At 39.2% G+C, this 144,179-nt stretch overlaps 1 protein-coding gene across 3 annotated transcripts; it reads right to left on the minus strand.

The window, feature by feature from the left end:
- Positions 1-745: 745 nt before the first annotated feature.
- SLC2A9 (solute carrier family 2 member 9) lies at positions 746-109,345 on the minus strand. Of its 3 annotated transcripts, none has more exons than XM_074822130.1 (12): positions 109,245-109,345; positions 105,435-105,533; positions 97,193-97,353; positions 90,337-90,461; positions 88,771-88,916; positions 71,022-71,154; positions 61,937-62,124; positions 56,347-56,457; positions 46,062-46,163; positions 43,667-43,742; positions 23,863-23,990; positions 746-4,202 (listed from the first exon to the last, which is right to left on the minus strand). In XM_074822130.1, the coding sequence occupies exons 1-12, from the start codon at positions 109,323-109,325 to the stop codon at positions 3,945-3,947; spliced, it is 1,608 nt and encodes a 535-aa protein (XP_074678231.1). In that variant the 5' UTR covers positions 109,326-109,345; the 3' UTR covers positions 746-3,944. The 3 variants fall into 3 exon arrangements, with proteins under 3 accessions (XP_074678231.1, XP_074678233.1, XP_074678232.1); XM_074822131.1 differs by lacking the exon at positions 746-4,202 and adding an exon at positions 10,280-10,378; XM_074822132.1 differs by lacking the exon at positions 23,863-23,990 and having other exon boundaries at positions 3,974-4,202.
- Between the last annotated feature and the right edge of the window lie 34,834 nt (positions 109,346-144,179).

The raw sequence follows: 144,179 nt of genomic DNA on the forward strand, positions 1-144,179 counted from the left end.
ATGGGAGTCCTAAGAATCTATATGGTGATTTCTGTAAGGAAGAGCACATAAAAATAGCCAAAGGGAAGAAAGCAAATTTCAAAGGAGTTGTTTTTGGTGTGGGGATTTGGGTTTTTTTTGTTTGGGTTTTTTTTCATTTTACTCTGAAGATGAAAATTGTCCCATATGGCTGAACTACTCACATCTTCCCCCACTAGAAAACAGATCCTTGTGGAGTGAAAATTCTTCAGAACCTGAAGTACGACATTCAGTTTTTTTATACATATTTCAGATCTTTGGTTTTGCATATCTTTGTAGCAGAAATAGTCATCTGACTGAATTTCTCATCCAAAAGTAAAGCTATAGCAATTCAAAGTCATCCATTGCAAATGACAACTTTCTGCAAAAAAGCCTCTCCAGATTCAACAATTCTTATACACAGTAATTACTACTACTAGTCAGTTTTAATCATTCGCCTCTCGCTGATGTCTGTGTTTTTATTTCTAAAGCCCAATATAAACATATGAAAGTATGAAGTGTGGACTCTGACTTGAGAAGCTAAATGTAAAGAATAACCCCCAAAATATACAGTTTCAGGAATTATTTTCTTCCCCATAACTCCCAAATACCCAGCTGTAGAGTCCACAATGGCTGGGGTCATCCAGGTGTAGGACTGCACAGTCTTGTACCGGGACACAGAAAAACCCAGGGAATTGTACAATGAAACTTGCACAGCTGTAGAGATTCAGATTTATCCAGAACAAAATCTACATCATTTTAGTTTAATTCCAAAGGTTCATTTTGCAATCACTGTGCATGGACATAGTTGATCACACATGTGTAACCCACTTGCGGTACTCGTACAAACGCCATCTCACAATACCTCATCCCAATGTGACAGACAGGAAAAGAGAACATGACACCACACAACACTCACTGACAAACACATGGGCTGTAGACAATTTGATACATTCAACAAGAAAAACCAAATGATAAATTGCTGACATTTTCCATTTTGTCCTCTCATTGCTGGAGAAGCTATAGCAGCATAACAATGGAAAAAAACATTATGGAACAACTTGAAGAACAACACAAAACTCTAATTAGGGTCCGAGATGAAAAAGTTAATGCAGTACTGGCACACCTGAAGTGTCCTCAGAAACTTACACAACCCAAGGCAGAGGCGGCTGCAGCCACCTTCCCTGGCCAGTGAGCAAAACACCTGCACACATACACATCTGGAGACTGGAATTGCTTTTAACCTGTACCATGGGCTGCAGCAAACCGCTGGCGAGACATGCAACCACCGTCCCACGGCGTACTCGTCTGTAGCAGCTTTCTTTGCAGCCGCACAGCAAACGCCTCTTTGGAGTGTGTCTATCTCAGGTAGGGCAAGAGACGGGCAAACGGGGTTGCAGAAGAGAAAACACAACCCCCTGAGCTGTGACAGGAAATTCTATCGAGCCATCTCTTTCCCAACACATTCAGAGCTGGGCTCCAAATGCAACTGTAAGCAACTGTAAGATGATTTTATCTCATTGATGTATCAGGCCAACATGGTATTTTGTTGAAGTTATCAAGTGGCAACAATTATCAACAAGTAATGCCTGTAATGTACATTAATGAACACCACAAAGTGCTGAATTCTCCTAATTCTAATAATAGCAATAATAATAATGGTTTCCAATCTTGCCACCTTGACTCAAATCAGATCACATCATACCATGCTACTAGCCCTAACTAAAAGTAAGGTAATTCTCAATATGAATGAGAGGGTCTGAATTTGCCAGTCTCGGCTTATGGGCGGAAGAGAAGAATTTCTTCCTGAAGTTGTCTGGAGGGGTGGCATTCAAACACATTTTTTACACAGCCATTCACTTAGCAAGCCTCATGTAACACATGGAACAGGCAACTAGAGCCACTGAAAGATGACATGTTCATTTGTTATATATATAATTTTACAAGTGGTTATTAGAAAACATTTTTCTTCAGCTTTCTCCATTGTATTTGATTAACTTCTACCTATGATTATCAGTTAATATAAACCTGATTCACTCTGTTTCTTAACAGTAGCACCAATATCATAAATCTGATTTTTCATTCTTAATTCCCTTGCTCATATATATTTTCATTTTCTTACTTGCTGCTGTACCTCTATCCCAGTAAAAGAGCATAAATTCTGGCATAAAGGCTCAGATCAATTTTTTTTCTATTACCCAGTACTGAAATTGCCCTATTAGGTCAGCTTACAATGTATGCAGTAAATATGCCACATATAAATAAATCACAGTATAAAACCATACACATAATTTAGTAGTAATAGCTGAACATTAGGATCTCTGATTTTAATTTACAGTGTAGAACAAAACAATAAACAGCTTATCACTGGGGGAAATCTGAAAAAAAAAATACTGGAAAACAATTCTCCATTGTGAATATATATATGAATATAAATATTTATATTTCTATATTTGTAATATATCTATTCATATATGTATGTGTGTGTGTATATATATATATCAATATATATACATTTTTTTTTTCCAAAATGCTCCAAACGTATGAACTTCTCGATTAGTAAATATAACTTGTGGAAGAAGCTGGCTCTACCTACATGCTGCACGTGCTTCTTGTGCCTTACTCCTGAGAGCAGCTCTAAGACTTACTGACTTTTCATATAAAACAGCTAACTAATTTTAAAAGTGCTTATTACCCCCTCAGCATCCAGGTACCTAGAAGAATCAAGAAAAACTATTATCAAAATTATAAACTCAAAAGATGATGTTCATAAAAAAAAAATCCCCTGTGGTAGGGAATGGATCACCTAACCACCGACAGCCTGATGAGTCTTTCTATCATGAATTATGCAGACTCTGAGGAAAGTTTTGCAAAGGATTAAATAGCTTAGAAACTTATTAATGTGAACTAGGCCTGGATCCTCAATCTAATGCCCAAATGAAAATCAGTGTTTAAATAAGAAATAGGTACCCAGATTAATTTGGAAAGATCTGAGTGTTAAGAAATGACATTTATTGGGTCCGGGGAAATTTTGGCTCCTAAGACTTGTTTTAAAAGGAACTTGTAAATAAAAGCAAAAAAACAGTCAAAAAACCCCAGCCCTTGGAACATTTGATGTTTGATTTTTTTTTTTAATGCTACACCCTACAACGTACCATCAGAGTTCTCTCACTTCACCATGAGGTTTAGTTTTCTTTTCATAATAAAGCTTCTATAGCTATTCTCAAAAAATAACATTTAAAAAAAAAATATATCCACAGAAATGCAGTGCCAGCAAACCCAGACACTAGGGGCAACTCTATTACTAGTTGATCAGGATTTGCAAGAGAGACAAGGAAACCCATCAGGACTGGGAGCTCCCCATTTGTGGGAAGGTGGGAGATGTTCAGGCAAAACAACTGAAAGTCAAAACAGCTAGAAAAGGAATGGGAGGTCAGGGGAGTGTCACGAGTCTTCTTTCAAGTCTTCAGTTCTCATGTGCAACTTGAATGATGTACTGGGAGCCAGCAGCACTTCAGATTCGCTTGCATCAATTCTTAGCAGACTCCTACTGGGATCTCTTCCCTTTTCCCTGCCTCCTCCTCCCTGGTGACTTCACACACACCTCCTTGGGAGCACACAGGGTGCTCAGCGAGCTGCTGCTCACAACCCCACTGCCACTTTACTTCTCCGAGTCTGTATTCCCCACCCCACTCACCACAGCACCGATTTCATGGGTGCCCAAGAAAACTCTGGCTCCTACTTATTTAATCAACTGCCACTACTCACACCTCTCATTTCCTCAACCACCACCCTAGCTGCTAATGAGTTTACCCATACTCACTTAAAACATATTCGGGGGAAAGCAGTTCATGCTGTCACATAAAAAATACAAGTTGTGCACTGCTATAAGCATACTGAATGAAAAGGGCACGTTCTCCCCCATCCTCTGAAACAGCATCCTGGGTTTACACAATCCCTTTTTTGGTTTCCCCATTGTTCACTGAAGATGTGAAGGTTGATTCTTGTTCTGCACTCGATTTCCTCTCTCCTGGATAGTGGTTCATTTCTTGCATTTCCAAAGACACTTTATTCCTTTTGGCGAATGCCTGGCTGATCTCATGAAATGTCTTATTTTTTGTTTCAGGCAGGACAAAAAACAGGTAGGCAGCTCCTGCAAAGCAGATGGCAGCAAACACTAGGAAGCAGTAGGTCTGTAAACCACCCTGCAAATAGAAAACAAAGGAGATGGTCATTACGAAAGAGACAAAATTCAGAATAAAAGCAACATCAGGAATGGTTTGAAAGAAAAAATGGGTGGTATGGAGCAATTTTTAACAAAGAACAGTAAGTGCTGGCATTCATTGCAAGTCAGAGTGCTTAGAAGTTCATAAAAATGCATGAATCATTAGTTCTTCCAACACTGCCTGTGGCCCATCAATGAAAAAGCAGGTTCCTGGCAGAGGCATGTAGATCTGCAATCTGGGTGACACCAGGAGACACCAGACTGAGCTCAGGCACCGCGGGTGCGAGGGGAGCAGGCGGCAGCAGGGCTCCTGCTACACGCATGGCTTGACCGAGCCTTCTGCTGCTGCAGCACTTCTGGAAATGAGGCAGATGTTTCACCGTGCTGTTCTGCATACTGTCTCGCAATTCCTAGGTACAAAAAATGAGGCATGCTTTTGCAATACTGTGCACCTGTACACAACACATGGGAAACCTGCCATAGCCAGTGGCATCTGCATCACAGTAGGGACAAGCTTTGAGATTTGCAAAATAAAAAAGGAAAAAGCCCCAAATGGCAGACATTTGTATAATTTCTAAGGTTACGGGAGCTTACAGCAGGAAAAAAATCCATAAAATACAGTTCTTCCATGCTAGAAACTAGTGTAAGAATTAACTGAAAACAAACTACAGGCCATATTTGAATGTTTTGTATTTTACTTCACGGCAAAAAAAAGAATAGGGACACAAATAAGTTAATTTATAAACTGATTATAAAGGGTCTAACCAACTAGTAGGAGTTACACTTCATTGAAACAAAGTATTTCTTGCCTGGTGATTATTAGATCCTTTAATAGCTTTCAGTTATGTTTCAACAGTACAGTTTTGAAAAGCATTTGATAATTACAATATTTCCATCTGCATTTTGTTCAACTTGAAAGAGATTTGGTATTGTGGCTCCAGTTAAGCCACCGCTGGCCTTTGAGGAAACCTCTCTTCCTCCTCTATTGATTTACCTCACTCTGTGTCCTGAAACCAAATGTCCAATGAACCTATATTTTTGACTTGTTTTTATTAACAAGGCTGAATTCAACCAAAAGGGGTATCCTCCAGCTCCGAAAATAAGGCAGCCTTTCTGTGGTGCCTTGTGGGAGGTCATGAACAGTGAATACGAGGGGAGCTGGACCCTTCACACATCACCTGAGGTGTTGCAAGGTAGAGGTTACCCCCGGGGAAATCACTCAGGATGGAGGAAGCAGATGTGGCATGTTTATGATTGCCATTAAAGGTATGTACCTGAAACATTTAGGACATAGTGAGATAATGATGTAACCCTGACTTTCCACATTTTTCTAATATACTCCCATCATCGTTAGTTAATACCAGTCCTACACAGTAGGCTGGTTAAGCTCCCTGTTTTGGGGGCTCAGGGTTTGCGCAATTCGTAGGACTATTTTTATGTTTCACTTGCTCAGTATACATCATATACGGCATGGAAGAAGAACATGAATTGGTGTGTAAAACAATAAAGAAAATAAGGAAAAACCCTTTTCTGCAGCTGCTTTTTAATACCATGGCTGATTGCCAGCCTGCCTAGTCACAAAGTTTTCCGTGAATAATTCATTACTTAGTTCAGCCCTTCAACTCCTATCTGTAACAGGAAAAGCTGGAAAGTGTATGCTCTGATATTGACTGTGGACTCTTGAGATCATCAATGCTTTTTTTGTTAAATCCTAGAAGCACGAACTCCTGAGCAACCTGACAATCAGAAGCCAAAGAGCATGGGTGATGGTGGGGGGAAATATTCTGGCATGGGAACAGATACAACTTTCAAGCTTTTACAGAGGCAGAAGCAAATGAATTTAGTAGACAGGAAAAAATAACTTCACAGTGCCTCATAAATCATCCTGTCATGTTAAGAATTTAAATTTTGCATCTGGATCTTCTGCATTTGAAATTGTTGTTCAGCTGAATGTTAGAGCTTCAATCTGGAATCATGTTTTTCCCTTTTTAAATTCTTCCTTGAACTAGATCTCCGTGATGAAGAGGAACCATTAATGCCTACTACGAATAAGCCCAGCAATCAGATGCCACAAGTTACCTACATCTCTTGGTGGTGCAGCCACAACTTTGTCCCACCTTTCTTATTCCCATTTATTTCTTTGCTGTCCATGATCTAAATTAGCATTTATCTTCTTCTTTGATTCATGTTTCCTTAAACCTTTTCTAACTGAACAAACACTCTCATGAGTGTTTTATTTGCAATTATTTTAAATAATGTATTTACATTTATTGGTAATAAACCTGCTCTCCTTAATTCTTGCAGATCCCTTTAGAAGTAGCCCCCAAGGATCTCCAAATGAAGTTCCACAGAAAATAAGCTAAAAATTAAATTTTGTTATAAATCCTACAAATGGGATTGTGGGAAGAGACCAAGACATTGCACTCCTTGTGTTCAGAAGGATTAGCACAATGGAGCCCTAATTCCTGGACAGGAACACTGCAGGGTGATCACAAAATGCCCTTTTGTTACTTGCTAATATTTCCTTAAAGCTGGTTATTATTTTACACACAGAGGAAAGACAAACACTCATATTCATAAGCCTTTTGTAAATCATTCAGAGTTCAACTCATATCATCCAAACCTGCATTCGGCACAGAAGAACGTCATGTGTGAATTAAATTACTCATTATACGCATGAAACCTTCTACCTGCACTGCACGCTGATAAAGGATGTAGGACAGAAGTACAGGATAAAGTGGAAGGAAAAATGTTAAATCCTGAATCCTAACTCAATAGAAACCCTTAGTGGGACACAGGTGGGATACAGCTCAGCCTAGATGTTTAATTCATTTTTATCTGTTTCTGATATATTCTGAATTGCCTGGCACCGGAGAAAAAATTAACAGATTGGCCACAGCATATCTGATGTGCCCATCAAGGGATGAGAAGGTAGGATAATGTGCTGGGAAAAGGGTAAATGCTGAGTTATTGAATGATAGCTACTACAGAAAAGGTACTGATAGACAAGATCTGAGAGGAAAATGGATCTGTGTCTTTGTTCCATGAAATTACTTTCTCTGATTTAGATTATATTATATTATACCCATGAAGCCTGTATCTCTCATTTACTCTTTGACATCTGTAGTCTCCAAATCCATAGTCTCTCTTTGTTTTACGCCTTCCAACTTGCTAGAGACAAGACATATATACAGACTGTGCAGTTGCCACTCCAGAACTAAAATCCCAGAGTTTTGCTTATCTTGGGCTGGAGTGAGAGTGAAAAACAGGAAGAACTTCAACTAAGTCTTTGTTGGCAAAGCACAGATACTCTGCAACACTGTGTATTTGGCCCAACAGACATGGTCTCAAGATCCTTTACTGACATGTACATTCTCAATGATATGAGAATAATGACAATATATATGATAAAATTTGAAAAGGTAAATATTTTTTTACACTTTGTGACATTATTTCACTAACTACATAGGATAGAAGCCTCAGTTTTCAAAAACTGAATACCTGTATCCACCCGAAGAGTAGTTCGACTCAATAAAAAAATACCATATCCAAACAGCTGAAGGGGAGGGTTAAAAGAGGAAGGGAAGGGCAGGGGAAGAAGCAAAAGCAGGTCAATTCTGAATGGAAATTCTAACTAAACACAGAATAAATTCAAGGGAAGTAAGTATGTGGTTTCTGTTACTTCTCAGCTTTCCCATGTAAGGATGGGTTACTTCTTACACTCAACTCCCAGCAGCTGCAGCATCAACTCTGGCCATGCAGGAGGCACTGAGCCAGCCCCATCCATATACCCCTGCCACATCCACTCAGGCAAGTCTCTTCAGACTGCCTGCATGTATTGCTCAGGTTCAGAACAAGCTGCCACCTTCACAAAGGTGCTTCTCCTCCTCCAACACCAGACAGGCTTGCCAGACCTAGGAACACATTTCTTTAGCAATATCTGAAGCCAGGCTTTTACATCCAAAGTTAGAAACCAAAAGATTAGAAGGAAGACAGAACAAAGCACTACATTAGTCCATGCTTTGTAGATGTTTTCCCCTGCATGAACATCCAAAGTTCAAAGTCACCCAAGGTTTCAGGTGGTTTCCTAAATAACAGCTCTATCTCTAGGTAAGAGCTTTGTGCTTCACAGCTGTTTTTCCCTGCATGAACATCCAAGGTTCAAACTTGCCCAAAGTTTCAGGTGGTTTCTTAACTAACAACGGCTCTATCTCTTGAAAGGCTCATAGATATTTGTTCAGAGCTAAGGTCAGATACACAGGTGAAGATCCTTGAAAGGCCAGGCTTTCTGTGAGTTATTGAAGGTCACCTGCCCTCCCAGGTGCACAGGGAAGGGCAAGAGAACAGCAGACACACTGATGCAATCTCCCAAGGAAAGCACCTTGTATACCTACAGCCTGCTCCCAGTTAGTCAGCAGGCTAATAAAACCTCTCCAAAGGAGGATTTACATTGGATTTTTCAAGGGTGGTGAGGGCTATTGCTATACAGGATACTTAAAAGTTAAGTATAAACTTTTAAACGCATCACCTTCTATTTTCATACCAGCTTTCTAAGGAGGCTATTTAAAACACAGCATTTCTGAAAATGTCCTGGCAGCTGAATATTGAATTACTCATTTTTATCTTTTTTTTAATCACTTTTCTGCAGCTGGTCAAGGCTCTGTATTTGTCAAAAAAAGGAAAACCAGGAAACGATTCACCTAAGACATGCATGCAATTACCACAAAAAAGAATCAAAGAACTCAGGCAATTCCCCCAAATGAGATCCCAGGCATGGCAAGCAATCAAACCTGACTTTGAGGATGAGATATAGCTCCATAAACGAGCTGTATGAGTAAGCAGATGCAGCCCAGACATATTTTCTTAAGTAAAGAGGTTAACAAACATATTCCCAGCTTGTGTAGGGCTGCTATATACATTAGGCAGAATGCACAGGCATTTCCTTCCCCTCCCTTTAAAGAAAATGGTAAAAAATACTTAATTTTTACCACTATGAACAGACTTGAAGTGCCCAGAATGAATAAGCAAAAAAGCTCATGTTTTCAAGCTAAAAAGTAAGCTGAAACAAATAAAAAAACTGGCATTGAAATGGTAATATTTCTGGTTTTGATTAAAAAAAAATTAACAATTTGCCACTTCTAAAGTTTGCTAGCTGAGAACAGTCTTCCTGCTAATAGCTTACATGCTGTGAACACTGTAGTCTGGAAAAATATAAAAGTAGTTGAGTAGAACATCATCATGTGCTATTTAATGATGGTTGCTTACTGCCTTAACTCATTCCGTAGCAAAGGTTAAATTTTAAGCCAGACTGTGATACTGAAAACAGGGGAACAGATATTCTAGGGCAGATATAGCAAAATAAGTGAGCAAATGAACAACTTCTGAATCAGGTTTAGCAAGATTAACAAATTATTATTTTTTAAAAAGAACTTTCAGCTCTTCCCAGCAAATGCCAAAATGTGATTCTAAATTCTCAACTTGCAATGTCACAGCCCCTTAGCACTGGTAATGGGTGCTTGCATTTGGAAGTTGCCATGAAGATTAGAGTCATGAGATGGGGGTCAAACTGGATTTTTAAGTGATGAGGTCAAATGATAATGGTTAGATGTCTTACTAAAATGATCAGCAGCAAAACAGTTATTCATGTAGACATTTGAGTTTACTTACTTTGCTTCACATTAATATAACCCACTGAAACAAATGGATGAGTTTGTGTCCTTTACCCCTTGACCTTCTTCAGTTTCAGAGATAATTTAAGATTCTGCTGAAGGTGCAGGACAGTGAAGAAGGACAGAGCACTAAAATATAATGTATAAAAAATATTTCTAAGAAAAAATAGTGACATTTTCAGACATGAACTGCAATTTCAACCTGAACACTCACACATTCACTACCTCCTCATAACAAACTTAACAGATCCTTGCATTTTATATTTGGAGTAGGTTGCTTTGAATTAAGAGCATTTTTTCTCATATCTAACCTTCTGATAGCTTATATTGCATTTTCTCACCTTTTGAGGGGAACTTTAGCCATTTCCCTTAATACAGGTGGACTGTAGTTACTTTAAACATCAGATGAATTTGCAAAAGCTTAAAATAGCTTGGCTGAAGGAATCTATAGGCTTCTGTGCACATCTTTGTTAGTGAAATTCTTGTACTGCATAATAGAAAAGGTCAAGGGGTATTATTACACAGTAATCTCGCTGGGTAAATGAATCTTGATGCATGAGAAGGAAAATCTAAAGTGTAAAAATAAGGAAGAAACAGAGCAGAAGTGCAAGAGAGCCTCCAGTAACAAGTATAATGACTCAGATTATTACTTCACAGGCAGAAATAAATCCGTTTCTGAAAGGGGGAAAATAAACACACAGATCTTTGCATCGTACTAGTAAGCAATATGAACTAAGGCTACAAGCCTTGTAGCACCTGTATCCTATGTGATACTGAGTTCCCTCTGGATCACAGATCCAAGCAGGTCATTTTTCAAGACACTTTAGTCTAAAAATAAAAGAAAATCAAAGTTTACCCAATTTCTAGCTAGTGACGATTTGTACTTCACTTCTTTCAGATGCCTTCTACCCTAGCCTAAGTAAAAAGCTCATATGAAGAAGACATGAAAATTCAGAGTACTGTCTTGGAGTTCCTCACTTAAAAACCCAGCTAGTAAAAACACTCACACTTTGAGTGACGTGATGTCCAACCAGCTATTTGTTCTCCTCTCCTGTCATCTCACCATCTGCCTACCAAAACACCAGCTCTGACCTACTACACCAGGGCGCAAGAATTAGACCTCCACCCACCATCTCAGAAACTGGACACAATCTGACTATGACAGGCTGCAGCGAGCTGCACATCTACAGCTTTGTCCTAATTTTATTGCCCTTGTTGATGCAAACATCAGCGCTCAATGCCAAGGATTTCTTCACTGAAAAAGTGTTTTGAGCCACAGCTACAGAGGATATAGGCAGCTCTTCATAATAAATACTTAAAACTGATCTTTTGTCACACACTATTTACTGTATAATCTTCTTCCTATCTTTCTTTGCTCATGCTCTTACACTGTTCATTCTTTTAATTTTCTGAGAATGAAGATATTAATAGGACTTTTTAATTATTTTAAAGCTTTTCCTAATGTTCACTACGGCTCAGAATATGCTATCACCTTGTTGGCTGAACCTTCCTGTGAAAACACACCGTTATGGGAGGGACACTGATGGGGAGCGACAGGACAGCCCTAAAACTTTCCATCAATTTCTCAGAGATTATTGAAGCCTGCCCCAGATCTAGTGACTTGTTAGTCCATCATAAAACCCACATAATTTTCCATTGCCAGTGAACCGGACAGGAATTACAGAGGTCATTTCTGTCAGTCACTTGGTTCCCCAGCCTGAAGAGCCAGGCACCTATCTAAAACTTAAGCTTTTTATGCAAGTCTTCACTGAGGTCTGAGTATTCATCTCTGGAACCTACAACACAATATATATCTGCTTTATCAACACGCCCCAATTTCCAATTACAGGGAAACAATGCAAAAAACCACATGATGGAGGATAGATATAACTATTATTACTTTGTAAAATAAAGCTGTTTTTTTATAAGTGGGCAAAACATGCAAACTGCAAAGAGACATTTATTAGTCCCTGCAAAAGTGAGATAGTCTACGTTATTGCTCTGCCAGAGAGCTGCAAAACATCTTGCAGTTTATTACTATTATTGCCTCAGTCTTGCTGCAAAAATGCTGTAAGAGAATGATGTCTTTGTATCCCATTCTGGGATAACACAAGTTTCTCCTGTGGGAGAAAAGAGGGGAAAAATTCCTGCAGTCCTCAGGGGCTGTATGTAGGCTTGCCGAGATGAAAAAGAGGTTCCTCATAAACGAACCTCATTTAAGTCATTTCTTTTTCCTAGGAAACCATAGCAGCAATTCAGTTCTTTGTCATTTCGATAGGGAACACATAATTTTCTAGTACAACCGTGCAGACAGATTTGAAGACCTCCATCGATCACTTCCCCAGCACTTCTACTGATTTCAAAACTCTCTTTCCTTGCTGCACACGTGTAGCCCCACAGAGTCAAAGGCAAAAGTCAAACCCCAGCTGGGAGTAAAATGAGCTTTCCACTTAGTGGTCCTGTAATCGTAACCGGGTGTTGCTCTGTGATCCCTGATTATTGGAAACATTTGTATTAGGAAGAAAGCAGAAGATGAGTTGTTCTGGAAAATTACTGATGGGATAGAGAGGGAACCAGAGGAGCAGTAAAGATGCAGTTGGTCTCTGCAGGGCAGAAAGGTGAAAAGGAGAGCTCTGGGTGGTCAGTTTTGGTTGCAGAGATGGAGCAACCAGGCAGAGGTATCCCCCCAATAAAGCACTCATCAGACTGAAGGCCAGTTGAATGAGGATGGCACAGGGTCTAGCAAAGAAGGGTACAAAACAGAAGCAAACATAAGCTTTGCCAGCCGCTACCACCATAACCCAGGGAGAGGGAGGATATGCATGGCGCAATGGGGTGAACAACAGGCAAAGGTAACACAAGAGATGTTTACAGAACCAAGTATGAAACCCCAAGAATATTCATGAAGGATAAAAATGACTTATTTCCTTATTTCCTCTCTGGCTAACATCTGCTTCCAGTGTTACTGGGAAAGGAAAGCATGTTATTCCACAATGTAGTTTAGTGTATCCATGCTAAAATTCCCATTTCAATAAAATACATAGCAATTTAAGTATTTCTTGAATATGCACGGAAAATATACCATGACTTTGACACCAAAAAACCCCTGCACAGTCTTCTAGAAAGAGAAAGTATTATGACAGAAAACTTCTGGAGAAATCTGCTATGTTGTCCTACAGTATAATACTAATTTATCATGTAGTCTTTAAGTGCCTTATAACAACCTAATGGAACAAACTGAAACATGAAATAAGAATGCATCAGCATGTAATGAAAATAACGTCATAAAATTAATTGCTTATTACTAATGCTTAGTAATTCTTTGTATTTACACAATGCATTACAAAAAATAAACAGCACCTTTTTCTAAATAACATGTAATTTAAGGCCCTGCTACACCATCGGATTACAGAAGTCTGTCCCTGCAAACTTACTGTTACTGAAGGGCAACAGCTTAACACATGCCTATTCTATGGCACCAGAGGGTTTCAAGCCTTTTAGATTGTGCTTTTTTGCTGCTGTTTGTTGTCCCCTCTGTCTGCTTCAGCTCATTGCACCTATTTCCACATATATTTACACTCTGATTTCTGATTTACCAAGTGTCCCTGTTCCCCACTCTAACACCTCCTCAGCATACCAATTTCTACCAGCTATCACTCACTCTTTAAAACAGATTTTTGAACTGCAAGCTCCAGCAAAATCAGGCACGGCCTCAGATTTTGTTTTCAGCAACATAAAACAGAATATCTAAAGAGGTGGTGCCAAACAATATCCACAAATAACAATTTTGAGTTTGGCTAAATTAATAAGGGTGTGCCTGTATCCATTTGTGTATGTACACATTTACAAGATTTGGGGTTTGTTCATCTGAGTGCTTTGGAAATAGTTTCTGTTTATACATGTGCCTGTGAGAAAGAGAAAGCAGAAGGCTTATGGACAAGCAAGCTTATTTGTTTTCTATGTTCTTTAGCCATTCATTATTCTTCTGTTTGAGAAGTTCTTCATTAAATCAAGGACTGGAATAAATATCCTGTGGGATGATGAACTCCTCATGGTTTGTGAGTGACTTAGAGGAACTTCCCTGCCTGAAATACATTCACATGAACTCCTCAGCCAACAATTAAAAATTTATCAAGCCCGCCAGTCTGTTTTATTCAACAGAAGATTAAACAAACAAAAATTTGCAAGAAATAAAGTATCTGATGGCTGAAGGATGAAATTTGTTAAATTTAAAACAGAAATAGATGCAATTTTGAATGCATCAATACCTTATTGAGAAATATGAAATCCACTGGAAACATTCAGTGGTAACTGAGTCCTGTACACGTGAGACACACTCTTATGCAATTAGGAAATACTAATGCAGAAGTAAGTAATATTTGATGGCTTGTACCTTAAACCAGACAAGAATATATAGGTTCCTCTGGACATATTTGTTGTGTTTTTCTTTTTTTGTAATGAGTCACTACTGCCAGAGGGAAAATGATCTGTTTCTGCTCATTATCCATAAAAGAAGAATATATTAAATAGTAATAAGCTTACAGAAGGATGACTAATATAACCTTGAAGGCCTTCAGGTTAGAGATTCCTCAAATTTCCATGAATGCTTGATTCTTGCAAGGTTTTCTTCACAAGGTTTTCTCTGATATGTTAGAGAAGTTTAACACGTTCTAATCCTTTTAAACTGAATAAAATAGTGATCTTTTCTCCCTCCTCAATTGTTCACAGTAAGCCTTTCCTTTCTCAAATCTTTTCTCCAGATGGAATATTTTTAGGTTTGCTTTCTTTCACTCCAAGTTCATTGCAATTTTTGTTGTTCTTCCTCTTAATCTTTCTGCATTTTTCAAGATAATTTACCCCAAAGCATCATTACAGTATTCCCACTATGCTGTCACCATTTCCAAGGAGAGGAGTAATTGCAGTTGTCTTCTACTATTTTTTGGAGTTTGGATTCTCCTGCCATCACAACCTGCAACAGCCCTCTTGCAGCGACACTGATGTATCACAGTAACAAAAGTAAAAAAGCTTAAAAGATCCTTAAAGGAGCCACATGCTGTGTGTACACTTAATGAGAGACACTTCCTGCTCTGAAGGCTTTAAAATGTCAATGAACTCATAGAAAACCAGGAGCACAGATGCCACCCCGTCTATTCCCATTACTAAGGCAGCCTCAGTTCTTGAAAAACATCTGTCTGCCTGTCTTTTATAGATTTCCAGTAATGGACAAGCTACAATTTCTCCACACATCATTACACAGCTACACTATCCTCATGATTAAAAGGTTTCTTAATATCCTTCTTGATGCAGTTATCTGAAAATATAACATGCATTCTCTCTGCTTCATCACCATTCTTGCTGGTGAAATCAGTGAACAGAAACAGGCCTGGACTCAAGATAAATAAAGAACAGGGAAGCAACTGCAAGTGGGTCTGGCATGCCTGGAAACTTTCTAAACTAAACTGTCTATCAAAGCATCTCCCTACTACAGCTGTTATCTGAACTAAATCTTTACAATGCTATTAGTGCAGAGGACCTTGTGCTGGACTGCATTAAATGTGAACTTCACATTCACTGTAGTAATCAATAACAGAATCAATTAATTCCAACGGAGTTTGATAAAAAAGGTTTTATTATGCTTCATGAGGGTTGCAGAAGCATGAAGAGCAAGGCTCTGCTCCTATCTAACAGGCAGCAAAAGCCACCTGGAATGGGGACACATGCAGCTGAGGAGGTGGAGTCTCTGACTGCTATCATGGTGCAGACAGTAATAAAACAGCATCCCCTTTTTAAAAATACATACTAACAGTCTCTTACGTGTTTTATTCCTTCTGTATAACCACAACTAAAAGGAGTATCCCACCACCACTGCCACCACCTGACTTTCTGAATGTGTGGTCTCATCTACCATTGAGTACTTTGTGCTTGTCTTTCAGATTAAGGCATGGTATCAGCATCTAGCAGCTCTGCTCTTGGTTAGGTTAATAAAATTCCTAAGGACATACACTACTGATCAGTAAACACTACTACCAGTGAAGCTGGGTCCAAGTACCCTGATGAAAGTGAAACACAGCTTCCAGATGAGCAGGGATGCAAATCTAAATTGCACACATTTCAAGACTCTTCTGTGAGAAGAGGTTTAGGTGCAAATGCAAGCCCAGTCTGTTTTGGGGTGTGGGTAAGCAGGGAGAGAAAAAGCATCATCGCTGGAGATTGGTAATGCTAATATAGAAAGGGAAATACAGGCACTAATATTGTTCCTAATGTGTCCATATTTAGTAATCAAGCAGCTCTGTGCAGGAAAATAGCTTTGCATGTTTTCCAGACTAAAACACCCTTCCCACTGACAGTGATGAAGATGCTCTTAACTGACTTTGACCTTAAAGAATACTTCTTGTGTCTACTATTCCAGCATGCATGCTTTCATAGCGTGGAGTCACTGTCCAGGAAAGAAAGTTAAGATTTGATATCTGTCAGGCTCTACGTGTTGGAACAATAGTCAGCAAACTTCAGCCACATAATCTATTACCTTGGGAAAAACAGAAGCCACATAAACACTGCTATAATTAGTCTAATTTTAAAAGGCCTGCAAGTGAAAGTCTAGATTAAAACCGCACATTGCTAGGAAGAAAGCCCACAGAGCACAAAGAAGAGACCTTCAAAATTCTCCTTTATGCTGCTTATGAACAAGTACGGTTTTGCTCCCCACATAAAAACCTCATTTCTTTTTTTAAATCTCTTTGTGAATTCTAGTAAAAGACTAATTGATGTCATGTATTAAGCTTCTTAGCAACCTGGAGGGTTTATAAAATACCTACAATGTAATTATTGAAAAGAATGCTTCGGTCTAACCACACAAATGAATGTATTACACATATTGAAATACCTGGAATTCCTCAGTAAAACTTACATATTCACAAAAATAACAACAAATTAAAAATATGTATGTTCTTTCCTTAGCACTTCCATTGGCTATAATAAATTATGGAATGACGTACTAATTATTCTGCTAGTGCTATCCATCCTAGTCAGCTGATTTAACCTGAAAATCTGACATCTTCAGGTTTGTTATCCTGAGCTGTGATTTAGTTACATATAGTTGTTAAGATTAGAACAGAGACAGAACTGAGGCATTTAAAGAGGAAACGCTTTGTGATGAGGAAGACCTTCATGTAAAGTATGTCTTGGTGAAGATGGCTTCCTGCTCCCCTAGCTGGGGACAGTGCTAGTTTTAGCCCCAGCATGAAAAGGTCTTCACAATGGCTACTCCTACAGGAAATAACTAGCATCATCGACACTCGTGCTCTCATCAAAATGGCATTAGTATTTTTCTCAGGAAGAAACTAAAGAAACTGGTTGCTTCCCACTGATTTCTGCTGACCATTAATATCACTGATCCATAATGCATAAGGTAGGAAGCGTCCCAGTGTGGATCTGTGTATTGGAAAGAACCATTTGGCTGCTGCTTTCTTATTCTGAAACATGAGAGAGCTTGCAATGCAAAAGTCTCTACTTCACTGTTACAAATATTTTGCACTCTGATATGCACACAAAGTTCACAAAATTCACATTATACAAGAACTTAAAATGGTCCTATTTTGATTTTGTTTTTCTTCTATACATCTAACTGTACAATCTCCCTTTTCTCTCAAGATGATCAGCGATTTTGAGAGAAAAGGGAGATTGTACAGTTAGATGTATATATGTCCCATAGACTCTCATAGAGTCATTTGCCCACAGACCCTGATTAATTTTCTAAATATAGTTTCACAGAGGAAGAGTAGAACAGATTCACCTGTTAACATTTATTAAGACAGAGTGAAACATTTGTCATGATTTACCCTATAAAATACACTGATGAGTAGCAGGAAGTCTCAATTGCTTTTCCAACTTTTTAGCATGTTTTATTCCAACTCAGGCTTGACAGTGAATAATATTCAATTTTTAAAACTGAGATTAAAACTGTTCTCAGAAAACAGCCAAATTCTGGTCACATTTTAGCTACCATCGGTTTTGATTACTGAGTCCTCTGAATTTAAACACAAACTAACATAGAAGTACCAAATCTTGGAGGCTTTTAAGACACAACCGGACAAGGTCCTAAGAAACTTGGTCTGATCTCACAGCTGATGCTCTCTGAGCAGGAGGCTGGACTAGAGACCCCATGGGGTCCCTTCCGGTAGGAATGATTCCATAATTAAATCCACAATTGCCTAAAACTTTCAATCCAAAGACTTTTTTGGTTTGTTATGTCTGCTCACTTGAGACATAAAATAGTATCCCCATTCCCAATGGATGAGGTGAATAAATGATGAAATGGTTTGTGTGGATGACTACAGATGCTCACTCTCAACACGCTTTCTGAACACACAAAAAAAAGGTAAATTGATTACTCATAGGTTTGCACACTGAGCATAAACTCTTTTCAACTATCAGCAAACACTTAAGTCTGTTTTATGATACTCTATTTGCTCCAGGTTTACAGCTAGCTTAGCATTTACTTAGAAGGAAACCACAAAAAGAACCTGTCTTATAGTCCCAGAACCTAAACCCTTAGGAAACAGAACTTACACTAGCAACACATGGAGAAGGTGACTAATCCTCTGAGCTTGCCATGTCACATTCATATGTTGAAATACTCTGTCTATATCATAAAGCAAACAGAAGTCATTTCCATCAATGCATACTATTTTAAAACAAGTACGTGAATTTTATCAGTGGGGACAACACCTAACACTTCTTCTCAAGAAGACAGACAACAAACTGTCTACAAGCGAATTTCAAACCACATTCATGCTCCCACTGCAAGCTCAACTGTGACACAACTTATGTGCCACATAAAGATTATGCTTGGGTGATCAGTACACAAGATGTCCATGATGGAAATACTTATTTTATATCTCAAGAAACTGCATTATTTGGAGGTCTCAGGAGAACTGCTAGCCTTTGGAAGACTTGATTTAATCTCTTTTTCATTTTCTAAAATAATTTAATATATTAGTCATATTTTCAAAGACTGATATGTAACGAACATATCAAAAAGACCAGTTGTGTTTTTATATGCCTTCTCAGCGAGAAAGTGCTTTAAAACATTTTTCAGAGGATATTAGTCACAAAAGGAATAATGGATGGTTTGTAACACTGCGCATCAAAACTGCAATATAGGGCTGAAGTACGAATCAATATGATTTATTATGATTGTGAGACAAGCCCTGCTGCTGCCTTGAATTATCTACAGCAACTGAATCATCACAAAAAGCAAACAAGGGAGAAAGATCTGGTGTTTGAGGGAGTTCAGCTGAGTTGGGTCTCCACCCAGCCAGCTATTGAATGCTTTCTGTGAGATGCTGAACCTGGAGCATTTCTGCTGAGATTTCAGCAACATTGCTGAAAATCAGATAAATTTTGTAATTTGGATTAAGAACTTACAGGAGTCTATCTTTAAAACTTTTGGCCATATAGTGTGTATAGTGTGGCATTTAGTGTAGTAATTTCATTTATGTGGAGGAACACACTACAAAACCATGCATTTTTTTTCTTTTCTCTTTTTTTTTTGCTTTTTAAATTTGAATCATTTATGTAAACTTTTTAATAAAAGAAAAGGTTTATAAATCTTTTAGGAAAGTGAAAAAATTAGACACGAACAAGCAAAATGCTATTATTTCCACCTCTACATATTGAAACAATGAAAAATGTAACAAACAACAGAAAACAGACATGATTTGAACAGCCAGTATTGGATATTTTAGGTTCAGATCTTTCAAAGGCAGATGAATGCACATTGATAGCTTTACGAATGCAAGCTGCCTTTAAATCAAATGCCGGAATTAAGCATTTGCATAAGGCTCTCTAAGAACAAGGACACAACATACCTGTTTAGATATGACAATATATTCAATAAGCTTTTCATCAGCTCAGACAAATTTTGAACCTTTCTAAATGGCAAACTCATTTTGGTTAGCTCACAAAAATTTAAGATTCAAATCCAATCACAGCGCATCAAGACTATAATCAAGTGCATCAAGAGTATATAATAAAAAGGGAAAATGAAAAGTGTTAAAATTGTGATTATTTCAGATAAAGCATTTTAATTCCTTCCACGTCACACAAGCACTATTGTGACTTCCCCAAATGGGTAAATTACTTCTTTACTATGACATGGTTGATTCAATGGCTCCATTCTGAAGAGAAGCTCCCAGCACCACTGCTCACAGGGTGTGAAGCAGAAGGTTGCTTATGGACTGCTATGATCTTCTGACATGCAAGTGCCAGGCAAAAGCATGAGATACGCAAGTTAGAGGAGAGGGCAGAGGGCTGAAGTGTTTACTCAACTACTCCAAACGCTCATGAATGGGTATTTCGAGGGAATGAAAATTTGGAGATTTGGCACCCAAATAACAGAGCATTGCAACCTTGCTTTAGCACCTGTAGAAGCACTGAAATTCTTTGAAAGGAGGGGTCACCAAATCTTGATGCTCTGGTCTATCAGCTTATTAAAGCTGTTTTTGTCTCTTAACATCTCCTTGTTCAGAAAAGCCTCATGCCTTCATTCTCAAGTGACAGCAATGGGAAAGAGACACTGTTGAGCTTCACTCAAGGTGACATGTTTGATATTTCATAAGCTCAAGCTCTATGTTAAACACAAGTCTGAAATGTCTTCATACCTAAAACAAGATCTTTTATAATTTCTCTGTATGTTGCAAGATCACATGCAATAATACTTTTTCAATTACTCTGTTTTGCACTAAAAAAAGATTTTTTAAAATGTACATTTTTTTGACACGTACAATCAGACACGTCCTAGGAATCACACAACATGAAATGTACTTGTGAATTCAATATAGTATCGGTTGCCATTTTAACCTCAGTTCCGATCCTTCACACAAATGAATTTCTCAAATAGGCAGTGATGAGGGCTGGAACAGTAGCCATATTTAAATTTTGTTTTAATGTGTCAAAGCTTGATTTGTATACTAGCTTTTCAATCTCATCCATACATTTTAATGTATGACTCAAGCCTGTGTTTTATTCTATTATATGTATCTACAGATGGTTGAGGGGAAAAAATATAGGCATTCAAACTAGTTAATTGGTGACATTTGGAGAACTAACTACTGTTGATTTTTTGAGTACCTCTAAAGTTAACATATTTGTTTCCCAAACATTTGGGATAATTTTGTAGAAGCAAACCAATGATCAAAAAGTGGCCTCTGTTTCTCAAGCTATCAGGTTAGCGTTTAGATACACAGAAGGGATTAGGCATTCGTTCTGTGAAGGCATTTTAAAGATTTTTTTCCCGTTTTAGACTTATAAAAATGAGCTGAGAAGAGGCTATTACCTTTCTGTAAAGGAACAGGTGACTCACAAACTGAATTTTGAGAATAAGGTTGACTGAAATATGAAAGAAGTGAAAGTTAGGGAAAGAGGAGATGTTATAGTTTGATCTTGTGAAAAAGCTTTAAAAATCAAAGTCTGAGTAACATTGCTTTCATCTCTAGGTGCAAACTCTAAGACTTTTCTCTTTATTACTTTTTAAAGAAGAGAAAACCAAAAGTCCTGCGAGGTGGAAATATAATTTACCTTCATTGAAAATAAACTGGTAATTTTGTAATCACACAATGGGAAATTTTTATGACACAAAATTATAAATGCCCCAAGGCTACAGCAAACTTCATATGGATGCATACTAAATCACTCAAAAAGCTTTAATATGCATACAAAAAGTTAGAGAACGTAGTTTGACTTCTTGTTTGAATTAACTGAGGACCTTTTTAAACAGTTCAACCAGGTGATCTGTCAGGTAGGACAAGAAGAGGAGAGCCCTGAGTTGCATGAATTCAGATCCGACAGACAGCCAGAGCTCAGGTAACTCCTCAGTTTTGTGCAGGAGGCAGACACTGCAATTTTTGAGAAACATGATTATTCCTTAAATGTCTTTGGATAATTTAAAAATGTAACAAATAAAAGTATTCTGATTTTACACCCCTACATTTGAGACCTTGTTCCCTGCCACCTGCCCAGCTGCCACAGAGGAAGGTGGTGGGTCTGCTACTGCCTGGCCAGCCGGGGTGGAAGGCAATGTGTAACACTGCTTAAACAGTCAGTGCCCATCTTCTTGGAGAAACAGCTATTAAATCCCACAGAAGCATCTGCTTGCTGTATGAACTCATGGCTGCCTCCTGGACCATACTGATGCTGATGACTAAGGTTAGGTTTTCAAAAACACAAGGGAATTGGCTAATTCTTTCCATCATTCAGTAGATGTTCTAATGACCTCAGTGGAAAAAGAATTATGTGTCTACCTGCTTTTGAAAATCTCACCTTAAATGTCTAAGCTGGCAAGTCCTTCATCGTGAAACTGGTGAAAAACACACATTAATTTCAGTAAGCATTAAAACAAGCTCTTAAGACTTATAGCTCTGAGCAGTCTAATTGAAGTTAATATTAGTAGAAGTGCAGAGTTTGGAAGGATGACAGCCTTTGACTTTTGAAGGTGATCCAAGCAATCAAAATGACTAGAGATTTTTTTCCTTTTAGAAGAATTTTAAATTAAGTGTCAAACTCAAATCAAGGGTCAGACTTTATAAGGCTTTCAAGTTCTCCCATAAACTATCTCATACAGGTAATTTTTAACAGTACTACTTAGTAAAAGCAGTTCTACTTGTCAAATGAAAATGAATATACGAAGTCTTACAATATGATATAATTTTACAGTATCTGCAAATACTGTTATGCATATGGTATTGCAGTATCATATAATTTTAAGTTGTAAGAAGGCACAAACAGCAGTAACACCTCCTTGCCTGTTATTCAAATCTCTTACTCTGCAATGATTTGAAGAATAATCCAAAAATCTCTCTCCTGGGTGTTAGAACCCGCAAGCAGCCTGGAGGGCTTGCTCCCCCCGTGCCCTTCCCCTGTTCCTAGTATCTTCCTCTGTGCATTTTAAAAAAAACAATTAGGACTTCTTTATTTTGTCGTGTAGTTGTAAGCCTGATTCTTAAAGAGTTTGGACATGGTCAGCCAGGGGACTGATCAGCTGTCCTTCAGCTCCTGAGACAGAGAATCAGCTCCTGTGTGAGCTCCAGAGACTGCAGACGGTCCCTGGGAGAGGTTCATGGTCAGGAAAAGGACCTCAGTGTGGCTTTGAATGAGAAGCTGCTTGAAGCCTCTTTGCCATACAACAACAGATCAACAGTGATGAAGTGTTCTTAGGAATCAGAGAGGAAAAATGCTGTTCTATGTTGAACTTTGAATTTTATTTTTAAATTTTTTTAAATAACAATTTTTTTTTTAAGAAAATAAACTTATGTCGTTAAAATAAAACCACCAGTTATCAGAGAGCTCTTGATGAAACTGGCCTCTGTCCTCCATGCGACTACTTCAGTCAAGCAAACAAAGCAATCCACTAACAGCAAAGCTTATGGGAGCCTAGGGAAGGCTGGGACAGGAACAAATTCATCCATGCAGTAACTAGGCTGCAGCAAGAAGTAACCAGCTGAAGATGATAAAAGCCTGACAGGAGGGACCAAAAAAAAGAGAGCCATGAAGCCAAGCTTAGATGAAGGAGCACAGAGCACCTATCCCCTAATGAGACTAGTAAAGATTCTCAAAGAAAAGGGTATGCAGAAGATGGGTAGCCTGAAGGCTGAAAAAAGGCAGTGACAATCACCATCATGACTGTGAACTCCAGACACAGCCATCAGACTGTGGCTAAAGCACTCCCATGGGGAATTTGCCATATAGGGTTGTCCATGATTACAGTAATTTCTCTCCTGCAGCACAATTTTTGCCGAGACATTCAAACAAGGAGACATGTGGGTAGTACAATTGAACTGTATCACAAACACGGTGGTAATTTCATCTACTTCAATAAAAAGACATTTATTATTACCTGAAATTTTTATTCAAACATCATATGTCACACTATACCAACTATATCATAGTATATCAATTATCAAGAATGTTCCGTACCTGAATGAAAGGGAAGAGCAGTCCAACTGCAAAGTTGGAGAGCCAGTTGACTGTCCCAGCTATCATGAATGCGGCCGGCCTCTGTGACTGCTGGAAAAACTCTCCAGTGAGGACAAATGGAATCCCACCTGAAACGGGGTCCAACAAGTCAGTGGTTTTAGTAAACTTCCTCTGTCAACAGCTGTTTCACTTACAAAGATGAGCATGCTTTGTGTTGCACACTCAGCGACTAGCACTGCTCTACAGCTCTCTGCTCAGGTGTATGCAGGGGCTTCTGAGCCAGTAAAACATGATTTGTCAAAATTATACTTTAGAAAAATGACACATCTCTCTTTCATGCCACTGCACCTCCTGTTTTACATCCTTTCAGTGATGGCAAGCAGGTAACAGAGCACTGAAACAGTTTCCGGAGTACCACATGATGAACCACTTATTAAAAATAGGAATGTTTCTACAAATGCTTGAAATTCTGAAAATTCAGAAATACTCCAAAATACTTTTAGACCTTAACAGTTGGAAAGATGGCTCCAAAGAGGTTAAACAGTATTTTTTAATAAATATTGTCCACTTTATTTCAGCAATAAAAAAGGCAAAACATTTGCTTCTCTATGAGCACACTTTTCATTGATGCTTATTTAATACACTCCCTTACTAGATATACTGCTGGCACTTCTGGCAAGGTCTATTTCTCCCATCAGCCAAGGACTGTGACCTCCGTAATAACAAGCTCAGTTAAATACCACATTTGTCACCCATGTTTCCTTCCACTTAGGCAGTGGACTATTTTGTACAGCACTGGCATACTGCTGGCCTGACAATAACCCCCAGGGAATAGCTGTCTAGTAGCTGAAAGTCTCAATTTATGATCTTCATTCCAATAGGATATTTCAATATAAATATTTCTATTTTTATAGAATAAAACATGGATTGCATTTGCTGATTGGTTACATATTTCAGTTAATGTTGCACATTAGACATGCATCTACTTGCAGAATTATTTCATCAGTTTGGAGAACTGTAAACCTAGTAACATCAGTCAGGTGCTACCAATTTCTACCTCTAAGTCTTCATGTGTGCCAGTATTATCTGCCTCACCACTTAGCTTTGTAGGCAAGATCCATGTACACACATACTATGTAAGCCCTTTCTCTATTTTAAGCATTTTAACAAGTTAGTGTGAACAATCAAAAATACACTAATAGGCACACTTCCTTTCAAAAACCTCTATAACAATCCTGACTTCCAAAAGATGTATCAATTAATATAAAAACACCACCAAAGACTTATCCATCCACCAGATCTTCTCCTTGTATGTCTCTGCTTGATCTATGTGCTTATCTTTTGCACTACCCTTACTCTTGGGCAGTTGTGAGCACATCTTCAAGTGCTTTATAGCGATGCACTGTCATGTAGCCCTTTGTATTCAACAGCACCAGAAGCTGTCCTATGCGTGGTATGAGATAGGAACTTGTAAACATGTAATAGGACATAGAGATGACACATGGCATCAGATATTCCTCCATTCCAGATCTTTCAAATGAAGAGACCATGAATGTGTGCATAAAAGAAAGGCAATGTGATGCAGCAAACAGCTATATACATTAGTAGGCATCACTCTCCATCACCAGCTAATGTGACTTTGTAAGAACATATCTACAGTGGTAGCAAAGGCTTCAACTGAACTTTCGGTCCCAAAGACTGCCAGTATAAATTACACCAAAAAAAGTATAGAGCAAATAAACTTATTTACTCCTACTTTATACAGGAAACTGAGATATGGAGAGTTTAGGCCATCCAACTGCAGCTTAGTGTTTTTCTACAAGCCATATGTAGTATCTGAATTCTGTGACTGAAAAAGTGACCTCTCCCAATAGCACTTTGAACACTTAGAATAAGCAGCTGATCATGCATAACTTAAGGAAATTTGAGCAACATGTGGTCTTTCAATCCTTGGTGGCTTCCAGTGCCTATTGTTTCATACACTTGGGATTTGGATTCAATCCTAAAATATAGCAGGCAAAAGAAAAATCACATCTGTTCTGTCAGCATCTGTTTTAGGTCTCAAATGCCATGCGAGGCAGTGGTTTGCCAGAGCACTTGCCCATTGAAGAGAGGAACTGAAGGACTGGAAACACAGAAATCATCTAAGATGATTTATTTATGATCATTTATTCTGTCATGCCTTTGCTGTAGGACAATCTACAGAGGTGTTGCTGTTCTTGTCAGTATAATACAAAATGCTGTTTGAGACCCATTTGGGAAAATACACATTGTACAAGAGAGGAAAAAAAGCCAGAGGCAAAAAAAAGAAAAAAAAAAAAGTACAAAAGGACAGAAACACATCAGAAAGCATAAATGTTATGGAAATAAAAATGCACAGACACTATCCTGGAAAAAGGTTCCTTGAAATTCAAATGTAATTTCTAGATACATGTTAATTATCACTAAAATTTATTATTAGTCACACTTGCCAAAAAAAGCTCTTAATTAATCAATTAATCTAGTGATCATAAAAATAGTATTTTGTGAAGTCTAAAAAAAAAAAAAGAAATTAGCAGCTCCTCTGAGCTTTCAAATGTTCTGTAGAGGAATGGGGAAGGTGGTACAGACAGACCTCTAGACTTTCTTGTAGCATAGACAAGCATCTCTATAGCATCACAAAACAGAAAAAGTCAGTTTCCGTAGAGGGATGACTTAAAAATTATATGGAGGAATCAAGGAACCTGAAAAGCAATAGGTGAGTTATGCGAAAGACAGACCAGGTCTAGAAACATGAGAAACCAAATGAAGCCAGGTCACTGCTGTATATCACTGTATGTGTGGAAGAGCAAAGTCTCGACCTTCCTAGGTTGCCTACCAATAGCGATACCACTGTAAAGAACACACTTACACAACTGAGTGAAGTGAAAAAGAAATCTGGACAAGCCAAAGGAAAAACATAAAGCCTTAAGACACAAACAGTGAAGGCACCTGACATCAGCTGAACCTATAGCCCGAGGAGTGCACCCTCAGACATTTTAAGATGTCAGAGGTGTGCTCAAGGACCCCTTCTTTCCTGGAACTTGGTTTCTTTGAGATAGAAATCTGGGTGCATGGGGTTGAAGGAAGCTGTCGCATTCCTTGACTAGGTCTGTTGGATCTGGGCTGCAGAGATCAGATCACAATATTATGGCATCTCACCGACCATTCCTTTCAGAGTCAGTCTCCTTGCAAGGTCCTATGATCACTAGGTCAGATGGGTCCATACTGGCCTGCATTCAAACATGGATGTTTGGAAACCACAGCCAAAAGCAACCCAACCAAACCACTGTATTTTTTGAAACAGTCTTTAAACATTTTGTCATGGGTTTTGCAACTTTAATATGTGTTTGAATGTGGGTGAAATCATTTCACCAAAAAACTAGCTGATGTTCTTTCTCATGGGGGATGAACCTGGCATTAGCATTTCCCCTGGAAGGCTTCCCACACAATTTTCAGTGAAACAGCTTTATTTCAGCTCTGATCATAAAAACAAAAACATATATTAGGATTTCCTGTAGCAGTTTTTCAGCAAGGTAACTTCTGAACATGAATTTAAAGAGGTAATGCGTTGACTACAATAATTATAGTGATTTATTTCTAATACTTTGTTCTTTTCAGCATTGCAGTAAACATAACGCAAGAAGCTCTTCACATACTGCAGTGCCATTAAAGAAAGACTGTTATAGCTGTTAGCATGCTACACCTATTGGAAACTACAGATCATTTATTGCAGGACTTGTGTATCAATGGGCTGTGTAATGAAACTAGACCACGTGACACAATTAGACATGCAATACTACTTCTACATCTGTGTATTTTATTAATTTCCCTCTGTAATTAATCCAGTTACACTTAGAATCACTGTCATCTGCTGGTAAACATCCAGAATCTCAACCCAATAGTCTTTTATGCATGAAACTGGAATACTAGAACAGAAATAAAATTCTTGGTATACATGCTATAGATTTTCAAATATATATTTAAATTTGCACAAGTATTAACGTGTTTTCTTATGAAAAATGAAGTACACATATTTACTGTTTTGTTCAGTGAGCAGCTACAAATAAATACTGCTTAGCAGAAGTTACTCAGTTCAGTACAAAAATCTGAATACAGAAACATGAAAAAGGAAGGAAGGCCTTATTCTATTTTATCTAGTACTTAACTGGGAGTTGAAGTCATGGCTATATATATGATTTATGAAATGAGACTGTTAAAAGAATAAATGTCTAATACAAATCAGAGAGATATATTACATTGGCAAGTTGCCTCTAAAGGCAATGGAAACTTTGTGCCCTAAGAAGTCACTCCCTGAGCCCGCAGCTCATCTTTCTATACACACTCAAGACAAAACTCTGTGTGTTCAGGCAGAGGCTCCATGGCCAGCCGTAGGGTTGCCAGCCCCACCAGGGAGACCACTGGTGGCCACGCAGCCTAGGGGCCTCCTGCACAACTCAGAACTCCAAATTCTGCCCATACAGGAGGAAGTCTGGAAATCCTGAGAGCCCTGATTAGGGCAAGAGTTCCCAGACTTTCCAACTCCATGCTTCAAGAGAAGGAGTCTTCAAAGTGAGATGTTTTGAGAAAACAGACAAGTACTTTGGAACAACGTTCTGTTTTTGGAAAAAAAAAAAGTCTGTGCAGCTCTAGACAAGATCAAGTAAAACAGCTTTAGACTTCAAGGCAAGGCACGTAGAGAAGACTGATATACCTAATAGGGTTGGGAGATAAAGTACCGTCTCAATGAAAGGCTTCAATATTTGCAATTCAAGGGGCAAAGACAACTCTAGAGGGAAGATGTGGGAGAGAAGCAATGGAAGATCATGAAAGAAAACTGTTGGAAAAACAACTCAATATTCTTCATTGAGAGAGCAAAAGGCTTTTAGTTTCTACCCAGACCTACACTATATTAAAAAAACCCAAACCAAACAAAAAACCCCAACCAACCAACACCTCCCCCCAAAATAACCACCAAACCCCATGGGAAAATATACTGCAGGACTACTTCCAGTGAGGGATGCAATGCAACTACTGAGTTTCTTTCATCTCTATGGGTCTACAGATAGAATAAGAATTTTGCAAAATACATATCTCAGTCTTTAAAGAGGTGTTCTGTAACCTGTCAGGTTATTTGAACCTGTACATCATATTTGATAGAATAATACCCCACCAAACATTACATAGTCAGGTATGATGGCTGTATTGCCCAGATAATCCCGTTGAGAGAACTGGGAGCAGAACATGATAGGGGTCTACTGAGTCACAGCTTCAGGCTACAGACTGCTGTCTGTTTCCAGCTCTTCTCCATAGGAGAATGGCTGATCTCATCCACCACAGATTAAGCAAAAACAGGCACTTTGCTTGTATAAAATAGCACAGTTCATTAACCACATTAATTTGTACCATTTTAAAGGCATGGAATTTTCCGCCTTAGATTAAAGGCCACTTGAATAAGGAACATTAAAAGCCAAGTCAGTTTATGGCAAACCAAAAGTACAAACTAACACCAAATCAGAAAACATAAATAATACAAAACCTGGCAAAACCCAATAATATAATTAGCACCTATAGCTATTAACAGGCTAGTTTTTAGTACAGTATTGTGTAGAAAGGTTTTCTGCCCTGATTAGCTGGCCTTTGGTTTAGCACCCACAAAATCTCTCACTCCAACGGCATACAGAAAGCCAGTTCTAGAGGTATTCTAAAATTTGTTGGTGCAAGGTAACCCATATCATTCAGGGTAAATAAACAAACTCAGCAATGGTGCAGAACAAAAATACTGACATACTCTGTTGTAACATCATTAGTTAAAATTCTAATTCTTAGTTCTCAGGTAATTTACACTAACATGGTTGACAAACAACAACAAGGCTGTTAGCTAATGAGGAAACCACACAGTATTCTTTCTACATCCATTTAGGCAACTATTTCTAAAGCAGATATTCCATATAAATTTATAATGCAAAAGATGTAAGAATACCCTTATCTGAACCACCCGATAATTTCTTCTTCAGTGAAATTCTCCCCCTCTTGAATAATAATTAGTGCATTTTCCTACAATTTTTAGTTCCATAAGGCAGTGCTCTCAAGCAGAGTTTCATGAGCAGTTGTTTACTAATTTTTCTCTGAAAATTTGTTTAATGAATGCAAAATACTTACTACATAACTGATGAACCCCAATAATTTCAGTACTTTTAAGATACCGTGCTTTACACAAGTTATAATAACTCCTTTTAAATACAGCTGTTTCCTTGAAGCCTGAATAGTATCTTCACTCTTTAACAGCTTTTCCTTTTTTGCTTTTTTTATTGTAATAGAAACCAGCAGTCCAGACATAGGCCATTCAGCCAACTGCTGTACAAATCCAATGCATCTTTTTTTCTGATGTTTTGGTAACACTTTCAATCTGGTGGGGTACTTTGTGATTATTTTTTTTTGCTACTGTTGTTGTTCGATTTTTTTTTGTGTGTTGGCTTTTGTGCTGGGTTTGTGTGGTGGGTTTCTGGTAGCAGGAGAGGGGGCTACAGTGGTGGCTCCCTGTGAGACGCTTCTCAAAAGCTCCCCCAGCTCCAAGTCAGACCCATCTCTGGCTGAGGCTGGGCCCATTAGCAATGGTGGCTGTGCCTCTGTGATAACATATTTAAGAAGGGGAATCTGAGAGGGGGTGGACGACTTGTGAGGAGGAGTTACAGGGACACCTATGTGAACACCGAGGTCACTGGAAGGAGGAGGAAAGGGGAGGTGTGCCCGAGCAGAGAGAGCCCCCCCTGTATCCCATGGTGAGATGGCAGGGCCGCCCTCCCTGTCACCCATGGAGGTGACCAGAGGAGCAGAGATGTGCCTGTGGCCTGTGGAGGACCCCTGGGACCTTCAGCCCCTGCTGTTGTAGTTTGGCACTGGGGGGACTGCAACATGAGGGAGTGACCCAAGCCAGAGCATCTTGAGAAGAATGCATCCTGTGGGGAGGACTCATGATGGAAAGTTTGTGGAAGACTGACTCCCCTGAGAGGGATGCCACGTGGAGTAGGGGAGTGCTTCCGCCTCTCTTGGAAGAAGAAACAGCAAACTGACTGCACGCCCCATCCCCTGCGCCGCTGGCGTTGAGGAGGTAGAGATATCGGTAACAAAACTGAGCCTGGGAAGAAGGGAGAGGTGGGGGGAGGTGTTTTTTAAGATATGGTAACGATTCTCACTGTCCCATTCTGACTATTAAGTGTTGTTGTTTAGTGTTTTGAATTGATGTCCTTTTTCTTCCCCTAACGACCCTGTCTTTTGCCTGTGACCATAACGGATGAGCCACCCCTCCTGTCCTTATCTTGATTCCTGAGCCTTTTGATTCATTTTTCTCCTTCCCAGTGCTGGGGGGGAAGGGGTGAGCGAACAGCTTGGTGGCATTCAGTTGCCCTCTGGGCTCAAACCATGACAGCCTGGGTTTTTTTTGTTTGGTTTTTTTTTTTGTTTGTTTGTTTGTTTGTTTTGGTTTTTTTTTATGTAAAACCTGAATATCAATATTGAATCTCTATTGTAGTACTTAGCAATATTTCTTTTTGCTTCACCATTATAATTCTGCATAACTACTAAAGAATAAAATACTATTAAAAAATACACTCAACTTTTAACTACATGCAAATATTCTTTTAAACATTTCTGCTATATTTTCAAACTCACTTTATCATATCAGAACCCTAATTACAGCCTGACTTTCTGTTCTTCTATTTGAATGTGAAGAAAAAATTTCTTTACTGAGCTGTGACTAAGAGTCTTTATGATATAATTAATTTTATAATTTTTCTCACTAACAATGATGATCAGAGACTGATTAACATCACTTCTGTTAATATTACATTACTGAAAACAATGATCTCGATGATGAGAGTGTTTTTACTTTAATAAAAGAACAGAAGTGTCCCTTACATTTTCATCCACTATACAGATGGCAATATCATGGAAATACCTGAATTAAAGACTCGCAACTGTGTTCAGTCCTAGGTAAATGAAATATTCATATAGTCACATGACTATGACTGGACTGAAAACAGAAAAAAACCCAACCTCTATCTAGTCTAGGCTTATTATTTCTACAATAATCTACTGAAAGAAATATAAAGTCACCAGACATGATTTCCCTGTCGGGAATTCAGGTTGACAGCCCATTAGCACAAAATGCTGCTGGTTGTAAACCTATGCAAGCTAAAATAGTCTTGAAAACTCAGTGTGGCATGTCAGGCTTTCCTCATGAAATATCTTAACAAACAAGTTAATCATAGTAGCAGTGCACAATTATGTCATTGTATAGCTGCATTCATCCTGAAGGACCCCAAGAGTAAAAATAGTGGACCAAATTTTCAGAGAAGCTGGGACAGAAGAGTCTCTCCCTGTCCTCCTCCTCCTGTTTAAGATGGGTAACAGACCATGTCTTCACTGTTTATGATTTCTGGTAACTGTTGAAGTCTTTAGGACACAGGGCCTCAAATGCCAGTAATTAAAGAATTTGGCTGCAGCTCCAGGATGGTAGACAGGGTATGGAGAACAGTAGACGCAGAACTAATGAATGCAGGACAAGAAAAAATTTTATTTTCCTTACTGTGGCAGATAACCAAAATAGATATAGCAAATAGCAGTATCTGATTGCTACCAAACAGAAAGGAAAATTAAGAGAGAATCAGAAGATGCCCTTTGACTAGAAGTACCAGCTTGAAGAAAGACAGTAATAGCGTTGCTGCAATGAAAGATATAAACCTTCTTGCTGATGAAATCCAGAATTAAGTCGCCAAAACCAGAACTGTTACCAAAAAAGTGAAGTTTCTGGAGTAGGACAGATAACAGCTGGAGATTGAAAGGAAACAACTGCTTACTTGGTCAAATTGACACCATCAGACTACCCTTGTTCATGCAATTGTTTTTCTCGCCTATTTTTTTCCATTGAAAGTCTCTTACTGCTGTTTATTTAGCTTTCTATGTAGTAGGCTATCAAGAAACACTGTCTAGACCCTAGAGCAACTTTCATTGCAACATAAAACTAGTAAACATTTGCATTTAAATGCTATCCGTGGAGCTTAACCAAAAATAGATGAGATGAACTTAGAACTTTGCTGTGTATTGTGCCAGGGCACAAGGAAAATAAAATATTTTTATTGTCTTACATTCATTAGTGCTACATCTACTGTTCTATATATTTGTTTGCACTTTTGTAAGTATAAATATTTTATACCAATTCACAGAAGAAACAGTATATTTTTCTACTAGGCTTTCTATATCCAGTCCCCATTAATCTGAACAATGTACTTAAGTCACACAGCTTTTGAATAAATCAATTTTTCACAGTTACATGAAGCTCTAAAACACATGGGTGCATTTTTCTAGCGGTACATCAGTACATTTCTTAAGTGTTGGAGTTGCGAGCCATCAGCAAGTAATTAATAATCCTTCAGGAAAACATTCGAGTTCAGGTAAGAGGAGTGCTCTCAAGTGTCAAAGCTTTTGAAAGCTTCAATTAAGATAATTTGTAAAATCTGTTGTTAAAGGGATAAAATTCGCAAGTTTTCCTGCTGCTAAGAACTCTATGTGTCATCTCCAGCAATGCTGTTATTCAACAGATACAGTTACCTTTCAAATACTAGGGGTTCATTTTTTCTTTAGAACTTCCACTAATTATAAAGAATTGGTATCACTTCTGTAACGGAACTGTTAAAAAGCTACATGTTTACTCTATGCTGCTCTTCAAAGACAGAAGCATTCAAATAAAACATAAAACAGGTATTAATCACAAAGTATATGTTGAATGACACTGTATTTAATATATTAAAGGGGCATGTTATCTTTCTCCCCCCCCCAAAATTCAATGAAGATGCAGCCAGATTGAAAGCAATTCTAGTTTTATTTCTTAACAGTTCAAAGCCTCAGGTTGTTCACTGAAAGGCAACCAAAAGAGAAATTCTCATGTGGAGCCCTTAAACTTCCCAGCCTTTCATCTCCTTGACTTAGTAGAAGTAGTTGCAAATACTCCTCCCTCCAAGTGTAGGCAGGAGCTTTTTCCGTTGCTAGAGAAAACCAGAAAAGGAAAGGTAAATCCGATCTCCTGCCGCTGTGCTTCACAGCCCACATAAATTAAAGCAATGGCATTAATATGGCAGCCCGTGATGGCTGGCAGCTTAAAATGCCAACCCTAAGGCTACTTGTGTGGGATGGGTGGCCGTCTGCAGCAATGGAGTGGCACAACAGGGCAGGGGATGGGGCTAGAGATCCCTCAGCAAATCATCCACTGAGACTGGTCCCTACTGCATAATAATTATATATCTCTGGGTTATTATGAGTTCCTGAACTGAATTCTAACTCACATTTGGAATATTTAACTTCTTTCAGTGCAGCACATTTTAAATCTACTGTTGTGCCCACAAAAGCCTTACAACTATCAAACCAAACCTCTTCTTAAACAGGCAGGAAAACTAAAGGTTATTTCTGCACTAATACTCTCTGTATCTGATGCAGGAACTATTTGACATTACCAAAGGAGGCTTATCTGCTGAAAAGATTGTAATGGCTTCTAATTTACAGAATAAAAGTTGTTTTGAAAATTAACCTCAACTTTCAAATCTACCACTTTTTAATTGAACATACAGCAACACGGGTTTATTCATTTCTTTTTAACATCATACACTTTTCTAGTACAAAGAGAAGTTTTATCCCACTCAAGCAAGCTCCAAACTCTTTCTCAAAGTGGACTAAAAGAATACCTGTGGGAAGTCACGAGCATTAGAAATTCTTACATCCCACTCTAAGTGGAGAAGCTAAACCAACATCACACAAAGCTTCTGTAAATGCCTATTTCAGGCAATAATACTGATGCTGCCTTTCATTTCAGTACTTTTATGTCTACATGTGTGCTATCACACCTTTGTTTGTGCTTCACATCCAAGACAAGATTTTTTTTTTTTCTCTTCCTGGATGGCATTTCAGACTGAACAAACCTCATGACTTTCAAAGTGACCCTTTTATCACAACTGCTCTGCTGTCAATACAGCTGCACATTGGCATTCAGAGTAAGAGCACAGACTGATTTAAACTTTAAATACCAAAATATCTTTGATACACCTCAGGGCACAGCAATGATTTCCTCTGATCTTTCCCTTGTTTACTTCATAATGTCAATTTAACAAATGCTGAATATACCATTATCATGTTTCTACTATATCCGTATTCAGCTGTGCTAGGAGACTTCACTCACATTCCGTAAATCATGACAAGTATTATAAAACTCAATTATAAGACAAAACTCTCAGAGACAAAAAGCGAAACATTTTTCTGAAATGGTCTGGTTTGTCGATGTTCCTTAGCTGTGTCTGAAAATGGAATTGCTATAAAAAGCAACAGTCAAAAAAACGAAGATCTCACTACCACAAATTCCATTAGAGTGCAAATTTTACTGATTTCCCTTTTCTGTGATAAGAGCGTGACTGGAAACATACCACTGATCTGATTTTGGCATCTTTATGCGTACTGAATAGGAACTGAGTAGAAACTGAAGCAAAATCCCACAGATTCATGTTTGAGCCTATTCACACTAAACTCAGACTTACACAAACTCCACTGAAGTCAGCAGGACTTCTGAAGGGAAGTGCTATTCATCCACAGAAATACCTACAGGATTTAGGACTGGAATAACTACTTCTAAGACGTTACACAGCGTAAGATTATAAAGTCAAGATGCCCTGAAGCCACTGTGTAAGGATTAACCAAACTCCTGCTTTTTTCTCAGTATAGCACCACTGATTTAAAAATAGCAGCTATTGATGTAAATTAAGTCAGGGGCTGCATGCTCTATGTAATGACCAGCTAGAAAAACCCCTCTGAGAACATGCTCATCTTCACAGACATGGGCTTTTTGACAAATAGAAGCAAAGAAAGACTTTACTCAGAGGATCAAGCATCTTAAGTGAGATGGAACCCAGGATCAGATTGGATCATCTGGTTCAAATCCAATCTTCAGCTGTTTCAGGCAGTATTTAATTTATAAAACACATTTGTTTAGTTTCTCCTTTCACTGTTTCCACTGAGAAGCTGATACAGAACTCAGCTCCTCTAGTGGCTATGAGTTTTCTTCCAATTTCTATTCTAAATTTATTCATGGCTAGCTAGCACTTAAGTTTGGGTTTTTGTTATTTTCTGCAGCAACATTTGCCTTCAGTTTATTCTCCCTTCTCAGTGTTATTTTCCCATGTATTTAGAAACAGAAATCATATTCTCAGTCTTTGATAGTCACTATAAAGTTATTCTGTACCTTTTCATATAAAAATCTATTTTCTTCACCTTCAGAGTAGCCCTTCTTTGCAGCCTTCCTGTGCTAACTGCTGCATGAGCAGTTTTGTGCTCCAACATTCAGCTCTACAGTCATCATAACAAAAATGATGACATGACACACGACAACACAATGAATATTTTTCACATTACCATACAGAGAGACAATGCATGACAGCATGATGCATTAGGTCTCTAAGAAAATGTGTAAAAGAATATGCATAGAGTGTTAATATAAAACAATCTTTCATATTACTTAGATAAAATATAAACAACTATGGAGAAGTCTTTCCATGTGATACTTCCAGATATCATTCATATATTCTCCCTTAGCTAACTGGCATTTTCAGATATCCTTAAATACTCACCCCGTTCCTGAGTTTCTAAGCCCCTGTTTCTCTCCAATTACATGCAGCTATACATGTCCTATTACTAGAAATAGGGAAAATGTGAAAGAGGAAGTGAGATTTCAATGAAATCACTAATCTCAAACTTGAAGTGCCACCAAAATAACACAAATGTCCAGCACAAAGATGGCTTGAGTTAACATGATCAGGCAATGGATATAAAAGCAACTCCTCAGATTTCTGGAACTTCCCCTAGTGTTACTGATTGTTGTAATAAAAGCTGACTTTTTTCCTTCCAGAGGACTCCAAAGAACTCCTGGGGAATATCTGATGGAAGAAGGAACGTTACTGCATGCCTGCCTGTGCAAACGTGTGGCTGACCTCCCTCCCAGCTACAGTGGTTGAAGGGCAACACACTTTGTGCTACACAAACACCTTCTACAGATCTTACTGCAACAACAGGGTCTCGGGTTATTTGTATTTATTCCCAATGGTAAAGTAAGTCCAGTGCTCCCTTTAATTTGAAAGAGACAATACTTTTTCAGTTTCTGAAGGAAGATGATAAAGGAAGGATTACTTCAAAGCCGGGTATATAATTAAAACAGGCCACCTCCTCACACTCTTTCATTTAAAGACAGGCATCATACCTAACCTCCCCCACCAGGGTTTCCTTTCCCTTCTCTACAGTATTGCCTTCTCCATTTATCAAGACTGGATAGAAGGTGTTACACTTAAACGGAATATTCTTTTAAGGAAGAAATATCAATAAATCTCTTCATACAAAGATAATGCATGGAAATGTGCTTTATGCCAAGTTTCCAAAGTTCTCAAGGTCTGGCTGATTTTTGTCACACTTATTTCTATTGGAAGGTTTATCTGGAAGTCCATGCCAACATTGCTGTAATCCCCAATTAATCAGTTGATTGTTCTTTTTCCTCACATGTTCCACCATCTGGGGTGAACCTCTTGACACATGGCAGAAAAGCCATTCTCTGGTTCAGAGAATGAACATTTAATTGTTTTATACAAATTGGAAAAGCATCAAAAACAAAGACTGCAAGCCCCTCATCCCAAAATACATGACAGACTCCCTGACAGGTGGGGTCACATCCCTGCAGGCAAATAAGGAAACTGGATTGCACACTTTCTGGGTCTTTGTTTTTGTTGTTGTTTTTCTGCTTTGTTCTGGTTTTTTTTTTAAACTAGTTGGCTGGTAGATAAAAGGGGCCAATCTCCAGCAGGTTTATAAAATGTATCTCAAATCACCCAATGCACACATATACATATAAATATTTTTCAATTCACTCAGCGAAATCAAAAATCATTTGTTTGCATGGCAACTGTTGCAAAGGTACAATGGGTGAACTGGGAATTCAAGTAAACAGATAAAAATAAGCAGAACCTACACTTTTTCTGTTTAAGTCAGATTTTAGTGTGGTTTTCCAGAAAGAGACATTGATTCTGCAAGCACAGTTCAACATGCCAGTGGTCAGTGTCCACAGAGAGGCAGCCACAAAGGTTTAATTGCAAAGTGGGGATAACTGCTTTTAGTTTTTCCTTCTTCCTTAAATAATATCTAAGACAAAGTTAAAGAAGGAAGACATTTCCCATGGGAATGCCCATCTATCACTATGCAAATTTCCAAGGAGCTGGACACTATTTAGGCATTCAGTAAAGGCATTCCAAATCAATGCATTTGCTCATGATGCCTAACCTGAACAGCACAAATGCTTTGTTGAGATACTGAAAATGTTCTTTTACTATTTTTCTTTTATTTGCTTTCTCTAATGATTTTGGTTTTTTGCTTGTTGTCTCCTTAGCAGTCAGAACCAATCCCCTCAGTCCTTTCTATTTACTCTTTGCCGGATGACAATTCTTCAGTTGAAACGTATCCTACATTTATTTCAGGTCAAATGTGTGACCAAGAAAAACATTTCCATGAAGCTTCTTCATTTTTCTTGAAGTGAAAACTGTGAAATTATTTACTAACATGTTCCCATAATCAAAAGTAACATTGGAAAGCAGTATGTTTCTCTGCAACCAAATACCTTCACTTGTGTATAAATAACCAAACAGGCGCAATGAAGCAACTGTCTGGAACAGCATGGCTCCCTAATCTGTAAAACAGTAAGCAATTTTTGAAGGGTATTTTTTTCAGATCATAGACTGACTATATTGAACATAAGGGTCCCTTGAATTTTTAGCAAGTGAAAGCTTTCTGCTGTTTGTCTTTTGATAAAAATGATGAAGTACCAAATCACATGGATGCCTGAACGTACCTGTTGTTAGCATTACTGTTTCAGTCCCTAGCCATATGCCTAAAAACATCTGCAAGCTGAAAAGCCAAGTTCAGAAAAATGAAACAAATAAAAAAACCCCACAGTTTATAGTAACAGCTGATCCTAGCTGTAAAGGAGCAGATGGGACTCATCCATATGCTATCAGAAAGTGGGAGACCACACAACATCTAAGCTATCAGCAAAGTATCAGATGTTCTAACAAGACAGAAAATACTTTATTTTTTAAAGGCAATTTTATGCTCTAGATGGTTACAGCAATATTTTTATAAGCTCAATTCCTCTTGTTATTTACTATTTTCAGATGGGATAATTCTTCCAAGTACCAGTAACTCAATGAACATAAAACTGAAGTCATCCTAGATTAAAATCTCTATCTATAGAATCATTAAAACCATGTGGGATTTACTCTGATGAATGCTGAAATGCTCTAAATAACTACAGGAGGAATTAAGTAAGATACTGAGTGTTAGCAATACCATGGCAATAGTACCTGTTTAACCAATACAAACAAATGACACTCACAACTTCTACAAAAGGCTAAAAACCTTAAAAATCTGCAACTTAATAATAAAGAATATGCATTCATTTTCCTGGGGAAAAACCTTGTTACTGACCAGAAAGGTGGGAAAGTTATGCCTAAACTACAGTCCTGTCTGATTAAACTACCAGAGTGCTACAAAGAATACTAGATAATGAAGTGTGAAATTTTCCTCCTGACGGGGTGTCAAAATATCACCAAGAAGGCAGCAATAAGAAATAGCCATTCAGTCTGAAAAAATCTGGCGTGTTAGCGTAAAAGTCTGTAAGATCACAAGAAACTTGAAGAGGGAGGAAGGAGATCAGCTGTTCCATTTCTTCCAAGGCAAGACTTAAAGGGCATCACACAGAGCACAAACAAAGGATGTGTTTATGAGAGGTGGTAGATGTAGTTTTCTTTGACAGGGGATGCTAACATTTTGCACAGCTTCAGACGGAGAATGAGCAAATCCATGGAAGACTACAAAAATCTTAAGAAACTATGCCTCAGGAAGACTCTAACCTGAAAAAAAAGGTGTACTGGTTCTGCAAAAGTGTCTCACCTGCTTGCCCTGTTTGTACTTTTCTCTAGACACTCTCTTACAGCCACTGCACTGGAGGCATGTTCAAAAATATGTTCTTTCCTACTTACTTGCTCTTGGTAAAACTCTAACATTAGTAGGAAATGAAAGATAAGGTTGCTTTTCAGCAGTGACTTTCCCATTAAAAGAAATTATCTTTTTGTGTACCATGATACTCCACTGGCATCGCACACTTCCCTGAGAAAAAAATTAGTTCTTTAGTATATGTATGATACATATATATGTATATGCTGAATCTGTCACATATAAGGTATCTTACTGCAACCGTCACAGTACATTTCTGAACAAAACAAAGCCAACTTTAAATCCATTGATAATTGCTCGTGAGAAGTACTTGCCCTATCTAGGAAGATCCAGAAATACTGAGTTTCCACTGGACTACAGAGTTTCAAAACAAAGGAGCAGAAGTACAAACTACGCAATACTGATCTTTGTGTAGTAGTTAAGGACTCAAAATCCTTGGTGGCCTGATCGATTGTCTATAAGCAAAAAGCTTTTCCTTTTCTTTTGCAAAAAGCAAAAAGTCAGTCTGCATCTTTCCTGTTTCAACATATGCCTTTTGTCTCTCTTCCACCACGCAGCACCAACAGGAGCCTGGCTCTGTCACTGCAACACCCTCCTCATAGGTACTGGGGCTGCTCTTAGGTGCAGCAAAGCTGTCTCTTCTCCAGGCTGAACAAGTCCAGCTCACCCAGCCCCTTCTCACAGGGCAACTGTGACTTGGTGGCTCTCCAATGGACTTGCCCCAGCTTACTGAAGTCTCTTCTGTACTGGGGGGCAGGGACGAAACTTGACACAGTATTTGCAGTCAAATGTTGAAGTTGTCCCTTGATACAAAAATCAGTGGATGCAAAGTGAATGTCTCACTTTTTGGCAAGATTTTATTCATAAAAAATATATATGCTCTCTTCTCATTTATCCATTTTAAAACATGGCTAATAATGGAAGTTGCTCTCATATTCTGAAAGAGAACTGCTCCCAGCTAAGAGGTAGCAAAGTAGTTCAGATCTCCTAAGCCCCACTAAACAGAACAGAGAAGTTTAATGAGGTCAGATTTATCTTCAGTGAAAGTCAGCTAAAATATTGCTATTGATTATAGAGGAATCACAGTGTGATTCTTCGCAATTTCTTCTCAACAGCTGAGTGTCAATTACCAAATTTTCATAAAAAGCAAGCCAATGTTCAATGCTACTGAGATATTCCCACTATTGCCAGGTATTCAAAATGTTTGAACATACACAGTAAAGTTAGAGAAGCCAACTAGGTAGCTACTGGTACAGTATTAATGTTCTTTGGCTTTAAAAGCAATGAGCACAGCAAAAAATGCAAAAGATTTAATTTTTAAAAAATTCTGTAGAAAGCAAGTAAGTAATATCAAACAAAAACTGTTGGTCTTGCATGTATCTGCAGACACTTTGCTCCAAAGTACAATGGAAAATCCTGAATAGAATCAGTACAGGGAAAGAAGCTAAATGAAGAAAACCAGAATTCATTCTGAAGAATGGTGAGGTGAAGGAGAAATGTAGAGGGTTAATCTTAATATGCTGAAAATATAACATGTAAGAACATGTTGATCTGCAAGTTCTAAAAATTGGTGAAACATGTCTGTAATATGGAAAAAACTGCAATGTGTTTCGGCAGAGTTTGTTCGGAAAAACAAAGGTAGATGTTGCAAGTAGCTGCATGTGAACTGTTTGAGCTACTTAAAACACCAGAAAGGAAGTTCTCAAGAGGTTTCAAGTCAACATTTGACTTTCCTTAGGTATAAAAATGCAAGAGCAGTTCCATTCCACAGAATTCTTCTTTCAAAAAAATAATCTCAGTCTAAGAAACATACATCAGCAATACTAGGGACTTAGCTGAACCCGAGATTTGTCCTTACAGAAGGATAAAGGGATTGCAAGATATTTTGCAGTATTTGCCTTGCAAAAAGAGCTGGAGGTGAGGAAGAACAGTCTTCACAGGCCACCTACGTTAGGTGCATTAACGACCCTAGTCAAGCCTGTTTGACTTGTCTGTCTTCCAGCCAGCTACTATAAGCAAAGGAATATGCACAGAGATTAGTGACAAACTATCTTCTCAGAAGCAAGGGGAAAAGGAGTATTTTGGTTTTCTCTTCACTTTCCTCTAAACCAGTATAACTTTTCTTCAGCTTTTCCAAAAGAGGATCCACAGAATAACAGCAAGGTTTCATTAGAATCACATGAAACATCAGCAACTCTTTCTTTCCCCAAATAAACCACAATCAATTAATTAGATCACTTCAGTGGTGAAGATGTACAAACAGCTGATTAATGTTTAATGTCAAACTCTTTATAAAGAAAAGGAAGCAATAAATGGGACATGAAAAAAACCGAGAACTCAGGGGAACAGAAGTCTTACTTTCAGGTTTACAGTGAACAACTGTGAAAAAATTCCTAAAAAGCAGCTGATTTTTCCCCTTTTTGTGGAGAAGAGTTTGTAAGAGAATCGTTGAAAATTTAAACACTGTTTTGACATCTTATTCTGTACGTGAATTGAATTTGGATTAAAATCCTCTTTATCTATCTGCAAATCATTTTTGTTAACATTTTGTTATTTGATAACTGCAGGATCCAATTCTGATCAAGTATCTGAAGGCTAGAGCAATACTGTTTAGAGAAATACTATACTCAGGCAAGTACTTGCATATTATGCATATCTATTAAAATGCATTTCCCAAACATATGATGCAATTAGAATCACAGAATAAATTAGGCTGGAAGGGACTTCTGGAATTCAGCCTCTGGACAAAGGAAGGCCAGTTGCTCGTGAACCTGTCCAGCTGTTTTGAGTAGCTCCAATGATGGACATTTCATGGCCTCTATGAGCAACGTCTTCCAGCGCTTAACCACTTTCAGTATAAAATTTTTTCCCTTCTATCCAGTCAGAATCGCACTTGCTGAGACTTGACCGTTGCTCTTGTCTTTTCATTCTACACTTCTGAGAAAGGTCTGTCTTTATTACTTGTTGTATGTTAAACATGTTCTTTGCTACAATGAGATACGAAAATTACAACCTGTGAACACTGGGTTGTCTATAAAGTTGTATCCATATCTAAGTAATCAAAACTAGGCTGGGAAAATAGCTCTGGTAAACTTTTACAACCTACAAAAACAGCTACCTGAAAGCAGCAGATCTGAAATGTCTACAATCAGTAGAAAACTGCCAGCAAGAAGCAGCTCCACCATCAGGGCATCTACTTTTTCCATCATCTTCCCAAAAAGAGTATGTGTAAACCCTCTTGCACAATGCTTCTCTATCTTTGGAAAGGAAGAGAGGAAAGGAACCATAACTGTCCCCTTCCTCCCCCTCCACCAGTGTCCCATTTGCATCCTCCCAGCATTGAACTGCTAACACAAGCATTGGTAAATAAACACAGCTTCCAGTCTGAGTGTTTTTTATAGATTTACAAAATCATAGCAATCCTACAATAATAGCCAACATTTTAATTTGGTACTGATTGCAATTGAGGCACTAATTCTCAATTATGCTGACATCTAAGTGGGAATGCATATGTACATGGATTTTTATCAAAAATATTGCTATCACTTTGTGTTGCTGTCACATTTTATTGTCTTAGACTACTTGTGGTCTTCAGATAAGGGTAAAGCGAAGTTCCCTACAAGTGATTTGTTAACATACTGGGAGTGCAAAAATGCCTGTGCTTTGATGTACACAGAAATGTGAAAAAGTATAGACATACCTGGTCCAATGCAGAACGATGCAATGATTGCAAGGATGCAAAATATACTGAGGTAAGGAAGCCAATGCACTGTTTTCTGGGTAGATAAAAGACATTCACATTAAGTATATTGCACATATCACCAATATCAAAAAAATCACAGATAATAGTGTTTTCCACAAATCTTTATCTATTTCAGAATTCAGTCTAGGATTACTTTAAAAAAATCACAGTATTTCTGTAGAACCTTACTACATGATTTGTGTTAAAGGTCTTGGTCTCTGTGGAATCCCTTTAGAGAAACACTAGACAAGCTCTTGCACCACAGAAGTCACAACTCTGATCTTGTGCTAAAGTTCAAGCAAACCTAGGAAAGACTTTTTCTTTCTGTTGAACAAATTCAGCACTTCCATCCTCTTCAGGTATTTTAGTCATGTTTAAAAAGAGCAACTATGATGGCCCATAGAGCTTCAACGTTCACCAGTTAAAGGCTGGACTGAAGTCTAGACACAACAGCCTGCCTTTCTGTAGGACAGTTGTATCTGAAACTTAGCAAAGCATGTGAAAGCCATAGTCCAGGGATTTTTAGCCATAATCTGATATTGCAGACAAGGAGGGCCATGTGTGCAGACAGGTACAGGGGAAAAGAGAACAAACAATAAATAGTTCTGTAAGGGAACTGTAAATGGAATTGCCTATCTTCCTCAGAAGGCACTCTTTTTTCTACTTCTAAGTAGATTTTTCTTTATTCAGACCTCTAAATGACAGGAACTTGAAATACAATGAACGAATTCTACTGAGTTTTCAGGATGCTGTTTCTTAATCATGTATGTGAATGTTTGATAACAATACTAGTAGATGGGAAAAACCCATGGAATCCCATGCTTTTCTCTCTTCATCAGTGGTTTTGTTTTCCATAAGCAAAGTGTGAATGACATTTTTATTAGAATTTTACTATTTTTGCGAAGTTGGTTAAGATATGTGTAACTGTAGTATCACAAAATATCACCTTGAGTGGCACTGTAAAAATATACTTGCTAAAACAGGTAATTATTTATTTCAGTGTTAAATAAAGACCCCAATTTTCCAATGCTTTTTCTCTTCCAGTCTGGGTTATTCCTTTAATTATGTGGAAAACATGGTCTCCCACACATTAACATTAGCCAACAGACTTGTAGATCTATCAAAATTACACATTATGGAGTCCTTATCTGAACGCAGATCCAAGGTCTCTAAAAGCTCTGAGAGAGAGAAGGTGCAAATATGGAGTAGATACAAATCCTCTGACATCAAGCCTATTTGTACCCTGGTCGTTTGTTCAATGCAATACCTAATCTCTAGTATGTAACTGATTGAGACACTTCTGAAAGGAAGTAGAACTGAAAGGCACTCAAATTTCTGAGATTTACAATTGCTGAAGGTTCTCATGCATCAAGGTGAGTTTTAGAAGATTTGGAAGAGAATTTTTCACTTAGGATACAAAACTTGCAGTAACATCTCTCTTCTGGAGAGCTGTCTTACAGCTGTCATGATGGATATGTGAAGTAAAGCTTTATCGTGCTGTACATACAGGTAAGTCAAATAAAAATTTACAGTGGTGTTGGCATGTATCTGCTAGTCCAGATGACTTACTGACACTTCAACCAAGAAACTAAGATTTGAAAGTCAGATTAACAGCTAGACACAGGAATCAATGACACCAGGAAAACAACCTGGTGAAAGACCAGTCAAACCCATGCCATTTCAGATGTCTGTTTTACTTCTCAAACAGCCTCAGGAACAGAAAGAAACTGCATCATTATGTAAATGGAAGCTAAACAAGGGAAAATGACCCAGGGTCAGTATTTAGAGTGGTTTAATAATTCTCCTCTGACCATCTGAAATAGCTGGGGAACTGACTGCTAATGACATCTGAGAACGTAAGTGCAAACGTTCTGCAAAGGCTCTTTGTATTTTCACTAAAAATATCAGAAATGTAACTTGAAAGAAACAGCAAACATGGAAACTTTTCACTACTGGGAAAAAAGAATAAGGATGACATATAAAGTACGAAATAAATCTCAGAAAGACTTCATTACAAACAAAGATAAAAGCACGGAATATGGGTAAACTATTTACCCAACTATGGGTAAAATTGTCCTCATAATAGTTCATGATATGTGTGAATCTTTGAGTTAAGGAGACTGAATGTAACAAAGCCCCTATGGCTTTTTAATGCAAAAGCTGCTATGGCTAACCATAGTACTTTGAAACCAACAGATTCATAAATAAGCAAAAGACAGACCTTTGAATCCTTACGCCAAACTGATTAAAAGGATTGACTTATGTAGGAATGCTGAGGCAAACCGGTATCAAGCATCTGGTGCTTAAAACAGGCAAAAGAGAGAGTAAAAATACATAGTGACCACAGTGTTACCTGCAAAGTCAGAGAGACGGTAAGTACCGCGAAGAAGACAACCATCAACCCAAAACCTCCGATGAGAAGAGGCCTGCGTCCAAGCCGTTCAATAACTAAGCCCTGGAAAACAAAAAGAGGCATTTGACTTTCTTGATAAAGCACTGAAGAACTCAGACCACGTAACATGTTCTAGTAAATACGAAGATCACAAACAAAACCATGAGAGTTGATTTTATACTCTTTATCAGCTATGACATGTTCATAATCGCATAACTGCGTTCACAATTATGCTTACACAATTTAACCTCTTTGAAAAAAACAAGTCGGCATAGCATCCTTATTTGAGACCGCTGAAAAAAACTAGGAAACCATCAAAGCAGTACTTGGTATTAGTTTTATGCCTGGAATTCCTACTACAGAACAAATATGACCATATAGTTAGGAAAAATGTGCAACTAGTAAATTCAAGTTTAATACCGTTAGTGTGGTAGATTTCAAAGTTATTACTACAAGTGCAACAATTTATTAATAAAACAAGTGCTGTGCATTAGCTATGTAAAAATAATTAATATGATGATAACTATGTGACGTTTGATTTTCTTTCAGGGCATAAATAATTATACGTTCATTGAATGGTTTAAAAATTTGCACCAAATTCCTATAATAATGTTCTTAGAATATGTAATTTTTAAATATCAAAATGTTGAAACAAATGACAGTCCCTTGCTTTTGCATTTTGACTGCTTAATTTCAACATCTCTCTGAATTTAAGCTGAAAAGGCTTAAAATTTAAGATTAAAAGCTTTCTATCATAGATTTAATTTCTACTATTCTAAAATTTATTTTTAATTTATTTTTTCTCCAAACACAATATAAAGATTTAGTCATAATTTCGGATAGTTAATGTAATTTGAATATCCAGCTAAAAGAAATCCACCCAGCAAAAAGCTTTGCTCAGACAAGTGATTGTAACAGATACTTGTGCACTCATGCACATTTTGAATTTATATTTAACACCGGAAGATAAATCAACTTTGTTAAAAGCAAACACAAAATCTGAATACTTGTCTGCTAAAGAGCATAATGAAGAATTTCTTGAAAAGCTGTAACACGAAACTGTCTTTGCTAGTCTGACTCATTAAAATAGGCAAACATATTTTAGGTCATAACAGCTGATGTACAATTCTTACTGATAACTACTATAATTACTAATTACAGTTGGCTTTCCTGTGAGAAGGATAAAACAATTTTACGAAGCCCGAAATAAGTTAAACTCAGAATCACACAACTGTTTGCCAAGTCATTATTTACTGGAGACTTTAATTCCTCTTCCACACATCCTTTGAGCAAAAGATAAAATGAGCAACTAAATGCTCCCTTAATTCTGGGAGATGATGCACAGCGTTCTGCTGTCAGCACCTAGAAGAAATGTGTTAAAGGCAAGTACAAAGTCACCCAGGGAAGACACACCTTGTGTGGCAAGTGCTTCTCCTGCAGCGTTGGGTTCACCATCAGATTTTAGGACAGGCTTCAAAACACGCCAGCCTGGACTTCTACACCAGAGGTGCGCACAGTGACGCTGCAGAAATGGAAAGCAACTCTGGAGAGAGCTTTAGCACTCTCTATTTCTTTAAATGAGGAAATATACTAATTTTGACAGTTTCTACAGCTTCCATAATAGAATTTATTTCAGAGTCATGTTTAAAATAGACCTGCACTGATGTTATTAACATCATTGTGTTCACAGGGGCCAAATGTTCCAAAACTGAAAATGCAGGTCAAAACCTCTACAAGATGCCAAATATTTTCCACTATGATTAATGAATTCATCTTGCAAACACATGTGGCCACACATACATTTAGCTGAGACATTTTTTATGGTTCCAAGGGATGAAAAGTTATCTGATGGGTCTGTAAGAAGACTAAGACTTCTGCAATAGATGCTGCACGTGTAATTTCACATACCAGGGAACTTCCCTTATTTTTTTCAATTCTGGATTGGTGATCATGATTAAACAAATCTTGGTATTACACCAGCTGTGGATTTTGTAATTAAAATGGGGTAAAGGATGAATGTTTCTCTTAGAGGGGAAAAAGGTTCATAGATGCCTCTCATACAGAGCACAACATGGGAAAAAAGTGATAGATTGGTTTTGGTTGTAAAGCTCAAAGTAAAGCAAATCCCAGTAAGGGAGGATAGTTTGGACTAAGTCCTCTGAAAAAAACATGTGTATGCACTTGTGCCTACATACACTGAGAATAAGTAGTGTGGGCATATTTGGGCAAATCTAGGTGAGTTGGTGAGGCACTCACAGTTGAAACTGAGACCTGCCAAGCACAGATACAGCAGATCTGCAGGTTCCATATTGTTTTTACAGAAGAGGATAGTAGTTTCTATATATTTAAATTCTTTTTTACTCAGAGACAATTCAAGAAGAAATAAAACAAATCCATGTGCAGTCATTCTTCTCCCTGAGCTGATGCCATGCTTCCCAAGCATTCATCATTGCTATTTATTTAATACAGTAGCAATGCAGAACTAGAATGCTTCAGCTTCTGGGCACTCTCTGCAGTTTCTGCTCCAAAAAATTTATAATTACAATTCTTGGTGACATTTCTTGTGATTTATGGAATGGACCAATTTCATTCACTGGAAAAAATAAGCAGGAATTTTGTTCTTATTCACAGGGACACTATGATGTACCAGAATTGCTGGGAATCCTATAATCATTTCCAAAGTTGATACGAAGTTAAGTACGCTGACAATACTAATAAATCTAGGAAATACAGACATGAAAGGCTTCTCAACTAGACATGATTAAGTTGCACAATTATGAGGGGAGAAATCTCTACTTCCATTTTAAAGCTAAGGACACCTCTAATTTGTTCAAATGCATGACCTACCTCCTGGATCACGAGTTCCAACCCAACAAAACAGATGTGCTTATGGCACAAATTCAAACAAGGCACACCAGTCTCTGCTGAAATGAGACACTACACAGAACCAAGCTCACGAAAAGCCAAATGCAACAGTCAAAACCATGCTCCCTCCCTACCTGGTTATAAATTACAAAGCTGTAATCTTGCGAAAGGCAGCATGTGTGTTTGCAAAGATATGGGTCTGTGGCTTTGCTGGTCAGAAGGCAATGCAGAAGCATCCCAGGGCCCACTGGCAGATCAAAGTTGTTCAACTGTGAGCCAATCCACAACACAAAACCCTCTCAGGAGGCACCATCTTTCACCAAAGCCAGAAAGGTTTTCTGAATCATTTAAGTGCACAGACGCTTCAACAGCAAGTCCATCAAGATGTTTAGGTCTACAGTATTTCTAAGTAAAATCTGATTTATTTTTGAGGATTTCTTAAGAAAACCCATGACACTACATCAGTACCTCTAATTTGCCTGCTGAATTGTTTGTTACCCCTTCCTTGATGGAAAAAAAAAAGCGCTCAGATATTTGCTGAAACTTCAGAGTTTACTTGAAAAGAAAGGTCTAATGTCTTCTAAAACAGCAAGTATCCTTGGTTTTGAGGTTATAAACAGACAACAACTTCATTTTTAGTTATGACTATACAAATCCAAAACTTGTTAACTTGCAAAACCCACTATGATGCTTATGACTCATAAGAAGTAAAAGATGATTCACCAGTTTTCAAGTATTTAGTTCTGAATGCTCCAGTTGTTATGTGCTGGTAACTGTTACCTATTGAAGACCTGTAACTATTCAAAATATACTATATGGTAGAGTAAATGAAGTAACAAGAAATCCAGTATATGCTCAAGCACAGGCAAAAAAAAGAATCTTACAACTGTTTTCTGTGATAGCACAGAGTTATTTGCCAAATTGTGTAGGCTGATACTTGTTTATGTGTGATCATAAACATGCATTTGCAGAAGACTATACCCAGTCATGGTAATTAACACAGCTGAAATTACTGAAAATGTGTAAAAAAATATTGTAACCAAAGTCCTCTCAACACAAACGTTTGGTGATAATAAGGCAACTAATATGCAAACTAAGTTAACAGTTCACACAACTTACTTTTGTCTGGCAGGAAACGCGAATAAAGTTAAAAAAACAAATGTCAATCTTTTCACTTGAGTCAGCTGCAGATACCGGGGCTGACATAATGAAAGCAGAGCGCATTAAAAAAGATCAGACAAGCTTCTCTGGATAAAACGAATGTGTAAGCAAGTTCCACAGCCCAAATGGGAGGTCACAGAATACTATTCCCTACTCATTTCCTGATCCTAAATTATACTAAGAAAAACTCACTAGATTTTCTTGATGTCTCAGCTCTCTAAAGAAGTTTGATCTACACGCTGACATCAAGAGTAGCCACACTTTTTTTTCTCATGTATTTTGGATATAGGTCTGAGTAAGTCTGTATGTCTAGATTCAGACTTAATGTGACAAGCTAACTCTGTGTTATTTCCATTTTAAATAGCAGAATTAAAATGGGTAATCACATTTATATCACTGTCAAGTCTATTTATGACACAATGTGTAGTATCTTGCATCCAGGAAAAGGAGAAGAACAGAAGACTGATGGTTATAAATTGTTTTTTAAATTTGTATTTTTATGTATATCCATTTGTCTACTGTATGAATTATACAGCTGTATAACAGCTATAAAACAAAGAAATGGGTTATTTTATTTAAGTATCTAAACTGGAATTTAGAGGCCTAGCATCAATTTTGACCATATAAGCACAAGCCTTAAATAAATCTGTGCCTACCCTGGTGCTCTCAACAGTTTGCCTGTATGTATGTTAATGCCATGACAGGGTAAGATCCTACACATTTTCTGTAGGTACCAGGCTAGGGATAACTATCAGCAAAAGGTGGAATTAATTGCTACATTTCTAAGCTCAGTCTGAACTATTTTTCAGTAAAGCATCCTTAAACAGCTTCACTTGGCAGTGAAATTTTCCATTCACTGGACCAGCATGACCAAGATGTAGCCCATGGAGGGATTCACTCTAGCCAACTGCTTTGCCTCAGCAGTGCCTGGGAACAGCCCTTAGGGCAGCACAAAAAACCCCCATTACCTTATTCCTATTATGTCGCTTCAGTAAACTGTAGGTATTTTTGAAGCAAAGCTCCTGCTGTTGATGATTTATTTGTTAAAAGCATTAAGTTTTGTCTTGTGTCAGGTTCATGGTATAAAAGCTAGACTAGATCTTGACCTTGATCTATGACAGATTATTGTGGCTGGTGCTTTATTTTCTAATGATGGTATTTGAATGCCCTGATGCAGATCATTTTCAATAGATTAGGAAAAAAATTACTCAAAACGTTTTTTTTTTTAATACACAACAGCAGGAGATACATCTTTACAACCTTCAATGTTTGAAAATATCCTGCAGAAGGATTTATACTACATAAATGCAGTCTTTAACCTACTACACCTTGGGTCTTAGGAGTGGTGTTGTAAGGTGGACCTTCATAAGGAGACTTTTTCTCCCAGAAGGCACGGTAGCTTTAACACAAGAAATCTTTGTCTATCCAAAAGCCTAAGTGTAATACAATGATGAAGAAGGAATAATGTCATTGCCTAAGTGATTCCATTGACCACTTGTGGATTAATGTAGCATGCATTAACACAGTCACATGTGAGATTCACCCTGCAGTGAAAATGTGCCCACGTGCACTCTGGCCATCGACAAATGACAGCACTGGTCAATCTGCTTGATTTGGTCAGTATCTCTTTTCTACTGCTGATTTTTCTGATTACCTTTTGTCCAACACAGTGACTTTTGAGCTTCTCCCTTTGGAGAGTCTGAATGACATAGCTGATTACAGAAGGCTCTTTGTTAACTCTCCCATATTATAAATGGGTATTTTTATGATTAACTGACCCAGGACAAACCAGCACAGAATCACACTTGATATTTCTTTGTATGACAGTGAAGTGTTGATAGCTACTCTCTAAGAATAGTTTTGCAGTCAGCTGAGCATTCACACTGTTATAATTTCATCCAGCCCACACCTACTGTATCTTATATTCTCTAATCTCAACATGACGGACTTTTTCATACAGTATGTATGAAAAACTGTGAAATTCACTGCTTTAGGATGCTGTGGGTTCTAAAAACATACAAAAGTGGAAAAGTAACTAGACAAATTTAAGGAAAAGTTTCTATCCAGGCTGTTACAGGCCTAGATATTACCTTCTAATTCCGGTACTTCTTGAGCAACAGTTTGTCAGGGTGAAGGGAGCAAAAGGGAAAAATGCCACATTTGCCCCAATCTTGCACTCTCCTCTACTTACAGCCTACTGGGGATTACAGGTAGGTGAAGATTGACTCTGACCTAGTGTGAACAGTGTCACATGGGACTGCATTAAAAGTCTTCCTAAAAATCAGATTATAGCAAAACTCTCTAAGAACCCTCAAGATTAAAGCATTTGTCACCCCATTTTTCCCATTGCTATGTCTGGCTGTCACTGGAACGTATTTCTTCCTGTTCTGACCCCAATGGAGCCACAGAGTTTCAATGGAGATATCTTGCATTACCCTTTGGATACCATGGAGGAAAAGCGTTAGGGATGAGAACACCTACTGAAGTGTCTGGAGTACCCTTGTTTTAAGATGTGTCATGCTCTAAGCAGGGAATCCCTTCTTGTATGTTAAGATCGATTAACGTTAAAAGAAACACAAAACAAATCTAAGAGCCCTTTCTCATGACACCCCAAAGCAGAATAACATCATCTTCACCTAAGAAAGCTGGCTTCCTTGACTTCTGTGTGATACTGCAATGGATTTCCTATATTCTTTTATGGTCTACTACTGAATTATACTTTAACTCATTCCAGGCTTTGCACGGCTTGTCTCTGTCACAGGCTTTGGAAGGCATATTAGTAACACCTTGATGCATCACCTTGTGGGAAATGCTTAAGGCATAATCTTCTCAATATAGTCATAGCTAGTATCTTTCTGTGAACATTATATAAAGACCAAATGTGGTACCACAGATGGCAAAACTGGATGTGGGATGCTTAATCTGAATAACATTCCCTTTTATTCTGTGCTGATTTCATGGAGGAGGGGAGGAATCTTTTCACACGTTTACTTCTGTCTCCCTTTCAATTCAGCCTGTTGCCTTGTCAAAGAAAGGTACCAGCAAATTGTTCTTTCTGCCCACTAAGAGTAAGACAACTAAATTAAATAAACCTCAATTACTAAAAATTACAAAATGCCACAGTAACCAATCCTACTAAAGAACAACTAAATTTGTGGAGTCCCCTTACTGCAGAATTTAAAGAACAGACTTCTAATAAACACTTATTTGCCAGGGAATTATTTAGGTATTCCATCCTGCTTCAAAGCATGGCATCAGGTTAGATAACTTACTGCTGCAACACGTCTATGAGTAGGAAATCTATTCAGTATTTCATTCCAGAGGATAATCAAATTTCTCCAGAAGCAAACTGAAATTAATGGGCTCACTCATTAAAAAGTAGCTTGTCTAGCCAGTCCTTCAAACTGAATCTGTGTGCAGCAGAATGGGTGGAGAAGTCTACAATTAACCAAAAAACATACAGAAAGTTTCTGTCATCTGCCCAGAGAGAAGCCAGGGTATCAAGTACGCAATGCTAAAACACGGATATTTCATGAAGTGAACTAGGAAGTGATGGTGCAAGCAGGAGTTGCAGCCAAATTATATGAATGAAAGGAAACGTAATGATGCATGTTTCATTTTTCAGTGTCTTGTTTATGTGACTTTTGTTTGAAAGCAGGAGGTATGAAGCTGTAGGTAAAGCATGCTACCAGCAGGCACACCAAGTGATCTGAGGCAATACAGAGCTATAAAAGGGATAGGATGTTATTTGCCCTTCCTCAAGGACCACATCAACATTATTACTGTTATGCTGCTGCTCCCACAAGACATGTTCAAGGGAGACTTTCAAATTTTTCCACAGTTTGAATGATACTTTATCTCCTAAATATTACTTTGCTTCTTTATGAAATAAATCTATTTCAATCTTTTCATTTAGCATTCATACAGGGCTCATCAATAGCTAAGTATTCTTACCGAGGCTCAGAGTCTCATGACCACCTAACACATGTATAACCATCAGAGATGGTACATGATTTCATTGTGGACCTCTTCAATAGCTATTTCATTTACAAGAACAAAAACTCTACTTCAATTACTGATAGGAGTACCTACTGAAATCCTGGAATTTATTGTTAATAAAATCTGGTTTCTGCTAGAAAGCACAACATATTAAAAAACACCATGAAGATTAAGTTCTCCTCTTGCTTTCTCCTGCTTCTTCCCTTCTTCTCTCTGAATAGTACATATGAACCTGACTTAATGATGTCAAATAGACTTTTTTTTTTTTTTAAAAAAAAAACCCAGCAGCTGAGAGGTTGGGAGTGGGAGGAAAGGCAGAAATCCCCCATCCTTAGTTCTAGGCATGAAAAAAATTTAGAGGAAGTTACCTAAATGAGAAGCTGCAAAACTTCCATTTAAAAAACAAATTCATGTTGTTGTTTAACTTTAAACAGCAGCAATGAAACATTTATAAAGATTACTGAAATAAAATTAAGGCTACAAAGCAGCATTTCTCTTGAACTGAAAGAGCAAATTTGAAAGGAGCAGAGATATCAACAGATCAGTATTTTCAGAGGCACAGCAAGTAGCTTAAACAGAAAAAGTATTATAAACACTCCTCTTGGGCATTAAAAGAAGATACTATGCATACCAGGAACCAAAGCAGACACAAGACGCATCCACCTCAGTATGTATGAACAGTGTGCTCTGAATAAGCCCCACAAACTGATAGCACACAAGGAACTGAAAAGATGACAAACACTATTTATAGAATGACTTTAATATATCATAGAATCATCTCCACGTAATTTTCATCTATTTCCACAAAAAAGGTCTATTCTTCACTTAAATCACTGGCAGAATTGTCATTATTATTTTTACACATATCTTAAACATAGAAGCATTTCTGCAGTGTGACAAAGAAGAAACTGTAAGAGGTAGGGATATCCATACTTCCCTATTTCCACATATTAAAAAGAATGTTCCTTTAATTACAAAAAAAAAAGGTTTACCCCAAAATAGATTTGTGGAAATTCACAAAGATTAGAAGATCTTCGTGACCTTTGAGAGTTCTTATGTCCTAGACTATAAGAAAATACACTTGATAGCTGAATTTAGTTTAACATTTTATAGGTCATAAGCAGTTGCTCTGCCACTGGAGAGGATTTTTTTGCCAAAACCATTCTTCTGACATTTAAAAATGCTTGTCTGGTGTGTCCAGTATTGTGTAAATACAGTTGGTATAGAATATACAAAGATAAGGAAAAATTCTAAGAAAGAAAGAAAAGAGTATTTGCTTGTTTTCAACTTTCCGTTCCAAAGACATCTCCCATTGTTTCTTATTTATTGCAGTGCAAACAGAAATGTATTTCCTTTAGCAATTAATTGTATATTCTCCCACTAAAACTTTCAAGTTTAGTTTGCTCATTTAGTGTATATTTTTTTCCTAGTGAACTTTTCCATTTTGAAATAGGGAAAAGAAAAACCCATGGATTTTTTTTCTATTCATGTCTTCCTCTACATTCAGTGCATCGCAAAGGTACACAACTTACTCAGGAGCTCATGTGTTATGAAAGGATGCCTGTTTGCCCTTAGAGAATGAGACAGCAGAATTTAATACAACATGGGACAACCTTGTTCTAGCATGCTGGCTTACTTTTCCACCAAGCTGGGTTACAAACATTTACTCCCGTATTTTTAAATGGCTGAAGAATTCTCCTTACTGTTTTTAAGCTGCTACAGAAAACACGTCACTAAAACATGCCCAGTAAGACATATGGCTGTTTCTGCAATCCACACTGAACACAGCTACCTGTACTATGCCTGAGCCTTCTCCAGCAACACTACCTGCTTCCCAGCAGGCACACAAGAAGACTCTGGAATGTGAATAAACTGCTACCAGACAAAGTCATTCTGCCAATTTATGAGTTATCACTCAATATACTTCGGGCCTTGCTGTTCCTGCCTTCTTCCTGTTCAGTCATACAAAGCACCTCAGGATCTATCAACTTTTTATGCTACTTTTATGTAACTAAAACTAGAGAGCATCTTCTTTAAAAAAAATCCCAAGCCACAAAACTGGGTTTAGGGTTAAACCTAGAAATAATATTTTCAATTGCTTTATCAACCATTACACTTAATCCTCAATATACTATTCTGCTTACATTTTAACCTGTATAAAGAAATAAAATCAGTAATTTAAATATCAAGCAAGTTAATGGATTTTTATAACCATACTTACAGAAAAAACAGCAGCCACAGTCTCAACAGCACCAGTACTCAGAGTAACATAGGGGATTGTTTCATGATTGATCCCAGCTTCACTAAAGATGTTGTTTGTGTAGTACCAGATCTGTATCAGAGAGCAGAAAATGAGTTATTAATCATTATGGCTTGAACTACAATATATTGGTATTCAATTCTAGCATCTGATCTGCCAGACTTGTTAAAACACTGAGCACCCCCGAATGACCAAGGGCTGGGCAGGACAACAAATGAAGGGAAGGTGCAAATTTCAGGTGGATTAGTCACAACACTGCTGTACTTCTGCTTGCAGACCCAGGCAGAATTACAAACAGCTTTAACTCGATTTAGCTTAATTCACTTTAGGAGTAAAATCAAAGAAACTCACTTTAAGCTTGAACAAGAGGATACAAATAGGTTTTGTGTGGCTGAGCAACACTGCTTAAAAAACACGTTTGGGTGGGTTTATGGAATACTTCAGTGGCACGTAACAACAGAGGAAAGAACAGGAAAGAGATGCTGAGAGGCACTGCAGGAACCGCTCCTTTTCAGACAGAACGTGTGAGATTTGTCTCATTCCAACCTCACTGCAGTATGGACATCTGCAGTCAAGCCATCACCTTAATCCCTCTATTATCAACAGAAAGAAAAGATACTTTCAGAGTGAGAGTTGTTTGGTGAAAAGTAAAAGCTGCTTTTAGGATGAAATGTATCATAGGGTAGAAGGAGTTGTCGCTAATGGACAACAACACAGGGAGCATAGGGTTAGTAGCTTAGAGGAAGTCATTCAGGTTTCGTCAGAAAAACCACATCCAGTGGTGACAATATCCAGACAGAGAACAGGTAGTGGTAATACTCTAGAATAACAAGTCTGGTAAGTATCAGAGCCCCATTCACATCACAAATGAAGTCTGAAAACCATATAATATTTATGTTGGACTCAAGGTGACAGCAAAGAACTAGCCAAAGCTTTTGGCTGCCAAAAGCATGCAACAAAGAGAGACTGCCTTGGAGAGACAAAAGATAATTGATTTACTAGAGAAGATGAAAAACAATTGAAACAACTGATTATCAGAAGAAAATAAAAGTTCTAAACCACAGCTGATTACCTGTGACAAAACTGAAAGCCAGAGATAATGATGTCACTAAACCTAGAAGTAGCAGTGATATTTTTCCCCATTTGCTGTTCATGTGACAAGCCCTAACAGGGCAAGCACTGCTAAAGAAAAGGCTTGAATGGAAATGTTCTGATCACATGAGGAAAACCCTGCTGCTGGCCAGCACATTATGCGCATGCTACATCTGTTCATCAAGCCACTAACTCAGGAGCTTTGTAAAAAAAATATTTCTAAATTCCCAACTAGCCCTTTAGCAAAGCTGCTTGCCCCAGACCAAAGAAGAAAATCCAACTCATCTTACATAAAACAAAAATAAAATAAAATACCATGGACTAAAAAGTCACCTACATCACCTTACAGATAAAGAGAAGCTGACTGAAGACTTTTATGTCTACTGCTGGCACATCAGCTCTCACCAGAATAGACACAGTGACAGTAAGTGATAGTAGCAAACTTCTCTATATGAAGTATCTATATATATATATTCATGTAGCATGCACTGGTGTTAATTATGCATTTCACTGGCCTGTTGATACAGAGCAGAGACTGAAGCAAAACCAAGGATCAGCTCCCAGTTCCCTCCAAAATGTTTATGCCCATTGACAAATTTTTTGTGACCCAAAACTCTGACAACCTATTCACCTCCCATACACCTACACAGTATATAAGGAAAATAAGGTAGCACAAAACCATGATAAAAGTAGTTTTTTCTCCATACTACCTCCATAAAATTGAACATTTCATGCAAGGAAAGTTAGAAACCATGTAATTTAGGCATTTCATTCTTGATATCAGTTTTACATAGCAGGTACAGCTTCTAAAAATGATGGTGATATTGCAGGTATGCAGACCTTGAAAGAGAAGAAAGAGGTCAAAGAGTCACTTAAGCAGACAACTCCTGAATGTAATCTGCCACGATATAACGACTAGAACATAAGACGTTTCCCAAGTGGTTTTACAGAAGAGCATGACTGACCATTGATGGTAAGAGTGGTAGTAACACAGCTAGATGAAAAAAATGGCAGAGCAAAGACAGGATGAGGTTCACTGACTTATCAGTCTCTGCAGCAGCACAAATATAAATCAGGGTAAAAATTAACAAGATGTACACATTTCAAAACAATAAAAGTGAATGTTTTTCGGCCTGTGTATCATTAAACAGGGAAACACATTGCTCTAGGATATTACCGAGACAAACTTACTAGGTTAAAATGATGACTAAGTTAAGTTATTTTTCTAACATAGTTTTTGCTAGCTAATGATTTCATTAGCTAACAAAATTAGCTAATGATTTGGCTAAAAGTTTTGGAATGAAAGAGTTGTGGAAAATGGGGCAGAAGGTCCCAAAAATCAGAAACAACTGCTGCTAAGCCCAGATCAACACAGGTACATCTGACTTCCTAAACCCATGGCGGGTCACTGTTGCTTCACAGGCTGAAGTAAAATTTTGCCACTTACATACATTTCTTTCTAAGAAATTCAACTCTTCAACAGGAAAAGTAAGCAACAAAAAAAATATGGGTGACAACACAGACGTATACTGTGATGCACGCTGCATACTCACCCCTTCCTACACTACCTGATGCCAGGTCTTCTCCATACCAAGTGTGAAAAGCGCACCATAATAGATCTTTTGCATACCAAAAACATGCATTGCTGCACAGACTCCCATCCCCGGCACGATTTTTTGCCATTTGTAATACAACCCTCTGCCTTAAGGACAGATCCCACAGAAGCCTAGTGATCCCACTTTGGGAATGACTCTCTTAAAGCAATATGCAGTACAGTATATTTCTTGATATGAAAAAGGATAAAGTTCACCAGTGGGAACTTCACTGTAGTTTTGTGTCTTCTTTAGAACTGAAATACAATGGTGGAAGACAAATATTACGGATGATAGGCATCATGGATAAATTTTATCAGATAAAAAGAGACTAATATAGATTTATTTATGTGAATTTAGGTCAGACTGTCTGGTATTTCGTTATAACTGAACACATTAATATGATCAGGGTTTCACCATGATTTCTGTTCCATGTGGAAACCAACGAATGTACTGTTTTTAAGCAAAAAAAAAATTTATCGTAAAGTAGAAGCGAGTGTTCTCAGATACCAGCAGGATGATTATAGAAGTCTGCCAGTTGGTAATTTCCTTGGAGAGTGACCTGAGACTCTCACCTGAAAGAAGTCCAACTTTCCCATATGTCCTGCCCAGATGGCAACTGTGGAAAAGACCAGACTGACTAACAGGGCACTACAGACAAAGCAAATGATGGGTGCTGTGAGTTAGAAGGAAGCATTCTCAGCCAGTTAAACCTTGCTGATGCTGGCTCACACCCAGCAGGTTAGTTCAGATGCAGTCATGCAAACCAAGACCCGGGTTCAGCAGTATCTGTCACACCTGTATCTGTCCTCTAATCTCTGAGCTTCATGTGACTTGAGCAAGATCAGTCAGGAAAATCATGCAAAAGAGACAAGGAATTGAAACCTGGTCTCTTAATCAAGTGGTCCAGCTATTTCTCTTGACTTTTCTTATAACTTGTTTGGTTTTACTATTAAATATTACTATAAACTATTTAAATAATCAACTTCAGAATGCCAATTTTGTGTGAATACTTTTTTTTCATGTTTAGTAGCATTGCATGGGAGGAGAAACAATAATAATAAAAAGATAAGGCTTGAGACAGCCAACTTGACACACAGGTTTCCTGACAAAGTTTTTCTGAGGCATTTTTTCAGAAAGTGGCCACTCAACAGCACTGTAAAACAACTCTGGCATCCATTTTGAACTGGACATGTCTTACTATCCCCCTGCACCCCCACTCAAGCTATGAAAGTGTGGCTTTGTTCTGCCACAGAATACTGGACAATTTCTGTCATCTATTAAATATCTTCAAAGCCACAAAACTTTTCTATTTCCCCTGAAAATTTAGCTGTGGCATTCTTTTTTTTTAGGCAATGTGCTTCATTATTTGCACAGTCTGTTTCTTACTATAAGTGTCACTTTATTTCACTTATGCGCTGATAAATCTTAGAAAGACTGGATGACAAGATAATTCCATTTCTCTTCTTAAAAAAGTATCCACAATGAGGAACAAAATAGCCTGTCATTAGCACTGAAATCCTACAATTAGAAAACACCACCTATACAAACGTTTTTATAGTTCACCCCACAGTATGAAAATATCTTATAGTTCCCTCCTAGTATTTTGTTAAAAACTTTTAGATACCAGAGTTCTAATTGCATTAATCTTTCAAATGGTCTTGGACAAATTACTCTGTGTTAGGAGTTTTAAAGCTATAGAGATACCTTTAGATAAGCCTGAACTGGTTGTCTGAGATATCAGAAGCATTTACACTTATTATCACTGATTAGCCCTGGGAGAAGAAACTAGCTGAAGTATGCTGTAATGCACAAAGCCACAGTGAGAGCTCCTTTCTGCAGTGGTAATACCGCCTTCCATATATTTAAGCAATTAACACCTTTTAACTATGACGAAAACCCCTTTTGCTTTGAGGTGCTTCATGAGAACATTCATGTTGTGCAACATAAAGCATCTAAGCCAGATGTCACAAGCTGCAGCAAGGAAAGTTCTGGCTGGATATAAAGAAAATGCTTTTCACAGTGTAAATGGTGAAAACATCTGGCACAGTTGCCCAGGGAGGTTGTGGACTCTTCACCCTTGGACATATTTAAAACTCAATTGCACAAAGCCCTTGGTAGCCTAAGCCAACCCTGAAGTCAGTCCTACTCTGGGCAGGGGCTTGGACCAGATGACCTCCAATGATCCCTTCCAACCTAAATTGTCCTGTGACCCTCTCCTAGCTGATGCAATAGGCTCAGACAGATGGAAAAGGAGACTTTGATATCCATTAGCCTCAGACACATTAATGGTCGCTACTGACTGTTCTGTGTCTTTTTTCCTCTTTTGCTCCACTTTCCAAGAAGGGCATATTGAAGCACAGCTTACTCTTCAAATTGTATGAAACAACAACAAAAAATCAAACATCCAGTGCAACTTCTTAAAATCACAGGAAGCTTTGCTGACTTCTATAAGCACAGAACTGAATTAATCCAAGCAGAAATGTCTACTGAAGAGACCAAGTTTACCCAACGTGAACAAACACGGGGCATATCAGACCAGATCTTAACTGACCAGAAACAGAGAATCTGAGTATCAGAAGCAGAATCTGCACACTTTCTTTGCTGATCTGTGTTACCTTTTCATGTATTCCTTCAAAGTTAACACAATGTGGCTTTCTTCCTTTTTTTTTTTGGTTTAAAAAACCCCCAAACAATACAGCTCTCCATGTACCTTCCCACATACTGGTGTAACAAAATCATTACTAATAAGAAACAGCCAAAACTGAAGGTCATAGATGTTGCTGAATGGTATAGCATAAACCTTGTATTTAAAAGAAAGAAAGGAGCATCCCAGGAGAAGCCATGGCCTGAAGAAGGACACTTACAGCATTTAGCCCACAGAGCTGGTAGCAGCCCATGGTGACGACCACAGTAATAACCTGCCATCTCACAGCGCGTGTTCTCAGGAGCTGAAGTATTGACACTAACTTGGTGTTTCTTTGGACTCGAGACTCTGCCAAAACTTCTTCTACTTCATGAGACACATCGTCTTTCCCAAGGAAGGTCTGAAATGCTACAAAGAGAGGACATGTACTTTAGGCCAGGCACTTGGCAATATGTGCATTTATAACAGACTTGTTTCACAGAAATGGAAATGTGTGACAGAAACAGGAGACATACATGGGCTACAACTTAATTATTCTTCTGCCAACAATATCATTCTGCTCTGGGTATGATCTGGCTCATCCCTGCAATTGGTCTCAGAAACTGCAACAAGAATATAAATTATGTGGCACCCTACCAGACCCTCTCCTTATATTATTTCATATGTAATATAGCCTAAGGTCCAGTGTGGAGTCAAAACCCTGCGTAATCTGAAAAAAGAGTTTAATAGCAAAGCAGTTCTGAACATTACTTGACTTGGCCACTTTTGCAGCCTAACAGTGTATCAGACTTTGTTGCTAAAGATAAGATTGGATAGAGAAGTAATAAGATGTAAAAACATGTAAGTCTGGTAGACCAAGAAAAGGCAGACATTTGAAAGGAATAGCTATGACTCTTCATTTTACCTTTTTTTACTAGCATATAGGCAAGAATTCCCTTTGTCAAGATGATTAATATCAGAAAAAATTACCCAGAGCAGTTCAAAACTTTCTATTTGTCAATGCTGGAGACACAGGAGTGAATTTGCCTGGCAAATGTAAGCGAACAACCAACCTTGTCTCCCCAGAAAAACACACCATTTAGAATTATATTATTGCACATCGACGACTTACTGAGATACCCTTCCACTGTGAATAATATAAGCTTTCCAACTCATACCTCCTCCTGGAGGGGTACTACAGATACCTCCTAATGGAGGTGGTGTATCACCACCAACCTTGTTTTACAGGTACTGTATATGCTGATTATACTTTTGTCACAATCTTATGAACATACCCCAGGGGTTGGTTTTATAAGAGATGTTTAAAATGCTCATCATCTTGGAGTGACTGCAGAGAAACAATTACATTACACATACCCCCTCCACAAGGCTTTGCAACCCAGTAGGATGCTAACTCTAAAAACAATCCTTTACACAGCAGGTCACTGTTACTTTTATTAAGTGAATAGGCTGGTTTAGTCCTCCTAAGAGCCAAGTCAATCTTCCTCTTATCCACAGCTTTGCACAGTACTACCTATAAATAAATGACCTCCACATTTTTCAGTAAGTATGCATCACAGAAAGGACCTGGATGGTCAAGAACACTGACTAGCCATGGTCAAAATGCCTGGACTCCATTTGGGTTTTGAGTTTACAAAACTTTGACTTTACCCAGTAGGTGAAAAGGCCAAGTAGTGGCATTTCAACTCTGTGAGGGATAGGTCACACAAATGAACCAGTGGTCTCCTCAGAGCAGCCCTCTCCATCCCTTTGGTGAAAGTGCAATGCTGCACACTCTGCCTGGCTCCCAGTTTGGCAGTGCGGGGAACTAACTCAAGCTCTGGGGCAAGATTTTCAGAGACAGTTAGCACTTTTATTGCATTTTAAAGGGCCCTATGTGACTCTGATTAACAAGAAGGATGGGGTTTTTTTTAAGGGATGTACACTGACCACCTCTGGGAGTCAATCATAACATTCATTTATTCTGATATCCAGTTTCTCTCTCAGGATAGGAGAGGTCAGAATTTTTAAATCCCTCAGAAACAGCATGAAATTCATCTTTTCACACAGGCCCTACAATCAGGAATGAGTTAACAAATTTGGACCTCAGAACCCAGAATTCAAGCTGCTGAGTTTTGTCCTTGTGCCACCGCTCGTTTATTATTAAATGACATACTAAACACTCCTTAAAATGAGTGTGATGTATTCAAAGACACTGGTAAGAAATGTAAAATTAGAATGTGTGCCTATGGTATGTCAAAGTCAATGTCTTAAGCTCAAATTACACTTTTCTCAGTATTATCAAAGCACTGATAAAGAAAAATTCAGATAAAGATGAGAACCAGACATATATCACCATACTCATCTTTGAAAAGATTCTCTCAGATTTTTAAGCATCTGGTTTATCAGTGTAAATTAGGTCAGTGCACAATTTTCTTTATTTTTCCTGTCCTTAGAATCCTTGGCATTACTGTAGGGCACACAAGCCAAAAATATAGGTGCAGTCAAGTAAAAAGAAAGCAATCTGTCTTTTCTGCACAAGGGAGCTTGCTATATTTCTAGAGGGACCAGGAAGTAAAAAAATGCAATTATCAAAATTACCAAGTACAAGGCAAGAAAAATATAGACACCTGCTTTCTTTTTCTTCCCTCCCTGGTATTAGGACCAGAGATGTAAATGCCACTAGGAAACTTTGACAGATACTTAAAATTACAAACAAGTCAAGAAATGCTAAGAAAATGCTATGCTATACATGCATAGTTTTGAGTAGACAACACTGTCTTCTTGGAAAAACACATTTTCCTTCTACTCAACACATCTTCAATTTTTTTCCATTAACGGTTTTTCAGTACAGTAAGAATCACAATTTGATACATAATTAATGTGGAAATAAATTCTGCATTAGCAGGGAGATGGGAAAACTCCAAGGTCTTTCAATGTGTGATGTTCAATTCTATTCATTTTACGTTTTAAACCCCTGCATTATTGGCACTGAGAAGCACAGCAGTTGTTCCTCTCCCCACTACAATGACTCATTTCCCTCTGTGACTGGCTGCTTCTCTCTATAGGGAAGTCTTATTTTCATGTCACGCTTAAAACCATCTAAGGAGTCACAGTTCTAGAAACTTTTAGACCTTTCCCAGATTTCTTTTTAATTCCCTCGGATCAGAAGTTCCCAGATGCTCAGCTTTCAAGTGTCAGGACACTGCCTTTATAAATAGCAAAAGAAGCGGATGGTTCCAGTCAAGCAGAAAGGAGCTAAGAAACCCTTCCATTTACACCACCAGTTTTTATTCATTTCAGGTAAGTGAAGGTGAAACATTTGCAAGTGATTCAAAGGTTGGAATGAAATCAGTTGGTACTGTCTTTAAAACCAATCACGCCTTTAAATTAACTGAAGATAGACACTCAAGAGCTCAACTACATGAGGAATTACTAATTCTTTCTCCACCATAGTACTTCCAGGACTGTGCAAAGAAAGCAGTTGTTATTGTAAAGACTGAATAAGCACATAAACTTTGAGAAGGCATTTTAAAGGATCAAAACGCTATTGTGTGGTTTACAGGACAGAGCCAGCCCCAAGCAAGTGTAGGCAGAAAAAGAAAGAAGTGGTCACAGGTAGTAGTTCGGTCTTATGCCTTTAAAAATCAGGGGAAAAAAAAAAAAAAAAGCTGCATGAGTATTATTGGCACCTGTTTCCCATGGACATGTTCACTTTCACTTCACTGATGATTAAGTACATTAAACCCAGTGTCTTTAACACAAAGCTTTGTCTAAGCTCTGCTTAAACAGCATCTTCTTTGGCCGCTGTGGCAGACAATACTGGCTGGATGGACCCATTCAGGCATCTCCTGATCACTGTTCTGAGTGGTGCTAGACACATGAGGTGCCTTGCTGTTTGCCTCAACACTTGCACAAAGTTCACCCAACTTCAATGCTTTTGGATATGTATTCATTTCCCTATAGTAACTTCATGTCAACAAAAATATTTGGCAAAATGAAAAAACATTTTCATATACCACTAATTTTATTAGAGTACTGAATAGCCAGAATAATAATTTAGATGTACCTTGCTAGAAAAGTCTTAAATGGCTATTTAAATCTAGCAAAATATTAATTAACTACTAGCATGTAGCATAGCAAAGTTTAAGAATAAATCTCAAATTTGCTATTCCAATTCATTAAATATAACTGCAAGCAAAAGGCTTTAGGCTTTTCCCATGTGTCACCTCCTTCTCCTTCTAAGTAAAGGAACATACAGATCTTCTGTGAGTTATCATCCAGTTTAGGAATACATCTTTACCTGTTCTTATGTCTGGTTTCACAGACCATCAATACAGAATAGGCCTGTTCAGGTTCACTTGAAACCAGCCAAGATGTACAGGTAAAACAAAGTATCTACATGCCACCCTAAAATAACACAAGAATTGGTAAATCCAGTTGTATCAAAGGTCCAGTGAACCAAATATCCTTTGTAAAAGACAGAAGGTTTAAGAAAAGTTGAAAACAAACCAGACACATCACTCCAGCTTTTGTCATTAAGAAACCATCTGAGATGGAGCCTCTACCATAAGCCAGCAAGTGCCATAGTCATGGATGTCTCTTCCTTTCCAATAAGCATTGCTTATAATGCTTAGAGACATACAAAAACCACAGATAAGCAAAAATAAATCATACATGTCCTTGTTGTCAGTCATAACAACTTTATTTAAATCACTGGATTTGAAGCAATTTGTTCTTGTCGTAACTTTGGTTTTAATCGCTCTCCCATTCACATGGACCCCATGAGGGGCTTTGTAAAAAATCAGCTACCTGTTTACTTAAATCAGGAATGGCCTCACTCTTTTATCACATCAAAAGATATCAACTCTAATCCATCCTTCTAAGAATTTAAATCTACACTTCTTGTTATACCTGTTGTAATGCTTCTTTCATAACCATGGGAGTTTTAATGTATGACTGAACATACTAAATGAACAGATTTTGTACATCACCAACAGATGTTACTGTGACATTTTATATAAGTTATTTGACCCTTAAGACATAACAATATTCTTGTTCTCTGGCAAGCTTGGATGCCAGCTGAATTCCATTACTGATTTACATGACCTGCTACTGTAGGAGCAACGAAAATGCAGGTTTCCTCCTTGTAACAGTATTCTTCAAAAGACACATGTCAACTCTCCAACTGAAAGTATTTATAACCGATGTTGTTAGTCATACAAATGTTCCATTTTATCACACTACTACTACTGGTTTTATTTACATTGCATCACTGCCACAGTCACAGATCAGTGGTCCACTTGGCATGCAACTAATAGACAATTAATAGCTTGTCCTACAGCTTGCATGGTAAACTGCCTGATGTAATTATAGCAGTGGGTTTTTCTTTTTCTTCCTGTTTCTATCCCTGTTACTCTTCATTCCCACTGTTCTCTAGCAACTAAAAAATGATCTTCCAAAGTCCTTCTCCTCAACAATTTAAATACCCATTTCTCCTCTGCTGTCTGGTGAGTATTACGAAGAAGGATCACACTGGGTAAATGCTAGTCATTTTTCTCCTCTTGCCAAGAGAGAAGAATGTTCGTTATGGGATCTAGGAGGGGAACTGGGATGGTTTTACCCTCTCCCCATCACCAGAATTTTAGCTTCTTGAGCAAAGCAGGTTTACAGATTGTGCTGTTGGTCCAGTCGACCATTCTCCTCCCACAACACATAAATCAGTTCTCCCACATTCAGCAGTGATACAGGAATATGGGAGATAGTTCAGCTCCTGTTGGTCTCAGGGAGTCGGATACAGGATGGTGACCTCCAGGAAGACAAGCAGAGCTCGGCTGTGAACTTTGCTTTTGGCAGCAGACAACTGCAAGTCAGCCACAGTGTCTGTATGGCTGATTAACCAGACATGCCACCCACAGCATGCACTGTTTGCACTGCTAGAAAGGCAAAAGCAGGGAACTGGGCAGATCCCCATTAAAGGAGCTCAGGAGACATCACTCATCTGAGTCCTCACCACTCCTGTGGTCACGGACTAGCTTCTCTCATGGTGGTGTAGTTTACGTTCACACACGATGCCTGCCTGCTCTAACCTCATCACTTACACAACACACTTTGGTCCTTCTCTCTCTTTCAGTCTCTTATTTGCCACTTAAAGGTATCATGTTCTTTCACACCTCTGCCAAAAAAGAGAATGAGGCCACCTGTATTTTAGTGCTTCTAGTCTGGTTATCTCCTGAGGACAGAAGAGAAGAAGGGGATGAAAGCAGGAGCAGAACTTTGTGGAAACTCAATGACCTACATTATTCCACTGGATTTTTATTGCTCTAAAAGAGTTAGGAAGATTAATGTGTCATCTCCATTTTAGAAGCTTTGACATACATGTGCATTTTAGAGTATTTTATACAGACTAATATAGTCATCTGCCTTAAATATAGCAGACCTTTCACAAATAACAGTTTTATATTTCCCCAACAAGATATAATCCACAGTGAAATATGTATTTGCATGAATAGCCTTGATCCGTTAGGGGAAATAAAAAGGATTTAGTCAGAAGAAAGACTTGCACATTTCTGATATCAATATGCAGATTCAACCTAAGAGGCAAGTAATTCAAAAGCATATACTCAATACTGCATTGTCATTATATGGCTTACAAGCAGTAGGGTTTTTAATAACCTCAAAACTCTTCTGTCTCCCTAACACTCAGGCTTTTCCTCCCCCATTTCTGCAGATAATGCTAACATCCAGATGATTTTTCTTGATTGTTGATTCACAGTTATTCATCCTCCTATTTTGTGAATTCCCCTCTGCACCTGCTTTCGTTATTCCACTGCATTACTCCAGATACCTAAAACTTGGTGCATGCCTAATCTGGATTTCTTCAAATGCCCTGGGGTGGGTAAGAGGCCTCCAAACCTCCCCCCCTCCACTAGTCTAACATCACAAGTGTCCTCTGCCTGGTCATTCCATGAATCAACCAAACTCCTTCCACACCTATTCAGATACTGAACAGAGATCTGAAGATACTCTCACTTGCAAATGTAAATTAGGAGAGGAGCAATTACAAAGAATGTGCTATGGTAATAAAATTGCTTGTGTTCCTAACATGCTTCATAATAAGGCATACTTTATAACACAAAAGTATAAGATGATATGATCTATGCTGCCTTACAGGTGGATTTTATGAACTCAAAAATGATGTCTAAGAATCATCCTTACCTATTTTGCATGTGATATCTATCCTACAGGCTACCTTGCGTGTGCAACAAGGTGGCCAGTTCTGGAAGCATGGCTGCTTGATAGGCAAGGGACGGGAAGGAAATTCAGGGGGATGTATACACTTCACTGTCCTATGGTCCTTTGCAAAACTCTGTCTAGAATCATCAGTCCCTAGCTGTTTCAAAAGCTCCGTAGACTCCACTCAAAATAACTTTCACTCTGAACTACCACGTATCTCAGTATTAATTTTTCCTTTAGAATTAATCAGGTGCAAAAGCTTCTATTGATAAGTAGTTACTTTGAAAAGTTTATGTCAGCCTCCTCTTTTTTAATCATAGTATCTATATTTATAGTCTTTAAGGTAGCTCATGAAAGCCACCCTCTCGTAATCAGCAAGCCAATTGCTAAAGCTCATTTCCCTTCAACTACCAAATAAGGTGTTGGTAACTTTGCTCTCCAAAATCCACCTCTAATGTTTCTAGATTAGCTTTCAAATCCTTTTCAGAACACGTCTGCTGAAAACATCCCAGACTGCAGTTGGCCCACTACCAGCAACAGTAAACGGTGTGAATTTCAAGGCGAGTGGTGTTATTTTACTACCAATTTTTTACAATTTTTACACTCTACCTATGAGAGGCCCAGCTTCACTGTCAGTGCTGAGGTTTCCAGGTACTATGGCAGGATTTCCAACAGATCCCTGTAACAAGTGTGACATTATGTAACAGCATTGCAGATGTGGACTCTTTGCCAGCCATAGCTCTGGAAATACATCTACCGTTTTATCAGGTAGAAATCAGCCAGTTTAAACTTGGCACCCAAAGGCATTTCTTCCCAGCCCAGTCGTGTTGCTGCAGAAGTTACTACCCAACAGCCAGGCCCAAGCTGCTTACCACTACATCCCTGCTGGGTGCTCTGACCATGGCTGGCAGGCAAGCCCTTTCCTTTGCCATCCCTGGAAAAGCTCTTCTCTGCCTCACCAAATCTCTGTTGACTCTGTAAAGCTACAGAACTCTCCCCAAAGCCTTGTTGCTTTTGTGCTTTTTTAAAAAAAAAACCAAACCACTGAACTGCATCTCTAAATGTCTGAGGCTCCAACATTTACAGAATTCTTAATTCAAGATCAAACTGAGACAACATGAGAGTCTCTTCATTAGTGTGCCATTTCTATTTCAGAGCGATCATCTGAACAAAAAAGTCCAGTTTTTCATTTCATAGTAGAAGAAACAGGATAGAATGCTAAAAGATTATTAAATTTAAGTTTCAGGTGCTGATTCACACTTTGCAAGTAATTTTGCAAGCAACTAGTTAGTGACTGAAAATGTTAAGGCTTATATTCAAATGAAGTTTTTAGGAATAATTTTTAAAGCACAGTTACGTTTTGCAAATATTTTGGTATTATAATCAGACTCCTTTCTTCTTTGTACACTCCTATTTTTAATATGCCCCTATAAAAAGTAAAAACATTTCAAAATTTTCAACATTCTTTCAGCTGTAACACGATGATATATTGGAACTTACAACTGACTGCAGTAATTTTACTGGGGCAGAGTATACAGCAGCTGTGATCACACAAGCAAATTCTTTTATATATAGAAGCTAAAGTAAGAACAAAATATTCTGGTCTGTGTCTCTGAAACTGAAGCACTGGAAATTTTCAGTTAAATAGGTGTATGAGGTTTTTATTAGATCTGCAAAGGTTAGTGAGTTACAGAAGCACAGGGTCAAACACAGTGACAGAATCAGTGTTTGTGTTAGCCAAACTGCAAAGACTGTAGATACAGGTGAGTCATGAAGACTGAAACAATCTTTCAGTCCCAAATGAACCCTGCATATAGTGGCTGACACACAACAGCTGGATGATCTGTATAGGTTTGTAATCACCATGAATAATGCTATAATAGGTTAGTTTGTTAGAGAATTTAATTTATAAAAAATTCAATGCAACAGTTATATTTACACACACACAAACAAAACAGGTGAGGGAAAAATAATTGCCAAGAGAATCTCTCCTACTGGAATATTCTGCTTTCAGTGTGATAGCAGAATTACTTACCAGCCTGCATCCCTACAATAAATACTCTTTGTTGCAAGAAAGTAACACATCATACCTTTTTCTGCCTTGCTCGTGTTATGTTTTTCAAGGAGGAGGTAACGAGGACTTTCAGGAAGAAAAGGCAGAATCACAACTTGTATCAATGAAGGAACAATGATTGCTCCAAATAAGTATGGCCACCGAGATTCCTGCAAATGGATGCAAACATAAGTCAGTAATACTCTCCCATAGTGATACTAAGAAAAAAAATAGCTTTGATGGGAAATGCTGTAACTTTTCATCATTCGACATATTGTGCCAGTGAGCAGAGTGGTGTCTTCTGCCTGAGCTTAGTAAGCAGTCTGAACACTTCCCGCTCAGACCACCTTATTTAAGGGCCAAGGAAGACAGAATTCAAGCCATCAGTTGACTGAGAATGACAGGGAAGCTGCAGCAATACACAACATGTTTTTCCTTTCCTTCAGCACCAACAAGTATACATGCAAAAATATGATATATACTGACTTCTACAAGTCATCCCCACTCACAGTAGGATCACTCATTAGCTTTAAGAAACAGTACAACACTATTTTCATATAGTTACATATACCTGCATGTTGTCTCTTGGTCTAATCTAATTGATCTAAAATTATATATACATGTGTGTATATATATATTTATTTGGCTCAGTCCTCTATTTGTCACAGTATGGGTAAAATCCTGATAACACTTCAGATAAGCTGCAAGTTAGCACAGTTTTGTGGTTCTTGGTGTAACGCAGGCAGTGAGCACTTCACAGCTGCTGGGAATGAACCAAGCTGGGCTGAGGTCTCACCATAAGCCTCTTCTACTTGGCAAAACACATTTGCCTTACAGGTACAACTAACACATAGTTGGGCAGTTTTCATTTCCATTCAGAAAAGAAGACATACACAGTTCAACACAATTAGAGTGAAAGACAGCCATATAATTTAACAAGAAAAAAGGTATCTGGATAACTGATGTGAGGTTGTCTTTATGAATGTTTTCTCTTGCAGCCACTGATTCCACCTCTTAAGCTGGCTTCCATGCTAATTTAAGTATAAGAAATGGATTTCACCTATCCTCCTGCCCAAAGTCCATGGGACCTTAAAGAACTCCTTTGGTTTTATGGTAGTGTAACTAAGAATAACACATTATACTGTTTCCCACTCTGAATTAGCTAACCTAGCTCAGGTATTCAAATGAAACACTCGACAGCCCTGTTCCCAAGTCAATGAAATAGAAAGTACTTTTTCTACTGCCTTGCAAGTGATCTGCTGGAAGTCTCCAGCAAGGACCTGAAACACGAGAACCATCTGCAGCACCACCACCAACGCAAGGCACTGATGACACCTCTCTGGCAAGTCCCCCATACAGAAGCTGGCAGTTTTAACCTGCCATAGTCCCACCGTGGTGCACTATCCAGCACTACTTATGTTAATCTACTCAACTGCTAGCTAGATAGTTCATCTAACTCTCTGGGCTTACGGTCAAGAGAGGATACTTTCAAGTAGCTGAAGGAGAAAGGTGCCAGCAGTATTATTTTCTCCCGCAAAATGGCCCTTGATCTGTCCATGTTCTTAAGATACCTTCTGTTCCAACTGAATGCCAAGATGAAATTTTTTAGTCATTTTCTCCAAGTTCAGCATTCATCTATTTAATTCAGTGCTTTCTAATCTGAGACTTGGTTCTTAATTGAAAAGCCTGCTGAGACTTCAGTGGGCCTACTGTTCAGGCATCATGTCTAGCACATTTTCAAAAGCTTGGCTAGATCAAAGGCAGATTGCACTGCATCCTGGCTGATGGAGCTCTGAGAGGCACCGGGGCTTTGGATCCCGTCCTTCCATCGGAATGAATCTATCCATTCAGAGCCTGTATTTCCCTAAACAGAGCTGGATAAATTTTATTTCAATGTAATTTTTCACAGTGAAATTGAAGCTCAAAAGCCCCCAAACTGTTTTCTGTTGATAGTTTTTATTTTACATTCACCTATTTCAGCAATGCCTAAAACACCATGTACTGCATGGTACGTGATACAATCCAAGCCCCAAACCTGAACTAAGCCCTGAGATAACCGAGTAACTCTCAGGCAGAATATGTGGGGTACCTCCTAAACAAACTTTTCACTTGCCCTTTAAGTGATAAAGGTTTGGGGTTTTTTTAATCTCCTGGGATGGAAAAACAACTTGAGAAAGGGATTTTTTCATACAATTTAAAGCTCCTAAGAGCCTCTATTATTGTGAAGACTTCAAGATACTATTTCTTTATTCCTTATTTTTTTTTTTAATGCAGTTGATTGGAGAACTTTACCTAATATAGGAGAGTCAAGAGTGGTTAATAATCTGTTTATAAACAAATGAGCCTGAATCTTATTTTAAAAACTAGAAAATTAAACTAAGGTTAAGACTTTAAGAACAGTTAATAATCACATAAACAAAGTAGGTACCTGTTTATAAAGAACAACTTAAGAAAACAGACAGTATAACTCATCAGTTTCATTCTATGTCTGCCTGGAATAATTTCCTAGAATATAAACACACTTGCTATGTACAACAAAAAAGTTTATGGGGTGTTAGAAGTTTTTACAATACTTCTAGATAAAAATCTTACTCTTGATCAGCACATCATATTTTCTGTTCATTTTTCCAGTGTCAAGGACACTTCTTAAAGAAAGTATTCTCATTATACTGTTATTATTAACATTCTGCCAACCTATGAAGACTTACCTGGAATATGCTTACACCCCTTTTAAAGTCTCCCATAGTGTGTGGCTTTTCAGTTGGTCACATTCCTCTCAAATAACTCTTCTGAAAGTGTTATTTTGAAAAAAGCTATGAACGAGACTGAACCTTTGAACTTACCCTTTACAATAAATAACAGATCCTGACAGTATAATAAAAAGCCCTCTATTTTCACACCACGAGACATGAGCTTCCTTTACCTCCTCTATGAAAGATTTCTGTTTTACTTTTTATTATGCTAACTTTTAAAACCTTAAGGTAAACAGTCACAAAGATGCTCCCACTTGCCATTGCTGGCCTGAGTTGATCAGTAAGTCACTGAAGTGGATGGAAACTTCTCCATACATTTCAAAATTTTTCAGGTGATGCCTATTCAATGCTATAGAACATGTGTTCCACTTGCTTTTCTTTTAATTTACATTATCCACATACAAATTATTCATCCCAGTACAGAAAAGAAATAGGAGGACTAAAATGAGTTTAAAAGATCCATAAAAAATTGCTGAAAATCAAGCTGAACAAGACCCTATAAAAAGAATTGAAAGAAGCAGGGAAAAGGAGTGTTCCCTAACCTCCTTAAGAAGGAATAGGACAGGATACAAACTGGGACAATACTCAGAAGCAATAATAAGGTAAAGGCAAAAGACTGCGTAGGTGTGACTTAGAAGACATATTAACACTTTGCCCCAGCTGTCATCAGTAAGGAGAAGCACACAGGCACTGCTGAGAGAAATGAAAACAACACATCCCATTTTATCTCAGGAAAAACTTAAAAGAGCATTAAATATTTTAATTACAGGGGACCTGACTCATCACCTGCTCAGAATCAGTACAAATAACATGTCAAGATGGTAGAATTTTAATTTTAAACTGTCACATTATGGATATTTGATTAGGCTGGAGCATGAAAAACCTGGCTTTGGTCTATTTACAAAAGACAGTTAAATAGTAGAGCAAGTTTGACAACCACAGACTCATTCAAAGGCTGAGATAATAAAGTGCAAAGCTGCAGAAATACAAGGTGGGGGAGGAAATGGATAAAGCACGACATGGATTTATCAACTGCAAATGAGACAGGATTAAACTATACCAGAATACAGTAAATCAAATGTTACCATGTCAGAGAATCATCAGCTAAAATGCAGAACATGGAACTTACTGTAACAATTAGAAGGTGGGAAAGAAACAGGCATGTGGAAGTGTCAACAGGCACTGCTGACAGCTGAACTATTGGTCCATATGAAGTTCAATGACTACTTAAGCACTGGTTACATTGAATATTTTCACTAATTAGGAAGATTTTGATAAAATTTGAAGACACTTTCAACACAGAAAGGTTAGGAATATACATACAGATATAAAAATTTTAAAAGGGAGAACTGAATTGTTGACAGGGTCATACAACAGAGGTGGGAAGAAGTGCTGCACTGCCCTGTACATGAGGCATTCATTTTTTGAAAGATTTAGTGAGGCCAATTAAGTATCCCAGTACAAGATGATCATACAGGATCAAAAAGACTGAGTAAGGAAACACACAACTGCCACGAGCTCTACTTTCTCTCTCCCTCTAAATAGTATTATTTATTTCTTTGAAAAGCATAATCTGGACATGCATCCCACTCCCCATTCCCAACTGAGTAGCAACTCCTACAGCACAGTCAGGGTCCTTGTTTGCTCTCTGTCCTGCGTTTGGTTTTCTGTGCTGTGGAGACACCTGTGTCCAGCTGAGCATCCCTGACCCCAGCTGCCCCAGGGCTTCCCACATCCCTGTCTCCTGTCCATTCTAGAGCCACAGGGAAATTACTGCACCCCAAACACAATCCCCAAACATGTCCTCCTAGGCAGCAACCTGCACATGGTGTAGCACAGGGCACTGTCCAGAGGACTCCAGCCCTGCTTTGCATCCCAGTATGAACAGCAATGCCACCTCACTGAGCTACTGAGGGCCCGTTTGGCTTTAATGCTTGAAATGTGCAGGGGATCGTATCAAATCCCTTTGTCTCATTCAGTGCAGGATGAACTATGATCTCTCAGTGAGCAGGTCTATTTACTAGTCACTATCAAATAGGCACTATTTAAATATTAATTCTGGAATTAATTCCTTGGGGGGGGGTGGGGTTATGATGGGTTTACTACAGCACTGAACACTTTACAAAGAGAGTGATGTTTTTGTATAATATCTTTCTCATGTAAAATGACATATTTTACCCATTTTATACATGGGGAGCAGAGAGAAAAGCCTCCTGCATCCAATGCAAGATACTCAAAATATCCTGGAACTAGTGATTTTGCAGTATCTTCTTTTTCATGTACCTATAAGAAGCAGAAACACATTTAAAACTTTGTTTTGGCAAAATATAATCACACACATGCAGACAAAAGGAATTATATCTAGTATAATTTCTAGGTGGCTTGAAGCATCTTGCCTCACCTCTGGCTGCAGTCCCAGAAGGATGCAGGTCTCTGCAGTTTTCTGTGTCACATCTGCCAATCCCACAGGGACACCTAAGGTACCCTAGGGCATCAAAATGATGCTATACGCTCATGTTCAAGCAACTGAATCCTATCCTCTTCAGTAGAGACTTGGCACAAAAAGTTCATATCAGAAATATTCTGTTAGCCACACAAAAAAATCACATCCCTGCTCAGAACAGACTGAGTAGACTTAGCTGGGTGTGCAAAGCTGAGAAGACTGCAAGAGTCCAGTGTTCCTCTGTTAATGTTACTGTGCCACATAAAACACCTCCTAAAGGACAGCCTCACTGGCCTGGGACCAAAGACTGAAAAAGCACTGAGATGGAACTGATTTCTTAGCATCAGAACTGCCTTTTCTTCCTTGAGTCAAGGGTATGGCACAGCAGAGATGATCATGAGGCAGCTGAGAAATGAGTATTTCTGTATCTCAAGACTTCAGACCGGCTACTCACATAGGGTGCAGGACAACTAACTCCAAACACTGCTCTACAACCTCCTCTGGCTGCAGAGGACACTCATCTCCCCGTCTAACAGTTGCATCCCTGCTGGAGACAATTTTCTGTTTGCATGACCACTCCTGTAACCCACTTCTGTCAAAACAAGTTTTACTAACAGAGTTACCAGTTGCTTACCTTCTGGTTTAAAACAAAGGCAACCCAGGTAGAATTTCACCTCTGTTCTGCACCCACACAGATATTTATTTTACATGTCACTACTACAGATACAGCTCTGACAACAAGATTACTCAAGTCTCAGTGTCTTCCCAGGTACTGAACCGTACAGAAGGTTACCAGACTGAAGGCTGTACAATCCTAATCTAAAATTCACAGAAGTCAGCAGGAGGTTTTGTTACTGAGTAAATCACTTTTGGATCAGTACTTAAAACAGCCTTGAAAGTGGTTGGTGCCCAAATCCCATGACCGTTAAATTGCGTGTTAGATCATGTTCATTAAATTGAATGTTAGATCATGTTGTACATATTGAGAGGGAGAATTAAAGTGTCTGTTACAAGTTCCCAAGATGCTTTTTGGTCCAACTTTTTATTGGAGTAACAACTAGCTTTTTACTGAACACTTAAATGGCATAATTTGTCTTCATTGCTTATTCATTTCTGAGAAAGGTAAAAATTTCTGAGAAAAGCAATGGGAAATGGCGAGCTTTCAAATGGGATTGTTAGCAGCAGCCAGCATATATACTTGAGCTTCTTTAGAAAGAAATGTTAGAGGTGTGTTGGAGCTATGCAAAATTTCTGACAAAACTTCCTTTCAGCTATGCATGTAGACTCAGGTTAACTTCCATAAACAATAAAATATAAAATAGTAAATTAAAATATTTGAAGAGGATAAGATTCAGTTCCTCAAACATGAGCATGCAGTATCATTTTGATGCCCTAGGGTACCTCAGATGTCCCTGTGGGACTGGCAGATGCAACATACACAACTCCAGAGACCTGCATCCTGGGACTGCAGCAGGAGGTGAAGCAAAATGTTTCACGGCATCTATAAATTACATTAGATACAATTCTTTTTTTGTGTGATTATATTTTGCCAAACTGAAGTTATAAAGGTTAGACTAAGGTATATCAACAAGGTTCATGTACCTTAAAAAAAAAAAAAAATATCCCCAAAGCACATTTGTTGTTTTAAAAACAACTGAATCAGCTGAATATTTAATCTTCACACTTTTTTAATGGTGACAGATGTGTTAGATTTTTTTAAAAAATCTCATTTTATTTGACATTTACATTAAATTTAAAAAATCCCTCAAAATTCTAATCAAGAATATACATCCTGATTTTTCTTTCTGCCAGTGGTTTCAAAAGCAGACTAATAAACACAAGCCTAGAAAATACACCCTGCTACTCAATACAATAGCTGCATGCTACCCTATGAGGCTTGACCAATTTATGACAGCATTGATATTCAATTTGTAAAGGACAAATTTACATTTTAAGACATGAATTTGCAATAATGGATGATTTTACAAAACTGAAATGTTAATCATCCGGAAGCTTCAGAAAGGTTTAAACGGTGCATATTTCCCCAGCATGTGAAGCACACTGGGAAGGAAGTCACAGGTCAAATAATTGTAGATTTATTGCTTAATAACAGATTTGTAAATATTACCAGATACTCAAGCACTAAGGAGACAGGCAAATCTAAAATGTTTACTTGCTCATAAACTTCTGAAGCAGAGTCCAACTAACACAAGATAGGATGAGGTTAATAGGCAGATACTGCCTGTTATGAGGTCAACTGCAAGTAAAAAAGTCCACGTTTTGAAGTGTGACAAAGAAGCAAAAAGTCAAACCTTAAATATATAGACAATATAAACAAATGCTCTAAGTTTAGTTATATGTGTTAACTATGTTTCAGCGGATCAGGAGAAAGCAGTCTGACAAATTATAAACAACTGTTCTCAACTTTCATGGTATTTTGAAGTCTTTATTTACTTCAGACCTGTTGAAAGACATCTTTCCATGAAAGCTTTTCCAACTGACCAAATAAAATGTGAAGTACTCATGAAAATCCTATCTTCTCAAGAGTTAGGTGGACACTGTTTCAACTGTCTATGTGAAAGTAGTCCTCACTGATGATAAACTTTCATCCGAACGTTACATGGTCTGACAGTCTGTTGTTCAGCAATAAGTCTAAAAATAAATAAATAAAAAACTCTCCATAGTCCTCTTTCTTCTATAACCATACTTCCACATTCAGACAAATCCTCTCCTGCGGGATGTTCTCCTTCCCAACTACAAAACTGCAACATTTGAATATTACATATGGCAGATCAGCCATGTGTTGTTCCGAAAACTTCAGGAATTGAAGTCTGACAGACAACTCTAATGGACTGAAACTCATTTGCAAATATGAAGACTCACAGCTGTTTTCCCATGCATTACTTAATGAGTTCTGTACAGAAAAGGGATGAATAAATACCTTTGTATCTGTCTGGGGGAACCAATAAAATTTGATTTATAATCTTCAGTAAATACATAATCTCAGCTGGTCCACAATAGATATAAACAAAATACCTCATTTAATGTCTCCATTACAAATATATCAACACTCACCACATCCCACCAACAGGACTGGTATTAACAGAGCAGACCTTCTCCTCCCATGGGTACTGTTGAACTACGAATATGCAACAGCCCAGAAGGTCCTTCTCAGCACCACCAAGGCGGTGTATCTCTAGCCTGGTGGCTGCACAGCAGCTTCCCTTGGCTGCATCAACCATTCGGTGAGATGACCTCCAAGCTCCTGATCAGCAACTCACAGCTTGTAATTAAGTGCAAGTGCCTTGATAAATGACATGGAAATGGCTTCAGCAGTAAGAAACTCTGTGTCTTACCTGTTACTGTGAAAAGATGAAGGAAATTTCCCATTGCTAGATAAAAAAGGAACCCAGAGAATATTTTAAAAAGAATTGTCATCTTCAAAATACTACCTGAAGCAATTCTCAACTGGCATGTCTGGTACCAGACTGCAGGAAGTGCAGGCAGACTTCCATCCAGATACACATAATCAATCCAGGCTCAGAAAGGCATACAAACACCTGCTGAAATCAGTGATTATCTGAATAAGCACTGAAACATGTTCTTGTTCTGTTTTTGTTTCTTTCTCTTTTTTCTTTTTTTTTTTTTTTTAAGATTGTATTTAGGAGAAGTTCCTTTCTTTGTAAGGTAGTTTTTCTGAGCTATTAGCAGATATGATCCCTTGGGTTTGAGTAGCTATTTAGAAGCACCAATGTGTATTCTGTATCCTCAGCAGAAGTTTTAAAACACTCTTCTGGGAAGACTCTAGCCTTTAATTCAGAGGTTTGCATTTTACTAAAAGAATATAAAGAAGCTTTGCTTCTGTGCTTTTAAGAAACACTGTACAAGTTCAGCAGTCCAGAGGAATGGCAGGGACCAGGGTAACCTGGAGTCAACTTTTGCAAGTCTGGGTCAATGGCAGAGTGTTTACAGGAGTACTTGAAACCACCTTCTCAAACTCTTGCTCCAAACGTACGTGACTCCTGATCAAAAAAAATAATTAGGGACCAGAACTGATGAGCCAAATTCCTAGTTTATTTTTCCCATGTCCTACACTAATTTTTTTTCTTAAGATCTTACTAAGAACTAGCAATTTAGATACAATAGGCTCCACAAAGCAGCATGTTTTTAAGGATATAAACTGTCCCACTGAAATTAAGAGGACTACTCACATATTTGGGCATATGGTTTAGTGAGTCTTTGAGCTCAGGTTTAAGAGCCTTAGGAAATCACTCTTCAGAAGTTCAACACGAATACACCGAGATCTTTGCACTGTAAATTATTATATACAATCTGCATACACTTAGTATTTCACAGAATCACAGAATGGCTGAGGTGGGAAAGGATCTCTGGAGGTTATCTGGTCCACCCCCTCTGCTCAAGCAGGGTCACCTACAGCAAACTGCCCAGGACCATGTCCAGACAGCTTTTGAATCTCTCCATAACCTCTCTGGGCAACCTGTGCCAGTGCTTCGTCACCCTCACAGTAAAAAAAAAAAAGTGTTTCCTAATGTTCAGAAGGAACTTCCTATGTTTCAGTTTGTGCTCATTGCCTCTGTTCCTGTCACTGGGCACCACTGAAAAGAGCCTAGATCTGCCTTTTTTACACCCTCCCTTCAAGTATTTAGATACATTCATAAGATTCCCTTGAGCTGAGCATTCTCCAGGCTAAACAGTCCCAGCTCTTTCAGCCTTTCCTCAGTGCTCCACTCCATCATCTTAGTGGTCCCTCCCTGGACTCTCTCTAGTCTGTCCATGTCTCTCTGGTACTGGGGAAACCAGAACTGGACACAGCAATCCAGGCGTGGCCTTACCAGTGCTGAGTAGAGGGGAAGGATTATGTCCCTGCTGGCAGTACTCCTTCTAATGCAGCCCAGGAACTCATTTGCTTTCTTTGCCACAGGGGCACATTGCTGGCTCACATTCAACCTGGTGCCCACCAAGACACCAGGTGCTTTTCAGTTGGGTGGCACCAGCATAAACTGATGCCTGGGGTTGTTCCTCCTCAGATGCAGGACTTGGCACTTCTCCTTGTTGAACTTCATGAAGTTCCTGTCAGCTCATTTCTCCAGGCTGTTGAGGTTCTTCTGGATGGCAGCATGGCCCTATGGCATATCAGCTACATCTCCTAGTTTGGCATCATCTGAAAACTTGCTGAGGGTGCACTGTGTACCATCATCCAGGTCATTAATGAAGATACGGAACAGGATTGGACCCACTATTGATCCCTGTGGTACACCACTAGTTACTGGCCTCCAACTAGACTTTGCTTCGCTTTCTTGTATTTCTAGAACAGGCAGAATTTTCTATTCCATGCAGCCAGATGTTTGAAATCATCATGAACAGGACACTTTGGGAATTTGAGAGATTCTGGAAAATGCTAAACTAGTGGATAATTTTGTCCTACTCTAATGGAAGCTACAAACACCTTTTTATATTCTGTAGACAGCATACATCCATGAGGCATAAGCTGCTTTCATTTCCAAAATACTTCACGCAATTGCAAGAGTTTACCTGTCTCTTACTGCCACAAGAACTCTCGGTTCTACATCCTGAAATAAATTCTCGCTCATATCTTGGAAAATAAATATCTTGTAACTATAGCCACTATCATGGCTCAAGGGGAAGATAAACGTATAGAACAAAAGAGCTCACAGAAAAATATGAGGAAACTGGTTGATTTATACTTTGTGTTATCATGCTAATGTGTAAGATTCATTTCAAGAGCATCTCCAACAGACCATTTTGTCATTGGAGTCCACCTGCAGGCTGCAGGTCCCCAGAGCAATTCTGAATTACTTTATTTTCTCATCTATAATTTACTGACAGTTTTTAAGGAATCCTTGAATCTGAGTCAAGAGTCTTAGGAAGAAGGATCAGTTTAAAAAAAAAGAAAAACAAGGGGAAAAACACACTAAAAATGAAGCTTTGACAAGTAAAATCAAAGCTTAGTTTTCAGAACAGCCTTCAGCTGCACAGGCTGTACAACCACCTAATCCATCACTGTCTATTTCAGTGCAAGTGAAGGAGTACTTTTAAAAGAACTCGGTAAAGCAAAATGAAAAATTCCTATATAAACTTTCCTAAATACACAACTATGTATCACTTCAAATACGTCATTTTTAAGAGGTCTTGTAAAGAAAATTAGAGTTTGACATGGCACCTACAGAAGTTCTTAGTTTGATTTTTAAAAAAGAAAAAAAAAAGCACAACTACTCCTTAGCAAGGTCCACTTGCGTAAAGAACTAACTTGAAAGGGACTCATTACAGAGATCTTTCCTTACTAGACATACAGTACAGTGTCTATGAAGTTCATTAGTCCCTTCCCAAATTTAGCTCATTTTGTTGCAGAAGTTGATATTTGTATCAACAACAGAATTTCTTTGCTAAAATTATCAGCTGGGGGAGAGGGCAGTTTGACCAGTACTACCATGTGTCACAGACATATTTCCACCTAACTCCTTTTTTAAAAACACATAATCTCTAGCCAAATATGCATTCAAGCTGCTCAAATTCCTCAAAAAAGTGGAATGTAAAACTGTAATTCATGTTGTTTCAATGATGAAAACAACATCCAATTAATAGTTTGTAACTGTAACCACTTACACAACAGTTTTGCAATGTGACAAATTTCAAATGTATTTAAAGAAAGATCGAGGAAAATCTAGACAAAGACAGTGTGTCACCTAAAGACAAATTGAGTCTTCTCTGGTGTACTTTGTTTTGCATTGGTTAAGTGTTTATCCAGCATGGGGTTTCCCATAAGAAGTGTCGAGCCTTAACCCAGCCTTCTCAAGAAGCCACTTCCCAACTCTGACCATTGCTGCTTCCTCCTGTACCTTGTATTACTCAATTACACTCTTTTTAAAGCAGGATGACCAAAACTACCTGCAACATTCAAAAGATGGACACATGAGGAATTTTACAGTTTTTCTGTTTGCTCTACTCTTTTTTTTTTTTTTTCCTGGAAACACCTACGGCAGCAATAAGGATTATTCAGAAAGTGTTGCCCTTATCAGTCTTAGGATGCAAGCAAAGCAAGGTTTTTAGGATGACATACTATCCACTACAAAACAGTGGAATATAGTTAGACAAGCTTGTGGGTGCATGACCTAGAAACACTTAACATGTATAAAATCGTGTTCCCGAAGTAAACAAAATCTATTTTTCCATTGCCTACCTATAGCGAACAGCTGTTCTGGTCAGAGAAGCAGCCGGAGCCAGCCAGCTACTGAGTGCAACTCCAGAGGAAACAACTACAGCTCAGCAAAACTTTACACACCATGCACGAAAACGGGCCTCAAAGCAGAAGTCAGAGGAAGACATGGCAACACGCAACGATTCCAGCTTTATCTGTCCTGAATACATATACACACTGTGAAACTTTTTTTTTCCCCTTTCTTATATCTGTACACAGATGAAAGAGGTACTGAAGCTCAATGTATAAAAATAAATATCAATATTGTAACTACAGCAAATGTATTCATAAACTAAATCATCTATCAATTAAGGAAAGATTAAAGCTCACCTTCATTAAGCAAGCTGAAACAATAGAAAGAGACAACATTTAAAAGATGCTACCATCCTAAGGAAAACCTCTGGAGCAGGACATCACATGCAGGAGGAACTAGATGAGTTAGTTACAGAGAGATACCTAAGGATACACAGAATATGCCAGAATCAGGCCAGACAATATCCCCCCAAGACAGTAAGTATGAATTTGAACTTTCAAAACTGAAGCTGACAACGCACCGGCCTTTGCTTTGCAGGGAGCAATCTGTCAGAAAAATGGGCTGGATGATCAAATCACAGAATCACAGAAACAGAGAGAATGAAAACACCTGAAGGGCAGTGTTTGAAGAAGTGAGAGGTCTAAAACAGTTCCTCCTTATCTTAATATCTGTTTTTTCCTTCAGTCAGATATATGGAAAACTGCACATGCTATACAACCAAAAATGCCCCAAATTAAATAATCTTGTAGCCAATAGCAGTAATTCAGTGCCCACATTACAGCAGATAACATGACTGCACACCTGTGGGCCAGCACCAAGTTGTCATCTACAGCTGTCATGGCTTCCTGAAGAATTAAGGGCTCTGGCTTACAGAAGACTAAACCAAGATGCCAGCACACTGCTCTCAGCAGTCAGAGTGGTGGAGAGAAGCAGGTCACCAGCATGGAAAGTCATTGTGCTCTGTAGTCTGATCACCAGCCAGCTTTACCATTGTGTAACTTCCCAAACCTCAACGGAGACATAGTAGATGTGGTTTCCCATAGGTCATGACCTACAAGAATCAGAATCTTGAATAAAAAGCATTGCTGGGATTTGTTGGATGGAAGGGAATTAAGACAGAGGAAATAAAGTAAGAATATCAAACCACAGCAGCAGAGGGCCATTGTCAGGACTGCAGCTTTTCTCCTTCAGATAATCTCTCTTGGTAAGCATTTCACGCTAAAGGAATACCTTCTTCAGACCCAATACTCTAAAATTAGTACCTTTGGAGACAAGTAGAATAAAAACCTGTATATTCAGAATCCAAAATAATGCCTGCATTTAAGTTTTACAATCATTATTAGATTTTTTTTTTTTTATCTGCTCTTTTATATTATAATTTTAAAATTGGATGTAGTAGTGTTTGGCATGTTTGTGGCAATATGGCATGACACAGAAAAAAAAAAGTAAATGCATTCCTGCAATATTTCAGCCAAAACATTTCCAGGAAAACCAGGAATAAGGAAGTATGTAATATATTTGTTTTTAAAAGTATCATTTCATCTGGTTTACCTGTATAATATTGTTCTCCTGGGTTCAAATTTAAAACCAGAATTACTACAGAGAAAGGCACATAGGATGAGAAAGAGATTAAAGAGTTTGTTTTACTACTGGAGATTAAGTCTATCCTGGAACATAAAGATCACAAATGATGGGGAGAGGAGAAAGGAAACACACTGCGGTAGGTGGGGAAAAAAAAAAATAAGAGAAAGATATTAAGGGATAAATAACAGTTGACCAAAAGAATAATGAGACTAAGTTGACAGAACTGGCATGAAAAAGGTATTAGAAGAAAATGAAAAGATTGTTAACCCTCATCACTTCCAGTAGAAAACTTGGGAAGGCTGAAGGAATAGGAAACAGCCAACCAGTTTTAAGACAGTAACACAGCCAAGGCTGACCACTGCCCCCCAGCACGGAACCCGGGACTGCTCACATGTCTCCTGCTTCACCTGGGCTGGTCTTCATAAATAAGATTGCTAAAAAATCACTTTAGGCCTGTTTAACCTACTTGACACAAAAAGCAGTAAGGACTTTCTGAATTGCCTCAAGTAATACTTGGTGCTTCAGACCTATTTTTATCACAAGTCCATGTTTAAAGGAACACTGTTGCATTCAATAATGGAGGAAGTTATCAATGAGGTTGTTAATAAATGCTTGTAAGGCTATGCCCCACAGCCTACATAAACACTTTTTTTTCTGTGGAGAGACTTCTACAGAACTGCTGAAGGCAACAACCTCATATAATCCAGATAAATGCATCGAGTTCCAATTTAAAAGTTAAATTTTCTGCTCAAGCTACTTCAGCTGGGAGTCTGTTCTAAACATCAGCCTGCTGAATTTCAGCATACAATTATTCACAGAACATTTATAAAAAGTTATTCTTGTAACAATATTGTCCTTGAGATTAAATCTCTCTGTTCCTTCTGCAGTTCTTCTTTCTTGTGTTAATATGGTGCAGTCAGTTCCTCTCCCTTTTCTCTATTTACCCGGCCACACAAGCAATGTTGCTGTCACCTCCTCCTACAAGGCAGGACCTCGGCCATGCCAGCAGACCTTCCCACGCCCATTCCTGTTCCAAAGAGTCTCTTCCAGCAAGATGTCCAACTTGGCCTTTGCCCCTCCTTTCTTCAAAAACATCACTGCTTAGGCACTATGGTTAATAACCTCTTAGATTTGCTCAAGTGACACATAATAGATAAGAGCTCAGGAGAAAACTGTTATGAAACCATGACAGAAGATAAGTATTTGAACTAGTATTATTTACAACAAATTCTGATAGAAACAATCAACCACCACAGAGCAACAAAAAAATATTCCTGTGAGGTTTTACACCACAATCAATAAAATGCTGGACATTGTTAGACAGACTTAACAAAGGTGTTTTTCCAAAGCAGTTGCGCAGAATGGTGATCACTGGTGACAAGCTCCTACTCATCACAACTTTCCTGTCTATTTGCTTTAAGCAATTTATGAATTTACAAGGGTAGAATTCAACCACAGATTGCCATATTACAGAATGGCTTAAGTATAATGCAAATGACTGCAGGCTTCTGAGGAAAGCAAGAGTTTGCTTTCCAGTTACAGCTGAGATCAGTAAGACACCATGAATATATAGCTGTCTCCAAAATACAGTGGCTGTGGATCTGGAGTACTGCTTCACTTCAAATGCAACAAAGATTTCTCCAACAGAAGAAAAGGGAGGAAAAAAAAATGAAATATGGGAATGATTTGATAAGAAGCTTTTACATCATTAGTGAACAGAAGTCATGACATCCATCAGAGAGAAGCCTACAACTAGAAAATAGCCTGCAAACATCTTGAACCTACTTTTGAACTTCATTGAACAAAGTGACAGAAATTTGAGCAAGGTGTTTGCTGGGGAGGGGAGAGGGGAAAGTGTTGCAAGGACTAAAGAACTCAGAAGGACACCATGTCTGTCGCCTCCCAGCTTCAACAGAAGTGAATAACTCATCACACATAACCTCTGCAGGAATGTCCTCTTGCAACGACTGCTGTTCCTGGTGCAAAGCTCCCACTGACTTCAATGGGAACCACATGAAGCTAGAGAAGAAAATCCTGGCTTGACTGAAACCAAATGTTGATAAGGCCTTCAAAGCAGGATAAGACTGCACTAGGGAATCATATTTCAAACAGCCTGAGGTTTCCTCTCTGTGCTAAATTTTATTAATACATCAAAAGGAAAATACACCCACATACCCAACTGGAAAATTCAAGTTGGATCCAATAATTTTGCTGGAAATATGCTAATTTTTAGCAGCCAAAACTTTGCTCATTTTACATGCTGATGTTATCCATCTTGAAAAGAACTAATTCTACTGATAAAGCATATTTCTTCCTCCATAAATTAATGGCTATCTGTAATGGTGTAATATTAATTAACTGCATACTAAAGCAGGCTGTAGAAGCAGAAATGCAACCATGATTTGGTAGTGACAACAATTGGGAGGAAGGGAAGGGGTGAAGAGAATAAAAAGAGCAAGAGTGAGCTGAAATCAAGGAATAAGTATGTCCTATTCAAAATATCCCAAAGACCTAACAGGGAAATAAGAATTTGCATGACACCTCACTTTTAAAAGTGTATGCATATTAAAAAAAAAAACAAACCAACAAAACCAAACCAAAAAAACCCTACTATATAAGGGCTGACATATATTCTAAGCAGTTGAATCAGCCTCTTGACAATTAATATGCTCGTTTGTAACAGAACAGCATTCAAAGCAAGAGAGGGGAGATCTGTAGAAGTCACACAATGAAGGTCAGTGAAAGCCATTTTAAGCTTTTTCCTAAAAATCTGTTGCTTTGGCTGGGGGGAAGTAATCTGTCCTTCAGTAAAGGGTAAATTGAATAAAACCATTTGCCTTCAGGAGAGCTAAACAGGGTAAGTGAGCCCAAGGATAAAGGGACAGAATAGGAGAGCTGGTCAGACAAAAATAAAAGTGTCAGGGAGGATGGTATTGTGTATTTACAAAGGAGTTGAATTCGGATGGACACAGAAGGAGAACATGCCCTCCTCACTTTTCAACTGTTTACTACTTTTGCTGGCTGTCGGAAGGGATTCTTAGGTCAGGTTTCATTGCGAGAGGATTGCTGCACATGTTTCCTCCACTCCACCTTGAAGATTCATCTCTGGATGAAAAGTATTTCCAAGTTTGAATAAACCTCGACTTCATTTATTCAGAGTAATGACGACATCCAGTGGCCACCAAGTTAATCTCAACCTATGACAGAACTTTTTGTATCAGAATAGATAGTCTCTTTCCATAAACGTATATATTAACTCTGCTCTTCCACCTCCTAGTCTAAAATTAGGAGTGCATTACAAGGAACACTATAATCATTGAGCAAGAGTCTTCCTATTCAGATCCTCGTATGAACTCTAACCAAGACTTTTTCAGTTCTATCTCACACTGAAAAATTATAAATGAAAAACGCAAAAACTCTTAAGCACTTCCATGTTACTCAAAGAAACTAGAAACCAGCAAAAATAAATGTACATCAAGAAAGGGGCAGGGGGAACCAGCATATGCCCACACACAAGCCGCTCAAGCTGTTAGAACTGCTTGCCACATCTACCAAACTTAGTCACACGTACATGCTTTTAAAAGACATGGAAGAAACCACTCTTCAAAGTGCTTCAAAACAAAAAAACAGTGTTTCTGTTTTCCACTTTTGTAAGGAACTCAAGTCAAAATATGAAAATATAAAACTTCAGGCATTCTTGTGTTCTTTCACAGAAAACATCTGTTAAATACTTACTTGTCCAAATATTTCTGGCAGTCCCAAAACTTGACCAGTGAAAACACCAACACAGATGAAAATCGCTGTGACCTGACCCAATGAACCACGGATTTCCTTAGGAGATATTTCACTCAAATACATGGGAAGGGCACTCAGAGAAATGCCTACGAAGGAAGGAAAAAACGATATATTGACTTTTCATTATGCCAGGTACAAAACAAACATCTACTGAAAGGAGTCTGAGTGCTAACCTGCTCACAAGAGTGGCATAAAACCATGCAAAGAACAGAATCATATCTATCCACAGATAATATGAATTATCTTCTCTGCATGTCTAATTACTCTTGCATCATTTAATAACCATGGGATTGATTATCTGTTACAGATCTAGTGATGTGCGTAGACTGCTATTTGATGAGAAGCACCAAAGGTTACTCAGCGATGAGAATCACCAGAACGGATTTTATGTTTTAAATTTGCTCATCCCAAAGCAAGCAAAATCACGTTAGCACTGGTGCAAGTAAGGAAAAAACACCCCAATGCATCAGGCAGGGAGCAGACACTGTCAGATAAAATATTTTTACTGTAAATGGTATTAGCAGATGTTTCTCTCAATACAGGCTTACAGCTGCAATGAACTCTTAATAGCAGGCTGTACCAGGTCTGGCTGAGCCAGAATTGGTTTTCCCCTGTAGCAGCCCCAAGGTTAAACCACCACACAGGCATAAAGTAAGAGTGAGAATGCTGCTTGAAGCCAGGAGAAAACAAATGCACAGCCCTGGTTAGTACACTGACAATATTTATACAGCTCCAGAAGTTTGGTCGCTTGGTGGTAATCTGAAACAAAAATTAGCAGTCAGCACCAAAATTACCTATGAACTTCATATTGCATGTGATAGACACATGCACTTTCAAACAACCATAGTTTGGGCTTACTATAAACATAGCCAAAGCTTGTCAGAAAGGGGGCTCAGGGATGCAAAAGTCAAGGCACTTTCCATTTAGAGTCATGTAATTACACTGAGAGTGTAAAACGATCTTAGTTCATCAAGTCTGCCTCCACATTAGGTAAACATTACTCACCATCTAGAGATCTGTGAAGCTGCCGAGACCCTCACTGCTAGACTACTCTGGTGCAGCAGTGCCTCCATGGTTTACTTTTAAAGAGGGAAGACCGTGTTGCTAGGAGCAAATGATGATGTACCAAACCTTTCATTTAATCCTACTGATACTAGCATGGGATCCAACAACTTCTAAACACAAAGCAGCAAGCAGCTTTAACAAATAGACTACACCCTCCTAGTCAAAGGATTTTCATGGCATGAATACAGATATGCTCTACTGGGGCCAGAGGAGGAAAGGGGAAGGAACAACCAGGGTGGACACAGCAGCTAGCATCCATTCCAGTGTCTTCTCCAAACATCAGATCCTCTGACGTTTAGTCTGCCGTTTTGTCCCAGTGAAATCAGTGTGGCTAGTCCCTGAAATGCCTCTTTAATGTAAAGACAGATCTTACTGGGGGAAAGGAGAAGGATTATGCATGGCGCAAGCATTTCAGATATATACAGCATGATAAAAGCTTACCTGCATCAACACCCATTATAATGCGGCCCAATATGAGCATTTCAAATGATCCCACCAACAAGGAGAGAGACATCAACAACGCAGCTGTCACTGCAAACACATTATTGAGCAGCAACGTACATTTCCTAAAAGGAAAAGATATTTTATGTAGATACCAGCATCACAACAGTTAAATCTAGTCATATTCTAGGCTATTATTCTTAAATATCCCTAAATAAAAACAAAAAGTGCCTAACAAATACTGCCTCTTGGATGTAGAGTTCCAAAATACAATACTATACCCAAATGGATACACTTCCAAACCTATACCACAGCTTTAAAATAAAACATATCATAGTTAACTAAAGAGCTGTACTTCAAAGGCACGGCAATTAGCCATCCTACGCATCTTAAGAACCCAAGCGCCATGCCTGAGACTCTGTATATGAATATAAACAAGCCAACTCTGGGTAAATGTATGTACGTAGGAACCAGAGAATATACTTCAAATAGCAATAAGCTGATATAACTACAGGCATTTTCATGCTACCTGCAGTTTTTACCATTTTGAGAACTACCCACACTGACATATTTATGTCATTATAATTCACCCTTAAATTCATGATATTAAAAACATACATTAAGGAAAATTACTTAATACTTGTAGAGTTAGAAAAAACACTTGGGCTCACATGAGTGATAAAAATCAACCCTTTTCCAAAAATTGTTGAAATTAACCAAAATAAAAATTTACATTTTTTTCCCCCGATTTTTAAATTATTTCATTCTATAGCAGTCAAATAAAACATGAAAAAAAAAAATCTAAGAAAAGAAATATTCTTTATTGAAAATTATTACTTTGTTGGAAAAAATAAACAAAATTACAAAAATGTATTTTAAAAATTTCAAAACATCTCAACTTTTTATTCATACTGTACCAACAGCTGTACAGCTGTATTTCTTAGTTTTCATCTTTCAGAACTTTCTGCTCAAGTTTAAGGGACTGATTAATTCAAAAGTGACTCCTAAGTCTCATAACTTCTTCAGAAAGAAATACTTTACAAAAGAAATGATATGTAGGATTTCATGGGCTTCTGACAGTCAGACTCAAACACTGACATCCAAGGTCTCATTTCCTGAACACATGGAAGAAGAGTGGTTAAAGATATAAGATCAATAGCTCTGCTGCAATGACTCTATTGAAAGATGAAGTAGAAAACCCACCCAGAACTCAGAGAATCACTGCTACCTTAAATCCCAATTCATGGAGATATGTGTATAAGTGGCTTTTTGCTAAATGGCAGCCTGCAAGTGAATGGCTGGAGAAGCCATTATCATCAGATTCAGCCTTGTGAGCAACTGAAAAGTTTCTTACGATTCCCAGGCAGAGTGCCAGGGATATCTGGTGGAGATGTGGTGGCCTCTTTACAGCACATCACAACAAGATAGATGCTTTGAATTGCTTATGATCTAACACAAGACAAAACACCATAATTTTCACAATTACGTGGCAAGAGAATGATCATACCCTATGTTTTCCATCTGTGAGTCACCTCATACATGGTAAAGCAACAGAGCTTTGTCTTTACCAGGTTTTGCAGTCACGTAATTAAGCACAGTGTTGTTTCTAAAGGTACAACTTGGCTCTAGAGGTACAACCCAATACTGACGCCTCAAATCACACAACAACATATGAAGGAAACAACTGATCTGAAAACAAATTTACCTGGAGTTAAACACAACTGATGATGTAAATTATGAGAAATCCATTAACTTTGACAGTAAATGACACAGGATGAGAATACACCCATTTTATTAAAAAAACTGAAGTGGTATTAAATTTGTAAGTATTCTCAATGGATTTTCAATCTCTATGTATTGCAAATACCATGCAAAAGAAGAGGAATGACCAGAAAGGCTGTCTACCCTTTTCTTTTCCAAAGCAGGTAACAAACTGACCCAGCAGTCCTCATTCATCGACACATAGGTACCAGCTGGAAATCTCCCACCCATTGAACAAGTCATCCAACTTCTTACAACACTCCAGTACGTTTTTGATAGGAAATATTTTTAATACTTGTATTTTTAATTACCTTTCCTGCTTTCTAGTGACTTTTGAACACTAAATGAATAACACGGTTTGAAGATCAAAAAAATGAGATACAGCTCATTTAAAGTATATGTTTATACAACATAGCTGTCAAGAGTGATGATTTCACTGTTTGAAACAGATTTTTCAAATCAATATAATTTGAGGGGGTTGAAGTGATATAAATAATGCCAAAAATGGAAAAAGGTCACACAAGTGCTATACATTCATCTGAAGATACAACTTTCTTCCTCTTTAATTTAAATGAAACCTACAAAATATGTATCTTTTCAGAAATGTTGGCCGGTGACCCCTTATGCTATGCATCAAAGAACAGAAAAGCACAGCCTAACTAACCAAGATAAAAACAAAGGATTTTGTCCTTGACAGATTGAAAAAAAAAATAAAAACAAGGAAGTAACACATTGTTTAGAGTGTTACTATGTAAAGCATTTAAATTTTTGGTGATGAAAACACTGTGCTGAGTGTCTGTGGCAAGGTTTTGGAAGTGAAGGGGCTGCAGGGGTGGCTTCTATGAGGAGACAGAATGAGGGAGTAAGAAGGTCAGTAGAGGAGAAAGTGCTGCAGGACTGAGCAGATACATCCCCAGAGGGACTGTGGCCCATGGAGGACTCACACACTGGAGCATACAAGAAGAGTAAGAAGCAAGGAGCAGCACAGAGAAGTTGTTACACACTAACCCCAACCCCCCGCACTGCCCATTCTCTCACTGAAGAGACTGAGTGTGACCTGCCGTGGTACAAAGCCTGGGAAAGTGAAAGGAAAGGTATCCTAATGTTTGTCTTGTTTCATAATATCTGATCAGTAATTAAATACTTATGCTAACTGGCAATAAATTAAATTCCCCAAGTTGAGCCTGTTTTGCCTCTGACAGTAATGGGTGTTTCCCTTTCTTTAGTTTGACCCATGAGTCTTCTTGCTCCTGTTTCTCCTATTTCTTCCCAGTCCCTCCAGTCCACTTAGGGGTTGGGGAGTGACAAGCAGCTGGGTGGGTGCTCGGCTGACAGCTGGGGCCAAGCTACCACAACCATAAACAGTAGGAACCACTTCTCATCATAGCTCCTAAGAAAAAACTACAGCAAAACTCTTCAAACTCCCCATCTGTCTGAATTTACTTCCAGTCAGGTCATATTCAAAATTGCTACAATCATACAAAAACCCTATGCTTTCCTGGTCACATAGGCCAAAACTGTATTATTACCTTGGCAACAAGGCACAGGAAAAAGAAACAAATCAAAAAACCCCAACAAACCACTGCTTGTATAGCTCTAATATAAGTGATATAAAGACACCACACTTCAAAAAGCACCACAGCAGACACCTTTCCTTTGAAAAGAACCAATCAAAGAACCAATCTTGTCAGATAACTGTGCTCACCACACTTACAAAGTGTAAGCATGCAAACTTCAACATTAAAGCCACCCTAAGAAAAGACACACACTGATGTGTTGGTCAGCCTAATCATCGCTCTCACATCCCAAATCAGAACCTGGTCAAGCAATTGTCCAAATGGTACATGAAGCCTAGTGAAGTATAAATATCATACTCAGTTCTCACACAGCACATTTCATTTTTCAGTCCTGCTGAAGGTTATAGAGCATGTCAATACCCCTATTTCTGTAACTGGGTAAACAGAGGAATAGATAGAGCAGCGGACCTAACCTAAAGCTAACATGCAAAACAGTGCTAGACCTGGGAAACAGAGACTGGACTCCAAGTTCCAGTCCAGAGCCCCACACCATTCTGCTGTAGCTACTGCACTAAAAATACTAGACGAGCATTTGTTTATATATGAAGATTTTTGTTCCTTCCATTCAAATAATTCAGAATTCTCTCCAGCCAAAAGAAATAAAGCGTTTTTGCATTGCAAAAGGAAAATACTTTCAAAAACTTTTGATTGAGCACAGAGCATTTGTCACAAGTAGCTACATCCTAAGCCAAACAGTAAGTTTTGCAACTTATTGTCAAAACCGGTTCTCAGACTATCCGTACTGCTGCAGAAATGTAACTTCCAATCCTGTACTCAATCTGAAGTAGTCCTAAGAGAAGAGAAATTTGCTCAGTGGAAATCAGCTTTTATAAGCATCCCAGCAGAGACAGACAGTTCACCCATCAGCTAGACACAAATAGAGCTAAGCTTTAAGGATTTTTTCTGCCTTTTTCTTTTTTAGGCATTTTGGATATTGAAATAACTTGAGAATCTCTTCCTCAGAATTGTCCTTGGCTTTTTGCAAAATCACATATGATTAATCTTTTGTGATTTCAAGGTTGTCATTTGCTTTCACGATATTGGATAGTTCCAGAGGCCAGAACAGAATCCTAGCAACTATGTGCCCTCCATGGCTGTAATAGATTTAATTAGGGATTTAAATTAATAATATTTTTGTCTAAAACTTGCAATTAGGAAAATGATAGAATTAAAGTTTCATCAAAAATGTATTGTTGTCTCAAAATTCAGTAATAAGAAAGACTCTAAAAGCTCCACTTGGGAGCAAATATAATACCTTATTCAAACAGTACAGTAAGGAAACTAGGTGTTTAAATAACAAGCTGTGTGCTCTTTAAACTAGGTGTTTAACTAAAAGCCAGTAACAGATTGAATACCAGATCAGCATTTCAACTACAGCAGATGACTTCAGAATAACAAAGTTGTAGCATTACTAAAATAATCCAGACAAATTCCCTTAATCACTTCATACTCAAAACAGTTCACTGTGCTTGAGGGAAGGCCTTGTCCCTCTCTTGCCAATGCCTCCCCAGCAGTGGGCTAAGCAATCCAATGAGCATACTGCTATGAAGTGTCAAAGACACATCTGAACATGGGATTTAGGCTTATGTGGATGAAGGCTTTCTTTCAAAAAATTACTCTACATCTCTCTTGGACTAAGTAGGGCCTAGAAATCCAGTAATTTGGAAATTACGTTATTAACCTTAGAGCAGTATGATTCAAGAGTGCTCTTTTAAAGTCATACATTATTTGTGACTAATGCTTTTGATCCCCCTTAGTTCATTATTCTGTGTCAGTATAAATGGAGCTCAGCTTCATCATGCATACAACCCTCCAACCTACACTTCAACAATTTAACAGCAAAGTATTTTATTGTTCTGTCAACATTTAACAATGTGCTCCTCAATTACCATACTGATATGTCAGTCTGGTTTCCTAGACCAGACGAACACACTGCAGTGTGAACAGCAAATTCAAGAACCACACTTTGATGAGCTGCCTTTATCCAGTGTCCCCGAGAGATGCAATCCCTTCCCATCTATAATCAAGTACTTGCACACCATGTCTATAAAAGAGCTGTTTTCATGATTTAACAGGGATAAACGTAATAAACAGGGGCAGAGTCTGCAAGATTTAAAGCTCTGCCATTGAAATATAATCTGCTCCCATCAAAGTGGTATATGTATGACTGAGATCAGACACCACTTTAACAAACCTGCACACAAAGCTGTTCTACTCTTCACCAAAAATTCAAGGCTTCTATGAGCCCATCTTTTACTTCACTTTTTAATAAAGTAAAGACGACTCAACGACAATTCTGGGAATTAATCAGTCTGAGTCAGGCACAGTTTCATATATTTAAGAAGTGTGTAAAAGCCAAATTGATGATTTGGCAGAAGAAACTCCAAACCTAAAAAAAAAAGTGACTATGAAAAATATTTAAGAATTGAAAATCAAATGGTGAAGTGAAGGGACAGAATAAATAAATGAAGAATGGATAACAGATTTACAGAGCAGAGAATACTGACTTTCTGTAAGCATGAAATGGAACAACCTGAAAATGTACCCTTTGAGGTGAAAAAATGGGATGTGGAAGAGTTGGGAGAATGACAAACAGGCCTAGGAGAGCACAGTCTAAAGGGATGGAAATAGTCAGAACAGAAAAGTAAGAACACTGGAGGTGAATGCTTATATTTAAGCCTCCAGTGATTTAACTGAGAAAAAATTATCAAATTATATAGAATTTACAATTAAGGAAAAGCCAAATGAGCAGTTAAGGTGAATACTATAATCATTTTTCTTTTTCCATGCCCTTCTAAACATAGGTAAATTACAAATTACTTCTGAAATTCTCTTTGGAAGACTGTATGAAACAAAAATTTGACAGAAATATCTAGTTAATACCTGCAGCAAAAATGCAAACACACACCAGCACAAACATTCCTAAAATACTCATATTCCCTATGGTCAAGACTTGGTCAAAAACTGCATTGTATTGATCAGGGAAGGCATCCCCAAGCTGGGGGAAGACCAAACACAAACTTCACCCTCGCTTAGTTCTTCAAACTGTACTTTAAGTGGACACAAGGAAGAAAAAACAAAAAGAGCAAATTTTTATGACTGCATAACAACAAATGTTGTTGAGAAGCAAATGAGACACGTTGATAGCTTATTTGTGTACAGTGAGATACTCAGCAGACTCATGAGACAAGAATCTGTCAATCCTTTGCGGAATTTTTCCTATTCTATGGTATTTTCCTTTTGCACTCTTGACAATTCAACCTCCTCAACATCTCAACCCGCTGCCCATTCAGAATAAATGGCTTCTGTGACTCAAATGATGCACAGTAAGTCCAGAGAGAAAGGTACTAATCTTACTCTTGAAAATTCATAACTCTTAGAAATGAGCATTCATAATTTGAAGATGTTTACATTTGCATTCTGGTGAAGAGGGTTTTTAAAAAAAATAAGAGTAAAGCCTTCTAGAAAGACTAAGTGAGAAACTGCTTTAGAAAATACAAGTTTTCCAACACACTTACCGTCCAAAGAACTTCACTATTGGGGTAACGATAATGGCACCCACAAGGCCACCAATGGCAAAAATAGAAACAGTTATGGACCAAAGGAGAGTCAGTGTGCTTTCATCCACTGAGAAGCCATATCTTCTTTCCCAAGTTTCATTGTAAAACTTCTTGATATACTGAAAGAAAATACAAAATGTAAAAAAAAAAATCAAAAAAAAAAAAATCACACTTTAAGAACACAAGTGAGAGAAACAGAACTTAAAAAAAAACAGTAGCTTGCTTGCAGGAATCACTCTTGCTCTTCTATCTCCCTTCTCCAAAAAATGAGGCCTCACTTGCAGATGCAATTGTAATATAGACTAACTGAACCAGTCAAAGCATACATATGATTAACTACATGCTGGTCATAAACAAGGTGAGGTAAAAACCACAGGTAGGCACGAATGTAGAAGAGGCTTATAAAACAGAAACTCCTATAAAGCAAGGATGTTACCATTTAGGCTGTTGTTACAACATTAACAACAGTTTGCTTTAGCCTTACTGTGTACGTGTATGTAAACCCTTCAGCCTGAACTGGGGCTAAGGGCTCAAACACAGAATCACAGAATGGTTGAGCTTGGACCTCTGGAGACCATCTTGTCCGACCCCCCTGCTCAGGCAGGGCCACAAGGAGCCGCTTGCCCAGGACCGTGACTGGGGTTTTTTTAATATCTTTAAGGAGAGAGACTCCACAAAACCACATCACCCACACTTGCCAAGGTACTGCACATCAGCTGAGCTCCATTCACTGCTCACATACGTACTTTTAACCTCAGACAGGTGATGTATCACATCCTAGTTTTTTGGACTAGCCAAGGCAAACTGCACTGCCTAGTATTTGCCATGACTTTACTAAAAAAGAACATTCACAAATTCTTAAATGCTAACTACCATTAGTCAATGATCATTAATCACAGTCTCATGTTAAGAGCCGTGTTGGGTTTGTGTGTGGCGGGGTTTTGGTAGCAGGGGAGGGGCTACAGCGGTAGCCCCTGTGAGAAGCTTCTAGAAGTTTCCCTGACTCCCAGGCAGACCCGCCTCTGTCCAAGGCTAAGCCCATCAGCGATAGTGGCTGCACCTCTGCGATAACATATTTAAGAAGGGGAACCTGGGAGTAGGAGTTGAGGGATATACCTCTGCAAACACCAAGGTCAGTGGAAGAAAGGAGAAGGAGGAAAGGCGGGAGGTGCACCAGAGCAGAGACCCCCCTGCAGCCCGTGGTGAGAGGGCAGGCTGTGCCCCTGCAGCCCATGGAGGCCACTGGTGGAGCAGATGCCCCTGTGCAGCCCATGGAAGACCCCACGCTGGAGCAGGTGGCTGTGCCTGAAGAAGGCCGGGACTCTGAGGGAAGCCTGCGCTGGAGCAGTCTGTTTCTGAAGAGCTGCAGCCTGAGGCAGGGACCCACACCGGCGCAGTTCATGAAGAGCTGCAGCCCGTTGGAAGGACCCACGTCAGAGAAGTTCATGCAGGACTGTCTCCTGTGGGAGGGACCCCACACTGGAGACGGGAAAAAGTGTGAGGAGTCATCCCCCCACCCTGAGGAGAAAGGAGCAGCAGAAACAATGGGTGATGAACTTACTACAACTCCCATCCCCTGCCCCCTGCACCACCTGGGAGGAGGAGGTAGAGAAATCAGGAATAAAGTTAGGTCCAGGAACAATGGAGGGGTGGGGGGAAGGTGTTTTTTAAGATGTGATTGAATTTCTCACTGTCCTACTCTGATTGGTAAATTAGTGGTGGTGGTGGTATTCAAATTAAATTGATGTTCTTTTTCGCTCCCCAATCAAGTCTGTCTCTTGCCTGTGACCCTAACTGGTGAGTCATCCCTCTCTGTCCTTGCCTCGATCTCTGATCTCCGAGCCTTTTGTTTTATTTTCTCCTCCCTATCCCTAAGAGGGAAGGAGTGAGCGAGTGGCTGCGTGGTGCTCAGCTGTCCTTATACTAGAACAGAGCAAATAGTTTTACATCTATTGGATCTACAGTGCCAATAACTTGGAACTAAGGAAGGAAAGGAGGCTCCAGTAGCAGGTAGAGGCAAAAATGTCTTGAAGAAGTTGGTGAATGGGTAGAAATGCAAAGGTAATGAAGAGGAAGGGAGTTGCAACCAATTCCTGCCAGATGGCAACATGACTGACATTAAGAGTTTGGCTTGTCTTACAAGGACACAGCACCAAAAGCCTTATGTTGATAGGTTTGGAGGTGTGTGTGGGAGTTCACATGTAACTTAGGAAATTCCCTGGAAAATTTTTAAAGATGCCTTAAAAGTTATAGAAGTAGGAATCCTTTTGGCAAAACCCTACACCGTGCTCACCATGAAACAACATTTATCATCTCTATTTTGTGTTTCAGTCCTAGAATGCAGATCTCAGATTTATTCAAAGTTAAGTGCCTTTCACTAGTCTATTTTTTCCAAAGGGCCAGTATTGTGAAAGTGAGTGATTCTACAAATTCTTTAGCATAACACTAGGAAAAAAAGAAAGAGAGAATTGAAAACAATTAGCATTCATGGACTGAGGGAAGAAGGGAGGCTGTGTCCACTTTTGCACTGTATTTATGACACTGTCACATCTGGCAGCCATACAAAATCAAGGACCTACTAAGCCAAGCAATGAAAGATAACATTTTTCTCCCAAAGAATTTACAGCCAAGACAAGTATCTGTTAGAGGAGGAAGGCAAGATCTGACAGCTGTTGGTTTGATACTGTTGGGGGGGAAAAAAAAGGACCACAATATTAGTCAAAAAGAGCTAGTTGTCTGACACTGTTAAATTTCAGAATCCCAAATCACTTCTATATGTTATAGCTGCAATTTCTTTTCAGTAATGAAACATGTATCAAACATGAAATCAGACACCTAAGACCCTGATACGAATCTATCTGCCAGACAAGCTGGTTCTCTTAAGAAATGAAAACCTGAGACCTATCTTCTAACTCTTCAGCTATCTGAGACCTACACTATTCTCTCATGGCAGCTTAATTTTCTTAAGAGCCTTCCATAAGGGCCCTTCCAGGGTATCTTTTGAAAGTCCAAGTGTCTCTTGAATCTCTGGAGAACTCTGACAGATGCCTGAGTTACAGTTCTCCTTTGCAAAAGCCATACCAGCTCTTCCCCAAATTCTCACTTTTCCACTACAGTTTCTGCTATCTTGTCAGGTACAAATAATTAATTCTTAGCGTGTATGTTCCAAATTTTCCCCCTAAAAACTTTCTTCTTAAAATCACATTAACCCTCTCAGTCCCTCTGTTACTGAGGTTATTTGAAAAGAAGCTGAACTGCAATAGAAAGCAGTTCTTTTTTCAGTCTTGAACAAATGTTGAGGTATTCCAGCAACTTGACACAAAATTATCGCTGAATTTATTCCATATCTTGAGGTTTCTTGTTCTGTCCTTGTATTTTCTGAACATCCTTTCTCAGCTTCATCTATAAGCCTTAAATCCCCAAGCCCTCTGGACACTTTTTGTGCCCGCTGAAAGTACCCAAACTCCAGGACCAGCTCATTTTTTAGCCTTCAATGTGCCAGAGCTCATATTCTTTTTCTGCTTTCCTCACATGAGCACAACTGCAGGTTTTTGAAGGGTGCCTTCTAACAACTTCCCTTCCCTGATGTTTAATTACACCAAAGTTTCTTCATCTGTCTAAAAGGTAAAGATGTCAGCTCCAGCACGACACTTTTACATAGTCTCTGTATCGCTTGCAGAGACATCGCCTATTTATTTTCTTTTTAGTCAAGCTTCCTCATTTTTATGCTGTTCCCATTTTGAAACCAAGCAAAGCTCTGATGCCACTGTGGTGTCTGATGCTCTGGCGTGGATACAGTACCAGGTGGTCACTACTGCGGAAGGGCACAGCACACTCATGTAACACTCTCACACATTCTGTGTCAGCCAACAAGCTCTACAGTACCACAAAGTTTCATCTTTACACTTTTCTCCAGTTTCTTCTCAGATTTCCTCCAGCATGTCATAGGTACTAAATTATCCTGGGTCAGAACTCAGCAGTATAAGCCTAACAGCACATTTTCCCTGTTCAAACTAGGAACTTCAAACTTCAGGTATTCCAGCCTTGGACACATGGACTTGAGGACTTTGTTTAGTCTGAAACACCACCTCTCCACCTGCAAAGTACCTAAGGTGGAGGTAGAGCATACCACTTCCTTCCTTCCTTCTGTAAAGTTTCTAGTAGGTCTCTTGTGCCCTGAATTAAAAGGAGAACAGGTATTTCTCCCATCCTCTCTTATATGTTTCTATACAAACAGACAGAAAAAAACACAAAAAAGAAAAAAAAAGTCAATTTGGTGCTTGGTCCATTTAGAAGAATCTCACAGTAAACTGCCAAATGAATCTCCCATTAAATCAAGTAATACATCTTATCTCTTTAACATCAATACTCAGATTATATTTAGATTCAGATATCTTGTTTATTTGAAGTTCATTTCTGGTAGTAATGAATACCAAGAGAAAACATTTTTAGAGCACTATTAGCATTTCTTGCTAATGATAATGGCTAAAAATAGTATGCAAATTATTCTCCCCTTGTGTTAATGACTAATTTTCTCAGCATAGCTTTGTTATTTACAAGAAGACACCAAATAACTGCAAATATTCAAGAAAAGAAAGTACAAACTACAACACTCAATAGTAACAGATAAATGTGCTGGCATGTACATCACCTGTGTCTGGATTCCCACTGTCAATAGATGGGAAGCTAATAACACATGCAGGTTTTGCAGAGTTGCACATGAAACAAATCTGATCCAACAAATCCACTGAATTTGAATGCACTGAATTCTGTAGAAAGGCTCCTTTGGGATTTTAATCAGATATCTGAACAACATTAATGGCATAAACCTGTATACAAAAATTTTAGCCCCTAACTAAAGTCTACAAGGAATGGTAGCTGACTGTTATCAGGACCTTGTATTCTGCTGCCTCAGTTCATTAAGGTAGCAGTGCTAGGGTGGGAAATATAAGGGATTTATATATCTTTATATATATAAGGGATATGTTTTAAATATAATGGAAATATTTTCCTTGTCTCTTTTAAGTGTAAATAACTTACATCAAGGGAAGAGATGAGCTGGTCTTTAAAGGAAAATAACCTCACCCCTAGTTACAAGGGTCACTCACACAGAATGATAACTACTGCACTGGCTGACAGCCGGCTATGATTTTTGCAATAGTCTCACTTTCCCCGTGTCAGCTCTAAAACAAACGCAGCACTGCAGCCGCCTGCAGGAAGCGAGCAAGTGCTGCATGGCAGTAAGTAGCAGAGTCTTCACTTCCCACACAAAGCACATCACTGTTCTACAGAGCTTGCCCACAATCATAGAATTGTAGAAATTCAGCTCGGAAAAAGGCACCTTCGACTTGTATTCAATTAAAGCATTTGTCTTCCTACTGTCAAATGCTCCCATACGCTTTTAGTAAGTTCTGATAACTCTTTGAACAAGCCCATGGAGACTTCTAACCCTGGGTTCCTCATGCGGTGAAGCGATGTGTGCAGGGGGAAGCACACCTCCAATAGGCCACTGCTCTTTCCCACAGCAAAGTAGGGGACTGAGTGGGAAGTGATCTCTGCTCTGAGCAGAGCTGGTGAAGTTTATTCCCACCTTGCAAGAAAAAGGAAGCTGGACTGACTCTACCTTAGGAGATGACCTGCAGTAAAGTTCACTGGTGAGAACTGCAGGGGTATTCTGTGGTTTGATGAGGTGGCACAACTTGCAGCACCAAAAGGAAAAGTACACAAGAATTTACAAACAGTTCTTCAATGCTTCAATCTTAAATGAACTTCCTTCCTCCCCAGCTCATTCACCATGCTGACGTGTTCAGTTTCAGGATCCTGGAAACATCCCATGTTTTAGTCAACAGTCATTATCAAGCATTTTTTCCAGTACCTCTCAAAGCATCACACAGTCCTTCTCTAAGGTTGGAGGACTTTAGACATCAAAAGGAATTGTACTGAAGTAAACTGGGGTAGAAGATATCCAACATCCCAGAGAGAGATGCCCATACAATGCAGGCTGCAAACAGCTTATCACCAGTTCAAGTTATTTGACCTACCAAGTTTATAAATGAAACTCAGCTTACAACTTTAAGGAATTTCTGCACTCCCAATATAACCTCTTACAAGACTGTTGTTCATCTACAGCTTCAAGCTGCTCCCCTTTGGTTTTCCTCAGTCATCTCACATCAGCATTCCCAAAGGGTCACCTTGCAGCAGACTGATTTGTTGACATACAAGGGAAAAACAGATGGGGCAAAGGTTCCTTTTCTTGTGCTGCCAAAGCACAGCTTCGATACAGCTCACTCCTCCACACCATGCCTATGAGCAGTGCCTAGACTCTTCCCTTCAACCCGGTTGCTGCAACTCCAAAGACAGGGACAGGAAGGTGGCCTGTCCTAGGAAAACGGATGACACAGATTAACCCTGGGGCTAGAGAGAGGACCAGAGGCCACACTGGTATTTTATTCTTGAACTACACAGCTATGTATTCCTTGACAGTAGGACCACTCTTTAGCCCTAGCTAATGTATGGCTTAACATGAATAAGAAAGACACGAAGTTCCCAATCAAACACTGAAACACCATGCTGCAAAAAGGGAGACTTCAAGCATACCTGTCAACAGTATGACCAAAGACATCAGCATGGTGTCCAGTTTCAGTCCAAAAGCAACAGTAAAGATTTCAAACAAAAATGGACAATCCTGAAAGCATTACTAACCACAGCACCTGGAATTTAGCATTTGTCACAGTACAGTTCAACCTCACCACCCACACTCTGGTCACCACTATAATCTATCACATAGCTGAAATCTAACTGTCTGAGTGTTTCCAAAAAGCACGTCCTGTCATCCTTTCTTTGCTTTACTCCTGTAGAAAGTGACAGGAGAGTGCTGATTACTAGGACAGCCCATTTTTTAAATGGCGCTTAAAAGTTTCGAAACCAGATCATTCTCACTGCTCTGTTGACAGTATTGAGGCAGTGCAGGAATACCATCAGGACAATCAATACCATTGCTCACAGAATTTCAGCTTCCTGCTCATTTCTTCTAAGCCATGTTTATCTTCTGATGACTGCAAGGTGAAGTGATGCCTAGACAGGTCATGCTAGAATAAATATCTAACTTGTCCAACCCTGTGTTACTGGTACGAGAAGTACCAGGAACTTCAAGAAAACTCCCAGAAGTCACAAACGGGGCAATTAAAACTTCCTACAGGGTGAGTCTCTTCCTAGTCCCTTGGGTCATCAGTTTACCAAATAAAATACATATATGAAACATAAATTAAAAAAAATATTCTTTCATTATTTGCATAAATATTGCATCCATCTTTAATGTGACCAACCTGTTTAGGTGGAAACCTAGCCACACATTTATTTTAATAAGAAATTTCCATAAAAGAAGCAGCTTAGCTTTGGAAAGGAACTATTCTGAAATGGAATTTCCACAGTTAGTTCCCCAAATTTACTAGCTACTTTTTCAAAATAGTGTTGCATGCAACTCCACTGAATTGGCTATTGCTGTGCTTGACTGAATTAAGAGGATCTCTAGACGGCCAGCATAAAACCAAAATGTTCAGATTTCCATTTGTGGTAACTGATATTTTAATGAAATCCCCCCAAATATTGTACGCTGATTTCACAGTACTCTATTCATCAAACGTATTCCATATGTTGCAGCAAACAGATGGCCAACACAGCAGTTTTGAATTCAGAACCAAACAAGGCATCACCACGAAATGCAAAAGAAGAGGCCCATTATTTAAGAGGAAGACAGAGGCATTATTTATAATATCAGCACTGTGGGAATGAAATGTTGTGCAACCCTCCAGAACTGAACGATGTAAACAAAAGTTGCTGAACATGTGCACAGAGCGACCAAATACTTACTAGACAGAAAGACACCATATTAAAAATACCTTATCACACAAATGTGTGCAAGAAGATTTAGTAATGGTCTGAGCTTGGGGATAATGAGAAGCGAACCATGTGCAACCACTCACCTCAACAGTGGCGTTGAGTTTTCTGACAGCTACTGAATTTATGTGAACGCCTCATGGACAGCAGAAAGAAGCATTCAGGCAAAGGAAAGTTACCATATGAGATTTAACCTCTTCTACTACGTCAGGAGGATTGTAAATGCAGGATGTTGAGAAGCACGCAGTAGTTGGACAAGGCTGCCCTCTACTGATACTAAATTCTAGTTTTGTCAGTCACTTACCACTGCAGGAGCGTTCACCACCGAGAGATTGTAACCATAAAGAAAAGACGACCCAAAAGCACCAGTTAAAGAGGCTACAATAAGACTCCCAGACCAATTCTGAAAAACAAAGAAAAGATGCAACCATTGTTAGTCTACTTTAAATTAATTTACCTTAGGTTTTAAACACTCCTTATGCTACTTCGCATTGCTCCCGCAGGCAGATGTCCTTGCTGCAGAATAATGGTCTGAAAGACTTCCCCTTGTTGCAATCCAAGGAACAGTAAATTTGAAGTGACAGCATCTCAGTTAACATTTACCGAGGCATAAGTGAACATTTGAACTTCTTTCAACCTCACAGATTTTTGCTGCAAGCATCCCATCAGCCCCCACACCAAAAAGTAAAATGCTGGATAAGCACATTCTCAGCAAAGGAAACTGTTGGCAACATAACACTAACACAACGAAGCAAGATGTAGCGTATATTTGATGCAACAGCTCTGTGGGTAGACCTGACTTAGGTGAAAACCTGTGAAATGGTGTGCTCCCTGCTCCCGTGAGGATAAGGATTAGTGAAATTGTGACCAGGAAAAAAAAAAAAGCAAGCCCAGAAACTAGGTTTTGTAACCCAAATGCAAGTCTCCAACAGTAATTTGCTGCCACACACACTCTCTGGTGGAGATGTCATTTGCCCTTTTTCCCCAGTGACACACCTGTACCTCTCCCTTCTCAGGTCTCCTCTCTCCATCCCCCCATCCCATTTTTAGTCCACCTCTGCTAACAATTTCTTCTTCCACATCAGCTGTTGAATAAAAGGTAGGACTGCTTTGGTTTGAAGGATTTTGCATTTCAGGGTCCATCACACCTTCCTCAGTATTACTTTCTGCCACTCAGTTCTCCTGCTGGATTACAGAAAACAGCAGAAGTGACCACTGCCACTCCCAAGAGACATTAAAGTTAGTGTTTTGGTGGCTGGTCGGTTGTGAATGTCATTTTGTAGACCATGGAAGACAGCTCGCCTTTCTTGACTTCTGAATACGTAAGAGTGGATGGCTTTTTAATGTGTTTTGTTTTTTTAAAAAAAACCCTCTGATAAGGATCTAGAATTTCAGGCACAGCTCACTGTCATTTTATGTCCAGCCTCATCACTCACTGAAGTCTCAATCCTTTCAAAAGGAGAAACACCTGCTTAAGCAGGTCTAATAAGCTCAGCTTCAGTTATATCACTTGTAGCAGTCACAATAGGTTAATGAGTCAATACATTCTGTCCACTGCCAAAGCCGTATATTCACTTTGGAAAATGAAGATTTGGAGCACGAACTAGGTTTGTGTAGGTAGCACAGGGCACAGCAGCAGCGGCGATGGACTGGATGGAGCTCCACCAGCCTCACAGGCACAGCAGGGTGAGTGACTGCCCCATGGCTGTTAGGCTGTGACAGGACTCACGCCCCACACTGTCACCGCAGACTCACTATGGCCCGTGAAGGAGGGATGAGACACTCGGGTGCCAGGGCAGGGACCGCAGTGTACAACCCAGCACGTGTGGGGCCTGCCATGCTCCGTGGCTGCCATTCCTGAGGGCTCAAAACATGCCCTGTGGGACAGCTGAGTGTTTTAACTTTTTCCACATGTGGGAACTTCTTAAGAGATTACACAGTTCATTAACCAGCCTGTTTTCAGTCAGGTCAAGAGGAAGTATACAGGAGGAAAAAAGGCTCATGTAAGAAATATACCCTGTTGAGTTCATTATATAAGCCAAAACCAATTTCTTATTATTAGCCAGCTTCTTAAAATGAACCTGCCACACACACACAGAATTTTGCACCATTACTTTGGTAGCAAAAACCAGAAATTTTGACATAAGCCTTTATTTAGCTTCTGGTGGTAACACCTCATATTAGGTGCCCATTACCTCTACCATGCACAAGCATTCCTACACTTAGAAGAAATTGCTACTACTCTGAACTAATGATGCTGAGCAGAATATTCCTGGAGGTCTACCAGGCTGCTCCCAAAGGGTTCACGAATGATAAGCGCGAGTTCACAAGTGCTATGTGGCAATCCTGATGCAATATTGCTAAAGGGCTCTACTCCAACAATGTTAGACCCATCAAAAAATACTGCGAACAAAATGATTCAGAACATATAGCCTAGCGTTTATTAAAAACTCCAGCAAATGCTTAAACCTTTCAGCACTGGCAAATTACATGCACGCGAGGCTGTGGAAGATAATGCAGTACAAATCACAGAAGCGCTGCCAAATTAGAAAACCCCACATCCACTTTATTTTCAAGTGTTTCAAATAGCTGGGCTTAGAGACTACTTCAATACCAAGAATTTTTCAACCATGCAGCCTGCTGCAGAAAACCTCAGACTTACTAGATTCGAAGTTTTACTGTTCTTGGAACACAAACTTCAACTTCTCCATGACCTGTCTCCTCATACACTATTTTAAATATTTGCTCAGGCTTCAGCAGTGCCAAATAAAAGACGAAAGCACAATGAAGCAAGAACGCAAAAAAAAAAAAAAATCAAACTGTTGCTCAGAAAAATATTAACCTCATGGCAATGTTAACAAAAGAAAAAAAATAATGTGTTTTACAGTGACTGGGAAACAAGGCGGCAACCACGCCTCCCTCATAGGTGCTCCTTGACTACACCGCCATCCATGTGCTCATGCGCCGCTGCCACCAGCGCAAGGGCAGGTAGGTGTGACTGTCACCACAGCAATCAGTGTTCAGTCAGGAAAGTTCAGTTGCATGTTAAGTTCACAGCCAAGACCTCCAGATACCTGAGAACTGCTTACTTGTAAAAATCCACATTTTGGGTCTTACCACAGATCCCAGGACACCGTGCTCTGAAGGATGCTTTTCCCAACTCCCGTACTTGTTCAGCATGCAGTGTAACATTTGTGTCGGCTACTACAAGTCTTAAATTGTCTTTATTTTTTTAAATGATGAGAGTTTGCATTTCAGTTTTCAAAATACAGTTTAGAATACTGTACCTTGGTTAGTTAGCTAGAACCCCCTTCTCAGATTAAAATTAAAAAATTTGTAAGTGGTAAACGTTGCACGCACACATAAGGAAGCTTTAATATTCTTAAACGGATGTTGCTAAGGCTTTCTGGTGATACCGGGAAGCTGGACTTTGGAGCGCCTCACCCGATACCCTGAACGAGACCCAGTTTTAGGCGAGCACCCCGCGCCCAGACAGCCTTCGGCTCCGAGGAGGGCCGTGCCGATTCAGCACGGCCGCAAGGCGGCCGGGGCCGGCAGGTGCGCCCGCGGACACGGCGGCCCCGGTGCTGCTCTGACCCCGGGGCAGGCGGGCGAGGCAGGGCAGGGCGGCCCCGGCACCCCCACCCCCGGCGCGGCCCCGCCGGGCCGGGCGGTCTGAGGCGCCCCCGCCGCTCCCCACGCGGGCTCCGCCGGCGCTGCCCTCCGCCCGTCCTCTGGGTGCCGGCTCGGCGGCCGCGGTATTTTTAGCTCTGCCCGCCGCCGGCCTCTCCTGCACCCGCACCAACAACTTTCCGAGCGGGGAAGGGCTCGGCGCCGCCGCTCTGCAACCGGAGCTCTGCCTCGCTCCCGGGGGAGCCGCGGGCAGTTACTCCAGCTCCCGCCGCCGCCGTGCAGCAGCCTGGCTTCTCCTCCCTCCCTACCCCGCTGGGCACCGACCGAAGGCGCCCCCCGCTCCCGTTAGTCGTCCCCAAGGCGCGGGCAGCGCAGGCCGGGCTCGCTCCCGCCCCGCCGCTTACGCACCGCTTACCCAGCGACGGTCATTTCCAGACCAAAATACCCTCGCGGAGACGCCGCGCTGCCCCGCGCTACTTACGCTCCTGCCTGCGCGGCGGCGGCCGCCCCCTTCTCCCCGCGCCACCAGCGTGGCCGCCTCGGGCCCCGCCGCCGGGTCCATGCCGCTGCCGCACGTGCGCAGCGGCCGCGCATCTCCGCCGGGCAGCGCGCGGGGCGCAGCGGGGGCGCGGCCGCGGGAGGTGGCGCTGGGGGAGGGTGGGGGGGTGCCCGGGCGGGCGGCGGCGGCCCCGGCCCCGTTTCGCAGCGGCGGCCGCGGGCAGACATGGCTCCCGGGAGGGGCGGGGAGCGGGCCGGCGCCCGCAGGCAGGGCTCGGGGGGCGCGACAGCCCCGGCCCGTTTATTACCCGCGTGCTTGTGCATAATTTAGGGCAGGTGCGTGCCCGGCCCCTGCGCGGGTGCCGCCTGGGAAGCCGGGCTGCCTTTCTGTACCAGGCGCTAGAGCAAGGAGGGAAGAGTTTTCCCGAGCTGCCGAGGCTGGGCAGTGAAGATGCCACAAGACTTGTAGCCAATTAAGATTAAGTTAACCACGCGGCGTGGGGATGTCTCCACAGCCTCAGGAGGTTGAGATCTGACACTCAGGTTACTGCTGTGTAATGGATAGTGATTAGGCATGCTACCTGGGGAAGAGAAAAGCTTTCAGCTGTTATTTTTGAAGATACCTATTTGAAAACATGGGGATTTTGAACTTCTAAGAGTTAACTACACCTTCTAGTTGGCAATGGATGAGTATTAGGTGCATCTGGGAACTACTCCCAGCAGTTAATATTGGTGGAACTCCGTACTGTTTCCACTTCTGGCATGCTACATACCTCACAACTAGCTTAGAGCTCTCAAAGACACAATAAGTAATGCTACAAAGCACTGCAGGTTTGAAAGCAGTATATGATGCAGCAACTTTGAAGTGTCGTTGGCTCAGATCAAGCTGAGCAGTGTTTGAATAGAAAGCCAGATGATACTCATTAACATGTACAATTATCGTACATATTGAGAAATGTCAGCATAGATAGCTGATCCAGACATCATTGATCATCTCTTTGAATGGTCATAAGCAGTAAAAGAGTCAAGTTAGGAGAATCAAGCATCTAAAATACATGGAGTGTATTTGGGATGAATCAGACACCTGTGTTTTATTTAGTTTCATTTTAAATAGCACAGTGCAAGTAGTTCAGTTCATACTCAAATACAAATAATATGGCTCCATGTGATTAATACGTACATAATTTCTCAACACACTCACATTCTTTGACCTTTTACAATCACCGTTAGTAAGCTGCAGAAACTAAACAGATGCTACTCTCTATACCCCTCAAATTTTTATCCTGGCAGCTTCCCCTTCCTCAAATCTCCATGTTTCCATGGAAAGAAGCATCATTTTGCTCTTCTCTTACATGTCAGAGTGGAAGGGGAAAAAAGGGGAAGAATATACAGCTTTGTGAGTTCTTCTAGAAGAAAGGTGTCAGAGACAAAAATCAAAGCTTTTCTCCACAGAATACATCCTCCCAAAATTTCCTTTTGAAAGCACAGAAACAGTTCTCCAAAATGTTACCACTGTCCTCAGTGAGAGAGGACATAAAAGGGAGGCTTTAACCTAACCTAAAGTCAAGTAGTCCCAGAATGGTTTGCCAAACCAGACCTACATGTAAAGAGAAACACGGGAAAAAATGAGAGGTCTGTGGTGCAGGCCCATAGTAAGCCCATTAGCAGTCCAGGTACCAAAGGCAGAAAGGAAACAACAGCATTCCAGCATTCCTGTGTTTAGGACACTGAGCCTGTGCCTACAAGTATTCATATAGGTTCCAAGTACTTATTTTCTGCCTCCAGTCCCCAAATAACAAACGTGTTGACAGAAGATTGGGGAATTCACTCACCATTTTTTTCTTCACCGCCTTATTTTCTTTCATCTCACCATTGCTTTGCTGTTTGTTCTCCATTCTGCGTTACCTTGTTAGGTAATAGCTGAGGGAAGAAAAGAGGGAAACTTGTGGTACTGTTCAGCTGAGGCAGGAATGTGGGTTTTTTTTAATAAAATTATAAATCTGACCCAGGAAGGACTTGAAAAAGCCTATAAGAAGTCTAACTACTCCCTTCAAAAGTCAGATCCTCATTCAGAAAGGCGTAGCAGCACTAAACTGAACGCAGTTAAAAGGAACTAAAACATACATGCTAACTGCGTTTAAGTAGTCTGCTCAGAGGGCAGCATGCTCTTTGGAGCAGGCATGGTAGTTCCTTGCACAACTAAAGCGTGAAGGGGAAAAAAACTACGATATACAACATCAGGCCCTTCAGTGTCTCTATTAGAATAAGATCATCAGACCCACTGCAACTACAAAAAGAGTTTAGATAGTCAGGTGAAACTCCATTACTATGTCTGGGTTGCAGCCAGGACATTTGGATTAATTGGTGGTGTGATTCTAATGATTATTAGACCTTATAATCCTTATAATGATTATTAGACCTTATAAACCTTATAATGCTGAGGCTTTACCTGAACGCATTTGCAAAGGAGGGGTCCATTTATTTACTGCTCTGTCAAGAAAATTCTTGACATATGTGCTTTAATAATGTTAAAGGATGTTTTAATCATAATCTATTAAGAAACTAAACTCATTTCTGGGGTTTCAGAGAGGATGGATTATCCATTATTTACACTGTGCTTCATTGTATGCTCTTGGGTGGTCTGTCAGTCTGTTCAGTCAATTTGGAATATGGATTACTGGGTTCTTCTATCTTAACAACTTGAGATGACAGCACATTTCAAGATCTTTGCTTACTTGGTCATTATGGTAACCATAGATCCAGTCTTGAATGCAAGCTGTCTTGTAGACAAGAGTCTACAAGATAGTGAGCTACGATACGTGGGAGGGTAACAGTCGATTTAGTGAAACAGTATGTTGGAGTGGAAATTGTGTTGACGCCATTACACATGCAAGAGGTTTTTTAAGAAGAAACCCTGTCTGATGCTGCCATTGGCAGTACTGGGGCCATTGGCTCAGCTAGTTCCAAGAAATCAGACTGAGCTTTTAAGTAAGAGAAGCTAGAGATGTGGCAGCATCCTATAAGTGCCAAAGCCAAAAAAACTACCTTCTTCCCTCTCTACCTCCCAGTGCAGTCAATACTAAAAACCTGCAAACAACTCCTTTCCCTCTGCTGCAAAGGGCCTTAGTCAATTCCTGTGAAATTACTCTTCAAAAAGAGCTTTCAAGGCAAATGTATTTCAGTTTATAGGAGAGATGCTTAGTCTCATCATCAGCAGTTCACCTGTCCCATGCCACATTTAACAAGCATAACAAAAATAATGTCAGACTTGCTCACTTGCAGCACCCACATGCTATATGGTATTTCATATACAGATAATGTAGATAATTAAATTAATGAAGGTGCTGACAGTATTAATAAAGCATCATCAAACTGGAATTTAAGAGTTTACAAGACGAAGAGTATATGGGGCATAGCAGTGAAACAGAAACAGCACAGGCTCAGTCAGAAACAGTCTGCTAAGCATCTAAAGAGGCATAACTCAATCTCACAGCTAAGCCACTAGCAAGAATAACTTGTGTCTGCCTTCCCTCACCGCTTTTTTTTTTTTTATATGGCTGAATCTTCCTCTTGTTCTTTGAGCATTTAAGCTTTAAAATGCTTATGTTTGGAAAGTTTAATTGCTAGCAGTGAACTACCTGCAGAAGTGTTCAGACTGAACTGTTCCTCCTTTATTTTGCATCACCCTAGTTTCACAACTTTTTGAATATATCCACTGACTGTAGAAAAATATCCAGGACAGGCATCCAACGTGATGCAAAAAATAAGGAATCTGGACTGGGAAGGGAGTAGAAATCACTGAAATCCTGCACAGATTTGTCAGTGTTACTTTTGCAGTCTTACTGACTTGTGTGCAGAGAAGAGACACATGATTACAGCAATCAGAACCCTGATCTTCAAACTGCAGTGTTTGACAAAATCTGAAGAAGTGACATTCCAGTTAGGGGAATGAAAGTCTGAGATTTGCACTGCTGCTGGTGGTGGCCATTCACTGAAAAGTTTTAATAGGGCAGAAAAGTGTATTAGTTCCCCCTGATGTTCATATTGCTATGATCAGGTAAGATGCTTAAGTTGTGGATCCAGAAATATTCATTCATTATTCATTCTTTATCATAGAAGATGAGATCTGTCTGCTCCCTAGCATGTACAATTACTCAGGAGGTGACCCACGAATGAGGAAAGCTTCATTTACGTCAGGCCAGGGAGGCACCTTCCATTTCAGCATTGCAATCAGAGCTTTGCTTACCTACTCATCTAGCAGTTTATTTAGCAATGTATAGGTTGAGTTCATTAGTAGGACATGCAGTGCAACTGATCCCTACAAATTGTTAGCCTTGGCAAGGATGGCTCCACAGTTCACAGAGTAGGAACATTATGACTGGCACAGCAAACTGACGTGAGAGAGGGATGAATAAACTTACTGCAATCTAAGTTTTGTTCTGAACTTCTGTTGAGCATTCAGCATTCATTAACTGACTGCAAGTAAGGAAAAACAAAACCTGTTGGAAAGCTGTCGTGTTCACAAAAAGCAAATATGCAAAGGGAGCTGTTTCAGATGAACTCAGATTTTGAATAGTCATATTGGTATGTTAGATGACAAAATCACTAAGGAGTTGACCACCTCAGAAAAGCTGACTTATAAGCCACATCTATTAAGGAAAAAAACCCAAACTAAGATGACCATAAGACCTGGAATAGATCAATTATTGTTGTTGTCCAGTCTGAGCATAAAGCACTGTTTGGGCTAGTAGCCAGTCAGGGCCCATTTGCTGTCTTGTTCAGAATTACACCAAGCCACCAGTCACTGCACCCAAGGCACAACACAAGCAAGCTTCAGACAGTTTATTGGCAACATAAAAGGTTCTGCAGACACAAATTCCTCATGATGGGCACATACAGCTTCCATGTCTGTCTCCCATGTGCAAAATATATTACCTCTATAGAAAGATTATGTCTCTGTCAACATTGCACTACTATGGACAGGGAAAATGTGAAAGTCAGAAGAGCAGCCTCCAGCTGACTAAATTCACTTGTAATTGTAAACCAGCACAGCCTCTCAGGGACAGAAAGGGACTGCTTTGCGCTCCTTAGAGCAAACCCCTTTCAGGTGTAGCACAGAATAGTTTGGCTTCTTTTAAAAATGGGGAGAAAGAAGCACTGAGACAACACTGCAGTAGGGTGAGAATCACAAAGCTTTGGAAAACACATTGGTGTAAAAATAACCCAGACAGACTCGGTAAGTCCTGTTGGGCCTTTGGGAAGACAAAATCGTCCAACTGAAGTACTGTGGTTTGCTATGCATGTATGTATTGGAAATAGGTAGATGCTTCAGAAGACCTTTTTTTTGATTCAACACTAAAACCCTAGTAAAAGACAACAGAGGAGAAAAGTTTTGAATCTCACTCCTATCCTGTAGCTTATACACTGCTACATTTTTTCCACTCAGCTACAGCCAAAATTCACTATGGCTGAGGGCTTGTGCCTTTCAAAAAAGGTACTGTCCTTACGGTTAAACAGACTTAAGCTGAGGACTTCCCTGTGCTTCAAGCTAGATGCTTCTGTCAGTAGTCTATGGCGTGTACTTCAATGAATGTGCTCCTCTCCCTGGTACTGTAACTCACACATACACACTCACACAAAAGAAATCCACCATTGATCAATGAAAATATTAATTAGAGCATCCAATGTGAGGAACACATTTCAAGTTTCTGTGTCCCCCAAATCAGGAACAATTTACGTATTAGATCCTGATGAGTGACATAACTATCTGTTAAAATAGATGTTCTGGAATGCCATTAAGAACTGAAGGGATTATTTTCTTCTCAAGTAGTTTTGTTAAGCTAGGTCTAGTCTGGGCAAGAGAGACTGTACAAGTCAATACTTCTTATGCTGTTTATGGAAAATGTCAAACAGTCCCCATATTAAAATACCATTGCTGGAGTCAGGTGTGGCATGAGTTCAATTTAGCACAGAGCATTCCTATGCTGCTGAACCATTTAGCAAGAGTTAGTCTCAAATACTGTAGACACCCCAGCTTCCAGAAATACCTGTTCTCTCAAGTAATCAGTTTACATAGTGTTGAAAAATGTGTATGTCTCTTTTTTCCTATATCTGTAGTGTCAGTCCTAAAGCGTCTTTAAAAGATGATGAATTATTATATCTGGATTTCAGTATTTTATACAAGTCACAGTCTGATCTCTTATACTGAGAAGAGAAAGGATTGAATTTCTATTTCAAAATTAAATATTTCAGTTTGGTCAGTTTGGTTTTGGGTTTTTTTTGTTTGTTTTTGGTTTTGTTTGGGGTTTTTTTAATATAAATTGGGGGGAAAACCAAAGCTATTTTCCATAGAAATCTGTTAACCAGGAGAGGAAGACAGATTTCAGAGTTAATGACTGCTTATATAAAAGCTGAGTACTTGACTAGCACAGGAAATAATTTGTTTACAAATTTCACAAATTGGTTTATACCAAGGGAAATCTATTCCTCCCTCCCCAAGTCAAACCCTTGAGAACATTGCTAAATTTGAGAAGTTGCTCTGAAGTATCAAGTCCAACTTCTAGGCTCTACTCACCCCTTATCCAAAGTATTCTTCACTTCCAGTAATTTCTGAAGTTCAGTGCAGTTCAGAAGCAGCCCTCTTTGGGATTGCTATAGCAGACCTCTCCTCTGAAATAGGGACAGTTAAATCATTGAATTAAATTCAAAGCCAGCTTCAACTCTTTTATACCTTTCCAGAAGTAATAAATAATTAACAGTAAAAACATAGTATGATGCTTCAGCTGGAATTCATGCAATAAATCTTTTCTACCCAATAGAAAACAATGTGCCTTGTATGGCTGCAGTACCATACAAGAGGTCTTTGTTTCAGTTGCCACACAAGCAAAAGCTTTGCTTCCCACATTCGGACCAATAGACATTTGAAATGCAAGTGCCTAAGGCTAGGACTCATTCATATACTCTTACCCGATTACAAGTGGCCAGGTGGAGGAACACCCACAGCATTCCATGTGCTGTAAATGGCTTTTAACAGTGGTGTGTTGGGCCAGTACTCTGTGTGTGAGACAGTGTGCGGTGTCAGGAGTCACCCCTTTGCAAGATTTTGAAAGGCTGGGACAAGACATACTGTACAGTAACAAAAAACACAGTAGTTCATAAAAATATTTACCTTGTCTGCTCTTCTGGCTTTGTGTCATGGACAGGAGCTCCATAACAGTTTACATACTAAGCAAAAGCAGTTTTGTCTTTGCTTTTGCTATCAGTTCCTTATGTCCCAAAGCTAAGCAGAGATAAGAACACTCTTGGGTGTGGAAAGGTGCTCTCTGTTTTGGCTTTTCCCTGCTGGGACGTGTATTGCTTTCTTTGAAAATCCAATGTATGTTGAATTAGGCTTGTCAGCATTTCCTCAAGGACCTTGATAGCTAATTTAGCTGGATTATCTGTAAACTTGCAGATACCAAACTATCCAAGATACATTAGGTAGAGAGGCAGCTGTACAGATGTGAGTTGGCTGAACCTGTAAATTCTGGCTGGGATTTGAAGTAACCTTGTTCTTTTAGGGAAGGTGGCATTATTGAACATGTGATGCTTAGTTTGTATTTCAGGTTATGATTGTTGTGGCAGCTGTACGGATACTTTTGACCCTGTTGCATAAATCTCAATGAAGTTCTCAAAAGATATTACCATCAAATTTACTTCAGCTAAACATAGGCATTCTTGTCCGGTTACAAGATGCCAATCAATGAAAACACCACTTTTGAGGGACAGAAAAGAAGTTCTCTGTAAGGTCCCCTAGCATATTTTATCTAAAAGTATCTTTAGACTTGGCATCCAATATCTTACAATTAACAGGAAAAAAATAAAGTCTTGTACTTTAGCTCTGTGTAACATGGTGGTTATAAGGAAATAAGAGATTCTCTCCTCATTCACTGGAGTGAAAGTGAGGGAGCAGACAGCCAAGTTTCAAACAAATCTTGTATCTCAGATACAAGTGACAGATGATACCTTCCAGACCTATATACATTTAATTTATGTTTTAAATCTACATTTTAACTGAAAACTTCACAAGTTTTAAATTAATCCAAAATGATTAGGTTGCGATATCTAAAACCAAGATGCACTACTTAGTAGCATCCATCATTTGTGGAAAGGACTTGTTGCTCAGCATGTCCCATGATTAGCACAAGGACAGGAAAATAAGCAAGACAAGGCTGCAAAGCTGGCACTGCTACATTATAAACCAAGTTATGTGTGGTTATATAAGCTTCAGGAAGAGATGCCTGTTCAAAAAGCTTGAATTCAATGATCGTTGAAGAGCAGCCCACTCTGTGCTAGAACTAATCCTTTCAGACTAAACAAAGCTACATCTTTGATCCAAGTTTTTGATTCAAGTTTATAAATTTGGCCTGTATCAACCTGAGCAAGATTACAAATAAACCATCTTAAGGGCAACTTGTGCAGTCATGACCAAGAAATAGGACAAACAAAACAAGAATTGCTTTGTTAGATACCACCCTAGAAAGAAGTGAAATTTTTTTTCATGGAAATGGTAAACAGAAAAGAAAAAGTAGAGAGAATCTTTACAAGCGAGCCTCAGTTAAAAGCTTACCAACCGAATATTCAGACAGAAGTCTGAAATTTTAATTTCAGGTTCAAGATTAATTTTTTTCATTGTTAGAAAGTTAGAAACAGAAATGCTGGAATAAATGTGATAACCAGAGAGTATACAGTGTTTGTAACTACACGTGTGAATGCTCATTTACATGTAAAGATGTAGTTGGTTTCTATGCAGATAGGCCCCTTTGGAAATGCAGTCTCAAATTGGTAAGCAAAACTGATACTTAGATTTTAGTTCTATAAAAATGCCCTCATCTGGCAAAGCAGTAGTATATCGTTTGGTTTTAAACCTAATTCCGTAGGAAAATTAAAGTATTTATGTACACGCTTGCCAGTGAAAGTGAGAACATCCATCTTCTCACTCAAACCCCCAAAACTGGAATTTGGTGTCTTTCATGGCTGCACGTCCTCAGTGGAAACATATTGCGTTCCTGTACTGCTAAAACCATAGTTTTGAGAGAAGAGCTAGGACACTGACCATTTTTATTTAGTAGTCTTTTCAGCTTAAAAATCTCAGAGTTTCCAATATGTAGGTGTCAGTACAAGCAGATCTAACAGATCGGGGTGGGGGGAGTGGAACAGAACCAGGATATTGACTATTTTTAAATATTTTTTACTGATTATTACATAACAGTGCCTTGGATCAGCTACAGCAGAGTATTTCCCAGTTCTTTGCAAGAAAAAGTGGTTAATAATTATCCTTTGCTGTGTTGGCCATTAGTGTTGTTTTAGTGTTGTTTTAACTGTTTTCTCTCATTTACACATGCAAGTCTGGTATGTCATCATTTAGGAAAAATCCTATGAGCTATGAGTTTAATGTTATCATTATGTTAGGGTTATTTCCAACATTACCTTCCATGTAGATTAAAGCTAGTTAAATCTTTGCCAAATTAATTCCAGTGAAGTCAGCCTAGCATCCACCTGCCATTTAGTAAATGTTGAATTAAATATTGACAAGTAAAAGCTTTTATGTTGTAAGGTCATGCCCTGAATTAAGACCAGAGCTGCTCCTGGGTACAGGTTCATTCCAGGTGGAAAGGAAACACCCTCAAAGTGGTGGATTATGCCCCAAAATGAAGCCCTTCCAGGATGGGAATTTTGGTCTCAATCCTGAAGAAGGCAGAGTACCCAGCATCTAAGTGGGTTTTGGTTGAACATCAGAGAATACTTTCAAAACTCTCAAGACTGATATATTTGAGTAGCTTCTGTTGTCTTTATTGGTGCTGTAAGGAAGGAAACGTCTCACCAGGGCATTAGAGGGCTTGAGACTTCCTTCTCTCTTCAAGAAGTAGCAAAACCTGCTTCCAACAGGCCAATATACCCTGACAGATGGATTCTTTACAGATCTTTTCCTGAAGTCTCATTACAGGCATCAAGAACAGACAGGTAATTTCTACCAAAACAGTTCTTCTGATCAGCGGTCCTATTACACTTAGGAATTGTTTACTACTCCTCTTGAAACCTTCAGAGGAGAACCATGGATGATGTTTTTGAAAGATCACTTAAATTGCTAACCCTCCAGGTGAAGGTCCATGTTCTGACTCACACAAGGATCATCCTCATCAATATAATGACTCCTTCTAGCCTTAGACATGGCTCTTGACCTCTGTGGAGGGGGAAATGAAACAAAATGCCTTTGCATGTACTGCACTCTCAGCCAGTCTTTAGCTTGCTCAAAACTCAAGTTGCAGGGCTAAAGCTCCAGCCCCCTGGGAACAGCGAACACTGCTCAAGCCCAGAGTCCATGCATTCCTCACAATGCTGAATGTGCCTAAAAAGGATGCAGAGCAAGCCCAGGGTAGAAATACATACTCATGTTGCTTTCTTGTGAAAGTTGGTCCTGGAAATCAAGCTAGGAAAATAACTTTGCCCTATCCAACCTGCCCAGTTATTTTAAATAGCCCTAATCCCAGTTTTGCTTTAAACTGCCAGACCCTTTTAGCTTATCTAGCTGTAGTTTTAGGTCTCTTTTTTCTTCATCTAGGGACTAAAAATAATGCAGAAATATTTGTGTAACAAATTATTCTCTCCACAAATTCATGAAACCTGGCAAGCGGCAGCTCACCATTTACGCTCTTGAAGGCTAAGAGATATTACCAAAGTATTCCCCTCACATTAGGAAAAGATAATGTAATATAAGAATTTGTTTTGAAAGTGTCACTACCTTAATTTGTGTAATTAAAGCTTCATATATAAATATGGTAAAACTCTACATATTGTGAACATAGGTGGTTTTCTCTTACTTCAAGGAACTGGAGAATGAAAGGAAAAACTAGTGAGATGGTAGATCCTCCCACCTCTCCCAAGCTTTAGCTGTGATTTCCAGGGACATTTAAGTGTCTTTTGTTGTAGCTTTAAAAATGTTACAGAAAATGTTTTGTCACACTCTGTAGGTTTCAATTACATGAACATAAAGATGTGAAACTCCCTTACATTTCCAGGGATTATGAAATACTGGAAAGGCTGATGACTGAAGGGCCTGCTTTGCATTTCAAAAGCTATTGGGGTCAAAGTCTGTTAGTTATTACCATTTTCAGCAGTTCTTGGTGTCAGGGCCCAAAGCACATAGCCTGTCCTGGCTCAGGGCCAGCTTAGAGAATGGGTGCAGGCACCCGGCTGTAGGAGAGCCCATCTGAACAGCGAGGATTCCCCTCCACCTTCACTCAGGAGAACATGGTAAGGGGACACTCTCAGCCATTGTCCTCAGTCCAGGTTAAGCTGATCCAAACCTTTGCCCTGACCAACAGGCCTGACTTTGCGGCTCGAAGTCAGACCTGCCTTGTCACCGTGGTCTTTCTTGCCTGTTGATCACATGGTTGTGCCCGACCCTGGGTGCTAGGGTCACAGGCCTGACTCTGACTTACTGACTTTAGTTCTCATCTGAACCCTGGACCTGCCTCAACACCAGGAGGTTCTCTGCAGATTGGGGCTCTTGGCTTAACCTGGCCATTGCTACCAGATGACCGGCAGCCAAACAAAGAAATAGTTAAAGAAATGACATGTAACTTGCATAAAAGGCACTGTTATATAGTAAATTCAGATGTCATGTGGAGCTACAGACCAATAAAAAGAGCAAAGGACTGGAGGTCAGATGATTTGTCATAATCCACTCCCTACCAGTGTGAAACCATCAACCTCAGGGCCCAGAGGAGCAGGGGATGGGTGAGCATAATGCTAGGGAGAGGAGCAGGATCTGAGGAGTGTGTGTATATAACACTTCTGACCGCATTGTTATTCTCTCTGTAATAAATAGATCGGGACTAATAACAAGACTATAATTGTAATTTTAAGAGTAACAAGCTTACAGTTAACAGTAAATTCTTAGTAGATCTAAGGTGTGCTTCCTCTTTGCCAATATCTTGAGCATAACAGTGTTTCCGTTCCATGTTTTCCTGCTCTGGAAACCAGAGTAATTTGAACTGTGATCTCCAGAAAGGGAGGTGCATGACACTACAATTAGTATATTGTATATTTAGTATATTTATTTGTCAAAAGCAGGAATTTTTCAGCTGGTTAGCACTGGAAACAGCAAGTGGAATTCTCCATTAGAAAAAATAGTCTTTGCTTCAGTTGTAGTCAAATTGTAAAATAATTTTTCTGCAGTAAACTTAATTGTCAGTTTTTGCTCAGGATGCTAAGTAATACTTCTTAACCACCTAATTATTTAGGTGGACTAATCATCTGTAGAAATTATTATGTAAGCAGAACAGCATATTCCAGGAAGACATTAGAAGCGAAATTAATTTCACTGTGATTTCAAGTGAATACGGTATCTTTGTACTCAGTTTATGAAATAAAAGGGCATTGACAGAAATTTTGCATCCAGACTTTTCCTATGGAAAGAATAACTTCTGTAATAGGCAAACTTATGTTGCACCTCTTCACACAAGGTTTGATACATTTAAAGCCCATTTCTACAAGGAGCTGAGTATGTCTCCTGCAGTGTGACTGAAGGTTGAAGATGACATTTTCAGGAGTAACTGCTCACCAGTTCAAATCCTCTACATCATATTATGAAATAGCTCCATAAAACTTATCTCTTGTGCTCTCCTTGTGGCGTTGATTGTAATGTAAGGAACAGAACACAAATTGGTAATTAAGGGTGGGGGGAGGGGAGGAGGGGAACAGTGGCCTACCCAAGGACTGTTACTGTGTTTTACACTGCACTGTTGGAGGTATTGATGACTGATGTTGAAGAATGCATCCCGAGCGTTCAGAGAAGATGGCTAAACCCCACAGGAAGGTATCATGCATTTGGTGAGTGGCTCCTAGCAAAAAAGCTCTTCCAGTGAGAAGATCGCCTACCCTGTAACTGTACAAGCTTCCAGACAGATGTATGCACAGCTTCTCAGGTAGCATAAAAGCACCAAGTTATAAATCTGCATAACACCCTGTGATAGCCCAATATCCTCTGTTTAGGTTGCTACTGACAGCTACCATATAAGGTTTCTTTTCATCATTCCTGCTTTGCTCATACTCAAGCATTTCCCATAGTAGCAACTTTTTGGTCTATTGAGTCTTAAGTACTGGCTTTTAAGTTCAGAGCTAGCCTCTGACCACTCTTGCTGATGAAGGTTTACCAGTTCAGCAAACTACTGTAATTTCATGGTGTAAGCTAGTATATGAAAGGAAAACCACTGATATGAAATGAGGCAGATCATTAACAGTAAGATTGTCACTAGCTTATCAGAAGAACCTAGGACATTTCACGAGACTCAAGTTTTATTGCCAATTATACTAACAGGATGTGATAGTGACTGAATTATATCCAAGTGCATGACTCATGCCATCTATTTCGAAAAATCCTGGAACAACACTATGTTATTGCATTCCACTTTGCTGTTGGTTCAAGGGGCAGTACTTTCATGTTAAGACTTATGTTGTTACTTAATAAAACATTAACCTGAGAACAGAAAAAGGAATCTATAGGTAGTACACACTAAGCCATTGGGGACAACGTACAAAGTTGTGAGCTTATTCCCCAAGTGAGTATTGAAATAATTGGTAATTGCATAGCAGAGTTTTGTGTATAGGTCCCCTCACCTCCCATTTATGGTTGTAATGAAAATCAAGTTTTTAAGTACTTAGTGTGACTTGGTCTGTGAAAAGTAATTCATTGTTCCAGACCAGTATAGGATGCAAGAACATGCTATCTAAGCACACAAAGAAGTTATGCAAGCGCTAAAACACCATGATAAACTGGATATTGGTCATACTGCTGAATTTAGCTACTTCTGCATAAAATTAATTCCATCAAATATTAGAGCAATGCACAATGCCACCATTATCTGGGGATTGTATTGCTCAACCTATCACTGAGTTATTTTGAAAAAGAGGACAGATGTGAGGAGAATGTTTGCGTAACTGTACTGGGGATGGTCAAATCTAAAGCTGATTGCGGAGAACTGTAGAAAGTCACTTTGTGTTTTAAGTGACAGATAAAATTAATATAAATGTATGAGTAATTAATCAATGTAGAAAAAACCTTAATACATATACAGTAATAGACTCACAAGTAGCTATTTTAGTTTGGGAAGATCTTGAAACCATTGTGGATAGCCCTGGGAAGCTGTCAGTTCAGTTCTCTGAGGCAGACAAAACAAAGCATTAAAATAAATCTTAAGAGCCCTGTGTTGGTACCAATCCAGACTGCAGCCAACAGTACATTCTGTTATGGACCTTTCCTCTCAAAAGATGCAGAGGACAGAAATAATGAATGCTACTGTGTGAGACTAAGTATAATAAGGACTCATTAGATTAGGAAGGAGATCATAGATTCATAGAATGGTTTGGGTTAGAAGGGACCTTAAATATCATCTAGTTCCAAGGCCCCTGCCATGGGCAGGGACACCTTCCACTAGACCAGGTTGCTCAAAGCCCCATCCAACCTGGCCTTGAACACTGCCAGGGAGGGGGCAGACACAGCTTCTCTGGGCAACCTGTTCCAGTGTCCCACCACTCTCACAGTGAAGAATTTCTTCCTTATATCTAAGCTAAATCTGCCCTCTTTCACTTTAAAACCATTACCCCTCATCCTGTCACTAGGTTTCCTGATCAAGAGTCCCTCCCCATCTTTCCTGTAGGCACCCTTTTACATCCTGGAAGGCTGCTATAAGGTTTCCCTGGAGCCTTCTCTTCTCTAGGTTGATCAACCCCAACTCTCTCATAAGGGAGGTGCTCCAGCCCCCTGATCATCTTCATGGCCTCCTCTGGACCTGCTTTGAGCAGGTCCATGTCTTTCTCACACTAGGGGCCCCAGAGCTGGACACGGCACTGTAGGTGGGGTCTCATGAGAGCAGAGTAGAGGGGGACAATCCCCTCCCTTGACCTGCTGGCCACACTTCTCTTGATGCAGCCCAGGATACAGTTGGCTTTCTGGGCTGCGAGTGCACATTGCTGGCTCATAGTCAGTTTTCCATCCAACAGTAACCCCAAGTCCTTCTCCACAGAGCTGTTGTCAATCCACTCATTGCCCAGCCTGTATTTGTGCGTGGGATTGCCCCAACCCATGTGCAGGACCTTGCACTTGGCCTTGTTGAACTTCATGAGGTTTGCACAGACCCACCTCTCAAGCCTGTCCAGGTCCCTCTGGATGGCACATGCCTTCCCTCCAGCATGTCAACTGCATCTCACAGCTTGGTGCTGTCGGTGAACTTGCTAAGGACACACTCAACCCCACTGTTCATGTCACTGACAAAGATGTTAAACAGCGCTGGTGCCAATACCGACCCCTGAGGAACACCCTTTGTCACTTGAGTCATTGACCGTAACTCTCTGAGTGCGACCAAAGAGATGTGCCCCAGAGTGGTTTCCAGAGCAGAAAAACATGGAATGGAAACACTATTATGCTCAAGATATCATTTATTGGCAAAGAGGAAGCACACCTTAGATCTACTAAGAATTTACTGTTAACTGTGAGCTTGTTACTATAATTGGAATTTTAAGAGTCTTGTTATTAGTCTAGATCTATTTGTTACAGAGAATGAGATGTGTCCTTTTTCTTGACTAGTCAGCACTCTATTTGGTCCAGCCCCCTAGTCACATCACCACCATTTGTGCTGGTTTACACGCAAATTTGTTCATCAACTGTTTGGTTCCCTGGGCACACTCCTGTTGTGCCACATTAAGAAATTATGCCTCACAGGCATAACTTGTTTGTGTTATGCAACTAATTTAAGTCACTGAAAGTGTTCCTATTTTCCTAAACTTCACAAGACATCCAGTTCATGTGCTCCAAGACTTCTCTGCCTCACAGTCCAGAACACATCTTGGTTTACCGCAATTCAAACAAAAACACCACTATGGTTGCACCATAATCGTCCCAATGTGCCCAAGGAATCTCCCCTCATCTAATGCTGTAACAGGCAACCTCAGTAGTGGTTTGGTATGTTTATTTTAAAGAGCAATTGCTCTGCACAGGAAAGGTCTGTTTTGGTAAAATTCTCCACTTCTCCTGAGGTGCTGCAGTACTGCCAGGAACTGGTGCAAGAGATCACTCAGAGCAGAGGCAAAACCAAGCTGGAGCCAGATGCTCCAGGTCAGGGAGAATCAGAGCACTGCAGGCAGCACTGCTTGTTGGGGAATCCAGCAAAGGGGAATTATCAACAAAAAGCAGCCTGTTGCTACTACAGAAGCAGCCTAGTATATTAGTGTAGTCCTACAATATAAATACCCTGTGCTAGAGCAAGAGGCTGAGAGTAGGAAGTGAAAAGTAGAGGAAGTCAATCTGATCGTGAAGAAGACTGGACTACTATCAGATTACTTTGAGTTATTAGTTTGTCTTTGGGGCAATTTTTAATTAATTTCTTTTTCCTCACATTTTCTCCATCCTCTCAGTCTTCCTGCAAACTCCTTGTTCAGTTGTTTACTTTCATCTCAGAACGGGTTTAATTAAAGTTCTGTCCCCTTCACTCCCATCTTGCTTGATAATTGCTTATGCTGTTTCTACTTCAGTTGTGATACAGCAGATCATTAGTGTCTCTTGGGGGGAGGGGTCTGACAGCTCCTGGCTATCTATTCCTAAAGACCTGGAACAGGAAATATTGTAATTACGTAAAAAATGTATAGATTCTTGTATTGGCCAGTTTTATGTAGCTGAGGAATACAACTCAGTGTTAAATATCACAAGTGTTTGTCATGCCTGCTCTCTTTTCCTTCCCAGCCCAACTCCTCCTCAGAGGACTGCATGCACATTAGGCTTTCAGAATGGCTTTTGTTCACTGACATTGCACAACAAAGGTTTGTGCATATCAGATGTGTAGAGTGTGCTCCTGAGCCCCACGAACTGCTGCAGTCCTGTTACTCTCAAATCTCACTATGGAGGGCTACACACAAAACAGGCCTATTGGCAAACTCATTAATCTTTTTCCGTTCATTTATTTTATAAAATCAAGTGGATTCTCAATTAGTGAGACTAGGTCTGGTCTAAAAATAAGAGCTCAGCCAGGAAGGTAACTGTAGCAGCAGAAACAGACATGTCTTATAGGAACTTCTGACAGCTTTTAGCAATATATATATAGTAAAATACTTCTCTGATCTTATGCACGTTTTCTCTTCTGCTCCCCCCCCCCCCGACAACTTCTGAACATGAGACTTGCAAGTCTCCTCAATAGATTGTTAAGACTGCTCATTGATGTTCCATAACATATCATGTATCAATTATTAAGATGAAGACAACATATTAATCCTGTCCTTGAAAGAATCCTCTGCATGGTGTTTAAGCTTCAGACTAAACAGTGTAAAAAACATTACATGGTATTTTGAAGAAACACTGAGAGCAAATATCCACCCTGCAGTTTAATAACCAATTATCAACAAATGGTGTGACATTTAAATAGAACCAATACTGTTTTATCAGCTGCACCAGAACAAGCTGATAATCTGCAAGCAAACATGATAATAATGCCACCGCACTCAGTTTTTCCAACTTTGTTCTCAAAATCTTAATAGACAGAGAGAAGTGCCACCATGGAAGAGGGAAACACCATGAATTTGTCTAAACTGAAGCTCCTTAGGTTTCCCTAGTTAGTACAGATTCTATTTGCTATTTCCCCTTCTTCCCTAACAGGGAACAGATCAATTCTCAAGCAGTTAATAACAGCTGGAAAACTTGCCTGATTGTTTCATTAGGCTGCAAAAGCACAACTCAGGGAAACAGGAACAGTAGAAAACTAACTTGTGTAATTACTGTTGCAAAAGAGGCATGCTGTTTCTAGCCAGCCTGTAAGAAACAGCTATCTAGTGTGCCAGATTAAGATAGACAAACTTTTAATGTAGCCACTGTTACTCCTGTATGAATTCTTACTGTCTGGAAGGAAGCAAAACAATGACATACCATACAGACATAACCTCTCTCACTACAATACCTGCCATCATAACTGCATTGGGTGGACACATAAGCCATACACTATAAACATATATGCTATTTTCATGGAATACCCTGAATATATGTAACTCCTTGAAACAGTTCAGTGCTGGAGTGCTGGTGTCAGCTCTAGTTTGATATGCTCTCAGTGATCCTCAAGGCAGCAAGGTACTGTAAATGCTATATTCTGTATATTTAAGAGACTTTACACTTCTCTCAAAATAGGAATTTGGAGAATTTTGGTGATCTTCTCCATTCAGTCTCCTGTGGCTGTACTTTTGTTACTATGGTTTCCTGTTCCACCCCTTGCAGAATTTGGTCAAGGCATGAAATTTAATTCCTGAAGCTCCTTAAACTGCTGTCCCCATCTTGCCTTTCCTCATATTTCTGCAAGACCGGAACACGATGTTATCTGAGGCACAGTTCTGCCGTGTGGCCCCCACATCCTCGTGGCTTGGTTTGTCACTTAATGGTTTTGATTACTATTTCTTTCCCTGTAGGTGAAAGCACTACCACAACATCCTGCTGTCTGCAATTATCCCAGCCTCAATTTTGCTTGAAACCCTAGCTTTCACTCTTCAACTCCTTTCTCTGTGTAGAAGTAATTTAGACCTACTTCCAGTTGGAATGAATACATGATGTGCTGTTCCTCATCTCTTTCTGGGGACATTACATTATGCTCACACTTCGCCCCAAAATCCACAAGAGCAGATACTTATGCCAAAGACTGTTTACCACACCAGACCCTATAGCATACAGACCTCATTAAGTGACCTCTGTCCTGACCTACATTGGTTGATTAAAGCCTAGTATCCTTTGTGGGATAGGATATACCAAGGACAAGATAATCTCTCAGATCTGAGGTTAGATTGCAGCACGGTTACATGCACATCTTTGCTCTGACTCATGCCTGTACACATAGCTCCACAGAAGCCACAGCCCTCTCTGGCTAAATCAAGACTTGTTTGTGTTATACAAGTCTCTGACTGACCACAGATTTTTGAGACAGCAGATTATATGTGATGTTATTCCTCAGATCTACACTTTTCTGCAGTGGGCTGTATGTGAAAGTGAATATGGAGAAGACTCCGACTTCATTTGAACACCAACCATCCAAACCTATTCTAATTCACCATCACCTCTAAGCTGAAGTGATCTCAACTACTGATACAAATTGTTGTTCTATCCAGGTTGCCAAGGAAATGCTTGGAGATCAAAGCAAGGGAGTTTGCAGATATGAGTAGTGAAAGGGATAATGTGACAGCTTCAAGTAACTGCTGAGACTGAGAACAAGACCTCACAACTTTCGATCACATGCTGCTTAACTTCTTTTTTCCAAAACCCAAGGAGGGAGGAATCTGGCTGTGACTTTCTTTTAAGTTGCCCTCTTCTCTACAACATGTTCTTTCATGTTTGCAGGGATTGCCTTGAGATACTGGCAGCTCAGCAGATAAACATTTATTTAACTATAGTTGCTCCTCTTCAAGGTTACTGTGAGGCGATTTCACATGAAATGGAACCACTCAGTTTCTGTATCAGTGTAGGATGACTTCAAACCCTTTGTCTGAGTGTAAGAGTTGACACCACTCTTCAAAGTGTTCTGGCAATACATGCTCTGTGTTATGATCTCATTCTATCTGCTTCACTTGCTCAAAGCCTTCAAAAAGTTATTTTTTAATCCTTTTGGAAAACAGTTTGCAATGCAAAAAAATTGTACTGGAATAGTTTCCTATTATAGAAACTGACCTTTTTCTGCAGGAAATCCAGGTATCTTCCAATATTACCTATTTGTTCTTCCTTTTAAACGTAAAATGTGTAGTTATTGAATGACCACAAAGAACCCTTGCCAATCTGTAAACTAAGAAGCAGTAATAAAGTAATGGAACAGCAATAAACATTTCTTCCCCAAACTCTGTGGCGCAACTCAAAATCCTTCTGCAATTACAGCAAGTTGATTTGACAACTCACTAAAATCTCTGCTATTTTTCCTTCTACCCATTGTCAGTGATGTTTGTTCATAAAATTTCCTCCTAGTAAAACTCTAGGATGAGTCAAAAGCTTCATTGCCCCTTCCACTATAACACCAGGGTTAGGAATGAGAAACAGCTTCTGGCTACTAAGACAAATTTATGAGGGAGCCATGTCCCTGGATAGGATTCTTTTGTTTCAGTGTAGTGGGGAAGAAAAAGAAAGCCCTGTGCTCCATTACTTGTCCATTTTCTTCTTTTTCATTCATGGACTAATTTTGTCTGACTTGAAAGCCAGAATTAAAGATAAACTCTTTTCAGATTATAGGATTATAGCCTAGCACCAGAAATAAGGAGTTCATTTCTATATCTTATCTGCCACTTTTTACTATGAACGAGGACTGAAGATTAATCTTCAGTGATTTACTGTATGGTTATTGAATGTATAATTTGATGTTTTGTTACTGTAACATGACACTCACTGGGAGACATACATCCCTGAAGTACAGAGAGATAACCAGGTGATGAGGGTCTGGCACTGGATAGGGGAGACTAACCCATGCTTCAGCACAGTGCTATTCAGAAGGTTTTGGTTTTGAGAGGAAAACAAACAACCCCAAAAAACACAACCCACACAAATTACCAGAACGGAGAAGCAGACTTTTTCCATCCTTTGGTTTTCTCTGTACAGCCACTTTGTGCCTCCTCTTCTCCCCTTGCCCTCTCACCACTATGCCTGAGCAGCACAGAGCAAATCTCATCTTCAGGCTGAGGGCCAAAACTCTTCCTCAGTGTGAGGAGGAAAGGAAGGGGTGAATGGGGAATATGAGGTTGGCAAGACTAGAACATGATCTTATAGGGAGAGAGCTAATACTGTGTGGACTAGGAGCCTGGGAGTTATCAGGTCTTGTTGCTTAAGAAGCAAATAGGGCTGCATGCAGACACTAGCATCAGCTCGCTCTCCTGTTCCCTGCCAGCGGTACTGAGCAAGTCAAGCCAACCATTATGGATATCTGAGACTAATAGGAACATTTGGATTTTATACATATTTTGATTCATCCTCTTACATTACAGCTAAATACATTCACTAGGATAGTCACCAATACCAGAGGGAAGTGCTTACTGGCACACTATGTTTCTTGACCAGCCTAACTTCCAGCTTTGGAGCCTCAGAGCTTTGAACTCTGTGACTTAGTGCAAATGGATTTTTTTAGCTCTTCCAAATAAATTATTTGGGGATTGAGCCATTATGTGGCACTCCAAAACACTGCGGACAAGCAATGGGACTGTTTCTGAACCAATATGGAGAAATAAAATTCAAAGTAAGCCAGTAAGCAAGCCTACAGACTCCACCTCTGCTTTTGCCAGTTATTGCCTCCTGCCTCTGAGGACAGATGCCCCCAAAAGCACTTGCAAGAGGAAGGTATTTTATAGGCCTTGGGTATTGTTCCTCTTAAAAATCTTGAAGTGAAAATTTAGTCCAAATCAATTAACACCAAAGGTTATTAAAAAGAGATGGGCTTGTTTTTCTGATCTACTTGACAGACTTCAGGCAGTCTGTGATCTTTGCTTACCTTTCACCCTGTGTGCCTAAGCAAAGGGTGCTTTCTGTGATTTCTTGTTTTCTTCTATCTTAGGACTAAAAGAGATAATGGATAGAGATACAAGATCAGAACCTCTACACCTACAGAACTTTTCAGTGTTTTTCGGGAGAACAGCTTAAATCTTTCCTCCATGAATTGCCTCACCATAAGTAACATGTAAAACAGAATTAAGCCTCTTGACTGACTAAGGAATGTCTGTCTTTATTAAGAAGGATATGGTGCAAAGATTTCTCAATCCCACCTTCCAGTTAAGAAAATATCCTTCACAGTTTTAAAAGTGTAATTAGACCTAAAGTAGATCCCATAAGATCAAGTGAAGAAATTCCCATTAACTTACACAAATACGTGATCAGCCCTCTTAAATACAAACAAGCAAGGATACAAGAGTCCCTATCTATCTGTTGCAAGTTTTCATATACATTACTACACACTCTAAGAAACCACCATACCTACTCCCTTTTTTCTTTAGATCTTACTATTGTAAGATTATTTCCTTGCGTACTGGTTAGAATACTTGTGCCAGACCCCAAGTTTACAACTCAGAATTTGTGCCAAGGAATTGAAGTTCCCCATGATTCCTTGATTCATATTTTTTTTTATAATAAGCATTTTACTGCGCTTGAAGACAGAAGCAATTTACAATAAAGCCACTTGCCAAGTTAGCATATGATTAATCTATACTTACATCAATTAAAGAAAGCATCAGAGAATTTGTCGTCTCCAAGGAATGCCGTGGTTACAGAACAGTGCCTTCAGAAGATAAAAGCTATGGCATTACATGCACAGATTCCTCTCAATGAGAGATTTCCCTTAAAAACAAACCTTTTGTGAATCAGTAAACAGATGGGCGACTGCTGGGTATCCTCTGCTGTGCTGGCACTCAAGAGAAAGGATGAGAAAGTGAAGAAAGAGCCTCTTCCTTCCCTTCTAGTCAGCAGAAAGGGCTCCAGACAGTATTAGGAAAGACAGCCAACCCTATGTTGGCAAGTCAAATTTCTGTCAGTGCATGGCTGATGGAGGTGGGGGAGGTGTACCTGCCGTCCCAATTGTCTAGAAACTGCTAAGGTCTCACTCTGTCCCTCTTGAGTAGAGTAACCACACAGATCATAAAACATACCTCTCTGTTCACCAAGAAAACTCTCCCTACATCCTGCACATTCACTCCCTGCATTGGGGTGATAAGTACTTAGCTTTAAGTTTTTCAGGAGGGAAGAACCTGAACGGTATGTAAGGAATAAAGTCAGCTAGTAGGGGAAGAAATGTACAGCAACTAAGCTAATCTGTCTTAATATTAAGCAATTAAGTGTACTAGAGATGAAAGAAGAAAAATCAGCATAGACAAACCATGCATTGCTTTGTTTCATTAGTTTTCCTGTCAGTCAATCTGTTTTACTGCAACAAAAACCTTAAAAAGGCAATAACACCTATCCTAAAAGGTCTTCGAGCTAAGTAAAAAGTTTCCTATATTAGATTAAAACATTAATATGGAATTAATATTCATTGAAATATCCAGTTCTGTACTTGCTATTTTTTGTTTGATCTTACCTTACAGAGAGTTCTGAAGAACACACAAGCTGAGTATTTAAAGAATAAGCACATCTAAAAAATCCTGCATTTTATAGCTTCAGTCACATGGATGCTAACAAATTAAGTAAGTTTGAAGTTGACTCCAGAATCTAGTTGGTTCTTTCAGAATTCTTTTCAAATCAGTATATTTCCCTGTCTGAACTTTACTGGAACTCAGCCTTGGACTCACAACTATCACAGATATTAGCAACTTCCACAGACTCAGCACTATCCAGCCAAAGTGACCACACGCTGCTTGAATAGTCACTGACAGAGAACATGCTGTTGTATTTACATTAGTGCCTCACTTAAGGGTCTGAGTGTCCTTCCTCTAACATCTGCCAGATCTTCTGGCTTGGATCCAGGAGATGTAATAGCAGTGCCAGTAACACTTATGGGTGATACACCCTTTTTCCCAAAGAACCATTATCATTGATATTAAATATTTACACAGTAGTGACTACAAGCCCCAGGTTTAGCATTCTACTTCACTATCTAGTAGATAAATACTTCTTGGTAGGGAGTTCACAGCACTTTGAATGAAGAACAGAACAACAAACAAAAGAAGAAAGGGCAAGTCCCAAGCAGTCATGCAATACACTTAGATCTCATCCTGCTCGAACCTCCTGACCACCACAGTACAGGATTATTCTAAAACATTGATGAGGTTTTTCAGGAAGTACTGAACAGTTATGCTAGTTTTCAAGACTGACTGAGTCATGAAGAGTTTGCTGAGGAGTTTGACTCAGGACTATGCAAATGCTTTAAAGACAAGCATATGCCATGGACAGTGAGTCAGAGTGTGCTGCCAAGTTTGTCTCTTATAATCATGTCATTCTTACTGCTTTGGAGATTTACAGCTCAGAAACCTGCTGTGAGGACAATGCCAGCAGCTGTTCTATGCCAGCAGACTAACACCCACTGCTTGTTTCCCCCTCCCCCCCCAAAAAAAACCTAACACAGTTATGATTCCAGAAATGCCACTACTATCACCCCTAACAGCCTACGAAGTGGGAAACTTGGCTTCAGTCTGTCAGCATAAGGACTTTCAGTCCCATTGCTCTAGTTCCTACAGAGATCAGTCTTAGACTACAGGAGACTTGAAAAGGCACTGCTCCAACTTGTCCTGATAAAGTGGTACTCAGTGTTCAACAATGAAGATGAGGTTCACAAGGGAAAAAACGTGTAGCCAAGGGAAAGCTTGAGGCTGTGGCATAAGTGGGTATGGCACTCCAGTACAGAGCCAGGTTCACAGCCTAGGAGACACCCTTACCAGACAGGTACAAGAAAGACTGTTGTTGGTGTGATCTTTTGCAGAGTGACACAGTCCTAAACCCTTTAGCCATTCAAGAGCAGCCAACAGCCTGTGACTTGGCATGAGCCAGCCTTTGAAAGTCACTGGAGTGAAGAGGGCATTGAAGCTGCTCCTCCAGCTACATGTCAATGGCTGCCTCTTTTTCTCAGGTCTGGTCCTAGCTGCTGCATTAGGGCATGCAGTAAGTACACCTGCTCAGAGAGCTTCTCAGCATGCTCAGAGCAGATTCCTGGTTGAAACCATTTCTCTCACTTTAGTCTAAACTAAGCACTATGGCTACTGCAGAAACAGCATACATCTACAGAGTCAAAGTTGACTGGACTTTTATAAGGTCAGTTTTGAATGTTCCAATTCCATCTAAATTGTGTGTTGAACTAAACCTAGTATGCCAAATAAAGCCCCATATAATCCTGTTAACCTGCAGTCACCAACTGATCATCATTCCAGCCTGGAGTCAGATTTACAGGAGATTAGAGAGGAGAGGCTTCAAACTGGCTCAGAGGCAAGAGGCAGTGTTAGGCACATCAGCCCACAGCAGCACAGTGGCCACAGAGCTGCATGCAGGGAAGGGCATCACACAAAACTGGAGTCCAAGACCTCACCTTTCACACTGAGCTGGGGGGTTGTACCAGGTCACTGCGCTAGTGAATATGGGAGTCTCAGGCACTACACTCCTATAGTCACTGCAGGAGTAACTGCAGATAGAAAAAATAGGCTGTGCACAGACTGCACAAAAATGAGTCTTGAGAAGTTTTCCTATTAACAAGACAAAATGTTGGAAGTGTTGAGCTAGCAGGGTGAGTATCAAAGGCTGTTAAAACCCTCATTGGTCAAGTTAAACTGAGTTTAGATGTATCTTGGAAGGCCAATATACGAAGTATTCAACCCAGTGATTAATCTCTGATCACAAGAGAGCGTGCTGACATTCATGATGTCTCCTGTACCAGAATGGCTTCTTGGTGGAACTGCGTGACCGCTTAATCCAGAGACTAAAACTTTGATGAAATAATGGAAGAAATTTCATGGACTTAAATACTCACTCAAGTATATTTGCAGTCCAGCCATCTATCCTTATTTTCCACGGGGAATCTTTTACTATACGTATCTGAACCTTATGCTGAACCAGAACAAGCCATACTTAATCTTGGAGCATGGAACAAGGAGTAGAAGGTAAGTAATAACCCTAGAAGATAAGTAAAAACCCAAGCTTAGTTTCAGTGTATAATATTTATGTTTTAAACAATTGAAGACTTGGCCTTTAAAGTTAACTTGGTTTGTTTTTTAAGAACTTTGTTAACCGTGCATAGATGCTTACTTGAAATTGTAAACAGCACAAACTCTATTTATTATTGCAACATTTATGTAACAGATATAGCTGGTCCTTTCTCCTAGTATTTGCATTGATTGTTGCTTTATTCTACTTATAAGAGTTACCTGCACCTAAACCAGAGTTTAGTCTTGCATGAGAACTTCCTGTTCTAACACCCCTGTCTGATCCTACTAAATACAAGCTAATACGAGAGGTAGCACTACTAGACTAGATTACGCTAATAAATATGCTCCATTATACATAATGTGATGAACTAAGATTTTGTGGAATAAAAACATGCCTCTGGGATTTTATGGTAAATGCTAAATTTCATTGAAGAATAAATTGTGGTTAATTATCTGTCTCAAAGGATGGGACTTCTGGGGTTCTTATTGCTAATGCAAACAACCACAGTGTCAGTTATTCAGCAGTAGTAGCAACTCGAAAGTTATCCAAAGGAAGAGACCCTTCTTGGAAGCTGTGCACGTGCTGTAGGCAGGTCAAGGCACATAAGCATTTCATAGCTTTAAGGTCTGTTATAAGTAACATTAGAAAAAAAAATTTACCATTGCTTAGAAATGTTTATTTTTTGACCTAAAAGCCATATCCTGAGTAATTTGAACAGAACAACAGATATAAAGTTGGACATACAAATGGAAGACTTGGAATCAGATCTGTGACAAGAAAATTGTAGTAGATACATTTAAAAAGAAAATATGCACACACCATAAATTAAACCCTTGCCTCAAATACAAGACAAAAAACATATCTATGTAGACAGCTAAGTGATTTTAAGGAGGCAGTATTAGTCAGCATGTAAGGAGTCTGGTCATACAAGCTTTAAACAGATCACAACCTATGCTAGTTTATAGTATTTATATACAGTTGAAAGAACACAAAATAGCCACCCATCTTCTCACTGCACACATACACTCTTCTCTTAGCTTGATAGCTCAGAATGCCCCATTTCAATATCCCAGCTTATGCATAAATATATGGGTAAAAAAGCACCTATTTTATTAGATATGGTCTTCTACTTACTAGGTTCTTAATTCAGGCTGAAATTTATTCTCTTACACATTCTTCTAACAAGTCTTCAGTATTTCCTCTTCAGCACTGCTAACCCTCTTTTATACTGCTTGTACTAGGAATGTTAGTCCATCCTTAATTCAGATAAACTGACTAATTAAGCAAAGCAGTTCAGCTGCATTCCCTCTGCTCAAGTGTTCCTGGAAGGGGAGGAACTCTTAACCCCACTCTGAAGGGAAGTTTCACACCTAGTGACTGTTGGGAACATGGACCAATTTCCTCGAGCATTTTTGTATGGGTATTGCTCTTGAAAAAAAATTTAAAATATAACATGAATTATATTTGATTTATAGCAAATCCAACAGAAAAATTTGCCTTTTATTCAGTATTTTCAAAAGTTCTCTGATTTCAAACAAAGCAAAATTAGGCAAAAATAAACATTAAAAAAATGGTTGGTGATTTCTGTAGACACATGATAAGCTAATCCTGAATTCTTTCATAATACCTCTTATATTTAAGCATTAGTCTATACTAGGGGTTGAGCTACTCTGAGATACGAATAAAGATCTTTAAACTCACACAGCGTAGAGAAATTCCCAAATTAGTCTTTTGAAGAAAAATTATAGCTCTGAGATATTTTCAATAATTCGTTAGTTTAATTCTTTAGTATTCTAAGAGATTTCTATATGAGTAAGCATTGGTCTTAAAATGTGATTATGGGAGAAAGACTAATGGCACCCTAGGCTGTAAGTCAAGGGAAGTGATAATGGACAACAACTTCGTGTTTGCGATCCTGCGTCTGCAATACCTTGTCAAGCTCTGGGTCCCCTGGGACAAGAGAGATGTGCAGATGAGTGGGAGCTCAGCTGAGGGCTATGAAGCTGCTTGGGAGGTTGAGGCATCCAACATAAAAGTAAAGGCTGAGGGAGCTCCAGCCTTGTTCAGTATGGAGAAGAGGAGGCTTAGGGGTGAATTTAATTGCTGTCTTCCACTTCCTGAGGTAGGGGGAGGTGAGAGAGGACATAGCCAAACTCTTCTCAGAGGCAATGATCACTGAGTACAGAAGGGGAAATTCTGATTGTATGTATGAAAAGACAATGTTCACAATGGTTGGTGAAGTACTGGAAGAGGTACCTGGAGAAGTGCTGGCTTCTGAGCAATCTGATTTAGTACTGAAGGTAGCCCCACATCACTAGCCCAGGAAGCTGGCCTAGGTGAAGTCCAGAGTTCCCTTCCAACCTAAATTATTTTGTGATTGTATGACAAAAAAATGTTAATAGACAACATAAATTATACAAATTCCCTTAAGGAGATAAATTATGCTACTAAAAGTGCTTTCTAACTGACATATTTCAATTTATTTTAGGGCTTTTCCTGTATATAAAGACCACAAAAGCAGTCAAACTAATAAAACTAGTGAAGACATTGTCATACTGACAACTGTCTACTGTAGTTCCAGTCTAAATCAGTGGTCAGCATGAGAAATATACATATACAAATCCTAAATCTTTCTGATTGCATCTAGAAATGAAATCAATGTAACATGGATTCCATGACCTTAAGTAATGTTTTGTTTCTGCTTCATTTTGTAGCCTGGCTGCACTGCAGATAAAGCCAGTTATTGGTACAGTCTGTAAACATGGCCTGTGATAAAGGTTTAGAAGTGGTCTGCATGTTGGGGTTGGATAATACCTATGAATTGTTTTCATATTAGAGGTTATTTTGACTACATAGCTGATGAGCCAGAGCAGTTCACAGGACGAAAGTCGAGATATGTTCCCACCCTAATATTAACCTATTTCTGGTTTACCGTCTTGTGATTATATAGCTTGCTCAGTTAGATAGTTATTTGTCATTATCTCTTCTTTCCTTCTATTTGTGTTTTCAGTCTTCTCTCTTTCTAACCCAGCTACATTTAACACTACTTTCATATCCTCTTCTCCATTCTTCCCTGGCGTTGGGCACCAACACATCACACATGCTCAGGAAAAGCCCTAGTCCACTGACCTTTCTTATAGTGTTATCCAGTTGTCCCTGATGACCTTAAGGTTCTTTTCCAACCTAAATGATCTATGAAAGACAAGAAACTGGGATGATAGCCCTTTTGGCCACCCAGTGCCCTCTGCTCATGACAAGACTCCCAGCTCTCTAATTTTTCTTACTTGGTTCTTTACCTGTCTCACCTTTCCTTCTCTCTTTGGTCCTTTTGGAGTCTTGTTCTGCCCATAGGTAGCTTGCTTGCCTTCAGAGATTCAGTCCCTTCTGTTGCCATCCTCGATCTGTGCTGGCATGCAAATGATCATTTCTACTCTGTGCTGCTCTGCACAGTCCCTGGTGTCTCATCTACATCCCAGCACCACGCTTTTCAGCCAGCAGCTTGCCAGCAGGAATATTTTATGTATAACAATGTAGAATTGAGGGGAGATTTCCCCCTCTGATAGAAATGAACCTATGGTGGATCTTCAAGTACCTTTTAAATTAAAAAAATCTTTAGGTTGAGAGATTATACATATATTAGACACTTAATTTACACATCATTTAAGTACATGAATAATTTTACCTTTATCATCAACTCTTGTTTAGAGATGAGAAAACTGAGGCATAGAAACTGTAAAGTCCACAATTCTGATATTCACTATCATGTCATACTACATAGAGACCTAACTGGACAGAGGTTTTAAGGCTATGAGCACTTGTTCAATCCTGACCTTTCCTGTCCAGCTAGCTTAAAGTGTCTCTTTTGGGCACGTAAAGAAAACATATTTAAGTCCAAAATCAAAATCAGAGTGTCTCAAATAAATAAATGTAAAATCAAATATGTGAAAAAAAGCAAAGTGAAAACCAAAGATGGAAATGTGACTCTCAGATGAAGAAATAACTTTCTGCTCAAATTTGAAGTACAGGCCAGAACAAACTCCTACTATTTATTAAAGACCACCCTGACATCCCTCTCTTGGGAAGAGCGTCACCTGACAGTGTAACAACGTGGCATGAGTTCTTAAAATGTCACTGAATAAACAATACTGATTCTGAATCCACATCTGGGATCCTTGCAAATCCTGCTTCTCTGGTTTGTGTATATTGGATTTCTCCTGGTTCATCTGAAAATGATAGCTTGGGAGGTTCACTTGAAGGCTTGAAGCCTTGGTGTCTGCACAAACCAGGGCTTCTAGAGAAATCTTTGGCATTCTTCCGCAGGCTCTTGTGAACCTACTTTATTTTGCTTTAGTGCTGTCAATGCCCGTATGCTAATTTCTTCGTTTGTTTTCCTCTCAGAAATGGGTGTGTCTAATTAATGAAGGGCTGTTTTCTGTGCCAGGGAGACATCTCTCAGGGTACTGTCCCTTCTCACAAAGCATGCAGAGTTACATATCTGATTTTTCCCTTAAGGATAGAGGAAGAGAAGGAAAACTGTGGAAGATGATGACAGGAAACATCTGCTAGACTCCAACACCTTCACTTCTGTTTTCAGGATATGCAGGCTGCTTCCATCTCTGAGCAAATCATGGTAGTCTTTCCATTTATTTCAGCTTTCTGCTCATATATGGAGTTTGTTCATTCTTTAAATGCACTTCTCATCCATACAGTCCAGGTGGCCTATTTTTTCAACTTAACAGCCATAATTGAGAGGTGATGATTTTCTTTATCTGTAAATGTGACTCACTGGAAATTAGGGCACTTTGTAAGCACATCGGTCATGGTGTTCACTTCCTACTGGAACCTGGACTGATTAGTCAGACTCGGCATTTGTAAAGACATAAGGAAACATGTTTAACTGTTCTTAATTGTTGGTATTGTACTGTGGATAATTGCACATCATTCTCAGATTTGCCTGAGAAAATATAAGGACAAGTTTAATGTGGCTGTCAGGCTGGGGATACCTGCGGTTCCTTAAAATCTGTATGCTATTGCTATGGGCTGGCTGAGCTACTTGCTTGGCTGAACTCAGAGCTGGCAGTATTAGTAGTGTACTCACTCACTTTAGTGTCCAAAATGCATGGAAGGACAAGGACCCAAGGGAACCCACTCTGTCCCTTTTCTCTTGACCGGAGGATAAATGTGAGGATTAGGAAGAAATTGCTGATACTGAAGAGCCATTGATGTGCAAGACTAAGGAATGACCACCCTCTCCCTCACCTCACCTGTACCTTATGATTGCACAGTAAAATACTCAACTAGTCAGACTAGAAGTTAATGTCACATGTACCACTTACATTCCTGGGGCGTCTTTTTGTATATGTACTCTGTCTTTATAAAATCATATATTCTATTACAGTTCTACAAAACAGAGACTCAGTGTCCCACCAGCCTTAACCTTGTATTAGTGGCCTTAATATGGCTTAATTCATAGTGCCTTATGAATCCCTGTTCTTTTTACCTGCTACATTTTGTGAATGACAAATTTGAAAATAAAAATACCTGTAGGTATATATCAAGTCATATTTCCCATAAACTTTCAAACATATTTCAAAATTAAATTCTTGAACACCAGGAGGTTTTTTTTTAAAATGGTAATTTTTGTGAATTATAGAATTATAGAACAGGCCAGGTTGGAAGGGACCTCAGAAGACCACCTGGTCCAGCTTTTCATGGGAAAGGGAGCCCAGATGAGATTACCTAGCACCGTATCCAACTGCACCTTGAAAACCTCCAGTGATGGGGACTCTGTCATGTCCCTGGGGAGGTTGTTCCAGTGATCGGTTCTTCTCACTGTAAAAAATTTCTTTCTTATATCGAAATGAAACATTCCCTCGTGCAACCGGTACCTGTTGCCCCTTGTCTTCTCCATGTGGCTCCTTGTGAAGAGACAGCCTCTGTCCTCTTTGTAGCCACCCTTTAAATACTGAAATACTGTGATGATGTCCCCCCTGAGTCTTCTCCAGGGAGAAACAACCTAACTCCTTCAGTCTTTCCTCATAGGGCAGGTTCTCCAGCCCTTTGATCATCAAATGTATCACTTCATAATTATAGTCACCATGCAAGTGAAACACAACCGATTTTGAGCCAAGTCTTGCTTGCTGTCTTTGCATTATAGGAAAAAGAGACACACATTTTGTATAAAGCTGGGCTTTTATTCTATCCATTGTTTTTCTAGCACACTGGTAGCTTTCCAAACACAGCTGTTAGTAGATCGAAAATTATGCATTACAGGTTAAGATACTAGGTGTATGGTTAATTGTTGCTTGCTGTGGCATCAACAGATTTTGCCAAAGATTTTGCCATAAAATAAAAAATACTTTATATTAGCTATTGCCCAATAAACCAATAATGTAACAGAGCTCACAGAGAGAAAAAAAGAGAAAAAACAACATTTATACACTGAAACACATACAAAAAGAGTTTTGTTTTGTTTTGTTTTGTTTTAAAAAACTCGGGCCACGGTCTATAGGCAATAAAACCATAAGCTTTGGTCTCAGTGCTATGACTTTCTTTTGTATGCAGTTCTTTCCTTTGACATCAACAACCACACACTCAAATTACACTTGAGCCTCTACTTCATAAAAGGTGATTCCTCGTTTATACTGTCCATGAGAATAACAGATGTAGATTGCAGCCAACCTCCATCTCCTATTTCTAGGCCGAAAATAAGCACTTCCCTTCAGTTTGGGTGGAAGATATGAGGACTTCTGCTGGTAGTGTTTTGGGACTGGAAGCTCATGGAGGATGCAAAGACAATCTGACCGTAAGGACAGAAACTCCAAGGACTCAAGCCTTTGGGTTCTCATGTATGAGGAGCATCTTCAGTGTCACTGTTTTCACACTACAATGATGTAATCAGAGAAGTTTCCAACCCTGCTCTGGCTGGTTTTAGGCCACAGTTATCATCAAGGTCATGTTAAATAGTGGATACTAAACTTTCTATCTGGGTTCTGCAAAATACTGATTAATAAAGTATCTAATTCATTCTCATTGAGTTCCTGCAATATATGGAAGCTGGGTACAGCATTTAGCATTTCAGAGTCTTTAGCCTTTTAATTTTCTATGGCTTACTACATCATTACATTTTGTATGTGACAATAAATTATACGCTTTAGGTATTTTAATATATGATTGCAATCATGTATTGCAAATTCAATCGATATTAAAGTATATCATTCACTTCTATATTACATTACATAATGGATTTTTATATAATGCATTTTTATATATTGCATTATATTAATCTTACCATTTATTCCAGGAATTATAACTGCAGTTTTCATCTGCAGAATTCAGACTGTTGGTTGACTCTTACAATTTCCTGCCTGTTACCTCAACTTCATTCTATTCCAAGAAGATTAAGACAGAAATGAAAAGGATTTAGAAACAAAGTTAACTATGCTTTTCAGAATTATGGTACAGTGAAACATTTGTCCGAGTCACTAAAAATAATACAAGGAGATTATTGTTACATCAGATCTCCAGGTTACAATTTCAATATTCTGAATAAGCTCCCCTGCTGAGTACTGCTTAAGAAGATACTACCACAAATCCTTAGAAAGTTCCAGGACCCACAGGCTCTGAGTGCCTGTCTTACCAAATAGCTCTTCTGCCTCCAGCTCCCACCTGAGAGACAAGAGTCCTTGATTCAATTGCCTATCCCTGGGACTAGCATTAACCCCTCAGACTGTCACAGTCCCCTTTAAAGTTTGAATCTTCTGATTTACTGATGATCTCAGGTTTATAGATGACCAATGTAAACAAAGAGATGCACAGAGATAGTCTTTGGATGGAGTTTTTAACATTCTGATTTCTTTTTGTTCTCATGATAGGAACAAGAAAGTAAAGATAATTTAGAAATGGTCTCATTTCCAAAATGCAGTGACCTTCTTTCTGTTCATCCTTCACATCTGATTCCTTTCTTGAAGCCCAGAAAAGCCAGGTTGTCCCTCCTTCATCAGGCTGCTGTAAGCGCAGCTTAGTTCCTCTGCTGAACTTTTGACTGGCTGAGGACCAAGCCCTCTTTGTTATTTTTTTTCTCTCTCCTGCCAAAGTCTTTCTGTGCAAGATGTACTTCTTTCTTTTCTAACATCTACTTTCTTTGTTCAGTTTCTGATAATGTCCTATTGCTCCAAGGCCTCTTCTGAGGGGAAAAATAATATATTTTCTGATTTATGCCAATTCCTGACATTTCAGGTACTTTGTTAGTCACAGTGCAATTGTTAATAAGTCTTTTTTTTCATGCAGTAGGAGTACTGCCCAACTATGACTGAGGCAGCATACCTGAATGGGGTTGTTGTGGGATTTGTAACTGAAGGAGAACTTGGAGAGTGGGGAAAAAGTACAAATGCAAACAGATATTACTGTAAATCAAGTGGCAACAGTAGACTGCTTTAAGGACCAACACAGCAGTAATGTGTGGGATTCTTTGCCTGGCTCTATATTCTAGCTTCAGAACAGGGATTTCCTTCCTGAGGGCTCCTGTTCTTTTTCCCCAACTCCAGCTTCTGGGCAAGGGAATGGAAAAATGCTTTGCTAGTGCAGTCAGTTCTCAGCTAGTGGAACAGGCCATGGGAATTATCAAGAGCTATCACAGATTGGAGTAGCCATTTCTATAACTTTCTACTGGATTCAGACCCATGGATTCTTGGCTAAGAGCTGTCATCAACTCAGATCACAGTCTTTTAAACCAGATTCAGAAATGTGATACTTCAACACTGTGCAAACAACATAATTCGGTGTAGACTCTTACAGTTCACCTTAAAAAAATATATATAAAATTAAATGCTTCTTAGTTGTAGAATAACTCCTTGTAAAATGACAGGAGTTGGCCACAGTTTTTAGGGCAGAAACTACACTGTAAATAGTGAGGAAACCACTCACATTGCTACTTGTTGAGCTTTTAAGAGGTGTCAGTGTTCAAATGAGAAGAGTGTGTTCCTGAAGATGCATAGCAATAAACTACCTAATAAATTATTCAGAAAGGAACACTGCCTTTTGCTCTGTCTACATTTAAAATGCGCTTTCAGAAACTGCAGTCAGCAAGGCGCACATCTAACTGAATAGAATAGGATCAAGGTGTGGAAGTCTATCTGCAGAAATAACAAAATTCTTCACCATCTATTTCAGCTGCTGAGTCTGTTGCTCAGAATGATAATGTCAAGAATGCTTTAGTGTAACATTGTTGGAAGAAAGCCCAGGTTAAGAGATTAGAGCATTGTATAAGCC

This window comes from Strix aluco, chromosome 4, assembly GCF_031877795.1.
Source record: "Strix aluco isolate bStrAlu1 chromosome 4, bStrAlu1.hap1, whole genome shotgun sequence".
Taxonomy (NCBI): Eukaryota; Metazoa; Chordata; class Aves; order Strigiformes; family Strigidae; genus Strix; species Strix aluco.

Coding starts and splice junctions, on each gene's coding strand:
- SLC2A9 (XM_074822130.1), bottom strand. CDS start 109,325: ATGGACCCGGCGGCGGGGCCCGAGGCGGCCACGCTGGTGGCGCGGGGA. Junction 88,917..90,336: donor TATAATGGGTGTTGATGCAG/GTAAGCTTTTAT, acceptor CTTCCTTCGTAG/GCATTTCTCTGAGTGCCCTT. Junction 62,125..71,021: donor CACGAGCAAGGCAGAAAAAG/GTATGATGTGTT, acceptor CTCTCTTTGTAG/CATTTCAGACCTTCCTTGGG.